Here is a 128,176-nt window from a genome sequence, read left to right on the forward strand (position 1 = left end):
GGGTAGGCAACTGTCGGCTTACAAACTGCTTGTCCATGATACATATTTTCAGTGCAAGGGATTATTAATCTTTTACATGTATTTTAAGGAGGTATAGCCGACACATTTATAGTGTATTATCAATGTTTTAATGGATGCCAGCATTATCACTAAGACAACATTCTACTATAGTCTGTCTGTGGGAATGCACCTTTGCCATATAACCCTATGTTATTTTTGGGGGGGTTGGTCAGATTCCAAGCAGTATTGAAAACTCTATTGGGGCCAGTGATGTTCAGCAGCTTGCTTTGGAGTTGGTTTTCTTCGAGAAAAACACTAGAGTTCCGAAACTCATTGGCAAGAACTTCATCAAACTGCTGGAAATCCTCAATGTGAGTGAAGTTTGATCCCAATGCTCATACCCCTGATGAAGGCAGAACTAATGACTGATGTTTAAAGCCAGAATGAACAACTCAACAAATCTTGATTCATTTTCCCGCCTTAGAAAACAGCAGTCCCCCACCAGGTGGATCTGAGACTTAAACGACAGGTAAAAACTAAATTAGACTCTTATTACGTATTGAAATGTTATTTATAATGTGTGTTTGCGTACACCAGTGTTGTTGAACTTCCAATTTAGGTCATATGTAAGCTTGAGTTGGATTTGGTGATAACCTATGGAAGTCTAGGTTATGGATACTCGCATCAGGTCAGAGGAACTGAGATTTAAGTTATTTAAATGACCAAAGGGTAATTGATGATGAGAACCATTCCTCTACTTTGGACACCTGTAGTTGCATCACCCAAAGAAGACATTGGAGGTGGTGGTGGAGCGGTCTACCTTTCTACGCTGTCCTCCTCCAGAGAATCGCAAAAATTCCCATTTGTGAGATCCAATTGCAGTTCTTTCTCACATCAACTCTTTGTCGCCATTGATCTACTGATCCTCCATTGCTACGCTTAGCATGCCCAAATGTGTTCCCTCCTCTTTCTCTGCCCACAGTAATGTGATCACCCCGAAACCAGTGCCATACACTGACTTTATAGGAGCCTTGTTGCAAAGGGACGCCACTGGTCTTAGCAGCGGCCTGCCTGGAGTCCCTCCCCTCGTCCTGGACATGATGGAGAGAAGGGGCAGGTAAGTCTGCAGTCACGGGTCCAATATATCTGGCACAGAAATGAGGCGTGGTTTTAACGAGTTATACATTTGAAAAGAGAAATAATAGAGACGTCATAAGAACAAAAGACGTAATACATTTAGTCATTTACATTTAGTCATTTAGCAGACGCTCTTATCCAGAGCGACTTACAGCAAGTACAGGGACATAATAGAAATAGTCGTTCTTTCTCTATAAGCAGTGTTTAGAGTGTTAAAAGCGTTTAGAAACCATAGCTTGTGTTTCTACAGTAAATCAGGGTTTTTTGATGTTCCATGTCACCCAAACCTCCCAGGCTGCTAGAGATGCACGAAACTATGGAGGATTACACGTCTGAGGAGGCAGTCCATTTCCTGGAAAAGTTGGTGATGAGGAAGGGACTTCAATCCGAAACCCCTTGGAGGAAGAACAAGAAAGCCAAGGTAAAAATGTTGTGCATTTATGTTTGTATTTGCCTGCATGCTTGTGAGTAGCAGATGAATAATACTGGATGTGCTTTCCCATTTTGGTTCTTTCTAAATTAAAGAACATGTCAGCCCTGATCCCTACTCAGATGAATTTGACTGACGCTACCAAACAGCACGTGTCTGCAGGTGGGCGGAATATTCCTTTTTAGATATTGTCATTTATCGTTATTCTCGTCAAATTGAGGCTTTAAAAATGAAAAAAGTTCAGAAAATGAAGGACATTACTATTGCTTCACTCCTGGGGTTGGGAGTATCTAACATGCACCAAGGCAGTAATGATGTTGATTTCATTTGCAGATCAAAGCCCCACAGGAGTTACAACTTCAGCTCCGATGACGCTCGCCCCCCCTTCACAGGTAAACTGCTGAAAGGCAAAAAAGTCATTCAACCACATGATGATAAACATTGAATTCAATAACCTATCCCTACAGGACACATCCATATCCTATGAAGATGAGAGACGGGACTCTCCACCAAAAGCCAAGATGGAAGACACAACCGAGAAGCCTCAGTCTCCCCCAGAAACGAACCCTCCCAAAATAACCCCTGAGCAGTCTTCAGCCACGAGCACACCTGAAGCTGTGCACTCTGACCCGCCCCCTACACCCCCACCCCCCATTGAGGTTCAACAAACTATAGCACTTAAATCAATTACTGCCCCTAAACCAGCTCTCCAAAGTGCTGTGGCTAGTTCATCCCAATCCCCCACATCTCCCCCCAGACACGTACCCAGTGTCCTGCCTGAGAATCCTATGGTTATCCTATCTCATACCAATGAAACCCCCAAACCAACCATGGATACCTCCCTACCTGTCCACCCCACCTCCCCATACTGTATCACTGTAGTGGAAAAAAAAGAGGAGGAAGAGAAACGGGAGAAGCAGGAGGTTGTCGCTCCCGTGTCGTCGCTCATCCATGCACCCACACAGAAGCATGTGCAGGAGGAGTGCGAGACCCGGCCATGCCAGCCCAGGGTGCAGTCTGATCCTGCTGAGTCCAGCCAGGAGAGCCCTGCTGAGTCCAGCCAGGAGAGCCCTGCTGAGTCCAGGCAGGAGACCCCTGCTGAGTCCCGGCAGGAGAACCCTGCTGAGTCCAGGCAGGAGACCCCTGCTGAGTCCCGGCAGGAGAACCCTGCTGAGTCCAGGCAGGAGACCCCTGCTGAGTCCAGGCAGGAGACCCCTGCTGAGTCCCGGCAGGAGAACCCTGCTGAGTCCAGGCAGGAGACCCCTGCTGAGTCCAGGCAGGAGACCCCTGCTGAGTCCAGGCAGGAGACCCCTGCTGAGTCCAGGCAGGAGACCCCTGCTGAGTCCAGGCAGGAGACCCCTGCTGAATCCAGGCATGAGACCCCTACTGAGTCCCGGCAGGAGAACCCTGCTGAGTCCCGGCAGGAGAGCCCTGCTGAGAGGCCAAGTGATGGAGAGCTGGGTTGGAACCAAACAGATGCTGTTGGAACGAGCAGCACTAGGAAAGCCAGCGGTGAAGTGGAACAGCTCGCCTTGGGGAAGTCCGGAGCGAAAAAGGATCCTCTTTGCTGCACTAAGGTCCGAAAGTCCACTGTAACGTGGACTGAGTACCGCTCCCCTGAGCCCAGCTCCATGGGGGGGCTGGACCGGGGTCTCCCCGCTGCCCTATGGCCCAGCTCCACCCTTCACCAGCTGCTTGTAACTCCCACCACACTGTTCTCACTCCCAACCATCCCACCTTCCAACTTCTGGAGCAGCAATCTCCGGACCAGCTCTCAACTCCCCCTCCCACCTCTTGGTGCTTCAGCTACATTTCCTGACATCAAGACCCTGACCTTGGACCCCTCTCCCTGGATGGATGGAACCAACCACCCATCTTTACAACTGGAGGGTCTTGGCAGCAGCAGGACTGACAGGCTGGGCCCTAGGCTTGGGACATTGAGCACCAGTAATGAGAGTGCATCTCTCTCCTCCTGGCTGAGCCACGATAATCTGACAGGCACTGCTAGTTCAGGACCGTGGTCCTTTTGCTCTAAAGCTGATATCCCAAGCTTACGTAGCGGCCTGGTTTCCTCTCCTCTCGCTCCCATCTCCACCCTATCCGCCAGTCCCTCTACGCAAGTCAACACCTCCCCTGGACGAACTAAAGCCAACAAGCTAGGGAAAGAGAGGCCCAAGGTTGTGGATACACCTCATGGGTCAATCCCTTACCAAAGACCCAACAGAGACAAAGATTACTATGGGAAAATGTAGACCTAAAAATTCTTCTTGCTTATTTTTTGAAGTTGCCTGTGTGAGTGACTTTCTAAGTATTAAAAATGAGTCAAAACAATCATGACATTTTGTCACTTTTTTTGCCTAGCAAGGTGGAACCTTTTTAGCATGGGTGCTAGATTGTAAAGCATGGATTGGTGTTCAGACTCAGTAATTCCTTTTTGAAGCCCTTAACCTGCCCATGGCCATGTACCTGTGATGATTAGTCAAATACAATGTACGGCATTATTTTTATTGCACTTTCCAGTAGCAAAATGTCAAGATTGTTTAAAATGTTTCCAAGGTTTGTACAAACTGCTTTGTATACAAGTGAAAAATCTGTGAAATATGAACAAGTGAAATGTATCTGAAATATTTGTATACATATGAAATGTCATAAGTCTTTTCGGTGAAATAATTCAGTGTAGTGTTTAATGAAGTAAGTATTCAGTGTTGTGAACAGGGAAGTCTTGGGGGATTTCGAGGGAACTGGACGTATTAAAGACAGTCATGTTTTCTCACAGCCACTAGGTGTCACAAACCGTGACAATCAAAAGGCCAAGTGCCAATTCTAAATGCAATTAAACTCAATTGCATTCGAGAAAAAACAAGGCAGTTTACTTTTAGTTGATTAGTAGCCACCCATCAGTCTTTAAAAATAAAATGTTGGCTTGCTAGCTCGTTGTGATTTGTGATAGTACAGCATCCCATTTAATATGGGTTAAGGAGAACTGCTAATTTACATCACCATCATGTTAGCAAAATATTAAATTCCATTTGATATCTCCAGAACAATATGGAGGGGGAAAAGTACTCCGGCTAGCAGACATCAGTCCTCCACGCTATCCTGTGTGAGATTTACCTTTCAAGGCCAGTAATGAGACTTCAGTAACGAAACAGCAAAAAACAGATTTGGTTGGAGGATATGAGATGAAAATTAATTTACTTATTCTCTTGTGATCTGTTAAGTACTGTATGAAAGGAATAGTTTTCAAAAGAATGTCAATCTGAACCACAAGCCTTGTTACTTGTGGAAATTAGAGGAAGGTATCTAGAAGTTCCGCCTCTGCTTGTTCAACAAAACTCTGCCAGTCAAACACTTCATCTTAGTGCACATAGAAATCCAAGCAATGTGACTCCCAGTCTCTACTGACATGAAGAAACTCGACAAATCCTTTTATTTTTTTTATTGTGAAGACAAGACTTCATATGACTGAATAAAAATGCTCAAAAGAGAGAACAATAAACAAGGTCAAAATTTCAAATTCGTTTTGGTCGACACCTTTCTTTGTTGGGTCTGGTAGAGGGTGAGTGAGAGGGTAGGGATTGGGTAGGTGTACATGAGAAGAATGGCTAAAAGTATAAAGAGGAGATAGGAGAACAGACAAGGCAAAAGGAGAAACAAGAGGAAAGGGAGGGTACGGTCACGGATCATCAGTTGTGGTTCAAAATCTTCCAGAACGTTCTCGGTCTCTGGAGCGACGCCTCTCCCGATCCCGTCCACCACCACCACCTCCTCCTCCTCCTCCACCACCACCACCACCACCTCCTCCTCCTCCTCCTCCGCGGCCTCGTTCTCCTCGATCTCCTCTGTCCCCTCGTTCCCGCGAACGTGAGCGGCGTTCCCTCGACCGTGAGCGATGTCTACTGGAATGGGGAGAAGGACATGTCAGTCAGGCTTACCATAACATGTTTCATCCTTTTACTTTCTCAGGTTTTTGAGAGTTTTCCTCGTCTTCAGTGGGTTGGTTAATTAATTAAAGTTGGTGTATCTATACTTTGTGAATATGGGCCAAGGGAATCAGAAACGGAGGTAAACCAGCAGTACCTCTTCCTGCGTCGTCCATACAGCTCCCTCCTCAATTCCCTGGAGATGGGCTTCAGGTGCATGAAGTTGCAGAAGCCGCCACGGGTGCACTCCCTGTGGAGGGGCGCTGGGGTTAGTAGAGTAAGAGAGCAGCACTGCAGCAGAGTTCACGTTACTTTTTAGAGGATGTCCCGGGTACACGTTAAGCCAATAGATAAAAGGCCTAACATGTATACCATTACCTATTATACTGAAGATTAAGGACAATTAACCTTGGAACATTAAACAATATGCCATATAGTGTCAATAGCACTGACCCCATTTCATACTGGCGACAGCAGGCTTCTCTGAAGTCTGTTACGGGGGAAAGCTCGGCTTGGATGGGCTGGCCATTAAACCATCGATTATTCAGATCCATCACAGCCTTCTCGGCATCCTCCTCACGACGGAACTGGACAGAGAAAGAGATTGAGAAAGGATTGGAGGTGAACTGATTACAATTCAAGAGACGCCAAATGCAACAGTTCACCCTCTCACAACATCATCCTCACCCACCTTCACATAGACATTCCCCACCAGATGGTCTCCGAGGTTGTCACACACATTCATCTCTTCCACCTCGCCATACTTTTCCTCCATCTCTGCGAAGACTTCCTGGAGCAAAAAACATTTTACAGTACAGTGTGATTTTTTTTTTAACTCAGTGGTACATTATGCAGAGCCATAAATCAAATTAAAGACAAACAAAAGATTGAAGCTTTTCAATAATAGCATGGTTATCTGCAGAGCTGGATTGAAATACAGCGCCCACTCCATTGTGGCTGGTGGCGAGAGTAAACAATCACTAGACACTGGTGGAAGTGAACCACCATTTACAGGTAATGTGTTAAAGATAACCACCTCGAAGAACTCATCGTAGTGCTCCTGCATCTCCACATCGCTGACGGCACCTAGTGGTGACGGGAAAAAAAAAACCTTCAGGGTCAAGCAAACCTGAGAACATCCCCTTCAAGGTCAGCACAACTTGCAAAGGGGGGGGGGGGGAAACTTGCGATGTCTATTTACTATTAAAATGCAGTCAACTTAAGTCTATAGCTGTGACCTTCTAACAGTCTTCAGACATGTATAAAACTGAGTCTAGTTTATTGGACTAGCAAAAGCACTCAACCAGAGAGCTGACCATGTGTACAAGGGTTAAGGGGATGGATAATGTCAGACACATAGGAGAATGACAGTGTTGGCATACAGCATGATATGAAGGTGAGAGAGTGACAGAAAGCAAAAGAGAGAATGACTTAGAGTACCAGATCCCTGTTAGGGGGTGGAAAACTTACAGCGCAAACCATCAGCAGACTGGGCAGTGTTTTGAGGGTTACGGTAAATGTTCAAGAGGGCAATAGTCTGAAATACAAAAACGTACATTGAGATATTTTCAAGCAGGTTTTCTAAAAAGGTTTGTTTTTATTAGCATTATTAACTGTACTACCCCAACCCCAGCAATCAAATAACTAGCTGATCAATATCTGAATTCTGGTGTCCAAATGGGCCCCAGTGGGAGCTGGCAGAGGACTGAAAGAGAGGTTAGGAGGGTCCACTGCACTGGTCCGAGCTGCAGGAGCAGGGGAAGTCAGTGAGAGTCTCAGAATGACATTGAAAACTATGGAAATAAAAGGATACCATTTGTGATCAGCCAACATTGAGTCATTATTTTAGATCAACAAAACAAGTCGTCAGACTAATGGTAAGAAATACAGAATGTTAAGTGGCTGTTTGTCAGTCATTCTGAGACACTCAGGAAACAGTACATGGCAGTCAGACCACCATCCCTAACTTACCTGAAGAGTGCAGCAGTAGACCAGCTGTACAACTCAAGTCAACCATAGGCCAAAAGTATTTACAACCAAATGCACCATTTAACATGCTACTTGGACCTCACCACTACGTTTAACACAACCCATGCACACCAACTTCACACCAATTAGCCAATATAACGCCTGTTCAAATAGCCTGTCTGTTTGGCCTAAGAGGCTGTCTTTTTATAAGACCTCAAAGCTAAACGCCTTTTTATGGTTTAATGCAGACTAAAAAAAGTTCTAAAAAAGGTGAGAGATCAGTAGGAGGGGAAGGGATGACACAGAGCTAGTCTAGAATCCTCACAGCTCAAAAGATTTCCAGCCTGCCATTGAAAAAAAAAATATATATATATTGGGGTATCCTGATACCGTTGTCAAATAAGGCATCCTTTGCTACCATAGAGGTGTTATGGCTTCTCCTGCTACAAATGGTGAGACAAACAAGACCTCACAAGCATGTCAAGAAGCCTGCAGAAACCAAAATATTGGGAACGGGGGGCAAACTAAAGAGGAGACGTAAAGGGCTAACGCCCGTCCAACATCCTCCGCTACACCCATGTGCAGATTTGAGAGGGTCAGGAAGGTAAATTCCAATAAGCCACTCAGACGCCAAACTGGAGCCGTCGGCCCATTTTTGTATTTATTTTATTTTTTATAAACCCTGATCTCAACAAATACATATGGGTGTGGGCTTAGAGACTGATTTGAGATTTAGAGACTATGAGAGGACTAGAGCGGATGCACTTACAGTGTGAGCCGTCGGCCGTCTGTGCACTGTTTTGGGGGTTACGGTAGATGTTTTGAATCAAGATGGTCTGCAGAGGGAAAAATAAAAATATATAAAAAATATAGACTAATTTCCCCCATAACTGTTGCACTAAGTAATGCAGATCATGTTGAAGGTGGAGTTTGGTTTGTTTCCTAAAACCTTCATAAAATCTTCAACAAAAAAGAATCCTATGGGAACCTAGGAGGGGGAAGGGCAACATCCCTGGACCTAAAGGAACCTACAGATTTTAGGAAGGAAGTCCGCCAAATTCCAGGACCAATAGGAACCTAGAACCTACAGGAAAGTAGGTGGGTCAAATCTCTGGACCAATAGGAACCTAAAATCTGCAGGAAATTGGGTGGTCCGAATCCCCAGACCTACTGGAACCTAGAATCTGCAGGAAAGTAGATGTGCCAAATCCCTGGACCTATAGGAACCTGGAAAAGAAGGCAGGTACCCGGTCCTATTGGAACCTAGAAACGGAGCCAGGCAAGTCCCTGGACCTATTGGAACCTAGAAAAGGAACTGGGGCAAGTCGCTTGACCTATAGGAACCTAGAAATGGAACCGGGGAAATCCCTGGACCTATAGGAACCTAGAAATAGAACCAGGCAAGTCCCTGGACCTATTGGAACCTAGAAAAGGAACAGGGCAAGTCCCTGGACCTATAGAAACGCAACCGGAGATATCCCTGGAACTATAAGAACCTAAAAGCACCGCAAATCCCTGGGCCAAATCCAAGGACCTCTGAGAACCTAGAATTTGCAAGCCAAGTATATGGGCCAACTCCATGGACACAAAGGGAACCAAGAAAAAAAATAGAACCCAGACATTAAAGACTTCCATCAAAAACATCTTGGGACCTATGGTAATTTACAAGTGAAGAAAGACCTGGATAGATTCAACAGGCAGACAAAGGAACAAAGCTAAGCGGGATTGGACGAGCTGGGTGTTTGGCGTGCCCTCTTATGCGAGGTAAAAGTTGTAAGGGAGCAGTCCGAGATTTTGATTAAGGTACAAGATCACCACGACAAGGATGTGCCGTCATCAGAATCTTAAAACAGCAACTGCAGCAAAAAAGGGTGCTGAAATCTGAACTTTAGAGTGGATGTCAGAATTCCCTGGTTCTTTAGAGAGCTAATACAATAGACAATTAATGACTTATGCTGATGAAGAACACTTCCATTCCTTATGTACTTAATGCCGGAGAGTAGTAATGGTGTAATAAAACGGATGGCATTTATCAAACGCTATAGCCAATTATCAAACACCACCACCCAATTATCAAACAGCACCACCACATTTATCAAACGCTATAGCCAATTATCAAACACCACCACTATTTGAATTAATTTATTTTGACCACTAGGGGTAAGAGCCTAAATTTGTCAGCAAAACATCAAAATAACACTTGCAAAAGTAGCTTCAAGCAGCAATGAGGGGGCCAAGGAGGTCAAATGACTCAAACCTTTTTTGGCATCTTCTCAACAGGGTTCAGAGTATATCTCCAAAGTTTGGTGTGAATGCATCAAAGAATTGCTAAGATATGACCCAAATTCCTGTTTGACGGCCAACTGCCATTTTGATCGGCTCTAACAGACAAGCAGTTTCGAAAATCAAAATTCAGTTTGATAACCGATTTTGTGAAACTTGGTCCGAAGATCATCTGGGCCGAATTAGTGGCCTGTGAAAAGTTAACACCTTTAAGTAAAATCCAAGATGGCGGCTGCATGAATTAGTTTGACATGACACGTTAAGATGGTTCAGCCTTGGAATCTCACAAGAGACAAAGCAATGACTATTAGCTAAAACACATTTTTGTGTCCGTTCCATTTACGTCAGGGGCTGAGATTATCGTGACCATTGGTATACGTCAATCACAAAATCTTCATCTTAAAGGATGTAATAGCTAACGAACATCATCTTGCTGCACATAGCTTTTCGAGCGCTGTTGCCTTGTTAATGGGGTAGGAGAGCTTGCGTAAATTGAAAGTAGCCTATAATGACTGTCTTAGGATACTCCTGAAGAAACCCAGGAGTACTAGAGCCAGTGAGCTGTTGTGTAATATGGGTTTAACCACCTTCATGGCCTTGCTGAGGAACCTCACTTTTAAGTTTTTGAGTAGGCTGGACCCCTCTACAAATTTTATAATTGATCTGATGACAGACCCTGGACACAGCTGTCAAGTACACATCTAAGATCTGGGAACACTGGCATGAGTGGCCATTTTTTTTTATATATATATTTTATTTTTTTAACTGTGAATATATATATGTATATATATATATATACATATATTCACACAACCACGCGTTTCTAAATAGGGTCAGTTGATTGGTTGGTGCACCTCAGCGTCAAAGTTGAATATTTCTCAACTTCCTGACCCCTTCATTGCTGGAATCCGACCATTGCGTTGCTCCTTGGCTCCTCCCCCGACACCCGCTTTCACATTGCATCACGTCGCTGTTAGTGTGAATGCCCCATAGGCGGAGACATATTGTACACAGTGACTCTCGGCCATGGAAAAGCAAACCGGTTCTCATGGTTCTCTTCCACTATGCTACCGGCTCGACCTGCCTTCTTTGGATTTCCATCTGGCAAATCTGGTACCTTGTGGGTTTTTTGGTAGCACCTCCGTTGTGGTACCAAGTGAGCCGAGACGATACCAAAAACGTGCAGTGAAAACACTTCAGACTGCTGATTGATCAGAGAGAAATGCGACACGGGACGTCCCGCCTAAGGCCGCAATTTTTTTTATAGCGACTAAAATTGTAGTGGCCTACAAAAAGGCCAATGTCTAACAGCAGACGCAAATTTTTACACTGACTTGACACTTAAAACCGCAAAACCAAGCTCTGACCAGACGACTGCAGTTGTTCCTCTGTGTTGCAGACAAAAGGGATCCAGCGTTCAGTGTTGAAAAGGACATGTTGAAGTTGCTTCAACATCAAGTCGTGGAAAACGAAGTATGTGGAGGTCAATCGAGTCGATGTTCTGTTGATTTGTCTTACCTTGTCCGATTGTCCTTCCATAGCACTTGCAAAATCAAAGCAATATCTATATCGATAGATATAGATATATCTATCGATCAATCTTACCACATCAAAATAATCCTGGTCCTAGGCCATGATTTTACAATACTAATACTTCAGATTGTCCTAGCAGTCTAAAATAAACTGAATAATTTTACAGTGCAAAATAGCCTACCTGATAAGATTGTCCTACCTATCTAAAACAAAGGAGTAGGATGATTTTACAGCTTGACAAAAATGACGCAGTAAGCACTGGTATGACAATCTGACGGGTAGGATGAATTGTCAGGACACCTGTACCATGAAATGGACAAGCAGCTTTGCCTTTAGAGGGTTCAAGATTGAACCTGCACTAGGACCGACAGTAAACTAGAACTAGGTTTGCGTTCAGGAGCAATTGTGCATTACTGTATAGAGCAGTTAATTGCAGATTAAAAAAAAAATTTGTTTCACTTAGTAAAACCATACACCATCTCCAAGCTGTAACCTATTTTTTAAACAAAACTTCTAGCCCTGCTGTGTGTGCTCTAACACAATCTTCTGGGCTGATGTTCTGGGAAATTGTAGGCTATATGCTGGAAACTTGAGATGCACAAAGAAGGGAAACGGCATTGCATATTATAAGCTATGTAGACCACTCACTGAACATCAATACAGTAGTACATCACATTATTCAAGCACATTAAAGGTAGCATCTATTCCAGTGTCTCCCCTCAGGTCCCATCAGAATCACTTGGAAGTAAAGACCGATTATGGAGATATTAAGTCAACGATTTTAAAAACCTATTGCCGAAGTATATTTACAAACTTACCTGACTGAAGGTTGGTTTATTGTGTAGTCTGGAGCAGCGGTCCCCATGGCGACAGGCTCCAATTTTGAAATAGAAAGAACAGTTGACCCTAGAATTGTGGAAGGTAACAAATGGATGGTAGCGTCAGTGAACGAAGCATGGTTAGCCGCTAGTTCACCATTAGCCTACAAGATAGCCTAGCTAGCCATCTAGGCTAACTAGCTCACGTTGTAACTTTTCAGTTGATGTTTTAAAATCTTGAATATAACTCGCTGTTTAGATTTTACAATTCGTTGCCAACCAGAATACCAGCATTTAACTTTGTATATATTAGCGAAAATAAGATTTACCTATTTACTTTCAATCATGCGTAAATTGTCTGTTCAAATGTTTTGTATCACGCGCGCCAGTCAGAGCCCATTCACTGATGTGCATATTGAGCTAGCTAGCACAGCCCTCACAGAACCGCCGTTTGGTCTGCATCGTGTTTAGGTAAAAATCCATCGTGTAGAGTATTTGCTAGCTGGTATTCTGAGGAAAGTGCATTGACAGTGATTGCTGGTTTTGTATAAATAGTAAGTTAAAGTAAAATATTTACTCACTTGTCTTTCTCTGTTCCGAAGATGGACGCCAGGTACTCAGCCATTTTCGATTCCGTTAACCTCTCTGCAAACACTTCCGGTGTTAGGCCAAAAGTGGCTCCCCGAGTTTCTCACGTAAATTCAATCTCATTGGTTCTTCTTCTTTGTTCACATCTGCTGATAATTGGTGTGCAGCATACATGCTTTTGGGTCAATACATGCATGGCATAGTTAGCCGTGAGTAAATGCTTTTGGGTTGAACTAAACCCATTGTAGAGTCTGGTTACAAATGATTCCCAACAGTAAAATAACATAGGCTACCTAACTCATAAACTCAGGCTCGTTTGCATGTCAGGATCTCTCATTTTCCCTCACTGTGAGTAGGCCTACATGATTCATTAAAAAAACATGAAATTATATCCTCCAATTATCTGTTTCTAGCGCTACTACAATGTAAGTATTCAGCTCTATCAATCTGCACCAGAAATCTAATGGGGATGGGATAATGTGTTTAGATGTAAGAGGTTGAAATGGACTAGGACTAAATACTTAACGATGCCCATCAAGTTAGACCATGCTTTATTATAGTTGCCACAACCAACAGCAAACAGGCTACAGTACATTATAACATCATAGGCCTGTTAGCATTTCCCTTAAGTGGACACAATTTTCTAGGAGCAATACAGGTCTGTATTATGTACGTACATTAAATAATTACATAAAAGGTAGTGAACATATCATTACATAGAGATAAGCGACACTTCTGACACATTTTCTCCAGGATAAATCCCTTATATTATCAGGACAATAAATTAAAGGGATTTAATCTGGAAAAGTATATAAATTATAATATCTAAAGAAATCCCACATTATCACATGGTCAACAAATTTACCAGAGTAGCAAAATCTGTCTCCAAAACTAGTCCCCGCCCCTTCTCTTGTTGACCAAAAACTTGCATGAATTCGATTTGAAGGCAGGCCTTCTTGCTACCCAACGGGACTCGTACGAAGTACAGAATCTTGGAGGTTTGAAAACAAAATCAAAGGAGGTATGTTTATTTGATATCCATAATATGTAGTAAATAAGTTCATAACAAAGAGGGTGAACACTTTGCTTATCAGTGTCTGCTATTGTGCCTCGTCAATCTTCCCGCTATTTTGTATTGAAAGACTTGCTAGCTATCATAGCTAACAAAGTTACAACTCATATGCTAGCTAATTGACTAGCGAGCTGTCTTCATAGTTTAGCGCAAAGCCAACTAGCTTGTTAGCTAGATCACAATTATTGTCAAGTAACTTAGGTAGGTAGTTACTGAACATCAAGCTTAACATATGACTGGTTTATTGGTAAAAAAAAAAAATCTGCTAAGAATACCCAACTAACAAGTTAGTAATCCAAACACATTTCAAAATAGTAAAAAGGTGCAATCTAAACATTTAGGCTAGTAACAGATTGGTTCTGCGTGGGTTGGTAAACCATGCAGTATGCTGCATCGTCTCACATCACTAGTTCACCCGCGGACTTAACAAACATTTTCTAAAGTTTCACAAAAGGATCCACTATTTACTAATCATCAACTCCTTGTTATGCTTGGTAGCACATCCCAATAATGCACGTAGTTAGTCAGTCAGGATGCTACTGCTAGCTAGCCGCTGGCTAATGAATGCTAGCCTTTCTGTGAACGCAAACACGAGCTAAGCTGACTGGTTACATGTATTCTCAGTCTGGTCGATGCAAACGCCGAAGGGTTGTCTCCCTGTGTCCAGTTCTTCGAGGCTTTGGTACGTTGTGCGCTTAGTTGAAAATAAGTAGAGATGATTCTAAGTTATAGACCGCAAATCCTGTATTTGTATTCTATTTCGAACGAGCAAATTACGCAGGTATTTCCCTTGACAGCTCTCGGAAGTCTGTAAACTTAGCCAGGATTTCCGGCTCCTTCCATTTGCCCTATGCTGTTTTGTTTCCGTTTATTCCATTTCCGTTTTAAAGTTTTCAAGATTCTAACTTTCCAAGGGAATCGTAATCGAAACGCAAACAAGTTATTGTCGAAATGAATTGTTATCGTCAACTACAGTTGTGTGCTTCATATGAGACTCGAGGTCTGTAGTGCCTCGCCCCTCTGCGTATTCTCGGACCGAATTATGTCTGATCGCGGTCATATTTCCATAAACAAAGCACAACTATCCTACACCTATTCTATAGGCATTACAGTCACAAACACGAGCGAAATGAATGCGCTAGTGTACTTTGCTTAGTGATAAATAAATAAAAAAGTATGGATTTATTAAGCGATGGCCTATTGCAAGGCCTGTACACATTTGCTAGGCCTCGCCCTCGAGTGGGCAAGTATTAGTACTTTGAGCTCACACTAAAGTCTCACTCACCCAATGAGAAATCGAGGCTTTCACCATAACATAATTCTGAAGTATGTATAGTGCTGTTAAAGCCCCTAAAAAGCGCCTTTCTTTTCCCAATTTAGAATTACTTTAAGACTACGAAAGATATCCAATGATGTATTTCGCCAGTCTCAATTTCAAAGACCTTAAGAATAACTACATTCTGAAAATTCTTTGAAAATAAGGACATTTCGATTATACATACAAATATTTTTTTTTACAGATTAAACGTTAAATACATAAATATACTTAAATAACAACTAAATTTAAATGTACAGTACATTATATTATCTGCGATTAAATATCTATTTAATGGTTGTTATAGTTGCTTGTTTGTCTTAAGAATTTCAGTGCCCAGTCTGGCAATGTGTGAGCTAATATAACTCTTAAAGATAAGTTGTTATCTTATTTACCCTATATTACCCTATTTAATTGTTCTGCTAGGTAACTCTTGGGAGGGAGCTCAACCATGTCTAAAAGTGAGACAGAGGAGATGATAGAGATTGAGATCGATGGACAGGAGAAACAGGGATGTCTGGAGGAAGGGTGAGTAAATGAACCTTTGACATGACTTGGTCAACAGACCAAAAGCAGTGACTGGAACCGTCTCCCCCCTGTCACCACTTATGCTTCTGCCACTGTTGTCATCTTCAGGGTGGAAGAAACAACCATTACATCGGCCGACTTGATCCAGCAGGACATTGACATCAACGAGCCAATTGGCAACCTGAAAAAGCTTCTAGAACCCCGTATCCAGGTGTCTCTGGACGGCTATGACATCTGTCTGCAGGACATGCAGGTAGAAATGGAAGAAGTAGCCTCTCTGTTCTCACAGTGCTATCGGCCTGTTTTCAGTTTGTTCCTATCTTTCCGTCTTCCACAGTACTTCCCATTTTAAATTCAATTTAGATTTTCCACTGCTAATTCTCATCACACTCTCTTTCTGGATCTTTTTCTCTCTCAGCTACATCCTGACCAGAGCCTGTTTGACCAGGGAGTAAAGACAGATGGCACAGTGCAGCTCAGCCTACATATCGTCACAAAGCCAGGTACTTGATGCACACACACAGACACACAGACAGACAGAAGACCAAGCTACTTTAAAGATGTAACCAAATGTTCACATGCAATGGGAGTCAGTTGGCTGAGCGGTGAGGGAGTCGGGCTAGTAATCCGAAGGTTGCCAGTTCGATTCCCGGTCATGCCAACTGACATTGTGTCCTTGGGCAAGGCACTTCACCCTACTTGCCTCGGGGGAATGTCCCTGTACTTACTGTAAGTCGTTCTGAATAAGAGCGACATCTGTCTGCTAAATGACTAAATGTAAATGAAATATCCTGAAGAAGATCTCAGACCAAACTGTCAACACTGAATCTCTATAGTGTTGTTATGTGTGGAGGTGTATCTTCACAAGGTACAGAAATCTAGTTATCACATTTAGTCACTAGATTATCAAAGGTCAACTCTCCCACCTTCAAAGTGTAGGACTCTTAAAGCACACTGCACCCTCTCCTTTCATCTTCATCATCCTTCTCTTTCCCCTCTCCTGTCCTGCTCTTGTCTGTGCTCCAGGCGAGGAGAAGCTCAACATCCTGGAGATCGTGAAGCCGGTGGAGACAGTGGAGGTGGTTATTGACCCCGACGCGGCAGGGGAGGAGGGGACTCTGGTGGAGGAGGGTCAGCTGATCGCCATGGAACGCTCCACCCTGGCGGATGACACCTCGGAGCAGGTTACCCGCTGGGCGGCCGCCCTGGAAGGCTACCGCAAGGAGCAGGTCCGTCTGGGCATCCCCTATGGTGAGACACAACCCCATATGTATGTCGTATGTTAAGAAAACTGAAATCTTCAGCCTTGGACCATAAACTTCAAATGTGTCTGAATATATCTCTGTGTGGTACATTTTGTGTCTCTGTTACGTTTTAAGTGAGTGCACACATTTGAGAACATATTCCTTGTTCTTCTCTTCCCCTAAGACCCAGTGCAGTGGACAGCAGACCAGGTTATCCACTGGGCTGTGTGGGTGATGAAGGAGTTCAACATTGATGAGATGGAGGTAGGAGGGATTCACATCCAAGGTCGTGACCTCTGCTCCTTCAACCAGGAAGAGTTCTTGCAGAGGGTCCCCAGTGGAGAGATCCTATGGAGCCACTTGGAACTGCTGCGCAAATGTGAGTCACCAGGAATGTGTGTGGGTTTGGAGACACTGTTCAACTTAAACGCATATACGTGACAAAATACACATGTATGATACAAGGAAAACACATGAACTACTTTGGACACTAAACAGTGTTAACAGTTGAAGAAACATTGTAATGTTGTTTGTGTTCTTCCAGATGTATTGGCCAGTCAAGACCAATCTGGCGAGGCCACGGTCACCATTGACCAACGTAAGTGGACAGACTCGGACAAACTGAGATTTTCATAAACGATGTATTCAGTAAAACAGCTCATGCACTGCCTTTTTTTAAATAACCCCAACCCTACCCTCCAGCGGTCCAGATCATCCCAGCCCCGGTGGCCACGCCCACCACCATCAAGGTCATGAAGCAGAGCCGTGGTGCCAGAACCCCACGCATCTCAGGGGGGGAGGAACGCAGCTCACCTGGCAACCGCACGGGTAGGTATCCCCAGGCCTCCGCGTGCATTTGCGTCTTTTACTTCAGACACTAGAGGTGCCCGTGACCATGCCGAACGAAATGTTCCATAGAAACAGAACGAGCTTTACCTCGCCACGTAAGTTCACACAAACGAGGAATGTGCTGTGGCAGGGAGGTGCATACGATACACATGTTCCGAATCTGAAATATCTAAAAAGTACAAGTCTAAATCATTCATACACATTGAAGTGCTTCCCCATGCGCGCGCTTGTCCGTAGGTAACAACGGTCAGATCCAGCTCTGGCAGTTCCTGCTGGAGCTGCTGACGGATAAGGACGCCCGGGATTGCATCTCCTGGGTGGGCGAGGAGGGCGAGTTCAAGCTGAACCAGCCTGAACTGGTGGCCCAGAAGTGGGGCCAGCGCAAGAACAAGCCCACCATGAACTACGAGAAACTCAGTCGAGCACTCAGGTCCGTGTCGCTGCCTCCGTGTATGCGTGCGCTTCCCTTGCACGCGTGTCATTTCCTGAACAAAACATGGCATGTTAAGCTTTGTTTTGGGGTAGTCAGCCTTCTATTAAACATATTCTGACCATCGCCTGTTCTCTCCCCCAGGTATTACTATGATGGGGACATGATCAGCAAGGTGCAGGGCAAGCGCTTTGTCTACAAGTTTGTGTGCGACCTGAGGACTCTCATAGGCTACAGCGCCGCCGATCTCAACACCCTGGTCACAGAGTGTGAGCAGAAGAAGCTGGCACGCATGCAACTGCATGGGATTGGTCAGCCCATCACCACAGTAACGCTGGCCACAACCGCATTGGATAAGGACAGCTGAGGGTCGGGGGTCATCTTTGGATCTCTCCGAAATCAACATTTGATGCCAGTGAAGATCTGTGGAAACCTAATGGGTGGAAAGGGTGGGATTGTAGCTGCAATTTAGCTGGTTGAAACTGTCACCCCTGGCTTTACCTTTCCAACCTGCTCAGATCTCCAAAGGGGCATGGGGTTGATTTGGGATGGGACCTGAGAGAAGTTGTCCTTGAGACTGATTTAAGATCAGTTTTCCGTATCCCAATCATAGCCTTTGCCGTGAGGGGTGAACATTAAACAGACCCTCCGGACCTGCTTCCCCGACACAGATTAAGCCTGTTCTAGAACTGAAGTCCTTCCAGTGGAGACCGGCCACTGTTCTAGTCTAGGACCAGGCCTAACCTGGGGAACCTGCCCTAAATAATCAGTGTCTATGGCCAACTTTGGGGGCAGGGGCGCTGTTTCTTTTTTTATTTTCATTTTATTCTAACCAGGGAGAGATGCTTTCTTTGAGTGCGTATGGTCGCGTGAAATGATTGAGACCCGAAGTCTCTTGTGTGTGCATATGTCTGTTTAAGAGACAACATTTGTGAACGTATATGCGCTTCGCATCATTGGTTCCTTCTTGTAGTTAAGTGGGGTTACCATTGTATATACCGCTTATCCATGTTTTTGATAGCCTCAAAGGGCAGTGTATTTTCATATTTTCCATTTCTAAAGGATCTGTTTTGTATTTTATTTAGTGTCTCTCTTGAGCTGGGCCTTTTCTGTCCAGCAGGGGGAGTAATAAAGTGGCAAATGTTCCTATGAAGCTCGGAGAATCTCTTTCTCATTCAGTGTCTCCGTTTGCTACACTCAAGAAATCTTAACAGAAATGTGGCTTTGGCACTAACGACAAGGAAATGGCATTAACTCATGCATACTCAGTCATCCACCATCAAATAGATTCTACCTAACAGATCAAGGCACCAAAGGCCATGAGCACATGGTCTTTCTCTTAACCCCCCCTCTCCAATTTGTCCTAGTTGTCCTTCCATGTAGCACACGACGCCCCCTCACCACACACAGACCCATCAATACTGCATGCGGATATAAACATTACACAGACCAGAGAGCTGTTTGTACATTCAAAACTTTATTGATGGGATAGTGTAGAAAGCTTTTTCTCTAAAGCATTATAAGCAAAATGCAGCGCTACACGGGAAAATTGTCAGCAAGTGTATGAAAGAAAGCCTTCATTTTCACCGTTAACATTTGAAGATGCCGACTAACTTGTCCTCACAACATCAAAACATTCACCTGATTTAAGAGCTTCAGTTTATGTCTCAGTGTCAGTATGTTGGGTAGTGTAGGATCTGAGATAATTGCACGATATGAATGTCACATTCTTGTTCACTGGAGGTTGTACTGTTTAAATTAATTTGGGAGAAATGTCACATTTGTACAGTCCTGTAATACTGATCTGAGAGCAGTGCCCTAGTTCCCACCTACAATGTGTGGGCCAGGGATCCATGAACAAGCTATGCTACCCTACATTGACTGGTCTGAGATCAGTATAAGCCTCAGCTTTGGAAGCCAGGTGGTGAGATAAGGAAATCAAATATCCGACAATAGGCAAGCAGTTGCTAATCCACCACAGGACAGACACATACACTGCAAAGGTATAAACAACAAAAGATAGAAAAATAGTTGAGTGTTTGAGACATGTCGTGATATATGGGAAATGTGTGTGGCAGGGGAGTGAGTGTGTGAGAAAAGACTAAGACGGTGGAAAAAGAACACGGGATGACAGACGTAAACACCCTGTTCCTTTCTCCGTCTCTCGTCGATTTCCCCTCTCACTCAGATGCTCCCATGCTACACGCGGCGGCGTGCAGACACCGCATGGAGTGACGAGGACGAGAGGTGGAATGTATAGAGAGTCGGCGCACTTGAAAAGGAGTAGCTGACGGATGAGTTTCACGTCGGTGAACCATCCAGAGTGACAGGAGAGGTAGAGTGGAATGCTGACGTGTCCCGAATGGAACGCAACCTGGAATGCAAGAATCCCAACTGTAAGGTTTCTCAATCCCAAGATTAGGACTAGGACCCTGCGCGACCCCTTTCTCTACAGTATCACCCATCTCGGTCCTCGTCCCACATGTGCTATACTAGTTACCAAACAGGGAACAGAGATGGGGCAACAGAAGCACACCGAACTCTCTACATGAAACTTAAAGTGCATAGAACGCAAACATTAACACAGTAACCCACTTCCTCTGTTACATTTCGTATTATTATATTACATGTATAGATAGAGCATTCTGCCCATGCAACGGACACAAAGTGAGGCATGAGGGGGGGTGGTAATTAAAATGAAAGTAGAGATTGTGTAAAGCATGTCTCTGTGACAACAAAGCAGACCAGGTTCTAAATAATCTTTTTCTTCTTCATATCACAAGATCACAAAGAAGACACTAGAAATGTACAATCCTGCTAAACGGGAGGGCAGGTCTGTAGAGGGCTAGGGCACAGGCTCACCATGGCCATGTACAGACAGCTTATCTCCCATCAATATTGCCATGCACTACAATATACTTACAGCTAATGTCTGGCTTTAATTCAATACATTACACACAAAATAATGAAAAACTGAAAACAAAACATTCAATATTCTTCATCCTTATTCTGATCGTGTAAATATATTTTTGGGGAATCTTTCATCTTTTTTTTTGTATTTGTTTTTTTTTTTTTTGCGGTTTATTTTCTTTCTCTTTTTTTTGAAAAACAAAACCTGAACCATTGGGGCGTAATCCTGCAGAGAGAGAGAGAGAGAACAGATCAGAGAAGCTCCCACCCCTCCCTCACTCCCTCCTCCCCGTCCTCATCCCCTCATCGCTAGCTCTAAGAGCTGTTATGTCACCAAATACACCACACAGCTGTCATCTGAGAGATGTGCGTGGGAGAGATGGGGGGGATGGATAGGGCCAGAGAGAGAGAGAGAACGAGATGTAGAGAGAGGATAAGAAGGATTCGTGATAGGGGTCAGATGGGCTTCTGGTAAACATTATTTTACCGGGGGACGGGGGCTGACTTCTGAGAAAGAAAACCCCCCCCCCAAAAAAACCTGGTTTTGTGTCGATTCTTTGTAGAAACACAAATATAGGTTTAAATCGAACGAAATGCAGGTGAAGACAAATACCCTTGTCGGAGCAGTAGCAGCTGTGGACGATGAGAGGATCTACCTCTACAGGGGAGAGATTATACAAGCATTGTGGCTTTGTTCCATTTAGTTCTCTAGCCACCTTCCCCTACCCTCACTCTGGGGTAGGTGTAGCAATATGGAGATGGCTTCACCTTGCTCTTAAAACAGGGTAAACAGCATTCTCATCCACACTTCTATATCCACCTATCCTGTTCAATTAGATATGTCAAAACAATTGGAATCTCGGGAAAGGGTCTAACAGACCACAATGGAACCAGGCCGACAGGTGACAAAGAGATGGGGGTAAGGAGAAGAGGGAGCGAGGTGAACGGGTAGCTCCTTAATTCTGCATCTGCTCAAAGAATTTGTAGGTGGGGTTCTCATAGCCGTTTTGCTGCATCTTGGTCAGGTGACGTTCCTCCGGTGTTACTGCAGCATCCACCTGAAACAAGCCCACACACAGCTCAATACACACACACACACACAAACACACATACACAACATACACATGAACGCACACACCCATATTCTCACCTCGATGACTCCGTGGTGGATGGAAGTGTACTGCTTCTTCCTCAGCATCACCAGGGTGATGACGATGACGGTCGCTATGACGACCCCGCCCACCATCAGTCCAATGATGGCGCCCTTGTTGTTGCCCCCATCCTCTGCAAAGAACACCTGTCAAACACCACAACACCCACTGTCAGTAACAACGCCGGCTGTCCCTCAGGACACAAGCTGTTGGTCAAGCGGTTGTGCGTTGATGTGGCTTTGGTTACCAGTTTCTGGTGATGGACTTCGTAGCTGGTGCTCTGCCTCTCCTCAGTGTCCATCCTCACTTCGGGGAATCCCTCTGGTTTTCAGGAGGACAAACGGAGTCAGAGGAGCCACACATGACGCTCACTCTAACTCAGACACACAATCTCGCACACGCACAAACCGGCTCACCAGGTCGTGTGGGGAGACCTCGGTCAGGGGCTGGACGAGCATCAACAGGCTCCACTGTGGGTCACATCAACAAAAAGCTCTGATCACCAAGATTACTATCCCTTCAGATAGTGTGTGTGGACTTGTTTAACTTGTCTTGTGGGGGGGGGGGGGGGGGGGGGGGCAGAAATCCCCCCTTCAATGGTTTTAGGGTTTGGAACTAGATTTGGGTTTAATTTATGTTTAAGGGTTGAGGTTAGGGGTTAGAGGAAAACAGGATGTTGAGTGGAATTGTGAGTCCCCACAAGAATAGCGATAAAAACGTGTGTGTCTGCGTCTTACCATGGTTCTCTGTGTTGGGCTGATTGAAGCTCTCAGGGTGGATGAACCCCAGGCGGTCCACTCCGAGGCTGGGATCAAGTGGGGCCGAGCTGTAGGCCTGGTCTGGCATCAGGGCATCGTTCCCATAACTCACCCTACTGTCAGTCTGTAAGCATAAATACGTGCACAGTTGGCCCAGGATGTGTGCGAGTGCTCGGTTTAAATTCTCCTGACAGGATTTGCAATGTTTGCTATTTACTGTGTGTGTGTGTGTGTCTGTGTGTGTGTGTGTGCGCGCGTGCGCGTAACTCACTCTCCCATCGCTCTGCAGGGAAGAGACTTGCTGAGACAGCTCTGACTGAACCTTCTGCATGAGGACAGCTAGAGAGAGAAGTTTCGTTTAGAGTCAGAAAAAGACAGATTGTTCAAGAGAGAGGGATTAAGAGAGAGATGGTTGGACAGAAAGACAGATAGTAAGAGAGAGATGATGAGTAATGTATACTTCGTAGAGGAAGAAATTGCCAGCTAAGACGGAACACTTCTGGCTACTGCAAATAGCACAGCATTTGGGAGGTGAGTCATTGTAAAATTGCTGACTAAAATATGTGAGTGGTTAATACGTATTCTAATAACTCGGTGGATGGGATTGAGGTGGGCACTCACAAACTTGGTCTTGGATTTCCTTGGCCACGCTAGGCACCTTCTCGATCAGCCCCACTGATTGGTTCATCCTCTCGTCAATCACATGCAGGTGGGTCAAGACCTTGGACGAGGCAGAGTTCAAAAAGGTTCAAAACCACAAAGGGGGCACGATAAACACAGTGCCCCACATCGAAAACCATCTTGAAACAGACAGCTGTCGAAAGCGGAGAATGTTCCCGTGAGAGCACGGCCGTGCTTAGGCCACAGGCCGGGAGCAGCACGCCTCTCTCGGGGGCTTCTACCTGCAGTCGGATCTGAGAAGCCTTCTTGGGGTCGACCATGCGGACGTGTTCGTAGTGTTTCAGCGTATGCTGTCTGTCCTTCTGCTCGGCACGCACATACTTCCTCAGCAGCCCTAACACCTGGCGAGGCTGGGGGGAGGTGAAGGAGAGATCGTTTTTGTTTTTTGAAGAAATTGGTTCCAAGTTGCCGATGTTTTGAATGACTTTTTGAATTTGTGTGTTTGTGTGTGTGTGTTTCTTTTTTTTTTACCCGGAGCGGGCTGGCCTGCAGGCTGCTAAGGTAGTTCTCCAAGGCCAGACGGCGCCTGCTGTTGAGCAGAGCCTCTACCCGGGCCATGTGGGTCTCAACCAGCTGCTGCCTCTCCCCTGCTGCCTCCTGCTCCAGGGCCTCTACCTTTTCCTGGAAGTGCTGACACACACACACACACACACACACGTCAGTACACCCACTCCACACTCGTGCTGCCACTGTTCAGTACATGCACCCACAAGCACACAATCAACCTGAGGGTACACACATGCAGAACAGAGGGTGGGTGTGTTACCTGGATGACTGCCTTCTTGTCGGCACGAGGCAGGCTCTTAGCTTCCCTCTCTGCCTCTTCCCACTCCCTCATCACCTAGGCAACAAGGGACATTGAGTCACCGGTATATCAAGGCGCACATAGATATGTTAATGGAATTGCATTTTTCATGGGAATGCATGCACACACAAACACACACACACACACACCTGGGCCATCCTGTCACGGTGCTTGGCCTCCAGACTCTCTTTGGCCTTCTGGAAGTCAGCATGCTCGTTGTCGTCTCCGGGGGCCTCCAGGTAGTGGTCCACAGCATCCACCATGTCAGGGAGGCCGGGGGCCAGGGTGGGCACTGGAGAGGTGGGGAGGCGTGGAGGAGGGGAGCAGACAAGACATGGTCATAATGGATGAACAGCCATCCGAACATAGGGAGAGAGAGAGAGACAGAGGGAGTGATGGAAGATGAAAAGGAAGAGGATTAAACAGAAAAAAAGAGGAAAGGTAGGAGAGTGAAGGGATTAGACAGGGAGAGGGGGGGGTGAGAGGCTGTTATACATTGGTCTCTGGTTGGGGAATTAAGGTCAGACGGGCAGACTGAAACAGACAGAGAAGACAGGCTGGTGTAACAGAGTTGAATTGGTCCAAGTCTCTCACATAAATACTGCCCGGCCGTGCCATCAAATTGCTGGTCTTTCAGTAGCATAGCTGGATAAAGTGGTGTCTGTGAGAAGCGGGCAGTCACATGCTTGAGTTCCAGGACCCGGGATCAAACCCCCGACAGGGAAAGCGAGAGAGGGAGAGATACGGATGAGTGGTGCAATGAACTTTGAGTCAGTGGCAGGTTAGGACAAGCCTCACTGAGCAGTACGTACAGTAGCACGAGACAAAGAGTGTTCATGTGTGAGCATATTGCTTGTGTGTGTGTGTGTAAGCGAGTGAGTGACGTTGGAGCCTAGAGATAAGGGGAATCCCGATCCTGTCACGGTGGCGCAGTGCCAGAGCAAGAAGGTCCACGGTTTGATTCCCCCATGGGTCATTGTTCAGTGCATAGGTTTCCTGCGCAAAAAAAACCCCCAATGACAACATGCAGCGCAGGTTGCTCTTCACCCATGTCCCTAGCCAGGACATGGGTGAGTACTTGGACTGGCTGGCTGTTAATGTGGCTGACCACTGCTCCTGGCTGCCATAGGAGGACAGACAGCAGGATGGGATGAAAAAGAGCGAACATGTTTTCGTCTGACACACTGGGAAGGCCTCCTCCCTCTGCCTTGCCTCGTTTCCTTTCGCAAGATTGGGGGCAGAGGTGAGGGAGTCGTTACACTGTGTGGACACACCTGGGCCAGGTGTGTTCCTTCCCCTTTAAGAGATGGCATGCGCAGAGACCAGACCTACTGACCTACTGACTCACACACCTCGACAGTATTTTTTCTTCCGTTGTTTAATAAATGACTTTAATTGACTCCGGTCTATGCTTCCCGCTTTTTTTGTTGTTGCTGTTCCTACCTCTGAGCCGTGTTCGTGAAAACGCCTTCCTGCATGTCTGTGTCTCACTGCTGTAAAACTAACAAACTAACATTCCTCTCTTCTTTTGTCAGGACTGGGCAGTGCTGACTCATGCTCTCTGACTAAGTATTAACTTGGAAGTCCCGGAACAGAGCATCCGTCTTCTGGGAATCGGCCTTGACCTGCTGACGATCCAAGATTTTCAAATAACGGCCAAAGTTCCAATTCATATGGATGAACTCCAAACATACTCTCTATGGCTAGACCAGTGTTGAGTGTTAGTAGCTAATGGCATTCTGGCAGGCACACTGTACCATACATGTTACATTCACAGAAAGACAGACACACACAAACACACCTGCAGGTGTTACAAAGATAGTTAAGTGAATGAGTGAGCCATCACACAGCGGGGGGTCAGGGGCAATTGAGGAAAAGTACCCTGGTGAGAGGGGCGCACAAGGGGGATGGGGAGAGCAGCTCCAGTCCTGGGACTTACACAAACTGCTGCTGCAGACAGACAAGCAGTACTCCTCCGAGTCAAAGTTATTCCTGTTGCCCCCACAGCCCCCAAACAGGAAGGGGGCACAGTGGCCCTTCTCTGGCACAAAGTACCAACGCTCCAACATGGCACGGCATGGCCCGGACTCAGCACGCGCCCAACACACCTCTGAGAGAGAGATAAGGACATATACAGCACCAGAACATAAAAAAAAAAACATAACTGATAATGGGTGCCATTTTACACGTCTCCACATCTCCAAACACAAGAGGAAAAACAGATGCCAACTGGCCGCTTTTTCTCACTTCTGACCAATCAGAAAGTGTATTGATTCATATGACGATCAGCAGTTCTCTCTCTCTCTCACCTCTCACAACCTCCTCTACCGACTCGGTGGTGGTGGTGGTGGTGGTGGTCATGGCGATGTTAGAGACGCGTTCACCACTGTCCCGTTCCTCCGTCACGTCCTCGTCAATGTCGTCGTTGTCTTCGTCTTCGTCGCCGTCTCCGTCCTCATCCCTGTCAAAGGCCTCTTCCTCCTCCTCCTCCTCCTCTTCTTCTTCTTCAACTTGCTCAGCTGTGGTGGGCTCTGGCTCAGCCTGGCGAGGCATGCTGGGGGTCAGAAGAAGGGAATTTAAAGGCAGGGTAATGTTGTTGAGAAGCACTTTTTTGACATATTTTCTGAAATAAATTTTGTGATAGCGACCAATATATCTAAAGATCTGACAGTGAAATGAAATCAGTCCGATATCTGTGGGGGTCGCAGGACTGTAATAACCTTGACCAATGGTTAAGGTCGGAACCGGAACTACTGATTGGACGGCATTCGGACCGAATGCAGTGATTGGACGGGCTACTTGTCTGTCTACAGATCCTCTACAGTAGTCTTTTAAGGGAGGGGGTGGGATTTATTCATTATTTCGCCTCTGTGTAATTTGTGTGTCAGTGTTGTGCGTTTCCATCCATACCTGTCTGTGAATTCTGTCTCAGCTCCACCCCACCATACGTCTGACTCCTCCCCCTCCAGAGCCACGCTGTCCTCTCGCTCCGCCGGGCAGCACACAAACTCCACCCCACGGAAACGGTCGATGCCACAAGGCAGCAACATCCCATAGTCGTGAAGATTCATGGTGCGGTCTCCGCAAGACTAGTTGTCATGAAAACAATGAGTTAGCGACAGCATGGCCCTTTTCCTTATTGCTGGTTGGTGGAGTTATCACAGGTAGTTGAGACCATCACAAACATATTTACACACTACTTAGTACCACTGGGTAAGAGAAATCAGGTTGTAGCCATTAGCAGGCTGTGGAGAGCAGTGAAGACTGAAATAGTGCTGAGTCACCACAGCAAGAACGACCCCATACATAGCGGGAGGAGAGAAAAAATAAAACCAGTGTGTTTTTGTCTTACCTCCTTGGCCACAGTGTGCCAGTGCAGGTGGCTCTCACACTGGTCCATGCGCTCCTGGTGCAGGAACTTGCACTTGTCAGGAACCAGCAGGGCGTCACTCACAAACTCGCCCACTACAATGCACACACAGCAAGTTCGTTTTTGTGCGTGCACATTAGCAGATGGACACACATAAACACAACATAATGAGTTACACACTTGTGTACAAACAATACACTGCTTACCCAGGCAGCGGTAGGGCACCACGATGTGTGTGTGGCTGCGACACTGTTTGCGTCCCTTCTTGCACCAATTCTGGATGCTGACTGGCTGGTTGGCCTCCACCATATTAGTTATCTGAAGCTCAGGATAAACCTAGGAACAAGGCAGAGCTAGAGTTAGTACACCTAGGAACAGGGTAGGGCTAGAGTTGGTATACCTAGGGAAAGGGTAGGACTGGAGTTAGTACACCTAGGAACAGGGTAGGGCTAGAGTTGGTATACCTAGGGAAAGGGTAGGACTGGAGTTAGTACACCTAGGAACAGGGTAGGGCTAGAGTTGGTATACCTAGGAATAGGGTAGGACTGGAGTTAGTACACCTAGGAACAGGGTAGGGCTAGAGTTGGTATACCTAGGGAAAGGGTAGGACTGGAGTTAGTACACCTAGGAACAGGGTAGGGCTAGAGTTGGTATACCTAGGAATAGGGTAGGGCTAGAGTTGGTATACCTAGGGAAAGGGTAGGACTGGAGTTAGTACACCTAGGAACAGGGTAGGGCTAGAGTTGGTATACCTAGGGAAAGGGTAGGACTGGAGTTAGTACACCTAGGAATAGGGTAGGGCTAGAGTTGGTATACCTAGGGAAAGGGTAGGACTGGAGTTAGTACACCTAGGAACAGGGTAGGGCTAGAGTTGGTATACCTATGGAAAGGGTAGGACTGGAGTTAGTACACCTAGGAACAGGGTAGGTTTATCCTTTCGGTACTTCGAATCAACTCTCCAACACACATTCTCTATTCCTCCACTCCCCTCCCATCGCCTCTCACCTCCTGGCAGTACTGCAGGATGCCCTCTTTGGTTCCGATGCAGCTCTTAGTACCGGAAGGGTCCGACTCCCACCTGCCGCTCTGGACGTTGACGTGCATGTTGACCTTCCCGCAGAACATGGCCACCTGGGGCTCGGCCAGCAGACCCACTGAGTCATCCCCCGGTACCTGGGAGGACATGCAGGGTAGAGATTGGAGGCAGAGGGGCACAACGTGAGTTTTATCTTGAATGTGAAAGACGATACCCAGTTCATAAACAGGTACCAAAAAAAATAATCAGGCTGTGTCAGCAAATAACGTTTTCCGTCCTTTGAAAAAGATTTACAATCAACTGAGCAGAAACGGATCTTGCTTGTCCAGAGTAAGTCAACGTGCAGTTCTCTTACACTGAAACACATTTATACCCTTCTAGTGCCCTTTCCAGACAACAAGGATTAGGATGTTTTAGAAGGCTGCAGTCTCTGTATTCCATTGTGTAACGTTGCTGTCCATTTCAGTTCTGATTAAAAATGATTAAACAGTGCAGTTAAGCCCCTGAGCCAGACAGCACTTTACAGAATCACAGCTCGCAGATCTGGAAGTTGCCAGAGACACAAAACCACCGCACAGCACTTAAAAGTGTGTGTGCATAATCTCTCGTGATACAATTTAATGGGGGATTCTGTTCACATTCACCAAACAGTGGAGAGGGAGAGAAAACGAGAAAACAGTTCAGCCAATGGGTTGGAGTGGTCAACAATGTACACTCCCCAATGCTCCAGGGCTGACCCTGTGCTCTGTAAAAAAAATATATATGTTAAAAAAAAATGTTTGTATGTCTAAAATTACAAACACTTGGTGTACAATGGCTACTGAAGTTCTTGTTACCGACTGTCATTTATTGGCCCTGACAGAAGACAACTCTCTCTCCCCTTGCACAGAATTCTGGGATCACTGTTTTTTCCTCTCCTTTTGTTCGGGCTGAGAAACAGAGGAAGTGTCTTTCCGCCTTGTTACTCCTTCCTCTCCAAAACATAGGAAAAGACTTCTGCTTGTAACAAACAAACCAAATCCTCACAAGCCTTCTGGTATTGTTCTGTTGGTAAAGCCACCACACTACCTGTAGGGTTGAGTTAATTTGTGTTTAAAAAATCCCAAACTACATTCAATACAAATGAAACATTCAAGTGTATATTCTATAAACCTCATAACTATTTCAACACTGATTTAACATTAGTTGTATTTTAACAACAAATTATCTACTTACTCATCTACATAAGTATTCAGACCAGCCAGGCACTTTCAAACTGGGTGTTGCTTTTTTCAATTAAGTAGCCTTGCTTAAGAAGATCCATTCCACCTCCCCTGGGTGTGTCTGCTTGGAGAAGGAAGTGTCCACATCCAGCAACATCAAAGTGCACACCGTCTGTGATATCAGTACAATACCTTGACTACAACAGTTCCCCATTGAACAACCGTATAACCTCCCTAAGTAGACTACACTCAGTTGTTAAGTGGTCAAGTGTCTGTCACACTATTCAAAATTAATGCGCTATTAACTCGCATAGGACTCTCTGCTCATCAGTGGTGCTTGAGTGATATGCACGCGTGTTTAACTTCTGTTTAGCTGTCTCTAGTTATCGTCTTGATATTATGCGTAGCCTACGTGTTAGTCTATATGTTGGCAGCTAAAAAAAAACTTTATTTTGCCACACACCACATGTTGTGGTGTGCAAGCAAGCTGAGCAAGTATCACAGTCTTAGATTTGATGCAGACACTCCAGGAATGGAAATGATAGGCTTTGCGACCAGCTTCAGGTTTTTACTACTTGCGGCAAATTGCTAGCTTTCACTGTATGTGAACAACTGCCGCTTCTTAGCCACCGTTCACTGACGCCATCTTGCTGATGTCAAGCCATCCTTTCGTCCTGGAGAGTAAAGGACTCGCTTGCTGCAAATGTGCAACGCTATAACGGGCATATTTTGCCTTCACGGACCGGGAAACAATACTGCAGACAAAAATATATTGCTTCGACAATCCTGAGTAGACTAGGCTTGAGGTTCAATTAGTCTGGGGGCTTAGTTGAGGTGTTATTGACAAGGCCAATCAACAGAAATTATTGGAGACGTATCAAGGAAGGGATTTTAACACATTAATAGTAGGCTATCAGGGAAAAAATGCATGCAGTCTAGTGCTACTAATCACAGTGACATGACAGCTTGCCTATTTAAAAAAAATATTGGCGAACTACTACTGTAGGCCTTTAAATGTGCCATGTTTAATAACTGACGTAGAAAACTTGCTTAATTGAGCCATATTTGGTCAACATAACCAACTTATTTGGGAACCGAATGATGCAGATCCTTTGAAATGAACGAACCTGGCAATTTAGTCGCATTCGAGATTGTTTGCAAATCGGATTTCTGTCCTAGTAGCTTACTGCATTCCAAGAATAAGAAACTAGTCAAACGTCGGTTTTGCCTACTTTTTGGTCTCGAATTGAGCTTGCCCTTGAAAGAATGGCTTGAAAGAATGAAAGAGAATGAAAATGGATTATGGACGTTAGAGGTTGCACATGAAGTAGGCTACGCATTTATTTGGGCTAGTGGGTTGATTTCTCACCTCAGAAGACAGCGTCAAGGTCGCAAGCAATAACAGCAAATATGCCGTTTGTTTCCCCATAGCGATAACTCTGTTAGATTGGCCAATCTTATGAAATTTTCCGTAAAATCCGTTGTGCTCAGGCGTTATCCCGGTATCGTAGCCTATCCTATGTGTGTGTGTGTAGCCTGCTGTGTTTGTGTGATGATGGAAAATGAGATCGAGGCTGGCCAGCTGCTCCGAAGCGTGTCACCTGACTGGGCTCGCACGGTCATGCAGGATAGGGATGATAAAAGTGAGAACAAATGGTGTGTGATGTACACAAACAATGTGCTTCAAGTTATCTCTTATTAAATAATCTGATATGAAAATGTTTATATGTTTATTAGGCCTGCTATAAGTCTAGCCTAGTTGTGCGTTAGGCACTGGAATAGGCCTATGCCATATGGCTTGGATAAGCGAAGATAAAAGAGCAACTTCGGGCATGTGCTGCCATCTATCGATATCTTCATCCTTTCTTGGTTAAAATGAATTTTGTATTAGGCTAAACGAGTAAAACGAATCTAGTCTTTGGCTATAAAACTTGGAATAGGGAATCAGGTGGCTGAGCGGTGAGGGAATCGGGCTAGTAATCCGAAGGTTGCCAGTTCGATTCCCGGTCATGCCAACTGACGTTGTGTCCTTGGGCAAGGCACTTCACCCTGCTTGCCTCGGGGAATGTCCCTGTATTCACTGTAAGTCGCTCTGGGTAAGAGCGTCTGCTAAATGACTAAATGTAATGTAAATGTGAATATGTTGATGACTACCCACTAGGGCTGTCCCGTATTTTGCGGGATGAAGCGAGGGTTGGCTTCTAGGGCTAGAGCGCTGAATGTTTTCTCAAAAGCCCCGAATCTTTTAGGTTAAAATTTGGGTTGTCATTTTCGGCAAATGTAATAATGTGTCCAACGTTAATATTACTTAAGGACCATTCATATATGGGAAATAAAATTCCCATGGTTCCCGCCTTAATATATTTGCCGTCCAATCAACGATTTTATTTCTTAAAACTGCCAGATACTCATGACAACTTAAGCTCAAAGCATATATCATTGGTTACGGGGTTACTGGGAGGGGGAAATAAATGTATCGTCAGCAACGGCAGCCATTGTTTTCCGAGGCGGAGCCAAAGCGGATGCCATGGAAGATTGCCTACAGTGTTAGATTTACAGCTTCGAATTGAAATCGGAGACGATATTATGAGTAAAGACAAGTTTCTTAATATGTGTTGTCAATATTGTCAATTAAAAGTCTAAACTTTTTACTTACGAAGATTTTTTTTGTGGGAGTGACGCGAGTTTTTTTCAGGAAAGAATTGCCTGTCCTGCCGTAACAGGTGTTGGACCGAATTCTCACTCCCCCGCAGAATCCCACTCCCCTACGCGTGAACGCGCACTGCCTTCCTAGCGTATTGCTAGTTGTAGTTTGACGAACCGAGGCGATTTTTACAAGCCTAGGTTGAGGAAACTGTCAGCAGGCTACTTAATTCATGTTTCATCAAAATATAAGTTATGTTGTGCTGCACTTGAGAGCCTATGCGATTTATTTGTTGTGCTACTCGTAAAATCCGAATGATTGTCTCAAAAAAGACGTACTTTGTAGTTTGACAAACCGAGGCGATTTTTACAAGCCTATAGGTTCCCTCGTCTTACGCCTGGGACACACTGCCTGCGATCGGCTGCGATCTGCTGCGACGCGCCTGGAAGCGCCTCCTTTTTTCTTTCGGCGCCCATGTTATCAAATGGGACCGACCACACTGGCTGCGAAGCGTTTCGGCAGCTGGTCGAATTTTTTCGCCAGACGCTTGCGAAATCGGCTGCAGGATGATTAAATACACCATATTAGTTAATATATTTGAATAAAAAAACATGTTATTAAGATTTTACTCCATTAATTATAGACTACGGTGAACATTTGTAAAGTTGTAGACTTTATAATTACACAATGTTGGTAACGAACGTCCTTTACATGTGGTTACCCTGATGAAAACGAATGAAAATAAACGGATTGATCCGTTGAGCTAGCATACCCGTAGTTGTTTTGTTTGTTTGTTTGAGAGAAACGAGTTGTCACGTGTTGCACACAACACACACGCAGACATAGCCTAAATAGCTAAAATCAGCATCAAATGAATTCTCGAAGTTGAAAAGCACAGGGAGTTGTTGTATGTCAGCAACAATTTTACAAGGACAACGTAGATAAGGATCAATGCTGGGATATAGCCAATGCCATGTTTATGTACCATGTCAGCGTAAAGGAAAGCTCAGAGTAGCTGAAAGGCTTGGTGACCGGCGCGGAGAAATGCGCGTCTGGTGTGAACAGCTTTTGCTCAGTCGTAGCCGATCGTGGCGCTGCGCGGCGCGTCCAGGCGCTTCGCAGCCAGTGTGTCCCAGGCGTAAGGCAGTGCGCGTTCACGCGTAGGGGAGTGGGATTCTGCGGGGGAGTGAGAATTCGTCCAAGGCAGGACAGGCAGTTATGACGGTAGTAGCACTGTTTAGCCTCGATTTGAGCAGATTTCTAGAAAACAACATTAACTAGCTAGATTATGTACACTGTAAGTTAAATGTACATGCCTTGTTTGGCCAATTCGGTCGATTGTGGAAGAAACTCGAAAAAAAATTGTTATCGAGGAGTATCCAGCCATAGCGCTAGCTACTTTTGGGGGAGGAGAATTCCGGTTTCCCCCATGTTTCCACTAGAATCAGAATCAGAATCAGAAAGGGATTTATTCGCCATGAAAATTTGCACAGACAAGGAATTTGCTTTGGCAGGAAGGTGCATACAATAAACATATACCTAAAATTTAAATATGTGGACTAACTGTACTAAAGGGGATTAGAATAGAATTAAATATACAATAATATATAAGTTGCCGTAAATTACAATATAAAAATACAAATATTACAAAAAATACAAACGTACAAGATACCATGTTGTAATGCAGTGCAAAAAGCAGAGTGTTTTAAGCAAGAAGTCATTTGAGTCAGTGTGGTCCCTTGGCCTTGTTGAAGAGGCCAACAGCGGAAGGGAAGAAACTGTTTTTGTGGCGTGAGGTATTGGTCCTGATAGACCGCAGCCTTCTGCCGGAGGGGAGTGACTGAAACAGTGAGTGTCCAGGGTGGGAGGAGTCGGCCACAATCTTCCTCGCTCGCCTCAGGGTCCTCGAGGTGTGCAGGTCCTCGAGGGTAGGCAGATTGCAGCCAATCACCTTCTCAGCAGTACGGATGATACGCTGCAGTCTGCTCTTGTCCTTGGCAGTGGCAGCAGCGTACCAGACGGTGATGGAGGAGGTGAGGATGGACTCAATGATGGCTGAGTAGAAGTGCACCATCATTGTCTTTGGCAGGTTGAACTTCTTCAGCTGCCGAAGGAAGTACATCCTCTGTTGTGCTTTCTTGATGAGGGAGCTGATGTTCAGTTCCCACTTGAGGTCCTGGGAGAGGATAGTGCCCAGGAAGCGGAAGGACTCCACAGTGTTGACTGGGGAGTCACACAGGGTGATGGGGGTGAGTGGGGCTGTGTTCCTCCTGAAGTCCACAACCATCTCCACTGTCTTAAGAGCATTGAGCTCTAAGTTGTTCTGCCTGCACCAGGTCACCAGGTTGGCCGCTTCCCACCTATAATCAGACTCGTCTCCACCAGAGATGAGCCCAATAAGGGTGGTGTCGTCCGCAAACTTCAGGAGTTTGACGGACTAGTCACTAGAATGGTCATAACTTTTAATCAAAATATGATATTTCTAATCTGTCTTCTGTTTTACATTGCCCACAGATTTGTGGATAGTCCACCTGCTCAAAGTTTTCCTCCATCTTGTAATTAAAGTGGTAAAAAATTAAGTTGTCTGATGAGGTATGGTGGATGGAGAAGTTTTTGTAAAAAAATGCCTGCCTGAAATCACCTTGATAAAATATGATTTTCCTTAAGTAATCATAGGCTATATTTATTCATATCATAAAAATCCCCTAGTTCTCCTCCAATATGGTATAAACAGTTAAGGTGTATGATTTAATATGAAAATTCATAAAATATGAATATTAATATGAATATCATATTTCAACAGCATATGGAATGTTTGTAATGATGGCTTAGGCAGGGTGGGGTTAAAGCTCCAAAATAAAGTTCGCATTGTCACGCAAAATCAGTTCTGACCTACAACGGAGCAATAGCCAGGTGGCCAGTACTTCCCAAGCTGAACCATGAGAGCGCGGAAGTGTGAGTGTGTGGGAGGGTGCTTGTGACAGCGTCAAGGGACTTTCAATTCTTATATAGGCCCACAACTTCTCATTTTTAATCGACACTCTATCCACCCAGCTCGAAGAGGAAGATCGGCGCATTTGCTCGGCTACATTAGAAAAATGACTTACGGGTAAGATAAATAATGAACATACATTTTGGGATTAACACAAAAGGTAGTGGTGTGCTATGTAGACGCTCGTAATTTAATCAAAACTTTATTAAACATTAACCATCATTTTCCACATTTGAAAGCCTATATCTGATCAAATTCCGGTGGACTGACTGGCTGTTCACACTATCCGTGTATTCTCACCTGCAGAACACAATTTGTCTGTCAAGCAGTCCTGGTGTTGGCTACACTTCTAACACTTGCAGGTAAGTTGGTTGTTGTACAGTCAGTGTAACCGTAAGCAATCAACCCAGGCTTGCGCATAGCCTTTTACACTAGGCAGAGTTGACATAGCGCTGGCATGTATTATTTGTATACTCCGCGGAAGTGTCATTCCGTACATTCTAGTTGTTAGTGAACCACTCCAAACTCCAAAAGTTTGTGGTAAGACTAGGATGTTAGATCATGTCTTCAGAATACCAAATCCAGACACATTACTCTCTAGTGTTGTTTTCCGAGGCGTTAAGAGATAGTCTGCCATGACCATGAATAATATAGATTGTTTGTCAATGAGAGCCACGTGCTCTTTGGTATGTAGCCTATATGAGCAGACAGTTTACAGAAAATACTAAACCTCTACATTGTTGAGCTATTGTCTCTTTTTTCAAGGTAGCATGTCTTGTTGGATTTGTTTACATAGCCTTAGTGTGAATATAGGCTGTCATTAAGTCACTCATTCATATGCAAAGGATTTTTTTGTTTCGCTGTGTGTGTGCTTGGTGCACTTATTATTAAGTAGACCAAGCATCAAAGCTGTTTAAAGATGTCATCCTATTAGTTTCTATGGAATGTGCATAGTGGCATCTTGTTACACAATATTCATCGCGGCCTTGGCCTCAAGACGAGGAACGAGAGGTGAGGGCTTGGGAAAACACCGGCATGGCAGGACTACACCAAGGACCTAGTTCTATACTACTTCTTTTCTTTCTCCACAGAAGCAGTGAAAGTCAAAGGCATTGTAGGTGGGAGTGTCCTGCTTAACTGCTCCTGCAATAACAGAGATCAAACCCAATTTCTTAACTGGCAGCTGGGCGAAACTATACCAGTACTACACAGCAAAACAGTAAATGACAAACATACACTTGGGGAAAGGTACACTGGCAGAGTGAACCTTTCCTCCTCCAAAGACTGCTCGCTCCTTATCTCTAATGTCAGCGTGGCAGACGAGGGGATTTACAAGTGCAGCTTCTTCAAGCCATACTACGACTATGAAGAAATTAATCTCAGTGTCTCTGGTGAGTCTTTGCCATCATTACTTCATTCTTAATTAATGTCCCCAACCATTCATTCATCCATCCACATCACAAATTGTAACGGCCATAAATGACTATTCATTACAAATCATATTGTAATAACTATACTGGGAGGCAATTTATTTAATGTGTAAGTCTGCATATTTGTTATTTATTAGTCCCCTCTTTTCTGCCCAGCGAGCTACCATGTGTGTATGGAACAGGTCACAGAGGAGACTCTGGAGGTCTCCAGAGGAGGACCCAAGATGTTTCAGTGTCAGGCTTCAGGAGGCTACCCAGAGAGCAAGATTCATTGGTACCTGAATGAAAAGCCTCTCCACAACTGCTCCAGGACAGACAGAAGCAGAAAGGACAATTTCACTGGACTTTTCCACCTTAGCAGCAACCTGACTATAGAGCTGAATGGAAGTGCAGACAGGCAGATCACATGTGGGATTGAGACCCTCGGCTTGTCAGACACGTCCAGCTGCAGCAGTGGTGAGTTGATAGATTTTACCTAAAAGCTTGAAAAGTAACTGGTGCCTCTCAACAGTCCTTATCTGGTTCAAAGAATACATTCATCCTTAACCATAACCCTCGCCTTGCCTTTGGCTCTCGATTCCTGTCAAAAAAAACAAGATACAACAAAAAAGTGAAATTTACCTGTCCCTGAGCTGTACAGAAAAACTGCTGTGAATGGTCTTTTTCAATTTCCGATTTTCTTGGAACCCAATTTTTTATGTAGATTGTTTTGTTGTAAGATAAGTGTTGGATCCTTCAGCGAACTCTGCAAACAGATGCTAGATATAGTACTGACATCTTACAACCCATGTAGTGAAGTCCACACCTTAGCCTTCCTTAGCCTTTAGGGATTTCTGGTTTAACACACTGAAATGAGCAGGGTATCATTGGGACGAAGATGTCTGACTGACACCCAATGATCACTCCTACTTGAGGACTGTACTATGTACAGACACAAACGTTTTCTCTTACAGTATGTACTGGCACAATTTACTAGCACTAGCACTTAAAGTGCTAGTTTGTTTGGAAGATATGTAATCCTCTACACCTGGATCATTGGATCAGCATGGATTACGTGGCCATAGCTTACTTCTGTTGACTGCTTTTTGACCTCCTCCTTCCAATCTTCCAATTAGATCTTCCAGTCTCTCCCCCAGGGAAGTCCCAGGGAAGCACTTCAACTTTCATGGCTACCAGTGTCTCTGTTCCTGTATGTGTGTTGGTGCTGCTCCTGGTTGTGTTGGCACTGGTGGTATGGCGGCACCAGATAAAAAAGGTGAGGCAAGTCCATTGTTATTTATTCTACACAAGATGTTATTGACTCATATCTTAAAATGAGGATATGTGGTTTGTTGAAGCATAACTATTGTTATTATTAGTTTTGTTGATTAGCAGCCATTAAACTGATTGTGATTGTGTGTCTGTGAGGTGGATCCATGTAATGATATCTTGTCGTTGCCAAAACCTTATTTGGTCCAATAAAGTTGAGTAATGAGTTAGACATAAACGCAATATTAATACACAATTTGCTATGACCTTTTTGAACTCATGAGCACCAAAATCTAAACACAAGGTTACAATTATTGAGAAATTCTGTGTAGAAACGTTGATATGAGATAAGCTTTGATGATTCACTCCACCACCTGGGCACAGTCATAACAAATAAACAGGCTGACCCTGAGTCAATCCTATGGCCAGTGTATTGTGGAATAGAGTATGCTGATTGATCTGGCTCCATATGATGTTTTGTATCATCAGCATTCATGCATCAAGAAGACAAGAATTCATCAAGAAGAAGTCAGGTGGCTGAGCGGTGAGGGAGTCTAGTAATCTGAAGGTTGCCAGTTCGATTCCCGGCCGTGCAAAATGACGTTGTGTCCTTGGGCAAGGCACTTCACCCTACTTGCTTCGGGGGGAATGTCCCTGTACTTACTGTAAGTCGCTCTGGATAAGAGTGTCTGCTAAATGACTAAATGTAAATGTAAGAAGAGATCGATTCCTTCCTGCCAGGCACGCCAGGAAATTAGTGCTCAATTGTTCTTCGACTTATGGAAGATAACCTGGAGGGCTTATCACTTAATGAGAGGAAATGACACAACTACTTGAGACAATGCTTGTTTTAGTACCAGCGAAGAGCAACATCATGACGTTGTTTGAATCAAGACTCAGGAACAAAGCAGCACCTTCCATATTTGGTTCTCACTGGGAAGTAACAGATACAACCACACAGTGGACCACTGTATGTGTCTCTAACCACACTGTGTGGCTGTCAGAGACAGATACTGTCCCCTAGCCCCTGTGGGAGTGATACAAATGGGACCAATCGGTACAAGGGTCAGGAAACACATGAAAGACAAATGGAATTACAGGTCAGGGTAAGACAAAAGCAAGGTGGTGGCTACTTGTTCCTGAACTTTGAGTACTAGATACAGGATGTAAGAAATAATGGCGGGGTGCTTTTTTTTGAGGAACTAAGAAACTGTAGCAAATTAGCAATAGTTGCTGAAAACCCTTTGAGAAATTCATAGATTTAGCCTATTTTTTGCTAAGTGCTTTTGAATGAGGAAGCTGTGCATGGAAGTGGTCTCGCCATGTCTTTAACCATGCTGTCAAAAACACGTCAACACGAAGCTTGGTGTCCAAGAAAAGTGGTGATATTAGGTGCGATAGACTTTTTCACATTGGACCGGCCCAACTACTGGAGCACGGTCATGTGGAAATTGTAAGAAATCATACAGACTGAGCTCTCCGAGTTCTAAGAGAGCCGTTTGAAAATACTTCAGTGAGGAAACGCAGACACTCTATGGCTTGAAGTACAAGGCTGAAAGTTAGGCTTTAGTTAATCCTCTGGGTGGTCTAGATTTAGGCTTAAATAAAAGAGAAATTTTGATTTAAGATGTACTTCACTCTATTCTAAGTCTGAGTGCAATCATGCTGTGAAAAGTGATCAAGTTAGTGCTACTTTGTAATGAACATTATTACCACAATTGCAAAAGGGTTTGTAAATATGTTCTCAATCTTAAAAGATGATTAAACTGTACTTTGCTAAATAATTCTTCTTTTCTGTGGTCATGTTCCACCATCATGTATTTTATTAAGTATAAATCATGTTATAAATTCCAAACAAATTGTCAGTTACTGTTGTGGTTTGGGTTGAGATCCTCAGCTTGAGACCTGATATGTCATCATAAACTAGTGCACTGTGCTTGTCTGCATACAGTATACCATAGACTGTACTCCACCAAAATTGTGACCCACTCAACAATGCTGTATATTCATAATCTCTTGAGATTCTCTATCAAAGTCAACAACGTGTGCAGTATGTTGTTTGGCTCCTACTGATTCAATCATTTTAAACAGTCGTATACACAAAGCCCTGCAAACGGTTTCAAATGACACTAAGATGGCAGATATAGTGAACTGTATCGTTATATATACAAAATCTGTAACAGCGTTTAGAATTCTACAAATGCATAAAACTAGATTATAAACTCTTACATGTTATGTTGACTTACACCCTTTCCTACTTTTTCATCCACCATTGGTGCAACAATAATGAATTGTGATTAAAGAATCAGTTAAATGACAAACTATTTCCTGGATGTGTTCCAACCAGAGCAAAGAGCACTTTCATTCACGGCTCAATCATGGAATATCAGCTGGAATAGTCATGTGTCATGTGACAGTTTGAACTGAAAGCTGAAAGTGAACTGAAAACTGAAAGTCTTCAGATCTTTGTTAGACTTACCAAGCTTTCACTTCCGAAACATGTCTTTCCCTATTCAGTCTATTTTTTGTATTTTTGGAGAAGGAATATCTCATGGTTTTCCCCTCCTTGCCATTGTGAATAGAAGGGAAATTCCCTTCTAGTATTGTATAATTGTAAAAGTTAGTTCGTTATCTGCCGCTTGTCCGGGGGTCGGGACGCGGGGGCAGCAACCTAAGCAGGGCCCAGACTTCCCTCTCCCCGGCCACTTCCAACAGTAAAGTTAATTGTAAAAGTGTATTATAGTTTTATTGTTTTATAGTTTAACTTCCCCAACATCAGCAGGCATGAATCTTAAGAACTGACAACTAATGCCAATTCCGCAAATTATGTATTTTAAGATAACACAGGTGTGGAGCATTGTGTTAATTTTCAACGTTTAGTCATGTGAGTAATGCTTTGAAAACAGTTTCTACAATTGAATGGATTTAGGCATTCATAAAATACTTAAATGGTTGTTAGTGCAGGTCCACTGACCTCCTATATGGAGGACCTGCACTGGTCCCCCATATATTTTACCAGAAGACCATTGTGGAAGAAATTGGGATTTCCTGTCTGCTTACATTAATCACTAATCAATAGAACTAGTCATTGGATACTAGTTACTACGTTTATTATGTAAGCTTGCTATTAATAACAGTATATTGTGTCTATGTGTCAGGTTAATAGATGTTCGGGGTCAGGAGAAAGTACTGGCTAAACGGTCCTTGTCATGACTACAAGGAGAGCTCCAACTATGAACTCTCTAGTGTGAGAGTTTACATTTACATTTACATTTATTCATTTAGCAGACGCTTTTATCCAAAGCGACTTCCAAGAGAGAGCTTTACAAAGTGCATAGGTCACTGATCATAACAACAAGATAGCCAAAAAAACATCGCGAGTAGCCAAAACATGAAGCACACATTGTGAACAACCAAAGTAAGTGCCAAAGGGAAGAACCATAAGAGCATGTAGTTAAACAAGTCACAACCAAACAACATGAACAGCTATAAGTGCAAGTGTACCTGTGGGAAAAAGCAAGCAACAGTAATAAAACAATATATCACAGCGAGAACCAAAAATTTAAATCAGTTACCACTAACCACAAGAGCAACAAGTCTCTAAGCAAGAGTCATTGTGATCCTTGAGGAAACTAACATCGGGTCAAGCGAACCGTTCCTAAGTACCGTTGTACTCCCGGAACAAGTGCGTCTTGAGCCTTTTCTTGAAGATGGAGAGACAGTCAGTGTCTCTGATGGAGGTGGGGAGTTGATTCCACCACTGGGGGGCCAGACAGGAGAAGAGCTTGTGTTGGGACCGGGCGGTCTTGAGCGGTGGGACCACCAGGCGGTTGTCTGAAGAAGACCGTAGGTGGCGGGTGGGGGTGTAAGGCTGCAGGAGAGACTTGATGTAGACGGGTGCAGTCCCGTTCACTGCTCGGAAGGTCAATACCAGGGTCTTGAATCTGATACGGGCCATGATAGGTAGCCAGTGGAGAGAGATGAGGAGCGGGGTAACATGGGAGCGTCTGGGTAGATTGTAGACCAGGCGGGCCGCCGCGTTCTGAATCCTCTGAAGAGGGCGGGTTGCACATGCTGGGAGACCAGCGAGCAGAGAGTTGCAATAGTCCAACTTGGAGAGGACGAGTGCTTGGACTAGCAGCTGGGTGGAGTGCTCAGACAGGTATCTCCTGATCTTCCGGATGTTGTAGAGGGTGAATCTACACGACCGGGAGACCGCAGCAATGTGGGCCGTGAGGGAGAGCTCGTCGTCCATGGTAACCCCAAGGTTCCTGGCAGAGGATGAAGGGGTCACCGTCGCAGATCCCAGGGTGATTGAGAGATCGTGGGAGATGGAGGGTTTAGCCGGGATGATGAGAAGTTCTGTTTTGGCGAGGTTCAGCTGGAGGTGGTGCTCGGTCATCCAGGCGGAGATGTCTGTGAGGCAGGCCTCAATCCTAGCTGAGATCCCCGGATCGGTCGGGGGGAACGACAGGTACAGCTGCGTGTCGTCAGCGTAGCAGTGGTAGGAGAAGCCATGGGAGGTGATGATTGGTCCAAGTGAGGTGGTGTACAGAGAGAAGAGGAGGGGTCCAAGGACGGAGCCCTGTGGGACACCAGTGGAGAGCTGGCGAGGGCCCGACAGTTTGCCTCCCCAGGAAACCTGGTAGGATCTTCCCGACAGGTAGGATGAGATCCACTGGAGTGCAGTGCCAGTGATGCCCATCTCAGAAAGTCTGGCGAGCAGGATCTGGTGGTTAACCGTATCAAACGCTGCAGAAAGGTCCAGCAGAATGATAACGGATGACCTGGAAGCCGCTCTGGCAGACTGGAGGGCAGTGGTGACTGAAAGGAGGGCAGTCTCTGTGGAGTGGCCAGTCTTGAAGCCCGATTGGTTGGGGTCAAGCAGGTTGTTCTGAGAGAGAAAGTTAGACAGTTGGTTAGATACAGCACGTTCAATTGTTTTTGAAAGGAAGGGTAACAGTGATACCGGTCTGTAGTTCTGGAGAACGGCAGGGTTAAGGGAGGGTTTTTTGAGTAGAGGGGTAACTCTAGCCTGTTTGAAGGCAGAGGGGAAGGTGCCAGAGGTGAGAGAGGAGTTTAGGACATGGAGAAGAAAAGTTATGATGGAGGGGGAGATGGTTTGAAAGAGAGGGGAGGGTATAGGATCAAGGGGACAGGAGGTGGGGCGATGAGAGAGAATGAGGTCAGAGATCTCTGTCTCAGACAGGGGAGAAAAAGAGTTTAGACATTTAGTTGGGTCAGTCATGGAGGGTGAGAGGGTAGGAAAGGTGGGTTTAGGGAACCGACTGCTAATGTCGGCGACTTTTTTCTCAAAGAAGGAGGAGAAGTCGTCTGCTGTCAGGGTGGAGGGAGGGGGTGGGGGAGGTGGGTTAAGAAGGGTGGAGAAGGTAGAGAAAAGTTTGTGGGGGTTTGAAGCAGAGTTAATTTTGTTCAGAAAGTAGAGGGTTTTAGCACCAGTTATGTGAGAAGAGAAGGATTTGAGGAGGGAGTGATACTTATCAAGGTCCAGACCGCCTTTGGACTTGCGCCATCTCCTCTCGGCTGCCCGAAGGGTGGACCGTTCTTCACGAATAACATCCGTAAGCCACGGGCAGGAGGGAGAAGATCGTGCAGGCCTGGTTGACAGGGGACAGAGAGAGTCAAGTGATGCAGTTAAAGTGGTTAACAAGGTGTCGGTGGCAGTGTTAGTGGGGTGGGACGAGAACTCGTCAATGGGGGGGAGGGAGGATGTTACAATAGAGGAGAAATGGGAGGGGGATAGGGAGCGGAGGTTGCGCCGGAAAGTTACAAGGGGAGGGGAGGTAGAAGGAGTTGGAGGGAGAGAGATAGAGAATTGGATAAAGTAGTGATCAGAAATATGCAGTGGGGTTACAGAGGTTAAGTCAGTGATACAGTTACGTGTCAGGATGAGGTCTAGCTGTTTGCCTGCCTTGTGGGTCGCCGGTGTGCTCAGCAGCGTCAGGTCGAAGGAGGTCAGGAGAGACAAGAAGTCGACGGCCTGAGTTCCTTGGAGGTGGATGTTGAAGTCCCCAAGGACTATCAGGGGGGTTCCATCATCCGGGAGGACGCTGAGGAGCATGTCCAGCTCCTCCACAAAGTCGGCTAGCGGGCCTGGTGGGCGATAAAGAACAATTAAGCATGCTTTGATAGGATCAGTTAGCATCGCATAATGGTGTTCAAATGAAATTAAAGAGGGTCCTTCGGCTTTCGGAGCTGAGAGAGACCTGGTTGAGACCTAAGCTTGGTGTTGTGTTGTCATTTATGGTCAGAAGACTGGTTTTCTCTCCCAATCTGCAGATTGATAAATACGTATTAAAATCCAGAACTCAACTGAACTTAGTCACTCCGTTTATGAAGAGACGGACAAACACTTTCTTCATCACCATCACACAATAATGTAGTGCACTGAACAAAAACCCTAACTTGTTTATTCAATCTGTATGTTATGATAAAGCCCCCCTTGTTAGTTTCAAAAGCAGAAAATTATCTCTAAACCAGTTTGCTCACATTAGAGCTCAATAGAAAGTTGCGTGTTGGCTGGCTGCTTCTGCATGCTATTTGGGAGTTTCCATGATGATCCGGAGAATGTGGAAAATATTTCGCAACATCTGTTTCAACAAATCCAGTTTTGTATGTTATACTTCAACATGGGATTTTCCTTAGTTTATAACCACTTTGAGATTAAAGTTGTACTTGACTAGTACTTGAAAATTCAATTTCCTTTTGCAAATACTGAACAAAAACACATAGAAGAAATGACCGTATCATAGGCCTATAATAAATATTTAGGATACATTATTAAAATCAGTAACTGTAATAGATTAGAATTATGCAGTACCTAGGGCTACATTTACATTTAGTCATTTATCAGACGCTCTTATCCAGAGCGACTTACAGTAAGTACAGGGACATTCCCCCGAGGCAAGTAGGGTGAGGTGCCTTGCCCAAGGACACAACGTCATTTGGCACAGCCGAGAATCGAACTGACAACCATCTGATTAGTAGCCCAATTCCCTAACCGCTCAGCCACCTGACTCCCTAGAGTCAGGTGGCTGGCTAGACAACTAATACTGACTGGTTAAAAACTAGTTAGTTTCCAATCATTTAAAATTTGTTTTCAAACTTCATTATGAGGTAAGGCAAATGCCTCCGATACAAATAGTCGTCCCTCTATATGAAAAAATGCTTTCTAATGAAAAGTTGTGCATGAGGGTAAAAAAAGAAGCAACATAGCTTATTAATGGAGTACAGTAGATCAAAAGCTCTGACACTTAAAGCTATGACTTCCATTTAATTATCTAACATTTAACCAATTTAACCCTGTAAGACCCGGTTGTAAAATTACAACATAAACATTTTAGCTCCCCAAAAAACACATTTGCACCTTTAAAAAAAAATACATTTACATAGCCCAGTGGTTCTCAATCCTGGAGATGGAGATTGGATGAATGGGGGTCTCATAGGGAACAGAGGTTGGAAGTAGCCTAATGAACAGAGGGATGTAAGTCGGTCTCTGTGCTTAGATGTTTCCCTGCTCCCGAGGACCAGGATGGGTCCTATTGTCTTGCCTTACAAGATGCCATTGGATAAATAGGTGCATTCTGGGACTGGGACATGTTCACGACTGCTACCAATAGTCTGGATGAGCTCACAGAGGCTGTGACATCATACATCAGCTTCTGTGAGGACTGCTGTATACCAACACGCACCAGGGTAAGCTACAACAACGACAAACCCTCAATGCTCTTAAGCAACTCTCCTGGGCCCGCCTCCAATAAACTTGTTCACCCCTTCAGTGAAACACAAACAGATCAATGAACCCGATGAGAGCAAGAAAAGCTCTCCTTTCATCACTCCATCTCCTTGACCCTCCCCTTTCATCTCTCCATAATCCAATCCCTTCACTTCCTCCAGTGTTACCAGTGAAACAAACAAGACCTTTGACCCTACCTATCCGGAACAATGTGTCAGACACAGACAGCCTTGAACTCTGACCTGACAGAGTAAATTGGAACAGAGGTCAACAAGGGGGCAGTGGGTCACTAAGGCCGTTTTTGAATCTCGAAAAGTGACCCTCTTTTCTCCTCTCCTTGAGGTAAGCTCTGCTCTAACCTGGTTGAACGTGTGTAACTAGGAGACCCAGGACTAAGTTCCAGCATGAAAGTTGACAGCTTCCCACGTTAGGGTAAATGTTGTGGTGGAACACTTTGTTCGTAAAGATAGATTATAAATATAAGGTATTGAAGCCACAGACTACAAACTAGCAACTCCCACTCAGTTTATAAAGATTATATTTATGGTTAGTGGTCTGCCTAATGTATAGATAGAAATCCTTGACCAAGCATGAAAAACAATGACGTATTTGTGAGATCAATCTTCAAAGCTTTATTTTTTTACTTCTTAGAATGAATCATGTTCAGATGTACAACTAAAATCACAAGTTTTTTCACTAAAATTAAAACAATACAGAGTACGACCAATGAGAGAACATGATAACCACCTCTACCAAACATTCCACCTAAATTCCCCAGAATCAGGATACATCCTACATTACACACATCCTCCAACCTTAGACAAACATAAAGTAATAGGCTGCATGGTCCACCCAATACAAGCGATAGACGTATTGTGTTTGGACGACACAAAGCAGTGTCACAACCCTACCACTGCACCACCCTGCTGTCTTCTGTAAACAAACACAAGCCACACATGACAAACACGTCAAATCATAAAAGATGGAGAAATCCATTGTTGCTCTCTCTCCTCCGTCCACTCTCTCTTTCTCTCCTTTTTTATCCCACTTACTCTGTCACTCTTTGTTGCACTCAGTGGGCCCGTGTCGGGCCCAGTTCTGGTTGCAGGAACTGCTTGCTCACCCAGAACCACAGCTCCAGTACTTCAGTCTTAGCCATACAAATGGAGAGGAGGCACATCCTGCAACCTGATCAACACAGTTCTGTAGCTAGGAATCGGTGTGCGTTTCTATTTTTATGATAACATTTGATTTTTACATCTTGGGGCGAGATTAATACAAATAAATACAATAAGACGGAATAATAAATACATATTTGTAATGTAGTACCACAGTGCATGTCTCTAATGGGATGAATCTGTCTCTCCAGCCACCCTCAAGCACTGCGCTGACCAGCTGTCTCCGGTGTTTACCTACATCTTTAACACCTCCCTTGAGACATAACATGTGCCAGCCTGTCTCAAGTCCTCCACCATCATCCCTGTGCCCAAAAAGCCAAAGCCAACAGGACATAATGACTACAGACCCGTTGCCCTGACCTCTGTGGTAATGAAGTCTTTCGAGCGCCTGGTGCTGGCACACCTTAAATCCATCGCTGACCCTCTACTGGACCCCCTGCAGTTTGCCTACAGAGCCAACAGGTCTGTGGACGATGCAGTTAACATGGCCCTCCACTTCACCCTACAGCACCTGGACTCCCCAGCATCCTATGCCAGGATCCTGTTTGTGGACTTCAGCTCTGCCTTCAATACCATCATCCCCGCCCTGCTTCAGGACAAGCTCTCCCAGCTGAACGTGCCTGATTCCACCTGCAGGTGGATCACAGACTTCCTGTCTGACAGGAAGCAGTGCGTTAAGCTGGGAACACAAGTCTCTGACTCCCGGTCCATCAGCACCGGATCACCTCAGGGCTGCGTCCTTTCTCCTCTGCTCTTCTCCCTGTACACCAACAGTTGCACCTCCAGTCATCCGTCCGTCAAACTCCTGAAGTTTGCGGACGACACCACCCTTATTGGGCTCATCTCTGGTGGAGACGAGTCTGATTATAGGTGGGAAGCGGCCAACCTGGTGACCTGGTGCAGCCAGAACAACTTAGAGCTCAATGCTCTTACAGTTTTTCTCCATTGCTTTGGCTCAATTCTTGAAACAGAAATGACATTCTCAAAGCTCTAAGTGCATTTGGCAAAATAGCCTATATGGTTCAGCACAAATACATAGATCACCTTCAAAAGGTCATATCTCACCCAAAACAGTTAACTCATGCTTCAAAACCAAATCATTTTCTCATATAAATAGTCAGTGCCCCCAAAATGAAAAGTTCCTTCTCGATTGCTTTGGCCCATCTCTCGAGAAAAAAGAGGACATTCTCAAAGCTTTAAATACATTTGCCAAAATAACCTACATGGTTCAGAAAAACACCATGGCACACCTGCAAAGGGTCATCTTTCTCCTAAAACAGACAACTCATCAGTCAAAACTTAATCCTTTTCTCATACAAATAGTCAGTGCCCCCAAAATGAAAAGTCCCTTTGGCATTGTGTAAACACTGCCGGTCAAAATGATTAGATGTTTTGTCAGTATGGCAGTAGACCTTAAACATCACTCACCTGCTCATCCTCACGCTCCTGTCTGTCTGGCCACAGATTTCATCGACATCACATCTGATGTTCTCCCTTGCAATGCAACAGGGGAAGAATCATTGTGCATGCCGCAACCATCCCCTACACTGATCTGCTGTGACATCATCACAAGCAGCATCCATTGCCTGGAACAGGGACCTCTGGTTTTGAGCCCAATGCTCATAGACCCTCCACCTACATGCAGAAAAAAACTCCTCGATAGGATTGAGGAATGGGGAGTAAGGTGATAAGAGCACCATAAGCATTCTTGGATGGGCAGTGAACCCTGATGAATGGGCCACAGTGGAAGCTTACATTGTCCCACACAATGACAAATGTAAGCAAGTGAGGCCCTACCAAACCCCTCTCATGTAGAGGGATAAGATCGGAGTGCAGGTGGTCCAAGAACACCAGGTGCTTCTGGGTATTGTATGGGCCAAGACAGGGAATGTGGGTGAATACACCATTCTCTGAAATGGCAGCACACATGGTGATGTTGCCTCCGAGCTGGCCTGGGACAAGCTCTATATATTTGATGGAAGCATTTATACTCCTGGATAGCTCCTGTCAGCTAACTAAACTTACTGTGTGATTGGATGTGTCCCCTTGTTTAGTAAACTTCTAGTTGCACCTGACAATGACTGTAACCAGTTGATCCAAGAGATCCATATTACAGTATATACCATGATGTTTTTCATGGTATTATGTGCCTGAAAGATTTTGACAGTGGAGTGAACTATTGGGCAGGTGATGATGTACACAAGGAAATTATGCCAATATGTTTTGCAGCGAATAACCACTTGACTGAGAAGCAACAGTCAGTTTAGACCAGCAAGATATATTCAATTGGTAATTGGCCTAACTGAAGGCAATGGTACTTAACCATTTCAAAGATGTGCTAAATCATTTTAAATTTGTGCAAACTGTAGGCAATTGCACTTGTCATTTACGAGGATGTGCTAATACAATTGCAATTTGATTAAAGGAATGAAAAATTCCAATAGTTTGTGAACAAGTGCCCAGTGGTTTGGAGGTTTGCACGTGTTGTTTTGAGAATGTCATTTCTGTTTCGTGAAATGATCCAAAGCAATGGGGAAAAACTGTAAGACAGTGGAGATGGTTGTGGACTTCAGGAGGAAAACAGCCCCACTCACCCCCATCACCCTGTGTGACTCCCCAGTCAACACTGTGGAGTCCTTCCGCTTCCTGGGCACTATCCTCTCCCAGGACCTCAAGTGGGAACTGAACATCAGCTCCCTCATCAAGAAAGCACAACAGAGGATGTACTTCCTTCGGCAGCTGAATAAGTTCAACCTGCCAAAGACAATGATGGTGCACTTCTACTCAGCCATCATTGAGTCCATCCTCACCTCCTCCATCACCGTCTGGTACGCTGCTGCCACTGCCAAGGACAAGAGCAGACTGCAGCGTATCATCCGCACTGCTGAGAAGGTGATTGGCTGCAATCTGCCTACCCTCGAGGACCTGCACACCTCGAGGACCCTGAGGCGAGCGAGGAAGATTGTGGCCGACTCCTCCCACCCTGGACACTCCCTGTTTCAGTCACTCCCCTCCGGCAGAAGGCTGCGGTCCATCAGGACCAATACCTCACGCCACAAAAACAGTTTCTTCCCTTCCGCTGTTGGCCTCTTCAACAAGGCCAAGGGACCACACTGACTCTAATGACTTCTTGCTTAAAACACACTGCTTTTTGCACTGCATTACAAAATGGTATCTTGTACATTTGTATTTTTTGTAATATTTTTATTTTTGTATTTTTATATTGTAATTTACGGCAACTTATATTTTATTTTATTGTATATTTAATTATATTCTAATCCCACTTAGTACTGCTAGTTTATGTACCCTTAGTATAGATAGTCCACATATTTAAATTTTAGGTATATGTTTATTGTATGCACCTTCCTGTCAAAGCAAATTCCTTGTCTGTGCAAACTTTCATGGCGAATAAATCCCATTCTGATTCTGATTCTGATTCGAAACCTAAATAGGTGCTGCATGAAACCTATTGTGGTCTTTAAAAGTAAAAATATATTAGCAATTAGAGAGCTAAAGGTGTCGTTGTAATTTTACAACCAAGGGTCTTACAGGGTTAAATGTAAAGGAACATGCAATAATTGGTAATAGATTAAGACTTTACATGGTTTGTGCTGGATACGTCTTGGGGCTTTTGAAAGCAAGAGGAAGTGAGTAATCTGACGCGGACCAGGAAGTGTTTTCCCTGGCTTTGTATTGTGTTTTATAGCGAGCTAAATGCTTGCTAGCAATGAAGATCGAGCGAGGAAGACTTTGATAACTGCGAATATTCAATTTGGCTTTGTTTGGAAGATAAGATTATCATCGCAAAACCAACTGGTTTGTCAAGCAATATTATTTGGGTGCTGTTGTTAGCCAGCCTAATAGTGTACTGCTATATTAGTATGTATCCAGGTTGGATTTAGCAATCAACTCAAGCAAAGTATGTCATTCTTCTTCCTGTTTGTGTACGTCATATGTTTTGGTGCCTTCACCAGTCATGCTAGATGTCTACCGCTTGAATGACAGACGTACATAACCCCACCTGTAGCCTCCACCATGGGCCAAAGAAGAAGAGGGGTGGCTGTGCACCTCCCCACCACAAGCAAAGGCTCTGATGTCCCCACCGCTACGGCCACTTTCCGCGGCTCCGCCAAACACAACATTTGCATGGTGTCTGACTTCTTCTATCCTAATATGGGTGGAGTGGAGAGCCACATATACGAGCTGTCCCAATGTCTCATTGAGAAAGGGCACAAGGTGGTTGTGGCCACCCATGCTTATGGCAACAGGACAGGGATTCGCTACCTGACCAATGGGCTCAAGGTGTACTACCTGCCCCTCCAGGTGATGTACAACCAATCTACCATCACCACCTGCCTCCACAGCCTGCCTTTGCTGCGCTGTGTGTTCGTCAGGGAGCGCATCTCTGTGGTGCATGCGCACAGTTCCTTCTCCGCCATGGCCCATGATGCACTGTTCCACGCCAAGACCATGGGTATCAACACCGTGAGTGGCTTTCTGTGACGATTAAGTTGAACTTGAGTTATTCTAATCCTAACCAGGTCTTCCCTGACGACCTTGTTCCAAGTGGGGATATGAACACATATGTAGTAGGAAGAAGGGAGACCAGAGAGAAAAGAATGAATGAGATGGAGATTGTATGAATGGGGGTCTCATAGGGAACAGAGGTTGGAAGTAGCCTAATGAACAGAGGGATGTAAGTCAGTCTCTGTGCCCAGTGCCCTCTTTCTCCAGGAGCCTCGGTGTCATGCTACAGTACAACTGATAGAATGATAACATTGTTATGTTTTCAAAACGTCCCTATATATACGTTCCCTCGCTCTGCAACTTCCACTTGGCCCTACATATCTATGTCTTGTGGATATAGATGCTTAAAGTGTGGGACCTTTCTATGTTCCAGGTGTTCACCGACCACTCTCTCTTCGGATTCGCTGACGTGAGCTCAGTGCTGACCAATAAGCTACTGACGGTGACGCTGTGCGACACCAATCACATTGTGTGCGTGTCGTACACCAGCAAGGAAAACACGGTGCTGAGAGCGGGGCTCAACCCAGAGATCGTCTCTGTCATCCCCAATGCCGTGGAGCCCACAGACTTCACCCCTGACCCATCCCAACGCCAAGAGGACTCCATCACCATAGTGGTGGTCAGCCGCCTCGTCTACCGCAAAGGTAAGCGAGTGGATTACTGTGTTGTCCGTGTGTGTGTGTGTTTTGGATTGATATGAGGGATGCTGTTTTGATACTTCAGATCCGAGAAGGATGACAGGACTCTAGTGGTGATGTTGTGGATTGTAGATATTGCAAAGGAATGTGCGCGTTCACGAACGGGTTCCCATGTTAACCTGCAGGTATTGATCTCCTCGGTGGTATTATTCCAAAACTCTGTCTGAAACATCCTGATCTACATTTCCTCATTGGGGGAGAGGGGCCAAAGAGGATTGTGTTGGAGGAAGTGCGAGAGAAATACCAGCTCCATGACAGGTACGTCGTGTTAAGTAACCGCGTTGTCTGTTGGCAATGGTCCGTTTTAAATGAACTGACGCAGAGGAATGTTTGGTACCTGTTTGTTTGGTACCTGTTTAGGCTTTTTGGCACAGTTTGAGTTTCTGTGTGTGGGTGGGTTAACCTGTCTTGACCCGCTCTGTGTTATTGATGTTATGTGGGTCAGATGGCTGAGCGGTTAGGGAATCGGGCTATTAATCAGAAGGTTGCCAGTTCGATTCCTGGCCGTGCCAAATGACGTTGTGTCCTTGGGCAAGGCACTTCACCCTACTTGCCTCGGGGGAATGTCCCTGTACTTACTGTAAGTCGCTCTGGATAAGAGCGTCTGCTAAGTGACTAAATGTAAATGTAATGTGTTTGCCCCCCCCCCCCCCCCCCCCCAGGGTCCGTCTGCTCGGGGCTCTGGAACACAAAGACGTGCGAGGAGTTCTGGTGCAAGGCCACATCTTCCTCAACACCTCCTTGACAGAGGCCTTCTGCATGGCCATAGTGGAGGGGGCCAGCTGTGGTCTACAGGTGGGTCTCCTGTCACAGCACCGACTGTACAGCCGACTAGAAAATGTCTTGGCGTTAGTGGATCAAAGATCCGATTGGATCCATGGAAGCGCCTGGTGCAGCTGCGGTATGAGAACTTTCTTGAGATCGTGTATGACTTGATCAAACGATTGTGTGTGTGTGTGTGTGTGTGTGTGTGTGTGTGTGTGTGTGTGTGTGTGTGTGTGTGTGTGTGTGTGTGTGTGTGTGACTAGGTGGTCAGCACCCGAGTAGGGGGCATCCCGGAGGTTCTGCCGGAGGATCTGATCACCCTCTGCGAGCCCAACGTGCGTTCTCTGTGCGAAGGCCTGGAGAGCGTCATCGCCAGGCAACGGGCGGGCACCGTCCCCTCGCCCGCCTCCATCCACGCCCGGGTGGGCACCCTTTACACCTGGAGGAACGTGGCCGAGCGGACGGAAAAGGCACGGCCCCTTTTTGAGCACGAGCTTGCGACCCTCGTGCCTCCTTTTTTCCTGTAGGGATCACTGATTTGATGTGATTGGATATGTGTCAGCTGTGTTGAGGAGCACCCGCGTTGACCTGTTCTGCCGTGTTGTGTCTGAGATTTCTTACAGAAGAGAAGGAAAGGAGGGAGAAATGTTAAGTACATGAATGGGGCTACGTCGTCTAGCCAGGGGCAAACTAAGCTTTCTACGGTGCAGCTAAAATGTAGTCTCCTACTCCCTCCAATGTGACTGAGATGGTGGCTGTATGAGACTAAACTGTTGCCTCCTCTCCCCTAGGTCTATGACAAGGTGGTGGGACAGGAGGTCCTTCCCCTGGACAGAAGGTTGTTCAGATTGAGGTCTCACTGTGGCCCCGTGGCCGGCGCCATCTTCTCCTTCATGGCCATCCTTGACTTCCTCTTCCTGCTCCTCCTTCAGTGGCTCCGCCCAGACAGTGTCATGGACGTTGCCATGGACGCCACAGGCCCCCAGGGGCGGTGGCGGAGGGTATTGGATTGTAGAAAAAGTATTACTTCGAAAAGTGCCATGACGAAGGACCCAGCTGTGGGCCAGACCAGATTATGACATTGGCCAACCTGCAGCACAGCCACACACTCCTAAACAATCCTACTGACATCTAGAGACACTACTACCCCTACTAGTAGGAGTGTAAGTGTAACTGACTGTTATGATCTGTAGGTGCTTAACAAGCATTCAACTGTGTTCAGACCACTGGTGTTGCATATCAATAGAGTACCACTTTAAGGACCATCTGTAGATTGCTTCTCACATTAAAGCGACGCCAGTTTGTCTTGCTCAGGTAAAGATGGGTGTGGATAAGGTTAGGACTTAAACATCACATAGAGATCCAACTTTTTTAAACCCTTGCTTTAATCCTGGAAAATTGTATTTTTAGATTCCTTTTTTGGTTTACTGCACTGAATAAAGAAGGGAGGGGGGGGGGGTGATAGTACTGGATCGTCCAGTGAGAAAGGAAGGAAAGGATACTTGCCATTCAGAGACCAAGGAAGAAGCACTCCTAGTGTTTGCTACAACAGGAATTCAGGATCAATTGTGTTTGTACTCAGACCTTACAATGTTCCTATTTCGGTGTTTCATATATTTACAAAGTTTCCATCTCTAATTTATACAACTTGGATTAGTTTTCAGATTATGATTTCATTGATGTTTGTCATGACTCAGGAGGCATCTTTGTTTAGGACTCATGTAATGGATATCTTTATGCAAATCAAGGCTTTTTGGTCTGTGTGAAATGAGGGAAAAATCTGTTTTATTATATTTTCTTTTGGGAAATCAAATAATGTACTACCTGTCATTGCTTTTAATAGTGGTGGGTGTAAGATCATATTATTGGAAGATGTATCCTGATATTGTCTTTGGCACAGTTTTCTGAGTTGCTTTGCAAAGTTACTAACGTCAACCCTCCTGAAGATTAAATCATTGTGTACATGACATCTTTCAGCATATGTTGTCCTGGGAAAAACAAGCATACAGCACAACACATATAGTAGCTGAGAAAAAGAACCTGGCATTTGCATTCTAAGCCAGTGGAATGTGGCTCATTCATACTTTATCTCCATAATCGCTTATGGAGACGTATGAATGAGCCAGTGACTGTAAAAACAAGTATGTGTGCAGACATAGATTTTCAACCAGATATACCGGTTTATCGTCAAGTACGTTTTCACTTACAATTTGCTTGAGTGATATTTGGGATATATAGAATGAGCTTGGGCTTGGGTTTGAATTATGTTGTCAACATAATATACAGGATATAGTAAGTGCAGCAGATAATCAAGGACTAAAAGTGCACAGTTGCAACCGTATTACAGTGATTAGAGCTAAGGAACGGCCTGTCTTCTATGAGACAGTGCTACAATAACAATCTTAATCCCACAGATAGGGCAACAATAACATCAGATCTCAAGAAAAACATTGGAAAGGTTTGCAAGTGCAGTATGAGTCCACAGGACAGTACTACAACAACTCAAATACAACATGGACAAAAAAAAGGTAAATTAGGAACATATTTATCCGGGTGCATAGAAACAGAATTGTCTACATACACTTACAAACAAGGGAGTTGGTTCCACATGTGCTACACACTGCTGTATTTCTGTGTACATTTCTCCCATTATCCAAGTAAGATTGATTATGAAACTGAATCTCACTGCCACATCAGAATGTATTACTCAGGTGTGTGTAACAGACACATAGATAAAAAGATAATTGTGATGTGGTTACACCCAACCTCTTTGGTGATTTGACTATCACTCTGTACCAGCATCTCTGCAAATTAAAAACCATGGGTGGAAGGGGCTTCTTATGCACTGCTCCTAAACTGTGGAACTCACTGCCTGGTTCCATCAGAAATGTTCCTTTCCTTGGATTAAAATGTACAATACCGTTTCAATCAGGATTTTTATTGTTAATTTCATTTGTGTCTGTTCTTATTGTATATCATGTTTTATGATTCAAATTTTTACTGTACGGTGCAAGAAAGGCACATTACAAATACAGTTTATTATTATTATTGTAAATAGAAAGTGTAGAGTGTTGTCTTTGTGTCAGCCCCAACTATAAAAATGAATATAAACAAGTGATACCTCTTTTGTGCTGGGCCAGAGGCTTAAGGAGGTTAGAGTGCAGGGGTTGGGGCAGTCATTTAGGGGTGGGGGAGGATAGGGCCGGAGGTGTGGAAGGAGGAAACCAGAGGTGGGGGAGGCAGGAAAGGTTGTGTATCCAGCACAGATAGAATCAGTCAGTCTGGAACTTCCAAGGCTGGTGTTGTTTGACCATGGCTGGTGTTCAGACAGAGATGGCCCTGTGTTTTCGTCCTTGGATGGGGTCCCACCGCATATTTGGACGACTCGGATGCAACTCGCTCATGGCTGGTAGGCCTGTTTTTTCTTTTCCCTTACTTCTGCATGTGCCAACTTTGTTCTGTTTGATTAGTAAGAATACCAAAAGTAGGTGTGCTCAACACTCCCACGCCTTGTTGTTATACTAGACCCACCATTGAAATGATTCGAATTGTTTCCTCCAAAAGGATCTCCAATATTTCAATAAACAACAACCAAAGATGCCTGCTAGCGCTCACCAACTCTGAGAGAAAAAGAGCAGGGACAGAGTCTCAGATGCTCTGATGAAGGCCGGCTAGACTGAAAGGTTTGCATGCTTTGTTTGATGGCCAAAATAAATGGGTGAAACAAAGATACTGTTCCTGCTCTGTTTTCCCCCTCAATGTTGGTGAGTGCTACCATACATGTTCGGATGTTGTATAGTATAGTTCCGGGAAGGCATGTCCAACTCCTCCACTGCAACATTGAACCTGTTGCAGTGGAACTGTTCAGAGTTGTTCTAAAAGCTTACATGCCTGCTGCAAGTTGGGGAGGAAATGGCCGGAAATGGATGAGCCACACTAGGAGATGTGTGATGTTACTGTGTTCTAAGCTTGTCTGTTTTTGTCAGACTGGTGGTCGGACAGGACTCCCCTCCATGATGCCGCCTTTCAGGGTAGACTGCTGAACCTCCGAACTCTGCTCTCACAGGTACACACGCACACACAAACTCACCGGGCCAGACTGCTGAACACTTGAACCCTACTCTCACATGCACACCCCTTACTGGCTCGCACAAGTACATCTGTAATGGTCTTTGCGTCCTTTCTTCCCCCCCCCCCCCCCCCCCCCGTCTTTCTCTCTTTTCTTTCTCCTCTCTCCAGGGGTACAGTGTGGACACGCTGACCATGGACAGAGTTTCTCCCCTCCATGAAGCGTGTCTGGGTGGACATTACGCTTGCGTCAAGTTCCTCTTGGAGAGTGGGGCCAATGTAAGAACACCCTCTCACTGCGAGAGCAAGCCCGACGCAGCGTTTGTTTCACATGCAAACTGGTCTAACTGCGTTACAGCAGTTGCGATTGAGCCAAGGGATGGTTTACCCATCAGGTTTGAGGGGTTAAACTCATCTCATTCTGCATTTGAATGAGTGAAGACAATGGGTCTGATTGTTTGCTAAAAGGCAGCTGAAGGGCTCAAACCCAGGATAAATAATTCATGATTCTGCTTTGTGACTGGCCCCTACCTGTGTCTATCCACCTCTGAAGGTGGAGGCGGTCACTGCTGACGGAGCCACGCCCCTGTCCAGTGCCTGCAGCAGTGGCAGCGCTGCATGTGTGAGACTGATCCTGCAGTACAGCCCTGTCCTCCTCTTCTCACACCAGCTGGCATCACCTATCCATGAGGCTGCCAGAAAAGGTATGTGTACAGATGTTTGTGTATGTCTGTGGTCACTCTGTTCCCATGAAAACGGACTCAATTTCTGAGTGAAACCCCCCTTTCCGCCATTGTGAATCAAGCTGTGGGACTGTGCTATTTCCACGGGCATGAAATGTCCCCTGTTATATCTGTATTTGCTTGTTATCACAGTTGGACCCAGATAAAACCCCTCCTTTCAGTCACCACTGCCCTCCAGTCTGCCAGAGCGGCTTCCAGGTCATCCGTCATCATTCTGCTGGACCTTTCTGCAGCGTTTGATACGGTTAACCACCAGATCCTGCTCTCCAGACTTTCTGAGATGGGCATCACTGGCACTGCACTCCAGTGGATCTCATCCTACCTGTCGGGAAGATCCTACCAGGTCTCCTGGGGAGGCAAACTGTCAGGCCCTCGCCAGCTCTCCACTGGTGTCCCACAGGGCTCCGTCCTTGGACCCCTCCTCTTCTCTCTGTACACCACCTCACTTGGACCAATCATCACCTCCCATGGCTTCTCCTACCACTGCTACGCTGACGACACGCAGCTGTACCTGTCGTTCCCCCCGACCGATCCGGGGATCTCAGCTAGGATTGAGGCCTGCCTCACAGACATCTCCGCCTGGATGACCGAGCACCACCTCCAGCTGAACCTCGCCAAAACAGATTTTCTCATCAGCCCGGCTAAACCCTCCATCTCCCACGATCTCTCAATCACCCTGGGATCTGCGACGGTGACCCCTTCATCCTCTGCCAGGAACCTTGGGGTTACCATGGACGACGAGCTCTCCCTCACGGCCCACATTGCTGCGGTCTCCCGGTCATGTAGATTCACCCTCTACAACATCCAGAAGATCAGGAGATACCTGTCTGAGCACTCCACCCAGCTGCTAGTCCAAGCACTTGTCCTCTCCAAGTTGGACTATTGCAACTCGCCGCTCTCCTAGCATGTGCAACCCGCCCTCTTCAGAGGATTCAGAACGCAGCGGCCCGCCTGGTCTACAATCTACCCAGACGCTCCCATGTTACCGCGCTCCTCATCTCTCTCCACTGGCTACCTATCATGGCCCGTATCAGATTCAAGACCCTGGTACTGACCTTCCGAGCAGTGAACGGGACTGCACCCGTCTACATCAAGTCTCTCCTGCAGCCTTACACCCCCACCCGTCACCTACGGTCTTCTTCAGACAACCGCCTGGTGGTCCCACCGCTCAAGACCGCCCGGTCCCAACACAAGCTCTTCTCCTGTCTGGCCCCCCAGTGGTGGAATCAACTCCCCACCTCCATCAGAGACACTGACTGTCTCTCCACCTTCAAGAAAAGGCTCAAGACGCACTTGTTCCGGGAGTACAACGGTACTTAGGAATGGTTCGCTTGACCCGATGTTAGTTTCCTCAAGGATCACAATGACTCTTGCTTAGAGACTTGTTGCTCTTGTGGTTAGTGGTAACTGATTAAAACATTTTGTACTCGCTGTGATATATTGTTTTTATTATTATTGCTTGTTTTTTTTTCACAGGTACACTTGCTCTTATAGCGGTTCATGTTGTTTAATTGTAACTTGTTTAACTACATGCTGTTATGGTTCTTCCCTTTGGCACTTACTTTGGTTGTTCACAATGTGTGCTTCATGTTTTGGCAACTCGCAATGTTTTTGTGGCTATCTTGTTGTTTTGATCAGTGACCTATGCACTTTGTAAAGCTCTCTCTTGGAAGTCGCTTTGGATAAAAGCGTCTGCTAAATGAATAAATGTAAATGTAAAACCAGCTGTAGACTGAAATTACGTAACATGAATGTACGGGTAGCACATTCTGATGGGTGTCACATTTTTTTGATACCCATCAAAACCCTTCGGTTGTTTTGAAATGTGAAGAACTGTTTATTAGAGCCGTCAAACTACCTTGGTTGGAAAGAGTTATGTGTGAATGTTATCTCATTTCCAGGCCACAGCGAGTGTGTGGAGGTGCTGCTGACTCACGGGGCCCACATAGACCTGCAGCTACCTGGGCAGGGGACCCCACTGTACTCAGCCTGCTTGGCCCGGTCCGCAGAATGTGTGGAGAGGCTGCTGTACTTAGGTAAGGGTTAGGACACTAGACTGTGTATCAAATGCCTCAGTTATGTATTTGAGTCTATTTAGCAGTACATGTCTTTTGAACTCGCCATGTGTGCCTGTGCTGCGCTTTTGCTCCAGGTGCTGATGTCCAGTTGGGGTGTGGCCCAGACTCACCGTTACATGTGGCAGTGCGAGAAGGTGGCGTGAGAGTGGTGGAACTTCTGATGGACTACGGGGCTGATGGGAGTTGTAGGAACGCAGACAGGAAGACCCCTTTGGACCTTGCAGCAGCCAACAGCCCTGTCAGAACTACACTGCTGAGCAGAGGTACACGCCAACGCACACCGTCACGCAGACGCAGCAGAAAGCCTCAATCGACAGATGAGTGTGTATTGTATTATGTGGTTTACTCCATCTATCTCCATCCCTTCTTCAGGTCCCTGTTCTCTGGCCCAGGCATGCCGGGTCTCTATCCGTCGGAGTTTGGGTGGCAGTCGTCTCCATGGCGCCTCGGGCCTGTTCCTCCCCCTCAGACTCCAGGCCTTCCTGCTCTACCAGTGACCAACCTTCGAGTGCTCCTCAACCACAGAGCCCCTCCCACAACCACAGTTGGTCGCGATTCTTGATAGTCAGACCATTGTTGGTGGACCATTGTAACTTGACGTCACATTAGTGATTATGATTAAGATGATAATGATGATGGTTATGATAATGATGTATTGATGTACCTTTCAATTCCAAAAAATTATCCTCATTAGAATGATGTTCATAATTCATATTTGTAAATATATTTTTTTCCATAGCAATTGTATTTATAACCCCTACATGAACAGCCTTTTCCTGTTTCTAATGTATTATATCATACACATATTCAAACATTGTACACATTCAAATGTTCTCAAATAGAATATCTTATTCAATCGTCAATGGTAATAGCTTTTTTTAGCACAGCCCCCACATGTAGTGGTGGATGAAACCATGTTCAGTTCACACTTAAAGCTATGCACAGTCTTTTGTGTCTCAAATTGATGATTTTTGAGTTTGCCAGAACCTCAGCTCAAACCAAAGGGGACTGGGCAACTCAACAACCTGACACACCACAATTAAAAACAGAGATGTACTTGTGGGTGCTTGTAAGTACATAAATGATATTTTTCTGTCTAAAATAATGATTCTAATAATTCTGTAGCCTACCCAGCACAACATAACACTATATAAATAAGACTAGAAAGCTGAGTGTTAGGTAGGGTGTGGAGATGTCAGGGTTTAGGGTTAGATGTAGGGTTAGGTCACATGCCACAGTCAATTCCGTGTCTGTGAAAACACACATGGCAATAAAAACCAATTCTGATTCTGATGCAAAAACATGCGGGTCCACACACACAAGACTAAAGCCATCCTTATTTACTTATAGTGCTCCATATTTTCACAATGGGACATGTTTCAGATAGTGACGGGGAAAGTCCTGATTCTGGACCTGATTTGATGGCGTTGATAACTCTTCTCTAACTCTCTTTAACTGAAAGATACATTTTGACCCATTGCTGCCACCAAGTGGGTGTGCAGTGCTACTGCAATCTGCTTTATGCACCATCCCTTTGACCCTGAACTTGTGCTTAGTGGCACATTGAACTATTGCTCTGGATGAACACCAACAGGAAACTGGGTCAACAGCAAGTGGGGAAATGCTTTTGTGCTCTACTTATAACACACACACACAACAAAAGTACAAAATACTATTAAACAGGTGTTAGGTTAACTCAACTTTTTTTTATATCACCAGCTTGGTAGTGGAATCATACAAAGACAAGAAAAAACGTAATCACCGGGCAATAAGGTAGGATTACTCGTACACACAGCTAAAGGAAAATACAGAACAGTCTAGAGCCTGATAATGAAGGAATCTGATGAGGATGAAGGAATTTGATGAGGATCTTAGAGTAAACAGGAAGTAATCAGGTTATCTGAATCCCTTTAGATAGAATACTGTACTGTGTCTGGAACTGACAAACCCTGCATTTGGAACGATCAGGTGTTCTGGAACGAGCAGAGATTCTGTCCTGCTCAGTTGCGTGTGTTGCCGTTCGGGGCACTGTAGCTCCAACGAGACAGATATGAGCCACGTCACATGATTGTTACAACCCTCTTATCATATTTCACAACACACAGCCCCACTCCTGTCCCTTCGGTGATACCAGCGGTGAACCACGTTCTGAAACCCAGCTTCCACCGGTGCAGGGAGGGCAGGAGACTGGAGAGAGGTGGAGGAGCAAGACTGGAGGCGTGCTATTTCTAACGCGGAAACATCGAAGCCAGGCAGCGGGAGAGAGCGAGGTTCGCCCGTGTGGCAACCACAGAGAGAGAGGCAGAGCAGCACAGCAATCACAACGTCACGTCACACCTAGCTTCACTGAAGGTGGGGGGGGGGGGGGGGGGGGGGGTCGTTTAGACAAGGGCCCCTAAAACAAGGGCTGTCCTCATGCTTGTGTGTGTACTGCAGTGGGTTTGACTGTGTCAAATGGCCGAGGCGGCCGATTGGTCACTTGCCACGTAGGTGTCAATCGGGCTGTGTGGGGTCACTTCCCTGATTGCATCTCTGGACTTTGATTCGAAAGCTGAGTGTCACATGAGCTCATTACAGGCTCCACCCCATCGTTTAAACGTAATGAATGCATTCTCAGCATAAGTGCAGTGGGTGCAGCTGTTAAACCAAGCAACCCAATCGGCATCCTACAGTGTCTGGTTAAAGCAAAGCAGTGGTACATGAGCTTAGTCACAAACAGACAGTACTGTAGTGTGTACGGTTCCGTTTTAACACGTTACCACATGGCCATATAAGAAAGGACATTTCAGTTTCATCTTATCCAGTGTGGCCCGACGGTGATGAACCTTCACAACAGAGAGCTAGCCCGGGTCCATTTGACCTTTTCCTTTCCAGTGCAGACAGACAGGGACAGCGTTAGAGAGGAGAGGATAGTGTCATAGTCACACAGGCACTTGAGAAATGACAAAACACCATGACTTTCATTAAGGCACAACAACAGACTACACTCACGAAAAACATACACACACACGTGTCTTTGGAAAGACAACACAATGATCCACTCCCTGGACTTAATGCACTGACAGTAGACATCCAAAAAGTTGGGCTGTGAATTTTCAGGTTCAGCTACATTTTCCTGGGTTGGTCGAATTTTCTGAGTAGGCAATTTTTTATAATCCCCCAAATAATTTGGAGATAAAATGGTGTAGCAGATGAAAGCCTTGTTAAACTTCATGTAAATAATGTCATGAAAATGTTTTTGGCTGTTAGAGGGTGTAAAAAATAGACAGCACCATCTGACAAGGAGAGAATTAGATGACAGTATTCCCACCAGTGAATGTTTGTTAGTAATACTATCCCCACTGTACAGACCTTGTCAGATAGTTCTATTTATATGTTTTATTTCTTTATATTTGTATTCTTTCATCAGTTTCACTGAGCATTTGAGGACTGTCTTTAGGGCATCCTCCTCTGGTTAGTAATTCTATAAATAGTAATAAGCTACTAGAGTGCTTTTAGTGTCAGATTTATCTCTGTGCTTTCCCCTAGTCTGGGTCTAGGAAAACAATACAATGCATATTTCAAATATATTCATACGTGAGAGATTCAAATCGAAAAAACGATTAAAAGAAATAATACCTAGATGATTCATATCGAAAATTAGGATCACCATACATTCAAATGCTTTCGTTCAGTGTACAGGAACTAGCTGGACCCTACACAGCAGCTTGGTAGAGAACAGACAGACTTCACTGGGTGAGACGTCTGCCTCTTCCGTTTCAGCACAGGAGGATGTGATGTACACGTGCCAGTCTGGTGGTCCCCACAGGCTTCTTCTATCCTAGACCTAACAACGCTTCTCATCAAAGCATCTGCATTTATGGGTAGGTATAGTTTAGAACCAGGCTGTGTCCAGGTATGTGTCCTGACATGGTTAAATGTTTCTCAGAGCTGGTTACAGCTGTTAAACCTTCAGGAATCAGCACCTAATATCAGCAGAGGTAATAGCACAAGGCTAAGATATTCTTTTACACTCTTTAGCGCCCATACACGGAAAACATGAAAATAACAGACCAATACAGATCTATAAATGTATTGGTAGTGTAAGGAATGATCAGTTCAATAAGGTAAGCTATATTTGTCAATTTGTCTATCTATTGATTTTAGTTTGGCCTTCATTGGTTTATCTACCGTTTTTGGTTTCACTGATGAAGAACCAAAGTTGGATCCTCACAGATACTCACAAGCATTTCTTTTCTTCTCCCCCACAAACGCATCTCTTTAAGACAACCCCTTTTCAACACATATCAACAATATTCTAACCTGCCATCACACAGACGTTACAGACCTGTGAGATGTTACAAAAGTCGTCACTGTATCACATCACTGGAACGGAAAATGGAGTACGTTAAGTTGCAAGGCCTGGTCTGGTCAGGGGAGATGGCGTCATGGTGTATCCATAACAATGGCTAGAGGTGTGTGTAGAGCTGAACAGTCTTTTACATGGCATGTAGGGTTGCTGACAGCCCGTTCCCCACAGAGGGCACCAGCTCTACCTCAGCCTCCTATGGGACAATGTGTTGAACCTGGGGCTGCGGTGAGAAGTGCGCTACTGGGGAAGGGCGGTGTCGTCAAAGATGCTCGAAAGGAGGATGATGGGAGGGGTCGAGGTTTAACTTCTGGACAGGAGCCCCTTCTTATAGGCCGTCAGCCCGGCTGCCGTGGCAAAGGAGAGGATGGAAGTTATGCCCACGAACTTGAGGAACCCGCCCACCGACGGAAGATTTCGCTCCCAAAACGTTGTTACGAACGGGTGGGCTGGAACTTCCTGTTGTTGTCAGAGAGAAAGAGAGTGAGAGAGAGAGACACACACAAGGGAGTAAGAGGTATCTTACATAGAATACATTTCAAGAAATTCCACTGTAGCCTTTTTTAAACATGTGCGATGAACACTTACAATAGACTCAGGCTCTGGTTGCCAGATCTGACTTGCAGGGATTTTTCCCATCGCACACATGATCTAAAAAAAGAAATCACAGAGATAACTAAAAGGCAAGTTCGCAGAAATCTTCTATCGTCTATCGAAGTCAATGGGACTTAGATCTCATTTGAAGCTCCAGGAAACGATTCCTAAAGTTAATGGTTAGGGTTAGAGTTTGTATGTAACAGAGGGCGTCTTGTTGTGTTGATTGTGTGACCCCTGACCTCACGGGCGGCCCTCTCGCCGGCCTGGATGGCCCCCTCCATGTACCCACTCCACTCTGTGGCCGTCTCTGTGCCCGCAAAGTACAGCCGTCCAATTGGCTCTCTCAGAACCCTGCAGACAGGAGAGGAAATGAGAGAAGAGAAGTGGACGAATTGTTAAAAAGCTTTTCGACTTGAATCTATAATTATACATATCTAGTATATGTGACTGCAGGTGAATGTCAGACCAACCTGCCATACTGGGTGAGGATCCCAGGAGGGAAGTAGGCGGTGTAGCATCCTCCAGAGTACTCCTCCTCACACCAGTTCTTCTCCTCATAGTGGACAGGCTGTGGAAGAGGAGAAGGGAGGAGTGAGGAATACCTCCAAGTAGCGGTCTATTTCGCTTTTCCGGTGGTCTGCTCACAGGATCAATTCATTAGTCTCGCCCAATCCCTCTGTCCTTTTAGCCATTATCCATCCATCCATCCTCTAATCTATCCAATAATCAATCCATCCATCCATCCACTCATCTATCCATCCATCCACACATCTGTCCATCGATCCATCCATCACTCACATGCAGCGCCTCCTCTGAGCCCAGCACTCTGGAGTAGATCTCACAGATCCTCTTCTTCCTGAAAGTTAACAAAACACAGAAAGGTGTCAGACATGCACAGGGGCCCCCGAGCCTGAACTAGTCTCTGAATGGAGGGTCTCCAGATACTGTTTGGGATCAGGTTTGATCTCCATAGGAAGCCTGAATTGATCTAGAAACACGCAGTCTTTACCTCTCCTCTTTGGTCAGGCCTGCTAGCCTCCTGCACTTGCGGGCCAGGATGAATCTGGAGCACATGGATGAAAGAAGCACAGTTAGGACAAATAGAGCTGATTCTATGGCGGGACAGGAAACTGAGAGGCAGGAGCTTACCCCATAATGGCAGGCACAGTCCCATCAGGCTTGGTGTCATCTAGGGTCAGGCCAATTGGAGCCTCCTCCTCCTCAATCACCATGCTGCCACAGTACCCTGACACACACACACACACAGCACCCAAGAGTTCATTATAGCTCAAAAGATCCAAATAAATCAACTCTACCCTCAGCAAAAGTTAAACAAGGATCAATCTCTGCCATCTGTTCATCCTTCCCTACCCTTCTTCCTCCAGAAGTTCTCTCTGTAGTACATCATGCACTTGATCACACTGCCCATGGGCACACGGCTGATCAGCTGGTTCCTGAGAGGGGGCATCTCGGGGTTAAAGTGCATCTTCATGTTCAGACCAGGGGGTGTGGCCAGGATCACATACTTGGCCTGACAAAGATATCAAAAAACACGCACGCACAAAAGCTTAAGGAGTATTAAATTTGTGGTTCCCCCGTGTACACTATCTCAGCCATTCGGATAAAAAAAGATTAGCTATATCCTGTAGCAGGGCTGATTTGAGTGTAACAAGAAGGTAGGTCTCTCAACTGGCCTCTCCCAGATCGCTGACCCCGGACCTACCCCAGATCTCTCCCCTGGCCTTTCCTCCAGTGTGCTAAGCAGCTCTGGACCAGTGTTAATGGGGTTTAACAGAGAAAAAGGATGTGAGCAGGCCAGGGTACAGAGACGAAGACCAGCTTTATGACAACAATCCCCCTGGGCTTACCCCTCCACACACACGCGCGTACACACACACACATAAATACGAGGCCCTATGATCAGTGTTGTCACACTGACGGGCTAGTCTCGAATCCCCTAGGTGGCAGCAGAGAACACCTGTGTCTCGGCCTCAAATCAACATGAAGTCCACGCTACTCCCAAAACAATCAGTTACAGCAGCTGTTACTCACCTTGTACGTTTCCTTGTTAAGTGTCTCAACCACGACTTTGTCTCCGGTCTGGTCAACGCTGTACACCGGAGACTCCAACTTCACCAGGTCTCCCAGCTCCTCAGCCATACACTCGCTGATCTGGCTTGAGCCGCCCACAAACTTTCTCTCCTGCAGAGGACAGCATGGGGTCAGGGAACATTACAAATAAGAGGGCTGGATTTTCATACGTTAGGAATCAGTGAAGTTGCTATGGTGACTCTTGATCTTTAATGAGCCCCCTCACACTTCAGGTCCGGTTCAATCTGTACATTTACATGTGTTCATTACTAAGCTGACGCTTTTATTCAAAGCAACGTATCGTACGGGAGGAAAGGGGGCCAGACTCGGCTCCAGAACAAATGAAATGGGGGGGCATTTTTTTTCACAAGGGGGGCACGCATTTACAAAGCATGTATGAGAGTCAAAGTAAGAGCAGACCTGCATATTCTTCAGGAAAGTGTAGCCATGTTGATATTTAATTTATAGCCAATGCCAGCATTTCTTATTTATGCTTTAACAAAATCATTTTTTGAAGGGGCACAGCATTCCATTTGGGGGGGGCATTGTCCATCTTGGAGCCGACCCTGAAGGGGGCGTGTATCTTGATCTGAAGTCAAGTGCTCTAAGCTATACCTTCTGCTCCCTACATAGTCCATTAAAGTATTTCCAGCGGTTAGTGCCATGGTATGTATTTTTACCTGACACAATGCAACCATAACATCATCTCAACTACAGTATTGTAGAATCTGCTGTTTGGGTAGTACAACAACATCATATTTCAAGTGCATCATTGTAGAATTGCATAGTGTGGAAGAAATTGGGATTTCCTGTGTGCTTACATTAATCACTAATCAATAGAACTAGTCATTGGATACTAGTTAGTACGTTTATCATGTAAGCTTGCTATTAATAACAGTATATTGTGTCTATGTGTCAGGTTAATAGATGTTCGGGGTCAGGAGAAAGTACTGGCTAAATGGTCCTTGTCATGACTACAAGGAGAGCTCCAACTATGAACTCTCTAGTGTGAGAGTTGTCATGTGTTGGGAGCAGTGAATCTTTCCCTGAGACTGTTGTAACGTCATTCCTGCCTGACTGTCACAATCTATGTTTACATTCTTGTGCCCTATTAAAGAGGGTCCTTCGGCTTTCGGAGCTGAGAGAGACCTGGTTGAGACCTAAGCTTGGTGTTGTGTTGTCATTTATGGTCAGAAGACTGGTTTTCTCTCCCAATCTGCAGATTGATAAATACGTATTAAAATCCAGAACTCAACTGAACTTAGTCACTCCATTTATGAAGAGACGGACAAAACACTTTCTTCATCAATAGGTACAGTCTGTATTTACATGACGGAGCTACAACAGGATCTCAAATACAGAATACCAGTTTTGCAGGCACCACAATAAGTAATGTACACATAAGTGAAACTTAAGGTGCCCTTAGTTCCAGTTACTTAATTCAGGTCAAACTAAGTCATATCTGTCTGGGTTCCTTAGCCAATACAGACAGATGGAGTTCTTAGTGGTAGTTTAGACTGGCACAGAGAGAAGTTAAGACAAGCAACAACCCCATCACGTACAGCACATCTGGGCTGAACGCTCTTATTACTCATCACGTACAGTACATCTACAGGGCTGAACTGGGGGGTATCTTATTGAGTGTAACCACGTGACAAGGGCAGAAGAATTCCCTCTCCCCTGTTGGAACAATTGAACTAAATGGCCCTCTTCACATTGTATAAGCGCAGCTAGTTCAGGCAGGGCAATCGCGTCACGCGTCATCCATTTATCAGGGTCGTAAGGCGTCTTACTCCACCTTCCTTTCCTCCGCCCACTACCACACCCATGTTAGCAGCGCATATCCATTGGGCCACGTCCGATAAGTCTTCTGTGTTCTATCCACCAGGGGGATTATATCTCTATTGCTCCCTGCCTCATGTGTCATGTATGCATGCGTAGCATCGAGGAGGCAGGGAGAGCTTCCCTTAGATCATCCACTCCGCCAAAGTTAATCTACATGTCCATGTCATGTAACAATAAATACTCAAATCTAATACGTGATTTTCTTGACTGAACTGCCCATACCCTCTTAGGGGTAATGAAAATAAACTGAGGAGGAAGATGACCTGATGACCAGAATAATTATGATTTTGTAACTAAAGACCAAAACCTATTTTTACCAGTTAACTCCCATAGTTAATACTAAATCAACTAAGTAAAATCAATACATAGCAAAAGTATATATTTAGAAATATACTTTGGTGGTAAATCCTGTATCTCTCCTGGTTAAAAATGTTTGAAGAAATGTGTGATGTATGCCTTCTCTAGGTACTGTGATGCATTACAGGGAAGACTATTGTCGGAAGTACCCTGCCCCGAGATATGTTATCTTGGAACCCCTCATGGCTATCCTATAAATACAGATGACTGAAAGCCATTATATTTGTGGGATTTTTTTAAAGAGCATTATTATAACAGTCTGTTGGTTTGGTTTTTGTAGATTTACCAATTATTGCATGGTTCCTTACAATTACATTTGTTTAATCTTAAACTACTAAATTACATTTATGTAGCATGGTTGATCGTAAGTGTGCAGTTAGATGTTGGAACAACAATTCCGAGCTGCACATTTTCTGGCAGAATTGTGCCTGTCAAGACCAGGATATGTTAAGCCAGGAATGAGTATACTATTAGACATGGGGGATTAACAACAAACAAAAAAACACAGCTTTTGGTGTTGTTTCTCTGTCTAAGCTGTGTTTCTCTCAGTTTTCTTTTAACATTGAATTCATTTAGAAGATGCTTTTATCCATAGTGATTGATATGGCTATGATATTGATATTGATACGCTTTGCACAATAGAAAAGAGTGAGGCCTAAGTCACTATTACAGCAGGCTTATCCACGCTAAGTGCATCTTCCATTCAGTTGACACACTAATATGTAAATGCCCCTATAAACTGGTGGTCAGTTTTGTATACTTTATTGTATTTGTTTTGTATACTCCATTGTCTTTGTAGTGGGTTAACAGCTGAATATTGAACACACTTTCATGGTGAGATTCTCATCTGTGTCTAAGTTATGTCACTGTCTGTTTGGTGCTCGAGTATACATGTAACAGTATCCTTTGTTTTTTGATGCTGCAGACTGATCTATCAATTGGATTATTGCTGCTATACTTCACACTGAGCTGGGTTTGATAACTGCAAGTCCTCCCTTCAATTTGATACTCTTTAGTATATGAATTATTCGAGTTCGATGAAAGTAAAGCAGAGTAACAGAATTACAGTCTGTTTCCTGGAGTGCTTCACAGGCCTTGACCTCATTCTCAGACAAGCTCCCACCCTTACAGTCTGGTGATGAATGGTTTTAGAGAAGTCCGCCCTCTGCCAAGTGTTCCAGCTAAACCAGTCCAGGCTTGGTTTGCATTTCACATCAACTTCACTAAAATATGTCAGTTTAATTCCACAGTACATGGCATTTCAGACCGCAAGTGTGTGAGTTAGAACACAAAAATAAAACATTGGTACATAGAAGAAAAATGTTGAGCCTCTGGCTGAACAGAGAGCGATTCAGACACATGGGGAGGGGAGGGTAGAGGGGTTCATAGAGGAAGCAGGGCTTGGCAGACCATGCAACAAACAACTTATATGGGAAGCTATGGTTCTATGTTATTATACATCTTGCAGTCTAATATTTGGCCTACTTGGGATCAAGACCAGGGGAGAGTGTATGGCGTGTTAAAAATACACCTAGTGCCTCCAAAATAATCTGTAACCCCCTTACATCCTATGGGGGTTAGTGTGTGTCTGTGAGTGTGTATGCACAATAGTGTGCGTGTATTTTGAAGGGCCGCTCAGTCAAACAGGAAATGACAATGGACCTCACATCAACATCCTATAATTACCCAAACACATCCCTTTTCCTTGTAACCATGGCAATTGGGCACTCAGCGTTCCCAAGTGAAGTAGGAGAATGGGGCAGCCCCTGGCTCCAAGGAACAGCCTTTTGTGAAGGCAGTAATTAATCAGGGAACAAGGACCTTGGTTCAGTCCTGGTTTGGGGGAATCTCAGGTCAAGAGAAATTTGGTGGGATAGCTAAAACACAAACAGAGAGACACACTGACAAAGACAGAGAAACAATTAAAGGTATCTCTTGCAGAGAGGAGTGTCAGAGGAAGACGAGAGGGGGAAAATGTCTTTGGAGTTAGGTCGACGTTGTAGCGAAGTCAACAGGAGCCTGCACCTGCGTGTGTGTGTGGAGGGGGGGGGGGTGCCTACCTGTCCTCCATTGGTGGTAGAGAAGATCCTCATGGTTCCTCCACACTGCTTGACGTACCAGAGGAACCAAAGCGCTGACACCTCGTGGGGCTCCGAGGTCACGTTCACGTTCACAAACAAGGTGGCGAAGCGCTGGGCCGCACTGGAGGAGACGGAGAGAGGTAGAAGGTCATGGACCTGCACAGGACCATCTGGTCACAGTCAAGATGTCATAGAGTACAAGCCAATGATGAGTTTTTTGCGTGTATGTGTGTGGTACAATACCCGGTCCAGCAGGTCTTGTCAAAGAGCTGCTTCATTGTCATCTTGTCCCACTCCTCAGCATGGGGGGCCCTCCAGGGAGCCTCTCTGGGGATCTGGAACATAGAACACAGAACGCTTAGAGAGTTCACTTGCTCTCGAATCCAGTTCTGGAATGTACGTGTTGTTCTCGACATTGTGACATTTGTCCGTTTGTTTGATAGAGGTTTTATATGATGCAGACATATCTACAGAGAGACAGGAGAGAGAGAGAAGAGAGAGAAAGAGAGAGAGAGAAGTGTTACCTCTGCACCCATCTCATCCATCTTCCTCCACAGGTTGTTGTAGTCCATGAGGGCAAAGGGGTTCCACATGGGTGGGAAGGAGCCCTTGAATGGGTATGACTTCCCCTAAAGGAACACAACATAATCATCATCATAATCAAAATAGTAAGGCTTTTATTTTTTGAAGGCATTATTTTAAAAATCTCTACAGACAGAGGTTTACTAATTCCAGTTAAAAGGTTTTCTTAAAGTGCCTAGTCAGAGTGAGAGTGCAAACTATCTCCCAATTTCCTGCAGGAGGCTTAATGTTTAAGGTATGATAAACTATCAGATGACCTTATAGATAAGATATCATTTATTCCGAATTTCTCAATCCTAACTGTGGTGAAAGTCACAGAACAGTTTGTGTGCAAGTGCAGCTTTGGACATTGAGGGCCTCATGTACGTACATTTGCAAAAGTAGCGTTATTAGCGCCATGGCCAACCCGCAGATTGCGCACGCTGTGATACTTCAGTTTACGCCGTATTTACGAAACATGCAGTTCATCGTCTAATCAGCGCCTTTCTCCGCCCAATACCGTAAATTGCAAGCATTTAAACGCGCAATTGAATGGGCCTACTTCTCTCTTTCTATCAAGGAACAGCCACCAAAGTCAAAAAAGCGAAAACAAAGATTTAGTGATAACGACATTTATGTGCTTGTTCATGAGGTAACAGCGAATTTAAATATTATACAAGGCCGGAAATCCACACTGACACAAAAAAATGCTATATGGACAGAAATGACTAATTCCAGTAGGCCTATGCATGGCTGCTTAATCTGAAACGCGTAATGATTTCGTGTTCACTCAACTGAAAAAGTGTGATCCTTGTGGCAAAAATACTTTCAGATCGTCTCCTCGGCCTATGTATTAGTCTTGCTCGGATTACTGATGTCATTTCACCAGGAGGCATATGCGAGGAACCCGCTTGCATCCAGGTTTACACCTGCTTTTAAGAGGCGCAGAATTTTCACCGCAAAATAGAGGTGCACTTTCACGGGCGGTTTCTGTACATACCGTGGAATACATAATTAGGCGCACTTTATGCATCCCCTCCCATCTCTTTATGGGAAATGTTCCCGCGACAGGCAGTCTGCACTTTTACCTCAGTGCGGCATGTTTGTACATACCTCGCCATGCTTTTACGCGCAAATTGCGAAACAAATACGCCTGAAGTGGGCGCAAAAGCGTTAGTACACGAGGCCCTGAGTGTGTATGTGTTCACACATTGCTTGACAGGTTAATGAATGTTTGTCGGCGTACAAAACCACCATTAAACCCCAATCCTCCCCCAGCCTGATGACAGGGATGGAGTTATTTTGTCAAATTGACTGCAGGTGTTTGTGCTCCCCCTGCTTCATGAGCAGGAGAGAGGAGCCGTGGAGGACTCCACGACTCCAGTCCCAGGTTTTCAAAGGCCTTGTAATGGTCACTATCATGGAGACAGAGACTGGGATAGAAATAAGGATTTAAACAGAGACAGGGACTGTGTTTAGTCACAGTGCTAAGTGCTGTTATAGTGCTAAGAATGCCTATTGCTCATTGGCCATTGCCACAGCTCTGTCTTCATGGAGATGGAAGTGTAGAGAACGTGCAGAGGAGAGATGACAGGAGGACAGGAGAGAATGCATGACAGCATCTGCTAAGCCATCACCAGTGAGCCGAAAGTAAACCACAAAAAGAGAGAGCATAGATAAACATTTAGGTAGAACACAAGACACTACATCTTCTACACAGTTTAGGTGAGTGTTCTGTCTAGTCATTAGTATTCTAGGGGAGGAACCAAGCTTGGGTGCTTCCTGCTATATGATGATAGAATGCCTTTAACTATACCAGAATATTTGAGTGCATATCTCAAATCTTGAATGGAAAAGACAACACAAGCCAACAAAAAAAAGTATTTAAATTATTTTGTTCCATGATGATTGCTGATAAATAATCCCCAGATAAAAACGGTAGATCAAAGAGTTACACATTTCTCAATAATTTATAACAGGTATCTAAGTGAGCTCTTTCACGTTTATGATAGTGATTTCTCATTAATGATCACTATGCTGAGGTGGCAGCTCTGCCAGGCTTATCAGCACCAGTTTGCTGATAGGGGAAACTAGGCCTGGCCTTTTGGATTAGCTTCTGCCAAAGGAAAGCTGATTAGCCGTGCGGCTCACTGGGATGCTAACCCTAATTACACAATGACTGGGCCAATGCATGTGTGCATGGACATTATTGACTAACACTGGTAAACTGTCAGGGAGTTGAGCGTGAATGCTAAATGCTACGTTACAAGTTAGGCAACAGTCACACTCTCATCTGCCAAGGGCATGACTGATAGCAGCATACCTCTAACAAAGAATATGAAATACAGGTTTAAATCCCAATTTGATTTCACAAAAGCCTACATTTTGAGCCCAATTTGTTTGAATTACATTTTGGTCTTAAAAAAGAAATTTTGCTCATTGTAGCTCACAACAGCAATATTAAGCAACGTTATGTTAAATAACTGACTAATAACTGACTAATCCTAGAAGGCTAACAGAAGTTATCTGAACCTGTTTGATCAGATCTAAAACAGAGAAACAGGTTTTTATGCCAAAACCACAGACAAACAGGTGTATTTTAACAGATGTTAAAATACAAAATTGAACAACGGAGTTGTTCTTAGGCGGTTTGGATTGTCTCAAAATGCTCACATTCAGAGCATGTCGTGAGGTGCGCAAACGTCATGGCAGCAAGGTGAAATTTAGGTCATGGTCCAAGATCGATGAAATCGGTTCTTTGTGCTTTTCAAAAACAACACAATGACCTGAGCCTGTCGTGAGGTATAGGACATTCTCTGAACCAGTGTCCACGCCGCATTGTAGTCCACTAGGATCTTTCTCTTGCACTAATTTGTCACTAATGTGCTGTTGTCAGACAACCTTTTCCTCATGTGGATGATGAAATAGAGGCCTGAGGTTGTTGTGTCGGGTTATCACCTAAAGGAGCCATTGATTGGACAGCACGCATGTTCACAGAACCCAAGGCGTGTGTGCATGTGTTACACTGTACAGTACAGTGTCTTTAAAATGGCCTATTGCAAGAATATGTTCTGTATGTGAACTGTAACTGTTAAATGTATGGCCTATTGGCACACTGATGCAAAGTAGTAGCTTGGTCCTTTAGGGATGCTGCAATGTTATAGTGCCAGCGACACACACACACACACACACACACACACACATACACACACACCCACCCACCCACCCACACCCACACCCACACCCACACCACACTGAGAGACAGTGATACTGGGTGAGGAGCTTTTGATGAGGCATGCTGCCATGGAAACCATCCAGGAAGCTACCAGGAAGGGTAGCGGAGTGTGTAAGCGTTTGTGTGTGTGCGTGTGTGTATGTGTGTGCAGCTCTGAGAAAGGATCTGAGAGATAGTAGCTAGGGAAACACTCTTTCCAAGGCTCCTGTGCTTTACTCCCTACACACGAGTGTTTCGCTTGCACGGCTGCATGCAACCACAAGGCACGCAGACACTCCCAGAAACACACACACAAAACCCACACACTTTATGGATAATAAATCTTTCACGTCCCTTGCCAAAATCACAAATGTGTTTGACACGGTTGTGTAAAATGTTCCTGTCTGCGTCAATGCCTTTCTAATGTTCATTATGTAAGAATGAATCCTATAAATCTATGACAGAAAATGGCCAAATCAATGCAGGGGTGAGCTCCCTACGGCAAACAGGCTCTTCTGATGTGGTTCGAGCAGGAGGCTTGAACCTGGACCGACTGACACATGGACACAGACTTGTCTCCTATTCATCTCGGCCAAGATTTGTATTGAATGTAATCTTCATATCATCCATGCAGAGGAGCCAGGAAGGGATATCAGGGAGGGAGTCTGGGCATGCCCAGTAGAGCAGAGGGGTGGGGTTTCCAGAGGAATGCTTCTCTGTACTTCGGGGAGTCAAGGAAACCCTTTGACATCACCTGCGTCGACGCTGTGCTGCACATGTCTCCTCTCATTGACGTACAACTGGCATGTACATGTGCATGTGAGTAGGCCTGAATGAGTGTCCGTGCGTGCGTGTAGGAGAAACCATATCTCAGGTTGGTAAGGGAACAGATAGATAGTGCGCTTCCGTAAGTGTGGCCCGTGTGTGTGTGTGGTCGTGTGTTAAGCGTGGCCCATCCCAGGGAAGCCTCCCCTGCAGTTTCTCCTGTCTACATTACATTTCATCATTTAGCAGACGCTCTTATCCAGAGCGACTTACAGTAAGTACAGGGACATTCCCCCGAGGCAAGTAGGGTGAAGTGCCTTGCCCAAGGACACAACGTCATTTTGCATGACCGGGAATCGAACTGGCAACCTTCGGATTACTAGCCCGATTCCCTCACCGCTCAGCCACCTGACTCCCATGGACGGTACTTCAGAGGAAGACGTCTGCCAGTCTCACCAGCAGAGGGGGTCTGTGATTTACAGTGGCAGGCAGGTTGGCCAGGGGGACTTGGCTGTCACTGTAGGCCTAATCAAATCAGAGGAAGCAGCATGCGTGTGTTAAGGGCAGTGGTGCGGCTGCCCTAATGTGATATGGAGGGAGGGAAGATGATGATGGTGGGTGGGGGGGGGGAGAGGGGAGGAAGGAATACAGAGAGAGAGAGAGAGAGAAAGAGAGAGAGAGAGAGAGAGAGAGAGAGAGAGAGAGAGCAGAAGCTGCTCCTCCACATCTCTTTCGTTCTCTTCCCCTACATCTCTCTCCACCTACTCTCTCTTTCATTGACCACTCTGTCCAGGAGAAACCACATTAGAGATAAAGGAAGCCCCCCAGGCAGAGATTAGCATCTCCAGTTCCTAGCACCTAGCGCTTAATGCTGGGCTAGGAAAGGGTGGCTGGCTTGCTATCAGGAGGACACCATAAAGGCAGTAGGTGGTCATGGAGAGAGCTCTCAAGTAACAAAGAGTCTCATGGACATGTTATGATGTATAGCAAGGTTTAGGATGCATTTCATGTATTGTTAAAATCCTATGGAACAACAACAAGGGCTTAGGGTTGGTGTTTGTTGCTAGATACAGTAGTCACTTCCAAAACAGACATGTGTTTCCTAAACATTGAGCCATGATGGAGGCAGACCAGGAAGTCTATCTGATGAGAATGGTCAATGCTGACCAGAACTCCTGCCCCTAGGCCACCGTGGTTCAGTGAACTGTTTGTCAGTGGGATGACTGGGTCTACCTTACATCGATCCTGCTATTCTGAGCTCTGCACATGGATCTCTTCAGACCCGGCGGAAAAACTGATTCAAACTGCCAATTTATTGTTGTTTTCCATCTTGACTTGGCTCTCTGTGTTCACACTAACATAAACACACTTACCTTGACATAGTGCACCAGACTCTCTTCCTCGTTGACTTTATAGGTTTTGACATTGTATTCCTTGGCCAATCGGAGGATGCGGTTCTGAGTGGGCCCGATATAAGCCCCGCCCAGGTCCACATACGTGGTCTCCTTATTCTAAAATAGCAGAGATCAAGATAGAGTGAGAGCGCAAAAGGGAGAGGGGGACAAAGCAACAAACATCATCAGTATATATAGCATATCATCTTCAACTTGTGAAACAGAAGAAGTCCACTGCCTAAGTATTCACTCTCAGATCAGTGTTTTCTTTAAGGTTGTGGGTGGAGTCAAAGTCTCACCCGAACAGTGAAGGTCCGCCCTCCAACTCGGTCTCTGGCCTCCAGAACCACAGGCTTCAGGCCACTCGCCTTCAACAGCTTGGCTGCACTTAACCCTGAGAAAGAGAAAGACAGTGAGGGAGAGAGAGAAAGGGAGGGAGGGTGGGGGGAGTCGAGAGAGAGGGAGGGAGGGAGTGAAGGCAAGAGAGAATGAGAGAGCGAGATTAATAATGTGTAACGAACATATCGGAAACACAAGTTCCTTTTGTGTTTTATGTCGGTGGGCGGAACCTTTCGAGCATCGATGGTCAGGGATAAGGTCAGGGTCAGGGACTGGCTTAAAGTCTGGGCCAAGATGATTTGTCCCAGATATTTTATGCTATGCTACAACACAACGTTTAGTTCTGCTCTGTCTCTCTGCCTGAGTGCTTTATGTAACAACATGATTTGTATGACTTTGCATTGCCCTTCTCTGTGCAATTCTGTCCAATACAACATAACACATAACAACACATCACACACAGGGGGGTTGCGGGGGTTGCGGTAAGAGCTTGGGGGGGGGCACCAAGGGGAGGGATTCAGGGCAAATAGAAATAACGGTATACACTGGGAATGTGTGAGAGAGGATCACACACCACCTGACCTGCACACATCATGTGAGAATACAGGGAGAGAGAGACTGAGAGAGAGATAATTTCACATCCTCACACGGCTACAGAGAGGAAGCAGTGCTAGGGGAAGGTCTTCCGGAAGCTTCCGATCACCAAGAGTTCTCAGGCTCTCAGAGGACACGTTTACAGGGGCCCAGTTCAACAGGGTTGTCAGTGTTAGAATTGTAACGTAAACGACTATACAGCTGTCTAAGCTACTAAAGCACAGCAGAGTCACCAAGTCAAGCTACACGGCAACAGTCCTGTAGAAGTGGTCTTGGGAACCAGCTGACTGAGAGCTGTTTGTCGCAGCAGTACAAGTGAGGGAAATACTCCAGAGGTAGACCAGAACAGTACCACTCTGACCCCAGGCCCTCTCTGTCTCAACCCTAATCCCAGAAGACACATACACCTAATGAAGCGAGGTCAGATCCAACATACATGCACACGCACGCACGCACACAAACACACACACACACACACGCACACACATTCACACACCCATAAAAGCAAGTATGCACCACATGCATGTGCTAACTTAGACAGGTTAAATGAGGGTTAGGAAGGGAGAGAGAAAGAACGAGAGAGAGACACAGAAAGAGAAAGAAAGATAGAGAAAAAGAGAGAATGAGAGAGAGAGAAGACAGAAAGAGAGGGACAAAGCAGAAGAAGCACGTTTTCTGTGGAACACTCTCTCAACAGGAGCTCACATCTGCAGTGGTTTTATGACCCCCCCCCCCCCCCCCCCCCCCCCCCCAATCCCTCTCGCCAGATCCCTCTAAGCCTGGAAGGCTACCAGAGTTTATATTGGTTTAAGCATACTTTATCATGTATTACTTATCCAACCCCACCAATGTAAACAACCCTGCCACGCTCCTTCCAGCCCTGCAGTGCTCTGGCCAGAGACTGAGGAGTGTCTGACAGATACGACTCTCCTGTCTTCTGATGCTATTAGGTGTGCTCTCCTCAAAAGGTCAGATGGCCGCTCAATAGCCCTAAACAAAGACCAGCTCTGACTGCACCCTTGCTAATGGTGGATGACCACCGCAGTCTTGAAACAAGCAAGTGGCTCATGGATCTTTGATCTGAAAATGAAAGCCTTGATCTGACGGTGAGGATGATGATGATGATGATACCATTTTGTAATCAGGTTCCCTTCTGAATAAGGGACTTGTTTGTTAGGGCCACGATGAGAGTGCGATGATGAAAAGAAAGAAAATGAACATAAGAAAATGAGCACACTGCAATCAGCCATAGAACATAAGGGGTTCTGGGGCCGGGGCAGGGGTCCTGGGGCAGGGGTTCTGGGGCTGGGGTCCTGGGGCTGGGGTTCTGGGGCTGGGGCAGGGGTTCTGGGGCAGGGGTTCTGGGGCTGGGGTTCTGGGGCTGGGGCATGGGTTCTGGGGCACGGGTTCTGGGGCTGGGGCACGGGTTCTGGGGCAGGGGTTCTGGGGCAGGGGTTCTGGGGCTGGGGTTCTGGAGCTGGGGCAGGGGTTCTGGGCACAAGGAGTGATACCGTTACGGAAGCTGGAGCAATGTGTTGAACTAGGGCTTGGGCTATGCTAAGTAAAGGTTTTGAGGTTGAAGGTCGTCTGTAACCAGAGCTGACTGAGGAGAGGGCTGATGCTGAGACCAGTCCTGCTCCATAGAGTAGGCAGCCATGGAGAATGGCCCTAAAGGGATTATCATGGAGGAAAAGGTCAGGCTGGCTTTGAAGGAAACGTTTGTAGATCAAAGGCCTACTCTGGTAGAATGGAGATTGCTGCCTCAATCTTACTACAGCATCTCTCTCTCTCTTTCTACATTCCCACTGTCTCTAAATAACTTTCCCAAATCGATCATTTCTCTCTCATACATTCTGTCCTGTCGCTATTTATCCTCTCTTCTATTACTCTCTTATCTGTCTCTATATCCATCCTGATTCCCCCTCTCTTCACCCTGCCCACCATCTCTTCCCCAGCTAGCACCTTGTGGCAGTGGCTGACCCAATTGTGTTGGTGTTTCTCTCTCATGTCTGTGGAGGTAGAGATCCATACAAGCCCTCATCTTCACCCCCCCCCCCCCTCCCCCCGTCTGCTCCTGATGTGTTGGAATACTTCAAACGTTGCAACATTCCAGACACCAAAGCGTTAATGGTAAACACATACTACTACTGCTATGGGCCAGAGGGGAGATACTGTCATGTCTTGTTTTGGCTGGAAGCATCCATTTGTTATAACACATCAGGACACACACCAATAACACATCAGGACACACACCTATAACACATCAGGACACACACCTACATCCACAGAGAGAGAGAGAGAGAGAGAGAGAGAGAGAGAGAGAGAGAGAGAGAGAGAGAGAGAGAGAGAGAGAGAGAGAGAGAGAGAGAGAGAGAGAGAGAGAGAGAGACTAGCCCTATCTTCCCCCTTCCCCACTGTCAATATACAAAGCTGATTATTACTGAAAACAAGATTGAAAGGCTAGGCACAGTTTCCCTGACAACAGTAAATGTAAAGCCACTTGGCAGGAGTGTGTGTGTGTGTGTGTGTTGGCAGGGGTGAATGCATCCTTTGTCTTCAGCTTGCCTTGTCTTTATTCAAAGATGACATAACTAGAACAGAGACACCACAACTGGAGTCACGCTGAACACACACACTTTTTCAAAGGTCATACCAATCCATCGGTGTCCCCTATGCCTTATTCTGAACCTGATCACAGGTGAATGAACTTGCAGTATTAGAATTAGCTCATTCTAATTAACAATGATTAAACTTTTTGTATAAAAAAATTATTACAGAAAGTCTTATCAGAAGGGGCAACTAGCCTACTCATATCAAAGTCTGACAATGTTTTACAGTTTTACAGCCCGTCCTCATTGACTCTCTTATTTTATTAATAACCCCTGCATTCCTCTGTCCATAGCAACCCAGTCTCCCTCTCTCATGAGACTCTGACCCCCCCTTCACCTCCGTGCCTTCACCCACTGGCTCCTACCCCCACCAGCCCCCCCCCCCCCCCCCTGTGTCTGTGCTAATTTGCTGAATCACATTACCACTTCTGTCTATCAGCAGAGGGCCACCAGATGGGAGATGACATGCATCTTTAACCCCCAGACCTCCTTATCTTCCCCCCTTTTCTCTCTGGAAGTCTCTTTCTCGCTCTGACCCTTGCTTACTGTCTCTCTTTGACTTTTTCTTTTTCGGCTTTAGTAGACGTATACTACCAGCAAAAGGTAGGATACACACATTTCATAGCATGTATGTGCGCGTGTGTATGTATGGACGGAGAGTTCCAAGTGTCTCACAACGGGTGAGTCCAAACCTGCCACCTCTCTCTGTTAATATCGCATGTTATCTTCACAAGTAGACCAAACACGAGACACACAGACAAAACCCTAACCCTGCAATGTCACGAGCCAACATTGTGTATATTGACTTGGGAATGGGGAGGCATTGACAAAGACGTGGGGCTGCCTCACCTGTCAGTAATGACCTCCTCAGGTCTAACAAATAAAGCCGCACTATTGAAAATCCATTACAAACAGGAGGGAGGGGTAGGAGACCGACTGCCCAACGCAAGGAAAATGAAAAGTCAAAGGGGGAGATAACAGCATCCAGCTCCCTTGGTTACTATTGGTTCTCTTGCCTGACACGACCATGTGGAGTCTTTGGGTTGAGTATGAGCACAGCTGACGGCAGGGAGACATATCCCACACTATTATTCATATGTGGGAGGTTGAATCAGGTGCTCCACACACACACACACACAGCATGGTGTGGAGGGCATGGTGTTTGCTCAGCTGGATGGAGTGTGTGGTATTTCAGGCCCCTCCCGCTGTTTACTGGGGGGCAGATTTAGGAGGAGTCCACCCAGTTGAGCTTTGATAATCCCTACGACACGGTGGATTCCAGTTGGGAAGAATTCCCTTTTCGTCAACAGGGTTGTTCATAGTTAAGAAGCTGTTCGTTACCTCCTTAGAAAGGGCGACGTCGACAATCGCGGAGTTTATATAGTTGTTATACGCCGACGGAGAAGGAATGATAGACCCGAAACAATCCACACCAGGCCGCTGTCTGTGCACACACAGCGGCCTGACCCCTACATACCAACAGTATTCAGCATGAGCATGTTCAGCACCAGGAACAGCCCACACACATTTACGTTTTACCCACACAGACACTCACTCCCCCGCATGGCATCTGTAGGAGCAGTTACATTTTAGTCATTTAGCAGACGCTCTCATCCAGAGCGACACAGTCGTTACAGAAATCCACACCAGATAGCTGAGCCTTGTCTAGTTTTTACCCAACGATGGAAAATACCGTCTTGATCCAGAATTCCTATTGAGCGTGACGCAATTACATAGCCATTTGACTTTACAATCATCTAGCTCTCAAGGTGAAGGTCTGTTGGCTGGGAGGACTCCTGCTGTGTTTAAAGACCTTTGTTCTCAGGGAGACTCCTACGCACATATTTACTACTTTTGGCTGATATACATTTCATGAAAGAGAACTGCCCAACTGGTCCATTATTCGTTTCAGGGTTGCAGTACAATTGTGAGCCATTCAGCTCTTTTGTCTTGCTTTTCTCGAAAGCTCTGACTTCTCTATTCCCCCGCCTCGTGTTTCCTTCTTTCCCTTCCTGTTTCATCAGCCTTATCTCCTTCATTTTCTCCATCCTTTCATGTCTCTCTGAGGACCTTCTCCGGCAAAAGAACGGTGATATTTCTTTTTGCCTCGTTTTTTCTTTTCCTCCCTCCCCCCCACTTTCCATCTATCGCTCTCTCCCTTCCTCGTTCCCTGCTGATGGTTTGGTAACAGGCTGTCAGAAATGTTTAGTGTTTTCTTGGAAAGTGCTAGCTCCCCCTAAGGGAGAGGCCAATTGGCTGATGGCTGGAACATGACAATTACATTTACAGACTGGAGAGAGAGAAATGTCCTTTGATTAGAAGACAAGGACTGTACTGTATGGGCCTCATTGCCACCCTCTAAAGAGCAACAGACAAATTGAGCAATAACAAAGTGAGATTCAACAGAAGACCAAAAGAGAGAAAAGAGAAAGAGAAAATTACCGGTCTCTCAAAGATCTGACAAACAGATCGACAGACAGACACGTAGACTGACTGACAGACTGTCTCTAAAGGACTGTCTGAAGTAACTTTATGAGGCGGGAAGTGGGGGGGGGGGGGGGGGGAACGGCCAATGGTCAACGCAGTAAATAGGCTACATGGTCACTACAGTTTACTCTTATCAAGGACGGTTGCTGATCTGTGTCAACAATTGTACACCATCCATTACTGGTCCACATCTCATGTTGGTGAAACCAAAATTATACAAACAATGGCACTGCAGGTGACACTTTGAACAAAACCCGCTACGGCTTTTAAGTGTAGCAACATTACAATACCCATTTACAGCATTATAACCAACTGTACTGCTGCATTTAACAAACGGTGGAGTTTACGCAACACCGACACTCCTATGACAACAGCTACAACTCGATAGATGCAGCTTCACGGAAGAGACTGTCAAGCGAAATAAACTGGACAACGTTGGTTGCTACTGACAAAATAAAAAACGGGGGAAAAGCTGTTAAATCGGGTTAACCAGTTCCGAGCTCCATGTTCAAACAGGTTAAATAGTCAGGCTATATGATGTCAGAGTAATTTGACATGAGGCAAATGTCCAATTTTGTCTATGTAACAGTTTTTCACTTATATAAAACACTAGACGACCGCCGGTGGCGCGAGGTGTCTGAGATTCGCAGGAAATCACTCTAAATTGAGAAGAGTTCTTCTGAATGTTCGGTCCGTCAAATGTTAAAGTATTTGTTGATTTAACAAGTTCATGCAATAATGTTTTGTTTAAATTGACGACTAACCTGATATTCCTCCCCCGACCACTATTACATCGTATGTGTTGCTCGGTGCTGTCATGTTGTTTGCCGCTCTCTCTGCCTCTCTCTCTCTCTCTCTCTCTCTCTGCCCCAGCTGGCTGCAGTTTGCTTGCCTGCTCGCTCGGTGCAGAACGCGTCGAAGACAGGGGATCGCATCTGTATTATAGCGTCAAGGCAGGGCCGCTTCCCCCCGGCCCCGCCTACGAGTTGTAGACTAGACTACTCAAGCAGCATGATTCTGTTGTGACATTTTGGACCATACATTTCTCGAAAGGTCGTTTATTCTCATCTCCTCGCACTAGGCTAGAAAAACACCTTGGTGTGTGAGAGATGTGGCCTTAGAAGTTAAGTATTGTATTCGATTAAGCAGATACTTTCATAACTCCTGTTGTGTGCCACCCTACTGGTGTAGACCCCACTGAGCTAATAGGAAGAATTTGAACCATAATCGTGTCTGTTAAACTCTGAAACATAAATTCATTTTTTTTCTGCCTGCAATAACATGCAACGCAAAACTCAAAGGAACACCGTACAGACGAGGCTGTGTAAAATGTTAAAAAGCTTCTTATGGACAGCCTATACCATTTTTTAATCGGATTTCATAATCAGTCTTGCACCTGATACACAGAACCATCTAATATGAAGGCTCACTCTCTCATCGGCACACAAGATCATACCTTCATTCGTATTCTATTGTTTGTATTGCCCCCTTGTGGATATAAATAATATCGTTAGAAATTGAGTCCTACTCTTGGACTCTTCTGAGAGGTTAAAAACCTGTGAACCCCGCTCCACATGCAGTGTTAGCCACTCATACAATTCATACCTTGTTCTCAGTGTGTCTTTCAGTGCGTGTGTGTTTGTCTGTGTGTGTATGGGTGTATGTGTGTGCAGTTATTTGTGCATGTACATGTGTGTTGTATGTCGATATGTACATGTGTGTTGTATATCTCTGTCTCTTGCTAAAAGATGCAGTGCAGTACAGTATATGATCCATAATGGGCATACCGCAGATAATCTTAATCCAGATTGGATCTCATTTATGGGGTAATCTACTAAAGCCCAACGCTAGCATATCTCTGTCCTAGCTCTAGCCAACTGCAGAGTGAACAGCAGATACTTTGACACAGCTGAGGTATGCCGGTGTCAAACAACATCAGATAGCACTTATCTGTCTCTCCTGCAACAACGGAAAGCAAGTTTGTGTGTAAAACTATCAGACTGTCTGTGTGCATTTGTGTGTGTGCGTGTTTGTGTGTTTGAGGGTTGTTGTTAACCCAGAAACTGGGACCAGAATAGCAGCAGGATAGTTAGTCTCTGGCTCTGCTACATCGGGTTACATATATATTTCCAGCAGACACACTGTTATGTCGTTCAAAAGAGGTTGGGTTGCATTGAAATATCTTTATCCGCTATATTTTAGCATGATGTCTTGTTTTGTGATCGCCCTTACCCTTTTAGGCCCACGAGTATCTTGAGTAGGGCAACCACTAGGAGGTAAATGCAGTCTGTTTGCCTAAGAAGGTCTGTGGAGCATGTTAAGGAGGGCATAGTCAAGGAATATCAACAAGTGTTTGTACTTCAGACAACCAGCAGAGGGCACTAACAGTACGTCATTCATTCATGTTGAATGGGATCCCTTTTTCCTGACATTCCTCCCCTGTTCCTCCCCTCTGCCTGGGTTTACCTGCGGTGTTTGGGTGATGAGTGTAGCAGTGTTAGATTAGTTCAGTTCAATTCAGTCAACAGGGAAATGTGATTCCAATACACCATAAAAATGGAAATATATTGACCGCTTTAAGGTCCTTAACAAGCTTTCAAAAACGGGCCTTCAGTTACAAAATTGTTCTTTACTTACAATTTATGAAGTTATGAATTTTGAAATGGATTGATCCCCTCTAACACATAGACCTGGAGGACCTTGGAAGGTTTCAATTACAGACACGCTCCTACATAAAAAAGAGACACACAAACTATATGACAGTATGGGACTTTGGTCTGTCTTTAAAATTAATAGCGATTGTTTATTCAGGATAATATTTTAAAGACAGGGATATTTGTAATCTCATATCCAGCACATTAGCAATGAACACACTTTTTGTATTAACCCTCTCCTCCAGTGATTGGTTAAATGGTTTCTTCCTCATCCAAGCCATTGTAAGGCCCATTATACAGAGAACATTCTAGAAGCCCTCCGGAACAGAAACATGTACAAAACACATATATGAAGCCATCCTGAACATGTGCAAATACAAATACACATACCTAGCCATGTGTGGTCAAACATATTTTCCCTGTGATCTTTATTACATGATGAATGGTTCTGATTATCACTGTGCAGTGAGAGAATGTGTGGGATGGATGTTATGGCGGGTTTGAGGGGTTGTGAAAACACCATATGTGTTGCTGTTTCACACCTGGAGCCGCTCATGCTGCTGGGCACATGGATTGAAACCAAGGCTATATTTGATGATGACATTTGAGCTTGTTGCGTCTTTAATTAGAACTACAGTGTACGTGTGTGTGTGTGGAGTGTGTGTGTGTGTGTGTGGGGGGGGGGGGAGCAAAAAAAAGAGAGAGAGAGACAGGAATGTGTGATGGCCGCTGACATTGCCAAACAGCTCATTCATATCGTACTTTTTGGACAGCCATAAAAATACAGTTAGCGTTACTTTGACAGGCATTATGCTAGTCCTCTGTCATGCTGTCACATTAGTCCCGCCTATAATTATACCCCCTGTCTCATGTCACACAAAGTACCCTCTAACTCTTGCTCTCTCTTTTGGATCTTCCCTCTCTCTCTGTCTCTCTCTCTGTCTCTCTCTCTCTCTCTCTCTCTCTCGCCATAGTTACTCTATCCCTCCGTGTGCACGTGTGGGGGTCGGGTGTGTGTGTGTGATAAAGGAGTGACACAGTCAGAGGAGACAGCTAGAGAAAGGCAGATTAATCTCCTGTGGGAAGAAAAGCTGTTTATTATGTTCTCACGTGAAGCAGCCATATGCCTTGTCAGCTCAGCTATGGACTCAAACAGGGGGATTTTACAGAGAGAGGGTACCTTTTCAGTATACCATACAACAAAGGCATTGAAGTGTGTGTGAGAGCGTTCGTGTACGTGTGTTTGAGTGGATTTGTGTGGATCTGAGAATGTGTGTGAGTTGTGTGTACGTACTGTAGATCACACAGAAAATCGGTACTACAAACGAATAAGAGATTAACTGTAACTACAAAACTTTTGTGTAACCTGTCTAATAAACGTAATGCAATCTTTAAGCCAAAACCTAGTCTTGGGCCATAAATCAGGAGAAACTGTGCTAAACACTGATGGTAGTAGTAATAATTTCTACAGTATGGCATGTCTGGTGAAGTGTAAAGTGGGTACAGTAACTGAACACACTTCGGTAAGCAATGGTACTAGATGGATAGTGAAGCCTATCCCAAATATCTGAAGTCATTGTAAGGTATGTACTTGAGGGTGTCAGTATTCACATATTCCGTCATGATTATGATAATAATGGTAGTTTTGATAATACCATCAGCGACATTAACTGCGAAGAAGTCAAACAGACTTACAGATGCACAGACTGTACAGATAAAATACATTGACCACTGACATTCACAATCCTGGAAGTGCCATTGAGTTCATGCACACATGATCATACTGTACTGCCAACTCCCATCCCCTACTCACAGTCCCTCTAAAGAAGTCTTCCCCTCAGCCCAACGTTCCACCAGAGAATCCATTTCATACCTCCACCCCCCTATGTGTTATAGTCAGCCATAGGAGGTGAAATCAAGATCGGATACAAGATCTAATCCTCCAAGAGAACCTCAGGTGATGATGTCAGCTACCAGGGTCCATCACGTTTTACTGGGCTGGATGAAATATTGTGTGGAGTGTGTAAAAGTGTTCTAAGCTGGGAGACAGACAGGGGTCTGAGCAGGTGTGACGATGTGCTCCCCACATTTGTACACATCCACACACTCACACACACACGCACTGCATGGGTTTAATAATGTATGTGATTTGTTGTTGAGGACTGCTGCTGGGTTTTTAATAGAGCTGCCATAATACCTCTGATGCTTGTAACAAGTGCCATGTGTGTAGGGTACGTGTGTATGCCCTGCATGTTTGTCTGTAATTAGTTTTGGCTAAAGATTGAACAACAGTGGAGGGGAGTGCAGTTCTGTCTTTGGGGACTCCTGGGGTAGAAACAATGTTCTTTCTACCTTCAAGGAAGCAGTTCCAGGATTTGAAATATTCTAGGGGTTCTAAGCTTCCAAGGGGTCCTCCGAGTCACTAGGGTCCCTAAACGCCCCACAAAAAGAACGCTAAGGAACAGGTCCGTGGGTCCGTTGGCCGGGTCTCGACGGGTGGATGGATGGAGGGTTGTGGGGCCGAGGTGCTAGAGTTCCAGCCGTTCTGAGGGGGGTTCTCTCGTGTGCTCAGCTGCACTCCTCGCAGGTGCAGGCCAGGATGTACCTGTAGGTGGCCGTGATGCGGGTGCCCCCCGAGCAGCGCAGGCGCACCGCCTTCAGCTTGGAGGTGTGGGGCCGGCAGCAGTAGCAGGTGCTCTTGAAGGGCTGCTTCAGCACGGAGCTGAAGGAGATGAGGGGGTCCGAGCGAGACGTGTGGCTGCAGTGGCCCTCGCAGCGAGCCAGCAACACCATCTGACGGAGAGAGGAGAAAGGCAGGGATTTCAGTCAAGGTCAAAAGGAACGCGGGGGTGGGGGGGGTGGGGGGGCTTTTTCCCGACCAGGTTGTTGACGTGTCGAGAAAAAGGCGGCGCGGTAAATGAACACGTATGAGTCTGTCTCTCCGTGTGTGTGTTTATGTAGCGGGCTCCCCAGCCTGTCCTTGCACCTGCGGAGTCACACGGGTGTGAAGCCGGTTACTCCCTCAGTACCATATCTTCGCATCTGACAACATTCAGGGTTATGCACACTCCTTCTTTCCCTCCCTCTCTCTCTCTCTCTCTCTCTCTCTCTCTCTCTCTCTCTCTCTCTCTCTCTCACACACACACACACACACACAGACACACGCACACACACACACTCACACTTAGACCGTTGGGCCTAGTTTGTTGGTGGAAAATCTGTAAAAACAGAACCGGAATACTAGCTAAGGTCTAACAGTAACAGTAGACAGGCTTATTGGCATAACCCCCTTTATAGGATGACTGTATGAGGGGCTGACCAGTGATGAATATTTTTGGAATTACAAAGCAGATTGGCTGAGCTTTTTCACTGGGAGTATTACAGTATTCATTTCAACCTGTTCGGACCCATTTCGTTTCAGCGCCGAATGCAGGCCCTGTGTGTCTAGACAGTGAGCTTGGTGTCGGTCCAGCTGACCGGAGCGGTGTGCTCCCCGGCCCTCCGTCCCCCCCGGCCCTCCGTCCCCCCCGGCCCTCCGTCCCCCTCGGCCCTCCGTCCCCCCCGGCCCTCCGTCCCCCCCGGCCCTCCGTCCCCCTCGGCCCTCCGTCCCCCCCGGCCCTCTGTCCCCCTCAGCCCTCCGTCCCCCCTGCTGGTGCTGCAGTTCTGACAGAGGGCTCCACATTCCTGTCGCCTCCCTAAACAGACTCCTGTGTCATGTTCCCCTTTCAGCTGCTGTGTCGCCACCCATGTCCCTCTCTTTGACAATAGCACGTCTGGGACCACCGGAGACACACACACACACTTCACACACACACACACACACACACTTCCAGACGCACTCAAACACTTCCACACACGGTTGCCACGTTGCAACTTTGTGTGGCTACTGAACGTGTTTTGGTTACAGAGGCAGAAAAAAACGGCAGTGAGTCTGGGGTTGCATTCTGATATTCTACTCTGGCCTTTTCTGCACCCCTCCTCTCCTCATTCCCTCTCCCTCTCTCCTCTCCCACGTCCAGGACTCTGTTCTTCTTCTTGTCCTCTATGACCTCCCGGTGGGTGTGTCCAGTTCAGCTGTCTTCCACCTACCGGCTGCCCCACACCTCTCCTCCTCGCCAAAGCCTCATCTGTTCCCCTAGAGATAGAGACGATCCATCCATCCGGCCCAGAGCGAGCGGGTCTTTCATCCCGGGGATGTGAGGAGGTGAGGAGAGAAGACAGGGCGGCGCTGCAGGTGCTGAGCAGCTGGCCACCAGCTGAAGACTCCGACACGCCCCTTCTCTTCTCGTTCTCACCGCCTCTCTCTTTTCACTCTCCACCAGTGTATCTCGGTGGCTCTCTCTCGCTTTCTTGCCCTCGCGCACGCACGCGCGCACACACGCCCCGACTTTGAATTCATGGGTACAGGTGTATCCTATTGCGGAAACCGACAGAGATTGAGAGAGACCGAGAAAGAGAGAGGGAGAGAGAGAGTGAGAAAGAGAGAGCGGTTCAATCTGCCGTGCAGGCCAAATGCTTTTCAGGTCTCCTATATTCAATGTGGCATGTCCTATAACTTGTTTTACACTGAGTGTTCAGTCCTATCTGAGACCCCCTGGAGAACCCACTCTGCCGGCACCATCCGACAATCGACCTTTACTTTCGTGACCAATGGCCAACTTCCATCATGGAAGATGGGACCATCTCTTGTCACCGAACAACCCTCCTTCTGGGAACAAACCAATAGTTACTAAGAGAAGGGAAATGGATGGAAGAGATGGAAAAAGGGATGGTCTTTCGTAACAGTTCACCAGCATGTCAACTTGTCTCACTTGCTAAACAAGGGAGAAGCTGGTTTATGGCAGTGTCTTACCGACCAAATCCCTTCTGTCTACGCATCTCTTTGACCCTTTTTTTTGGCTTTGTTGTGTTTACAAGATTAATGCCGAGAAGAGAAGGAAGGAACGTTGTCCAAACGTTTGTGTTTCGAGACAAGGGGCCACGATGCAGTCGTTAGCTGTGCTCAGCAGGGGCTTCCTTTTGGCTGAGGTAACCAGGTAACCCCTGCCAGGGGTGTGAGCAACACAGAGAGGGGACAGGAGAGAGAGAGAAAGAGAGAGAGAGAGAGAGAGAGAGAGAGAGAGAGAGGGAGAGAGAGAGAGAGAGAGAGAGAGAGAGAGAGAGAGAGAGAGAGAGAGAGAGAGCAACGGCAGACACAGAGCAGCCGTGTTGGCTGCGGTTCCTGATGCGTCTCTGGGGCCTGGTTTGGACCAGATCTCTGCTCTGATATTTCGAATCAAACCTGCTCATTACTCAGAATCACTGACCCTGTTATCTCTTAAAGTGCTTGTCAGCAGGGAGCCTGTGGGTGCCAGACTGGATTGGCTTACACTCTGTGTGTGCACGAGAGTGTCGTGTTCCTGTGTAGTCAGTCAGTGAGGACAGCACAGGACGAGCTCAGGGAGTTTGTATGACTTCCGTCTGTGTGTGTAGTGTGTGTTTATGTGTGTGTGTTTACGAGTGCGTGTGTATGTGCTTGTGTGTACACTTGTGTGTGTAAGGGAGAATGAGAGAGACAGAGACAGACAGAGAGAGAGAGAGAGAGAGAGAGAGAGAGAGAGAGAGAGAGAGAGAGAGAGGAGAGAGAGAGAGAGAGAGAGAGAGAGAGAAAGAGAGAGAGAGACATACACGCAGTGGAACCTTACCTTGGAGTTGCACTTGTAGATGGGGTGGGTTATGGTCTCCACAAAGTGATGCCTCATGCAGCGGTCTGGGTCTGTGTCTCCCAGGAGAGAGTGCACACCCTCAGCCTTGTTGCCGCCAGGCTGCAGCACCGCCACCAGGGGGCAGAAGAACAGAACCAGTAGCAGGCCAGAAGGCGGGCAGAGGGCCGCGGTGAGCCTCATGGTTTGAGAGGGTTCACGACGGACACGGGGGGAGGTGGTGGTGGTGGTGGGGGGAGGGGGGGGGGGGAGTTAGACGGGGGGGGGGGTTGAAGTGAGTTTGGGAGAGAATAGGAGAGACTTTCTCTTTTTAAAGAGAGAGAGACAATTCCTCTCTCTTTCTCCCTGACCCCTGGCTGAGGCCAAACAAGACGCCTCCTCCCTTCTTTCCTTCTCTTTCTGTTGACAACCGGGGGCTCCTCAGCCCTCCCCCTCTCTCTCTCTCTCTCTTCTCAGGCGGCGCGGCGGCTTCCTGGGTTCAGCGGAGGAGCGGTGGAGCTGCCAGTCCGAGTCCTGGGGTGGTGCCGGGATGGCAGGCTGATCTGAGGCTTTGCTCTCTGGGCCTCTCCATCTCCTGCATAGGCACTCCCGTGGGGGCTGGATCGGGGGGGGGGGGGGGGGGAAGAGGATGGAGAGTGGAGGGTGGACAAAAGAAAGTGTGTCTGTTTGCGTGTGAGGTACAGATGACGACACAGTGAAAGACACGTAGCTATAGAGATTGATAAATAGTGAGTGAGAAATGGGAGTGAGAGAGACAAAGAAACAGAAGAAGACAGGACGACAGAAAGAGAGAGAGAGAGAGAGAGAGAGAGAGAGAGAGAGAGAGAGAGAGAGAGAAGGGGGGGAGAGAGTAGGCTGCAGCTTAAAGTGTTGTTTTTTCTGTTTCTTGTTGGTGGGCCAGAGGAGTGAATAGCTGGAGAAGAGATCAGGAGGATGCGTGGGACAGGTGAAACAAGGTACAAGGCAGAGATGCTTCCTGTGTCTGTACGTGTGCGTGAGTATGTGTGTGTGCGTGTCTTCTGTGGTCCCAGGCGGGCTATTGTGTTTGGGGGTTGAATCTCAACCATGGGTGTGCGCTACATGGTTAACCCTGGCGATTCCCACACCCCCCTTACTCCGAAACTTACTTATAAACACATGCACACACACACACTTGACCCCCACTGCTTTCATTACACAGAGGAGAAATCTAAACCATGCACAAACAGCCTCCAGACAGGTTAGTCAGCCAACAGGCCTCTCTCCATTCTCTCTCTCTGCCTTCTCCATGAATGAATTTTTCATTAAAATAAATTGCTCTCTCAGCAAGACCTCTCACCAAAAATCCATTGGCAGTGCACCTCCACATAGTTTGACATTTATTTATGTCACGTTTTTCTTTCTCTTGGTTTTATTGTCCTCCTGACAATACCGTTCGTGTTGAGAGAGTGTTGAGAGCAGGCTGCAGTTACACTTGCTTAAGCAGGTCCGTTAATAAGTATGAAAGATTGTGAGATGTGGAGAGGGGGCATAAAGGTGAGTGGTGTGTGTGTTTTTTGGAGGCGAGGGCTTGATCTGGTTGAAAACGCTCTTTACGGACTGGGATGGAGGAGCGTGTGTTGTGTGTGTGCGTGCTTGTGTGCGTGTGTATGTATGAGAGTGAGTACGTTTGGTGTGTTATACTGTGGCCGTAACCATACTCCAGAGTAGGGACTGCTTTGCTTTAGCCCAAAGGAAATGATCCTTTCTAAAAAAGAAAACAAGCCCCTGCATTATGTCCAAATTCTCTCCTCAGCATCAGTCTTAATCTCTGCCCTGTTCGGACCAGATTTCCTCATTTGTACCTAAATCAGTGAATGCGTCAGCTCAACGTGAAACCTTTCCTTCGCTCCTCTCCGTCCTCCTCCCTGATTTCGTCCCCCCCCTTCCTCCACCCCATTCCCAGTGTTTTTCTTTCTTGAGGGAATCATTTAGCTTTAACATTCTTCCTGTGAGAAATTGAAGTATCAATTGGCCTGTTCAAATAAATAGTCCCAGAGATGTTTAGTTGGCCTGGTGGACATGTGGTCCAGGGTATACACAGTCCACATCCCGGTCTGTCCTGTCTGTAGACCCAACCCCACCCCTCATACACCACTATCACAGCCCTGCTAACACATGCTGTACAAACACAACCGCACACACAGACACTATTATCTGACCCATGGCAACCCCACACACAACCCCACAGTCTTTGGATCATTAGTAGTCCCCCGTCCCCACACACAACTCCCACACACACACATACACGTACACACACAGCCAACATGGAGGATCAGACAGACCCATATTACACTGGACCGGCCCAATGGTTGCTGGACTGCCAACAGTCCTGGATATCCTAATCATCTGGCTTGGCAAAACACACATGCTGTGAACGTTGCTTATATCAGTGTATTTTCATGCATGCTATAATGGCTAGCTGTGGTAATTGGGGCTTCCAGAGCAATATGCAGAGGGTTCAGGGTGTGTGTGTGTTTGCGTAAGCATGGACATGTGCAAGGGAAAGACCTCCATATCCCTGAGAGGTTGTGAGCCTGTTTACGTGCGCCTGTGAGCATATCTGTTGGACTGTGTGTGTTTGGCCCTGCCTGTGTGGGGGTCATTGTGGGGGTGCTTGGGGGCAAAGGGCAAAGGGCAAAGGGCAAGCCAGGGTACTGGGACAATCTGCTGTCCTCTCCCCTAACTCCCTCACACCTGCCTTGGACTCAAATTTATGGAACCCCGGGTGTCACAAACACCAGCTGAAACCTCCTCCCCTCTTCAACTCCATGCCGGGATGTGTACAATTATTTCAATCGTTTCCATTCTTCCATCCATATAAATACGGCTCAGGCTATTTCGAATTGAGTTCTACTGAGTCATGGAGTCCGATATTCTTTTGTCCACATTCCCCTCCCTTTCCTTGCACTCTCTCTGCTCATTATCCGCAAGTCCAACTTTGGACCTTTGGTACTACTCCATGTTCCTGTAGGGGTCAGGGGTGAGCCTCAATCATAGCAGTGGGGGTATATCCTAGCGTGTGAGAAAGGGCGGTGTTGGAACTGAGCACAGTGTCACCTCAACGCCTTTCTCTATTCATTTGAGCAAACTGCTTCATTGGCAACAACCTATCAAACAACACAATCAGTTCCTTCATGTTGAATTACTCAAGCAATTTCAAACGTGTTAAAGTAAACAACTTCTGGTCCATTGTAGGAGAGTTGTAACTGTGCCAGACTCGATCCATAGCCTGCTGTCCACATCATGGGAAACGTTTTTTTTGTTGTTGTGTGGAGACGTATTCTTATTCGATAGTACTACACCAAAAACAGGTTTGCTTGAGGCACTCTGGGTTGGTGTGCCCCAACACAAAGGCCGCCTAGTCACCCTCGACCGCCCCCCCCCCCCCCCTGCTTCTTGGTGCCCTGTTCTGGGATGGCTGAGCAGGGAGAGAGGGTGAAGGGTTGTGTGGGTGTATAAAATCCAAGCCCTGCTAAACAGCTCTCTTTCTCCAAAAGCTGTTTGACAAATTGGACAAAGAGTTAAAAAAGCTTAAAAAGGAGTTCCGGAGTGAGGGCAATTGTTCCAGGAATTAGCTATCCCAGTTCCTAGGTGTTTGTTTGTGTGTGTGTGTGTGTGACCAGCTCTACACACACCCTTCACTCTTCACCTGGCAACCTGATTGACCCAGGAGGTGAGTTCCTCATTGTCATATTACTACATCACTCCAGTAACCCACCGCAAATACGGAAGTCCCCCTCGGGCTCAGACGGTCCTGTCACCATCACTTGAGAAAGGACTGAAAACTGTTTCTCTGTCAACGTCCTGCAGTATGTCCCTCCTCCTCTAACCGGCTCAGTAGAACTGCAGTAGGACCGCGTGTCACGAATAGAGCGGGTCGGAGACAAGAACCCAATCTGGATAACATTTGGACTGTAAGTCCAGACTTTACCTTGAGTGGAAGGCTGAGTGAATCCTCACTCATACGCTGTCCACTTTGTTTAGAGCTTTAACCACTGGGCTTTAACCTCCTCCAATCCCCTGGGGATAATAGTTGTAATAATAGTTGTACAAAGCCCACTATTTAAGGGTTAAAGGGATTTCATTTACAGTAACCACATTCCTCCAACACACTATTAATACAGAATAGATACCGAAAACACTGGGCTTTGAGGGATGTTAGGAAAGTTAAGATATCCCCAGATAATTACAACTGAATTCCTCTCTATATCCAACCATGACTGGACCTCTCTGGGTTCAGGCTGTGGGTCTATGGAAGGGAATGAGAAGTTAGAGCCGGGGTTTATTGTGAAGACATGGGAGGCCCCGGTTTACATGTTTGGCTAGGCGTGGACACATGTACACAGACATACACACACAACATGCACAAACACATCCCTTGCGATAGCTTAGACACATTTTCTCAAGGAGACTCTCCTACAATCTTCCTCTGCATACGGCTTTGACTGTCATTCTCCGAACCAGCACAGCCCTTAAGGCCAAGGAAATCAGCCTGATACATGAAATATTATACCGTTCTACAAAGTTCGAAACAAATACTTCCCAGAACCGCCCAGCCTATGGAACTCAACTGTAAGTGGACATGGCACATACGTTGTGAAACACTGACAGTTCTCTGAGGCTGTGCCGGTGAGAATGGCACCTTGCAGCCCCTGACTGTTCCAGCCACGTGTCAGAGGACGAGGATGTCTCATTCCTACCCAGTTTAGCTTCACAATAGGTGTTGTCGCCAGAGGGATGCATGTATAAATATCCACTGCCCACCTCTCTTCTGCGTCTGTCGCTCCACACACACACACACACACACACTCTTTTAAAGCGCACGTGTGAGTCTGCTGGGATACTGGTGCTGGAATAAGATTTTCAGGAAGGATCCACCCTCCCTTTATCCTCTCTCTCTCTCTCTCTTTTACGTTTGTATCTTTGTCTTGCTCTTCCCCGTCGCTCTCCCTCCTTGAGCCCTGAACGGAGAGGACTCTGGGAGGGTCTGCAGGTGAGCTGGACCGTTCAGTGCTCTCTAGATCACTGCCCTTGCTGTCTTTGAACTTTCTCTTCTGCTCGCTCTCTCACCACATTACGACACTTTCCACCTCCCCCTTCCTACCTCCCTCCCTCTGTCCATTATACAGCACCATGCCCAGGGTTTACGTCATTGTTTTCGGTTCATTTACCCCCTCAGCCCCCTCCCTCCTCCCTCCTCCCTCCTTCCTCCTCCCTGCCTCACCTCCCTCCATTGTTTCACCAGCTTTTAATAAACTAAAGGGCAGATTCCTGGCGGGGGGGGGGGGGGGGGGGGGGGGGGGGGGGGGGGGGGTGGTGGTGGTGGTGGGGGGTGCACAGACCTGTCTCCTGTCCCCCACTCACACAAACACACACGTATTCAAGCACACACAGATACACACAAACTCAGTGCGGCATGCAGAGTGCCAAGCTTTGCCACTGTGTGCTGACGCCAACCCACCCCCACCATCACACACACACATATGCTCACACACACTCTCTCACCCCCTACGCGACAGCCTCCTAAAGCTCTTCCCTAAATATATCCACCCGGTAAAGATAAGAGAAATCGTGTGGATTTGAGGCCAGTGTACAGCCAATAGAAGAAGGTAGGGTGAGGCTAAGCTAATGTTAGCTTTACAATTTAGACTTCTCAGAAACACTGATGTGTTCGTGTATGTGTTTGTGTAGTGTGTGTGTGTGTGTGTAGTGTGTGTGTGTGTGTGTGTGTTGCGTGCGTGTGTGTGTGTGGCAAAGACCAAGAGGAAATAGCGGAAGAGAGAGAGAGGCAAAAAGAGAGCGAGAAACAGACACCTGTGGGGATTGAAGGTCCTGTGACTGTATGTGTGTATCTTCCTCTGTGTGTGTGTGTTAAGCTATATGTTTTTGTGCGTGCGTGTGTGTGTGTGCAAGGTTTGGCCCATTTAACGGCAGTACATCCCACTCTAAGACCTGGTCGTGATGAGGTGTTAACCTTGCTTTGATATGAGCCCTGCACCTCATCCCTCAGCTAACTGGCTAATACCCTGCACTGGGATGACCACATTTATTTACCTTAGCAAGATCACAGGGAACACTGCAGCAGACACACACACACATGTTGTGTACAGCTATCCTTGTGGGGTCTCAGAATTCAGTCCCACTCAAAGTTTTGATTTCCCTAACCCAAACCTTGACCTCAACCCTAACCTTAACCTAAAATGTATACCTAACTCCGAATCCCAACCCTTAATGCATTCTAATAGTAAACCCCCTAGAAATTGTTATTGAACTTGTAGGGATTCCGATTTTCTTCAGATTCGTTTTTTTCTTAGTTTACTATCCTTGTTGGGATTTCTGGTCATACGCACAGACCCACCTCACCACATCAGAAAGAACAGCCGCTCAATGGCAGAAGGTCGGATCCTGCGTGAAGGTGGCTCAATCCTTTGCTCCACTGCAAGTCTGGGATACACACACAGCACCCTTCCAGTGTAGTTTATGATCCTGATGGGGATTAAAGTGACCCTTTCTCTGTGGTGTGTGGTCTCTTGAGTGCACACTTTCCTTTCTCATAAGCACATTTATTACAGTGGCGTGATATTGCTGGCGAGCCATCTCAGTTTAGGTCCAAATGCGCACACGCACACGCACACACACACACACACACACACACACTTGTTGTCAGCTCCGCAGTGACTCAACATCTGTGTCTGGACAAATGTGTGACATTTCCAAAACACCTCTTCCTCCCCTTCTCCAAACAATTTAAGAACCTTTTTTTGTTAAGCTGAAAAGCACGCACACATATAAACGCATGCACGCACACACACTCCTGGTTCTCAGCGAGCTGTTTCTCATTGGCTTCAACTGGTCCGTGTTGTCTGGATGGAAGTGTGGGTCGCTTGGTCTGTCTCCTTCTGCCTCGAACACACCATTACTCTCATCTTCTTCACCTTTCTCTCTCTCTCTCTCTCTCTCTCTCTCTCTCTCTCTCTCTCTCTTTCTTTCTCTCTCTCTCTCTCTCTCTCTCTCTCTCTCTCTCTCTCTCTCTCTCTCTCTCTCTCTCTCTCTTTGTCTCTTTCTCTTTGTCTCTCTCTCTTTCTCTTTCTCTCTCTTTCTCTCTCTTTCTCTCTCCTCTCTCTCTCTCTCTCTCTCTCTCCTCTCTCTCTCTCTCTCTCTCTCACACACTCTCTCTCTCACACACACACACACACAGAAAGAAACCCGCATACATGCCTCCTTTCCGTTTCGTTGGTGTTGTACTATCTCTGCCTTTGGTTTGTCAACTGGCTGTCTCTGTCTCTTCTCAATCATTTCCCTGTGGTCTGGTTTCCTTTTTCATCCCCTTTTATTGCACTTATTTTGTACACACACATTCACTTCCCTCATTGTTTTTACCGTACTTCTGTTCCACCCTCTCTCCCTCTCTCCCTCCCTCCCTCTCATTCTCTTTCTTTCTCTTTCTCTCTTTCTCTCTCTCTCTCTAACTCTCTCTCTGATAGATGGAGGTAGTATCTCATCTCTCTGTTCTACCTACCACAGACTCCATTATATCTGTCATCATCTCCCTGCAGCATAAGCCAGCAGCCACAGGCTACGCACAAGGTACTAACCCTGTCTTTCACACAGACGCACGCACACACACACCCACACACACACAGGCATGCGCACACACACTGTACACACACCTGCAAATTATACATCCACAGGGAATAACCTTGTTGATATGCCAGCCATAAACACACACCCATTCAACTTCATCTAGCTCAACAGAGAATTCCAGTGTGTCTAACCTGCGTGTGAATTATAACCGACGTCAAGCAACACCTAGCCTCACACCGACAACCCATCCACCCATACTCTATCCTCCGAACCGCTTTCCCAATTGTGTGCGTGTGTCCTAATCAGACCGACCGGTGTCTGGCTGACAGATTCTCTGGCTGAAAATACCTCCCAGGAGGAACTGGAATACCTGAGCAGTGGAGCACACGGAGATCTGGACAGCATCAATCTTTTCCCGACACTTTGTTATCAAGCTTTATATCCATGAATATACCGTCTAGCCAACAGACAGCATGAAGCTCGAGCTGATTTGTCTGTGCTGTGGCGATGTTCGGTTTTCAATTGGAAATCGACAGCTCGTGCGTGATACAGTAATTTTTGACAGCGAATGAGAATCTTTGATGTGGCCGCTGTTGGCATCTACACCTGCGGAGGAGTCCTGCTCCTGGGCTTGGAGTCGGACGAACGGATACCCCCCCCCCGCCCCCCCCGGAGCTCCTGCGGTATCTTACCTTCAGTCCTGATCAGCGGAGTGACAGCAATATCCACACAGCCGCTGTTCCCACACCACGAGCGGACTGGATTCTCCCCTAATCGCTTTTCAATCCCTCTGTCCCCTCTTCCACTTGCTCCCTCTTCTCTATCTTTCTCTCACACACGCGGGCTCTCTCCCTGACTCATTGTGTGAGCTCTCTGCTCTCCCTCCCGCTGTCTCGCTCACTTTCCCTTCCTCACCCCCTCTCTCCGCCCCCCCCCCCCCCCCCCCCGCTCACCTCTCCCTCTCTCTCACACAGCTTTCTTACAGTCTCTCTCTCTCTCTCTCTCTCTCTCTCTCTCTCTCTCTCTCTCTGTCTCTCTCGTTCATCTACCTCTCCCCTCTTTTGCCCTGTCTCACATTTACACTCCTGTACTTTCTCGAGGAAGGCACTACAGAGGGAAAGGGGGTGAGATGCTGTGCCTTTGAGGATGGTTGTCAAATGTAGATGCAATCATATATCACAGAAGACACACACAAACAAACGCACACACTTTCGCACACTCTCTCGCAAACACACACACGGACACATACACACACACACACCAGCTGACACACCGACATGCTCCTGACAGGCAAATGGGAATTCCAGGCTTGGACTGCTCTGCTTGCGCCATCAGAGAGCTGACCAAAAGTTGAGGCCAGTTTTACGAGGTCAGGGTTATAAAACTGTTAGCAGAATTAGTTTATTTAAAAACAACTGGTCCCCCGGCCTTTCTCTTCACGCGCCTCCCGACTCTACACGACACCAGGGGGTTGAGTGGGGCTTGGGGGGGCGGAGGTCAGGGTGGGTGGGATAGCTGGGGTGGGGGTGAACGAGTTGGGAGAGAAAAATGGAGAGAGAGAGAGACAGAGGGTTATACTCACAGCAACCATGTGTTGGGTAAAAAGTGACTTCTCACGTAGTTAAGTGGCTTTTCTCGGTTTGAAGATACTCCTCTTGTGGAACTGGTGGAAGTCTGCTCACTTCCAATCTACACACGATCCATCTACGGGCTGAAGCTTACGGCGATGAACATAAAGAGCCATGTTCACCATGACTGCCCATCAGCATGTTTCCTGAACAACCAGGGAGAGCCCGCTTTGGAGTGGTAACGCGGTGGCCTTGTCAGGACCAGATGTTTTGTGGTCAAATCATCCCTCCTTTGTCTTCTGTTTCTTCATGTAAATACAGACAGCCCAAAGACAATACGAGGAGGGAGCCAGAGAAATGAGAGTGGTATCGCGAGGCAGACGTCGTTGTCAGAATTTGACAATAGCTGTCATACCCCCCCCCCCCCCGAGGCCCCCACCACTGGCCTATCTGGAATTTCAAACACGGTTTGCGATTTGACACAGTTTGGGTAACAGGGGAATGATCAATCTGCCTCTGATATCAATACTCGCACCGGTGGCAAGGCTGTTAGGAAGACTAGTCCAAACCAAGGTGTGTGTGTGTGTGTGTTTGTGTGTGTGTGTGTGGGGGGGGGGGGTTAGGGGGGCCAGGGTGCACATATACAATCTGTGTCTGTCTGAAGGGGTTCAGGGTGTTAGAGACGCATTCCTGACAGTGAAAAAGCATGGAACGGAAAGAGAACGAGAGAGAGGACCGAGATGAACATGTCGAAACAAAGATATCTATAAACATGGCTCTAACAATAGGTCTGTCAGAAAACCTGGGAACAATAAAGGGTGTTGAGAGTATTTTAAGATGTCTGTCTCTGACATCTTAAATTATCTCTCTCAGACAGAAAGATAAGCAGGCACGTAGGTAAGTATATGGAGAGAGACCGAAAGACAGACAGACAGAGACAGACAGAGACAGACAGACAGGCAGACAGATCTTCTGGTATGCAGTCTAAACTCTCAGGGGAAATAAAGGAGCAAGCTGCTCTAACAAAGTAGGGCTTAGGGAGGGTCAGAAGTTTTCAAAACACAGTTACCTGCAAGACCTCGGCTGAACCCCCCCAAATTTCTCACCTGTTCCCTCTCTCTTACACCCACACACACACACACACACACACACACACACACACATACACACACACACACACACACATACACACACACACACACCTCTGATTTACAGCCAACAGCAGGAGAGCAGAAACGTATACATGACCAAGAGACACCTAGGAGAGACGCAAGCAAGTGAAATTTGTGTTTGGATAACAGTTACAGGCGTTTTAAATGATCACCCTGGTGAATACAGCGCAATTAAATGCTCATAACTCAACCATGTGAAACCAGAGTGTCTTTACTTGGCATGGACGGCCTGTATTCAGGTAAGGTGGTGACACAGCCTAACTGGGTTGAGGTGATGTATCCTAATATCACGTAAAGAAAATGTTCTGCTAAAGCAAAATCGAAATCCCATCTGCAGTCATTTATTTCTCTGGATCCTCTGAGGGATACAAAGGGAGGGGTAGAGAAATATGTGTATGTGCATGCATGTGTATGTGTGTGTGTGTGACTACAAGCCAGAAATAGTCCAAACTAAAACAAAATAGTCCTCTGTCATGGATATGGCTGTGTACTGCCGGTGGTTAAGATGGATAGGGGCCTGTAGTTTTACAGCAGTGATTTATCCTCCATAGCAGTCCCACTGTACATGTCGATGTGTAACTGGGTTGTAGTTGTTGATGCGCAAGTTTGGGAGTTGGACGTATTCTCAGCTTCTATCCTTTCGGAGAGGAGTGCGTTCGGAGGGTTCCAGAACCGAACCTGGGTTTTCGCCTCCATGCTTCCCCACACAGAGCACCATCCCCGCCTGGTCCGGTCAGGGCCACACAGAGCACCATCCCCGCCTGGTCCGGTCAGGGCCACACAGAGCACCATCTCTGCCTGGTCCGGTCAGGGCCACACAGAGCACCATCCCCGCCTGGTCCGGTCAGGGCCACACAGAGCACCATCCCCGCCTGGTCCGGTCAGGGCCACACAGAGCACCATCCCCGCCTGATCCGGTCAGGGCCACACAGAGCACCATCCCCGCCTGGTCCGGTCAGGGCCACACAGAGCACCATCCCCGCCTGGTCCGGTCAGGGCCACATAGAGCACCATCCCCGCCTGGTCCGGTCAGGGCCACATAGAGCACCATCCCCGCCTGGTCCGGTCAGGGCCACACAGAGCACCATCCCCGCCTGATCCGGTCAGGGCCACACAGAGCACCATCCCCGCCTGGTCCGGTCAGGGCCACACAGAGCACCATCTCTGCCTGGTCCGGTCAGGGCCACACAGAGCACCATCCCCGCCTGGTCCGGTCAGGGCCACACAGAGCACCATCCCCGCCTGGTCCGGTCAGGGCCACACAGAGCACCATCCCCACCTGGTCCGGTCAGGGCCACACAGCAGCAGATCTACTCTCACCTGTCTGACTTACTTACTTACGCTGTACATTTCTCTCTCTTCCCATCCCTACTTCTCTTATCTCCCTCGCATCTCCCTCTTCTTTAATCCCTGTCTCTCTCTCTCTCTATCTCACTCGCTCTCTTTCTGTCTGTTTTTTAACTGAAGCTGTCTGTTTGTAACCCAGACCAGTAGACTGGCTGGGAGGCTTGTTCCAAGCAGGTTCCTATTATGCATGCGAGGGCCAGCAGCCCACAGAGGACTGACTGATGGACCAGGAACACATTCAGTCTTCATTTAGGAGATGGATCTGCTCTCTTATTTCAAGCAACATGAAAAAAAGGAAAAGGGCCCATAATTTCGAGAGATTTATGTCGACCGGCTCGCAACAGAAAAACAGGCTCGTTCCAGTCCAAAATGGAGTCCTGCGGGAGCAAAGACCCGAATGAAAATAGTTCCCTGTGTTCTAATTTACAGCTGGTGTAGAATAACTTCTCTTCATTTTACCAGCTAGAATAATGTCCTGGCCTACAGCTGCCAAAGACAACGTGTTTGATGAGTGTACCAGGTCTGGCCCGGGGTGCCAAGGGACACACTGTAGTTGAACAAGTGTTCAGAGCCTTGTAGGTGGAGTGGGTAAATGGATAATGTCTGCTGGGGGACTAACATGGCTGATATCAAAGCTGGGGGAGGGTAGCTTCAGGAGAGGGGAGGGTCAGAGAGAAATTAGGATTAAGATGAAAACTCGAAAAGAGCGATTCTGAGCGAGGGGCAGAGAAATGGATTGAGATAAAGCGACAGATAGATAGGTATATAGATAGAGATATAGGTAGAGAGAGCATTACCCATTGAGTGACAGGGAGAGAGGGAAAGTGGCTAACTGTTTCCCCATATGCACCTGGGGCAGGGGTTGACCCTGTTAACATCCAGTGGCCAGTGCCTATAGGCAAACAGGATTACTAGAATCACTCTCTCTCTTTTTGTCAGTCCCTCTATCTTCCTTTAGTTCTGCATCTGTTGCTCAGCCAAAGACCAGAGACTGGCTCTCTTTTCCTGCCAGGTTCGTCATGATGCATGACACAGATAGTTTTGAGTTCAGTTTAATACCACTGTGTAGTCCTGAATTATTTGACATCTCTTGTTTGTGCAGAATGCTTGGACGCACGCTGGACTCGTGTTGTTATGGATGCACATGACCGATTATCTACACTGTTTAACAAGAAAAGAGGTTGTCGTTAAAAACAAACATTTCCCCTATTATCCTTGGAGCGCTTTAACGATCCAGCCCTCATAGATTAGCCCTAACAGTATCAAACGTTCCACACACACAAACACACAGGCCCACCCCTCCTCACCCCCCACAACACACTGGAGATCTTTCAACCCCAGAAACATTTATGACCTTCCTGCATATCGTTTTTTACAGTGTGGAAAGACAGAGCAGAAGAACAGTAAACTTGGACCAGAGCAGACATCCTTACACAGGTCTTCCTGAGTCAGGCCTCCGCGCTCCCCTCTTCTGTCTGAGCGGAGCAGGCTATCAGACCACAGAGACCGCTCTCCATCAGAGCCGACAGTCCAGCAGAAGCACAGCAGCCAAGGTCAGCCGTGATGGATGATGTTGTGGGAGGTTTGACTCTTTCATTGGATACTTACGGTATCTTTTGATGGCGTACATGCTCTGAACGTTCAACATGTTAGTCAGCTCCTAAAATGTGAGCCTTTGGAATGGGCGGGGTAGTGCAGGTGGGCTGTGTCTTGATGGATTGTTGTGCGCGGTCCAAGGTCATTCCTCGTCAGGGTTGGAGGCCATTTTGGCATGAAACGGGGGCCTGCGTCTCAGCTCGGGGCTAGCTGCTGTGCTGCTCTGATGGGCAGCCGTGTGTGTCTGTGTGTGTAGAATGGGGGGGGGGGGGGGGTGTACACCCTGACCCCCTGATTGCACCCCCTTCCACCGTTTCGGGAGGCCAAGTTTGTGCTCAGGAAGCCCCCGTGTGCCCCCCCCCCCACACCACCTCCTCCCACCGTCATCACCAACACCCCCTCCCCGTCCACACTACCCTCTGTGGCAGGCAGCGGAGGGTGAGGCTAATATTTTAGTATGTGTGAAAGCAGACAGTGAAGACCTGATAATACCCTGGGTGATGTCATACCCTCTTTCTGTGCTTTGCTGCCTGGATAGGGGGGTGCTGCGGTGAGTGCATGCGTGCGCGTGTTTGAGTGAGACCAAAGAGAGAAAGAGAGGGTGTGCTCCAAAGGGGGGATTGGATCGTTGATTACCGAAATGTTTCAGTTAACCCCAGAGCAGCAAAGCCTCCATTCGAGATGGAGGATCTGATTACAGTGGAGCCCCAACCTGTACACCAACCTGTTGCCCTGTTACACACCAGCACCGCACGCACACAACACAGCAACGAATGCCACTGTACACTTGTGAACAGGCCCCGACTCCCCTCGCCGCCTCAAACGAGGAATTGCTTTCCAAAACGGGTGTTTCTGGGCATTAATCAAACACCTGGCTATCTCTCTGCTTCGTACAAACATATATATAACCATAACCTTCACTGGTGTCATTCGAAAACAGGTTTCTTCTCTGTCCCCGTTGGAACTGTGTGTTCAGGTCCTCCGGTAGTGGGTCTTCCATGGCCTGTCCTCCCAGACTGTCCATGTCCTCTGCAGGCATCTGGGTCAAGTTTCTGGAAGCATTGATCTGGTCAGGAGCTCAGTGAGACCTGGTCCTTCGTTCCAAGGTCATTTCCTCTCTTATCAACTCAGCTCAGTGTAGGCGGATACTTCGTAATCTTAACGTGTGTGTGTGTGTTTGTCAGCTCGTGGCTGAAATATGGTTCTGGTTTAATGCCTCGTATCTTTTACAGTGTCTCTATGGCTTTCTCACTAATTCAACATATTATACACACATGTACTGTACCTTAGCAGACACACACACACAGGTTTATTTACACACACACACACAGTTTTCACTAACCCCCAACCCAAACCTTCCCCCTAACCTTTAACGTGAATCTTATATGAATCTTTATATGAATCTAACATTAATTATAACCCTAAACATTCACCCCCTATAAATACCGCTAAGGACAGAGAAAATGTCCCCGAATCTTCCTTCGTTTCCTATTCCTGTGGGGGTTTCTGGGCCCCACAAAAACAATTAAACAAATACACACACACACACACAAACACGTGTTCCCACCCTGCCTTCCAGCCTTTCACATACCATAGTTAAGTATCTTATTTGATGTGTAAGCCACTAAACAAACACATACTTTCCACACAAAACATAATCAAAACCCAGATGTTTGGTTACAAATGTAATCTACATTCTTTAATTCAGGCTAAAATAACGAAAGGCAGAGAGCCACAGTTGAATGTCCAATTGAGTTGTACAATGAGTTGAAGGCGTTGAGGCTAGCAGGACGGCGCCAGGAGAGGTCACCTCTCTGTGCTGGGTCACAGTGTTGTGTCCGTGGGGGTCTTCACACGGTCTAGAACCTTCTCCAGAAGGACTGAGTAGTTGACGTTCCCCACTGCTGGGCCCCGGGCCTCCCCGCTCCAGTCTGCGTCAAACTGGACACAACAGCAGCACAGCTCGTCTCAGCAGCTCTGTACTGCGTCTCACTGACTACACCTGTCTGTGTTCTGCTCCTGTGCTGCTTGGTGTTGAAGTACACCTCGACTTTTGTAGGTGACAGGACAAATAATGTCCTCATATGAGAGTAAAAGAAGGATAACACTGTTTACTTCCGCAGGTATGTTTGGTTTCTGGCTATCTGTAATGTCTGCTGTTATCTTTAGATTCTGGAGTTGGCCTACAGTCACGCATACAGCCAATGGAAGAGCAAGGGCGAAAAAAAGATAAAAATGCCCTTAGAAAGGAGGCTTAAAGCAAAAGAATCTGGAGGGTCTGGTGATGTCATCACTATGACACGGCAGAATTCTGGAGGTGAGCCAAAGAGACAGTGGAAGTGTTTACTCTTCTTCAGGGCTTCCACAGAGCTCGTCAAGGAAGGCAGGGTAGCGTACCAGAGAATGGCTGACAATCTTAGGGCACCGTGAGGCGGAAAAAAGCTGGAAATCAGTGATGGCACACTGTTAGAGAGCGTATGGAAACAGTACAAAGACACCCACAAACACGCACACACACACGGACCCAGTCTGTCACACGCACACAGGTCCACACACACCACGCCTATAGCTTTAGATGTCCAATGAGGCCTGACATGTTCTACTGATGTCACCGTAAATCCTCATCGTCTCGAGGGAGAAAACCTATTACCCCCCCCGCCCCCCCACCCCGGCCCCTCTACCTTACTGTCTCGCTCTATTTTCTGCTCCTCTGTTTATCCCTCCATTGCGGGGGCCCAGATCACATGTTTCTGCTCAACTTGTCCTGTGGCTCGACACGCCTGATTACAGCTACACGGCTAGTCAAGACCGACGCGTCAGAGAAGATCACAGAGCCTCTCAAGCTGGGTTATGGCTGAGGACGAGGAAATAGTCCCCAAACGCGCCCGCCGACGCCTCGCTCGACAACCTTTCAGTTAACCTGCCTACATGCGAGCACAGATCTCTAACCTTCAGGGCATCACCGGGCAGGACCGGAGTGGCAGGGTTCTCCCTCCAGTTGATGCCGGCGAGGAAGGCGTGGTAGTCGATCTCATCCCCCGTCTGGAACCTGGACACGGGGGGACAGAGATGCGTTAGTTCCCCTCATGCCGGCCACACACGGAGAACAATCCGCGGCCTAGGCCGAGCGTCATCGTTTGAAGCCGTGTAAACGTGTACTTCTGGAGCAGGGCCCTGAGCAGGTCGTCAGCCAGGGGCAGATGGAAGGCCTTGCACACCGTCCTGGTCTCCTTGGTGGACAGACGGCCGAGCCTGGAGACAGGAGACAGCGTCAGCCACAACGACAAACCCCGGGAAAGCAGGAACATGGAAACACGAGGAGCTATGATGTACAGAGTGTGTGTATGTGTGTGTTTGAGAAAGTCCGAGAGAAAGAGGTAGAGCAAAAGAGAAGGGAAAATAAGAGAGAGAGACCAGCATTATTGTGTAAGAGTTAACAAGATTACAGTGTTCCCCAAATATTGTTGAGAGGTCTGGAGGCCAATTGTTCACATGCCATCTTCATTACAGAAGGCAAAGAAGGGAGGCACTGGAGACAAATCGGAAACTAACTAAGGGTATCCACATTGTCCAATCTGCGGTCCATTCAGCTTGACCCCGTGATCCACCAGGCCATCCATTACCCCGGGTCAGTCTGCAACATGCCACAGCTCTACACTATATGTGCGTGTGTGTGTGTGTGTGCACTGCCTGGGCGGAATGTAAGAGCTACATGCCACACAGGTCTGTGGGGATCGTCTGGTTCCAATGCTTCACCCTCCCACCTCTGGAACGAATTGTTGCTCACAGATATGAGGCCCCGGCCGCAGGATTGGTGCTTCGGCGTGACGCTAACGTGCCTGTGTGGAAATGTGAGTGTGTCTCGCGTTGGTGCATGCGCGTGTTGACATGGGAAAAGCCTCGGAAAAGCCTGTGCACCGTTAGCGGCGTTTCGCCAAGCGTTTCGCGAGGACGCGGCGCGTTACGAAGTGGGTTTGTAGAAATGAAGACATGCTGATGGGTTTGTTTTTCACGTGCTCGCGTGTTGTCCTACTTGTGTCGGTCCTCGTGCGTGAAGGCCCTGGCCATGTCAGCGAAGCTCTCAAAGTGTTTCTTCCTGAGGTGGTCCTGAGCCACAGCCAGCATCTGGCCCAGGTCATCACCGGGCTGCTCCGGCTCAGAGAAACACCGGCCCAGCATCATCACCTCGTGCTCCGACAGGCCCCAATTCATCCCCACCAGCAGACCCCTGGCGGACACACACAGACACACATCAACTCTGAATTCAACTGCAGGCAGGACCAATCCAAGTCCAGCTGCTGTGACCTTGGCACCAGGACAGATGGCTTGGCTGCCCTCGTCTGATCGGAGGAAAGCTGCTGGGAGGCATTGGCAGGTTCATGAGAGTTTGCGGGACGGTCTCCTCCGGTACCTGAAGGGCTCGTAGGGGATGAGGCCCGTGTTGCCAGGGTCGCTGAGGGCCAGGAACTGTTTGATCTCTCTCATCTTCTCCTCTGAGACGGAGCGAATCTTACTGATGATGGTGCCTACATTAGCCATGGGGAACTGGAGAGAAACAGAGGTATGCTAGTCCAGGAACGTAACAACTGAACAGTCTTCTGTTACGTTTACCAACAGTCACCCTAATGACTAAACGCATCAGGGAGCTCCCATCAACCTATGGGAGTTCTGATGCAAAGAAGCGTTGAGGGAAGTGAGTGTGAAGGATAAAGCAGTTCCAGTGCTCCCCCACCTCCTCAGCATGCTGCTCCATGTAGTTGAAGGCGTAATCGTCCGCGTCCACCAGCTGGAAGGCCTGGTTGTTGAGGGCGAGCCTAGCGCCAACGAACAGGTCCCGAGCACCGAAGTATTGCGACATCTCACTCTTAAAAAGCTCCTGGCCCGGTTTCTTAATGCGACCGCGTTCCAGGAACTTACCCCCCAGCACACCTGGCAAGGGAGGGATTGGGGGTGGAGGAGGAGAGGTGAGGTGAAGGTAAGGCTGTTGTTGTGTTCTCGGCGTGATCGGGAGTCGTTGTTCTGACCTGAGTTCCTCTGTGGGGGCTCGAACACGGAGATAGTGTCATCGCCGAGGTAAAAGGAAATGATGAACACCCGGTCTCTGTTGACGGGGTTGTCCGTCACCATCTTCCCCAGAAACCTCAGCACGTTGCTCTCCAGGCCCTGCCTGAGGCGGGAGGTCCACACAGGATCGAGTCAATATCCTCACACAAAACACACACAAAACACACACAAACACACACAAACACACCGACCACACACAAACACCGCGGCTGTGGAGAAATCAACGTACGCACAACACTCCACACGCCCACGTGGGCTTCTCTCTCTCACCTGTCCATGAATTTGCAGAGGTCTTTCTGAGGAGGCTTGGGCAGCAGGCCCTGGCAGGAGCACAGGGAGTCCTCCTCAGAGCCAAAACCATTGTAGGGGGGCACTGGCCGGGGGGGCTTGGGGGCAGGGGGGGCCTTGTACTGGATGGGGGTAAAGTCCTCTAAGAGAGCGGATGAGTGGGTTGGAGACGGCGAGAAAAAGGGGGAGGCCAAACGGACAAGGAGAGAGAGGCAGAAAGAAGAGTTGAGGGAGGGCAAAGAGAAGGCTTTTGTCCGTGTCATCCATTCGCGTATGAGCCCGGTCACAGATAATGACCTTGTGCCCGCTGACCCCCGGGCGGTCAGACAGGGCTCTCCGTCAGAGAGGCCTGTCACTGGGGGGCTCTGCCTACATCAGCTGTGACTAATGCTACAAGCTCCACAACCACCCTAAGCCATAAACATTGGAGGGGGAGCGGGGAGACTAACACATGCAAGCCCAGGTTGGGTTACTTCTTCTGGTGGAGCATGAGCCTGTTCTCTCCCCCCCTCTCCTGGCCCCTGAGTCTAGAGGTCGAGGGCAGAGGCTGGAGGGTGATTACAGGGGGTTTCTGGTGTCGGCCTGGATGACAGATGGGGCTGGAGATGGGTTGTAGGTCCCATGGCATATACTCAACCTACCAGACGGCCCGCTGCCCCACAAAAAAAGACTGCGCCCGTTTGCCGGCATGCAACTCTGCAACTCTATGGACATCTAGTGGTCATACTCAAGCAGTGCAAGTCTCAAACAATTTATGATTGTTTTGTTTTTTTTGCTTACCATATTCTGTTGCGTTTGAGACTTACCAATGCCGTACTTGGTGCGATAGTGCTCTTTGGTGAAGTTGTCACAGTCACAGATGACTACCCTCCTACCCCACACATTCACTACCCCACCCAGAGTCAGGTCACTGTCCTTATAGAACTCATCCTGAACTGCACCAGTCTGAAAGAATGAAATACACAGAGAGAGAGAGAGAGAGAGACAGAGAGAGATACAGAGAGAGAGAAAGAGAGTGTTATTTATACACACATATTTATTTCCTTTCTTGTTGTAATACAATTGTAGTTATTACTCTTATTCTATTTTAACACATGTATCATCATTTTGATATGTTCAAACTTATATGGCTTTGGAAACAATGCTCACTCATTCATGCCAAGAAAGCATTATTTAATGGAATTGAATTGAGAGAACGAGAGAAAGAGAAGGAGAGAGGGGGAAGGGAGAGAGTGTGCGATAACCCGAGCGGAGAAGATGAAAGGTTTCATGGTGCCTGTGCCGTCGAGCTCTCGCTACGTTTAGCTAAGACAACAGCCCTTCCCTCCAGCCCCGTCCAGACATACTCTGAGGCTGTCTAGGATGTAGCGTCCTCCATGGCCCATGGGCCCAAACACGTTGAGCACCGTGCGGTCCGTGATCTCTCCAGGCTGCCGCTTGGCCACGGGACCGTGCTAGAAGAGAAAGACACAGGAACGGAATGGTGTTAATCACGCACACGCACTGTATTGTTCTTAACACACACTCAGCAGCGCGTACACAAAGCTGAGAAGCTGAACCGCATCAGCTTAGCCAGATATGGATCTTTGCATGGCGACGGATTGCGATACATTGTAGAGTGAGGACAGACCACAAACACGTCGAGAGACAGCCAAGTGGGGATGTGGTTATGTGTCTCTGGCTTGGGCACTTGCATCAACCTTTCAAGATGACATTTGGGGAACGGCAACGAAACAATCAGACTGACAATCACTAGATTGGGGAAAAAAAACAAACAATGTGAAGACAAATGAATGAATTGTCTGGGCACCCTTTCAGAATGAATTAGAGTCGGAACAGTAAGTGGAGGAGAAAGCTGGAGAGAGCTGGAGGCAGGCTAGAACGTCCTCTAGTCCTGTCAGGGGGAATGAAAGATCTGAGGAGCGAAAAGGAAGGCAGGATGTCGAGGGAGAGCAACCGAGAGTGACAAAGAGAGAGAGACAGCCAGAAAGAAAGAAACCGGTGGGAGAGCGAGGCCACCCGTTTGTCTTGTCCACCGGTGTTTGCTGTGAGAAAGGGCCTGTTTTGGGGACAGTCGTTCATGTCTTGTTCTGCTGGACAGCAATTCCAGCTCCAATCTGGTCTCACGCAGCTTGCTAAATGAAGCAACAACAGCCTGACTCCAAGCTCACCTTGGGGAGTTTGCTCCTGTGAAGGAACTTGGGCGCAGCGTCTCGTCCAGAGTTGGGGTAGATGACCTCACGGATCTCGATGGTGTCATCAGCCAGGAAGTAGTGCAGCGTGAGCTCCCGCGGGTCACCAAACATGTTCTCCGAGTCGTCCCAGTGGCAGTAGAACCTCAGAACGTTCCGGTCATGATCCAGGAACTGCTTGAGCGTGTCCTGCCTCTCATAGGGCCTCAGTGGCTTCATATTCTCCTCCATCTACATATGCATTGCATGGATTAAGAACAATGGCAGAGTTTATCTGCAGAGCAGTAACGGACACCCCCCCCTTTTCTCCATGTCTCACCCACCTCCCCCTTACCCCTCCCTCTCCCGGCTTTCCCGGATGTGGCTGCAGTCTTCTAACTGACTAACTGAACTTGTCCTTGAAAACTGTTTGCAAAAGGATGGGGACTTCAAAAAAATAAATTTGGCAGGTGATTAGATGAACAACTGTGGATTGGGCACAAACTAAACAAATAACGTGGAACTTGGCAACTTGGGTTCTCACATGGCTCTCATAAGGTTAGCAATCTTGCCTACTTTCTTAAATACATAGCCTGCACACCTGATATTTAAAGGTAAACATAAATCTACTATCATTCATGGGAAGGCAGGAGTCATTTTTAGAGTAATAAAAGAAAAGCATTATTACTCCAGAGAATGGTGTGTGGGTTGCAGTCCAGCATGCCAGATCTTATTCCAACCCACTTGGGCCCTTCTAACAATCTTCTCACGCTACCTATGGGGATCTGTGTGCCCCATTCCCCCTCCCCCCCCCCCCCATTCTCTCTGTCTAACATAACTCCACCATAGCCCCTCTACCTCCCTTACTCTCCTCTCCCTCTCTCCTCCCCCACCTGTTGCCGGAGGTTGCTGTAGGGGTCTTGAGGGATGGAGCCGGGGCAATTGATGCGGACCCCTAGCTTCCTCAGGAAGTTCTTGGTGAAAGAGTCACAGTCTGTGATCATGAAGGTGCGCGAGTACAGTGTCATCTGCTGGTTGGTGTTGAAATGGTGCACTGTGTAGAACTGGTTGTCATTCGGAGGTGGAAGTGGAATGCGGTGACGGCGAATCAACGTCCCTGTAACAGACAATCAATGCCCAGTCACTAACAACCCTTTAATAATCTGATGATGACTAGAAAAACTCAAGCCTGGATTCGTCTGACAGCTCAGCGCCATCCTCTTCCTCGTGAAATTTTTGCGAAGTGAACGTGACATTCACCTTGAGGGATACCACTGTTCTTGAACTCTGGTTCTACCACCTGTATGGTGTCGTCCTCCAGGTAGAAGTAGATCTTACACCTCCGCACCCTGTACTTCTCCTCCTGCTTCTGGGTCACTGCTTCCTCAAAGTAGGCATTGAAGCAAAGCACCTTCAGAGGAGAGGGGATAAGGGATGTGAACGCAGCAGCATAGTTTAACAAAGTTCACAGTTAATTTACATAGACACCGGCCGATGGAATATGAGATAGGAAGCCTACGCCACTACTGTCTCACATGCTGTTTTTTGTTTTATTTTTGCAGAGACCAAAGTGAAGTGGTAAAGTGCAAGGACATTTTAACAAAGCAATATCCTTCTGGTTTTCTCGATAATTATTAGTGAACTTCACTCTAGTATTGAGAAACAGACCTGCTTGTCAAAGGCCACCCACGATGGCATGTCACTGCCCTCTCCTTTGGGGAACACAGAGTACTTTGGCCAAGTCTTCTGACCCAGAAGTGGTTCCCCTCCAATGCCTGGTTTCTCAGACCCCACCATCATAGCGACCCCATTGGAATAGTCAAAATGTTGGGACTTGTGGAATTTGTATTTCCCCAACTGGAGAGAAGGAAATTAATAAAAACGACAAATGTAGGCTAACATTGGCAGCTTCAATTTTATCAAGCTTCAACTGACTTTAGTTTTGTGCTTAGTTTTACTAAGCTACATGGCGACTATATATATACTATATACTAACAGTATACTGTTAGTAAACGTTTAATGAAAACGGTAGCTGAATGTGTACTTGTAGTTCTAGCCTAGCTACAGTACAGTACTGTACCAGTAGTACAAAGCAGTGGGAACAATCCTGATGTGTAACTACATTACTGTAAGCCAGCGGCTATCGGAATGTTTCAACGAATAGTAACACAGTTATTAGCTACTTACGTTTTTATTAGGAGAATTCCCAGGTCCCATCGGGAGCGCCATACTGGCAGTTTAGGTTTTGGATAGATTATATAATGTTTTCCCCCAGTTTAAAAAACAATTCAGGAGACCTGACCAGTCCGTCTCCAATTTGAAGTTCTAGCCAGAGTTGTTTGGGTACGTTGCCTAGCAACATCTGCCAAGTGCTGGCATTATAGTTTTGATACATTCAGTTTCAATAGGATATTTGGTAAAGTCGAAAACTAAAAAAAGATAGCTATAGCTAATATTGAAAGACTGACAAAAAACACAAAACGTCCGTTATTCACTTTTATTATCATGAACAATACACACTCAACAGCATTTTGTGTTGTGTAGCCTACTAGTATCAAGGTGAATAGGTTGGCTATATTGGGCAAAATAAGTCAAAAAGAGGCTAGTAAACACAGCCTTTCTCATATTGCACTCTCATGAAGGCAAAACAAACCAAAACATTGCTAGTCCAAGTGAAATTCAAGTACTTTTATTACAAAACATAAAATGTGCATGGCAAGTGCTATATCTATGCCTGGAGTGCCATGGACACATTCAAGCAGAACCAGGGCGATAGAATAAAACAATATTATATAATTTTTCTGTATTTCCAGCATATTGTATTGCTACCTAACGGCAACAGATATGATTGTATTTAACAATGCATACATTATTGTGCAGTATATGGCCAGGCCCAAACAGAGCAATAAATATGACCCAAAGTCTCACTGTATGAGCTATTAAACCCCGGGATAGGTACATCTGCATCTACAATGAACGCTGCAGTGTGCCTTGAAAGTGATACTTTTTTTCTCACGCTATACCCCATAGTAGCCCCAACATGAACATTCTGATGTGGTAGAAACAGTACATTTAGCATGGAGATATATATTTATACCTCTATGGCATATAGGATATACACTTAGGCCTCATACAACAGTAGACATACAGCTGTGATCATCTGTTTGCTGTTAATGTGTAACAACACTTTGGCTCATGCTGATGACAGTGTTGGTCAACACCAGCATTTGAAGAGGGAAAGTTTCACATCCACGGTTGGTTGGTTGGTTCTCTACAGCAGGAATGAGCACCTATGATGCCAGGCCAAGTAAAAACCCTCCGATGAATCCACTTGTGACGACAACATTTTTCTTCACAAACTCTGAGGACTGCAATGGAACATTTTGCATTCAGTCGATTTAGGCGGGTTAGCCCAACACAAAAGCACACAATAAACGATAAACTGTTGATATTTGAAAAGCATGCATACATCCTCAATGAACGAGTTGAGCTCTGGTCCTGCTTGATCAGCCCTCTTTTTCAGGTGTTTCTTGGCTTTGTTGACATCCTTCTCCACTCTTTTCCAATCCACCTGTACATAGCCACTGTTGTTGGCTATCTGAAAATGAGAAAATAATCGATTGATCTTTTTTTCCACAATTCTCATTTAAATATTCAATGCTTTTTAAAAAGGTAAATGTGTAAACATGTGACGTCTGTTAGTACCTGTAACAACAGGAATCCTCCACCCACAGCTGTGGCTGCAATCTTTCCAACTTTCTGAAATACGTAACCTGCACACCTGATATTTGAAAGTAAAGTTAAAATAATCCAACCATCTTCCTTATGATAGCTGGACTAATAGGCTACAGCAGAAATATTCAAAATGTATCAGTTGATAATCCAGACAATGGTAAACAGGTTGCAGTCCAGCATTCCAGATTTTCATCCAACCCAGTGGATGGTAAACCCGCTTACCATCCACTCACTCCACCTATGGCGATCTGTGTGGCCACCGAATATTTCTCTGCCATGGGGCCCGAGTTGTTTCCAAACAGGCGTCCCCACCACTGTTGACGTCTAGCATATTCTGTTATGTCCACCACCTCATATACCTCCTCTTCATTCTCTGGGTATGTACACAAACAGTAATATGTAACCTAACTGACAAAGAAGAAATACAGAAAATTGTTGATTTTGGGTCTGCCTAAATAAGGTTCATTACACTGTAACAAAGTTTCTCGCTCTGCGATTTCAATAGTTGCGGTGGTTATACACGCACATTAGGAAACAACAGATGCACGAATAAAAGGATTCTGTGGTATCCTACTATGTAAACTAGTTATAATGTTAACATTAGCCTACCTTGACTTATATTAATACGGAATAGCTAGGGTGCTCATTGGTAACGTCATTGGCTATTGGGCTACATCGTAACACAGGGTCAGTCAACAACATATGGCTACACAAGGACGGCATAATTAGCCTGATTATTACTGCTCACAACTTTCACGTATTCGTTTGTTTTCATCTGTTTACTTATTATTATATGTTGGTAAAGAAACTTTGACCAAAACACAATCTAGTTTTAGTTTTGAGCTTACTCACCCTCTTCACGATCCGCCATTTTGAAGTTTTGTGACTTTATGCTACTGCTACTAGCCTGTCCCAGCACGTTACAACGTCGTTTGCATAAATTGTCAATGGAACTGCGTTAAATTAATACAGCCTACTGCATGCACTGCTTGAGTAGTAGCCTATACGACAGCAGTAAACTATTATTAGACTATTATGGGACGTTCATTAATTTCAGTTTAAGATGACAAAAAAAACTATTGGATAAATAGCCTAAATGTAAAATCGAAGCATCACACAATACGGACTTTCTGATATTTGTAAATAAGTGTAGGCTATTATTTTCTTTAAACCTAACGTACAACTGTTAATCATATGCATGTCCTGAGCACTTATTTTTTTACTGCGACTTGATGATTATCCTGTTTGCCAAGAACTTCTGACTATAACGTAAACACCCTATTGTTTTGGAAAAAAAATACACCAGGTTTTGTTGATTTTCCTGAAGCTGCAGGGACTTGATCCTCTTCTTTGTCCATAATAATTCATATCTTCCAACTCGGGCCTGGTGACATCAGCATCAATCTGGTGCAGTGATAGTGCTGACAGATTTACCGCCTGTACCAGTATCTGCATGGGTCCTGGTATTCCAGTCTCTATGTGGAAATTGACCTCGGGGATCGACTGGTTATCACTCGGAGGACCTAACATAGTGGGGCCCACCTTGACAAACATCAGTGGGATCCAAACCGGGTTATAGCCTATATAAGGCAAGATCAAGGATGCTCTTACTTTATCTTAAACTACAGTATGCGTAGCTCTTGTGCTTTCGAAAAAAAAACATAGCCAATAGCTGCATTCAATATGGTAGCAACTGAGGAGGTGATAGAATGCATTCTATCATGGCTACTTGAAAAAGTTAATATAGCCTACTGTTGTAAGTCCATTAGGCCATGTCCTTTATTTTTGTGTGATAGGCCTACTTGTTGTATCATCAAGAAACCAAGACATCGTCAAAAGATACTGTTGTTTTGTTAAAATGTTTTTTTTTTTTATTAAGATTGCATTACATCTGACGAGACGTTAGGCTACCATATGATATATATCGGTTAGGCTATATTTTCAATCTTAAACTGTGAGAAGAAGAAAGGAGAGAGTGATAGACATGTTTATCAATAAAACATGATAAATTTACCTATTTACGAGAAACGGATTGATAGGCTAAAATATGCTAAACAGCATGCACCATTAGCCTATAGGCTATGAAAAATGATAATATCAGGAGATGTTATAAGAACCTTTTAAACTTAACAATAACAGACTGACAAAATACTATATACTCTCGTATGAATTGACATTGAATTACATGTTCTATGAGAGCTACAGTGTTTAGCTAGTTTGTACAGCACTGGCAACATTGCAGCGTCAGTGCAGCTGACCTGTACCCCTTCCTTTGAGATGGTCGTCTGTAAAAGACAGTCACCTGGACCAATAGACTACTTCAAAGTGCAATTACGTAACCATAACACAGAATAGGAAACCAATTGGAAAATGGTTGAGAAACAACAGTGTGAAGTTAAAGGTTTTGTTATTCAGCCAGGCCTCTGAATGTGAAAACGACGGTATACACCCCAATATAGGTCCAGGCACATGATTACACACTAACGCTTTCATTGGTCACTGAGGGGAGAGGGCGTTCCAACGGTGGCGGCGTGCGTTAGCCTATGTGACACAATTACAACAACTTTGAGCTGGTGGTTGGGAGCAAGTTTGCGATCAAATCAAACCACAACCTCTCGTCACATCCAGTATTCATTCGACTAAATGCATCATTTCTCGTGGGAGTACACATAGTATTTTGTGTAGAATGGTGCGCGAGGAAGGCAACTTGAAGGGATCCTGTTTTCCTTGAGGATTTGGCAAGAATAACGCTAGCCAAGCTACTCAGTCCTGGATACGGTACTGGACACAAAGTGTTGAATTTTGGTGGAGTTCGTCGCCCACTTCCACGTTGCATTTCCATGAAATCGTGCGGAGTGTCGCTCGCCGCCGCTGCCTCTGCTGCTGCCCGAAGTCTCGGCGCTGCTGGTGATGAGGAAAAGAAAATGGCGGTGGGAAAAGCGACTGAAACCGAGGAGGACTTTCCGAAGCTAACAGCGCAGGAGAGGGACAGCTTGGTGGGAATTGACAGGTTAGATACAAAGTTTTATGTAATGTTTTGCTGTGTAGTTTTTTGATGTAGTATTTTCTGCCTGTAGTCTGCACGGGCAATGTGAATACCCCCAAACTAATACGGAACCGCCTGTCTTGTCCTCTACTTGCAGTTCACTGTTTGGATTTCAGAGGCTTCATGAAGATGGCGCCAGAACGAAGGCCTTGCTGTTAAAGGTATGCCACTGATATAATCAGAGTCGCCCCTGTCCCTTATCACTTTTGATACTTACACATACACCTGGAAACGGGCTCTGACACCTGCGCTGCAAGCCCACTCGTGACAGCTGTCAACAGTGCGTGTCTTTGTTTCCTGGTCATGTTTGAGTAGAATTCCCATCGCTAAAGACGCTGTTTGTGCTTGCTTTACGTTGGTTGGCTGCTCTGCAAGTTAGCAATTTTCATTGCATCATTGATCCATGGATAACCCACTGCATGCTGTCTGTTTTTAAGTTTATATTACGTTATCATATATCAATTTATCTAGTTGAGGACGTAAAATACAGAGCTGGTCCAAGGATGAGGTAGCTAAAGGAGTTGTCTCAGTTGTTGCTGATAGCCAAACACTTTTGACAGCTGATGGCAACGTTAGCCAGCTAGCTCATTAAACAAGCGTGCAATTGAACTGGTTAACATCAGCTGACTAAGTTGTCTCAAGCATTAGTTCTGGAATCGGAAATAGTGAGGCTGTGAAGATACATTGTAGCGAACCAATATTTCGTTACTGGCAACAATATAGCAAGTCAACATTCTCAGAACCACACTATGTCTTGCGCAAGGGAGCTGGGATCTATTATAGAGAGAAAGCTATTTAGGTGACAAACGTTCCTAGGTATTCTTTTAAGGTCTCTGCACAAGAGAAATTATAATATTTAAATTTTACATGGTGTTGTTCCATGTTAACTAGCTAGGTGGCTGGCGCAGGCAAGCTAAACTGATACTGACCCGGCCGTCCCGTTCCTGCCTCTCACTGGACAACTGCTTCTGCAAACGCGCAGAGCTGTGAACGGGAGCCTACTTCGGCGTAGTATGATTGCTATCCTGACCATTTTCAGGTCAATGCAATAGCAAGTACAGGTCTAATGAAATTGTAAAAGTTGCAGAATATTTAAACGGTGAATGTGACCAAAGTAATGATTGCTCAGATCGGCCCAAGATGGCGGGGCGGATAGAGGTGTGAGCTAGCTAGCTGCTAGCTAAGCTTTGGTCTTTCATCTCAAGCGAAACAGAATTGAGCAAACACGTTGAACGGAATGTTAGGTGATAGAGTCGCTCGAATTGGTGTAGCTTAGCCTATATCACATAGATTAACTAAACGGTCTTCCAAAGCTTTGTTTTGGACTGTTGTGGTAGCTACAATGGAAGCCCCCTAGGCGGCTCATCCCACTACCATTAAGGTTACCATCAACATGTGGCTTCTGCTCAGCTTACCCCCCCCCCCCCCCCCCCCCCCCATAATATATTTCCCTATGTTGGCCTATTACCGAAGTTGTATTTTCGGGGTTTGCTTGACATATTCGACCGATGAATTGTCTCTGAGCTATTGCACAGACACTAATGTGGAACAAACAAACACTATTAGTAGCCTATGCCATTTTCCTCAGAGACGGATCACAACACAAAGCACGTTGTTCTGAAGCAAGGGGGATGTGAAAACGCGCTAAACATGATTTTGTCATGCCCTTTGCACTTAAATTATGTTTTTTTTTTGCTAAATCAAATGATGTAGCCATTTGTGTCCCATTACTGCAATGAAGTCCATTAATTTCCTAAAGACAGAGATAATCTGCCTTGAAGAGCCTGGGGGAGGGGAGTACCTCATGGCATAGGGCTCTTTAACACCATGTTATAAAGATGGAGCAGTTAGTTGACCAGAATGGCCACACCTGGCTAGTAATTAATTTTTTTCCATTCACTCTGCCAATGTGGATTTGTAATTGTGTTAGCAATATCCATTAATTTGTATTAACCGGGCAGGGAATGTTAATCTTGATGATTGACTTTCCCCAGTGTAATGCAAAGAGGGAAGTCCTGGAACAAGTCGTTTAAGGACAAAGGGCTTCCAGGCAGTGCAAACCATCTTTGTGTTTGATTTATTCCAAACTCTCCTCCTTGGAGGCCTCCAGCACAGGATAGGCGTTCAGCAGCTAATTGATGTATTATTCCTGGTTTCTGTACCGTAGTAAGGACTATCTGCCATGAATTGACTGTATTGTATGTTTTACAGTGTATAGCATATTGGACACACACACACACACACACAGAATATGTTTAATTGAGACATAGACTAGGACAGCAATTTAGGAATACACACAAACACACACAACCCTTACACTGAAGGACTGTCTGGCTGTGGTTTAGGCTATCATAGTGATTTGTGTAGACGTTATTTAAATCCTGGCTGGCTGGAACCCCAAATTTGGTATTGGACCTGGCACCATGCAAAACGACTCGTTTTGGGCAGGGAAAACACGCTATTGGCAGGAGATCAGTTTGTGTTCTTGTCTTATTCTCTGCCTTCATATCATATTCATTATTAAACTAAATCTGAGAGCTTGCCAAGTTCTGTGCCTTTTACTTCAGAGAACCTGTGAAGAGTTAAGCAACTTTGTCCTGCCCACAAGACCTAACCATACAGCGTATGCTACTGTTTGGAGGTTTGTGTAACTGTGAAACTCTTCCATTAACATTTTTTTCTCTCTGTTCCTCCTTTCTAGGCTGTTAGCTGCTATGACTCCCTTATCCTGAAAGCGGAGGGAAAAGTGGAACCAGAGATGTTCTGCCAGTTGGGTCACTTCAACCTTCTCCTAGAGGAGTATCCAAAAGGTTATTTGCAGCAATTATCATCTTGTGTAAACACACACACGGACCGTGAAAAAGGTGTATTTTTGTCAGAGCGTGTTGAGGGCTGAATGTAGACCAGACTTAACCAGTTTAGCTAAAGCTTTTTAACATTTTCATGAGGTAATTATACATTTTCAGATTTTCTCTTGTTGCCATAAAATAACCAATTACAGGACAAAATATCATTCTGCCTCCCTCACAATCTGAAAGGCTGAGATGGCCCAAAAATTTCCAGCTTGTCACGAGGATGTCAGGGTGCTCTGCTTGTCTAACAGTGGAGGCTGGAGTAAGGGGGATCCTGGAGACACTTGTCACCTTCCTGGAAGTCAGCAAAATGAGCTCTTACCCCTGGGAGCGAATGTCTTGGAATTGGGCTTATGCCCTTTGACGATGAGCATATTGGTGACATGTCCACTCATCATGTCCCCCCTCTCCTTCTCTCTTCTCCTCTCCCGTGCTCTCTCAGCATTATCAGCATACCAGCGGTACTACAGTGTACAGTCGGACTACTGGAAGGTAAGAGGGCGTGTGTGTGTGTGTGCGTGGGCATGTTTGTGTCCAGCACAAGGTTATGTATGCCACAAACTTGGACTGGGCCAACCTCTTCCTCGCCTCAGGTCATTTAAGATCACAGGACTGTCTCTCCCAGACTTGATCCATGAGGATAATGGTGGTGGTATTGTTCAACATGACCTTATCGTCAGCTTGTCGTTGGTTTGCACTGGTCCATGTGAACTACTCAATGGAGCCTAGACAGTCCCATTTGGCCCGTGTTAGGATGGTGAAGTGGTCTTAGGCCTGATCCTGTACTGGGAGGCAGCCTACCATGCCAATCCTTCATCCTGGTGTGGGGGGATGAGGTGGTGTCTGATGGGGTCCATGGGGGGGGGAGGAGGAGGAGAGGATCTGGTCGATGGCAGGTGATGGAGGTGTAATGGTGACATGGACTGACCACTCTGGGTTACCCCTGAGCTCCAGCGCAAGGGCGTGCAGTGAAAGGTTCCCCCCCCCCCCCCCCCCCCCCCCCCCCCCCCGAGCTGGGCTGAAGACTGAGGTGAAGGCCGGCGCCGAGGCTTAGCTTAGCTGGGTGAGAAGAGGAGGCCGAGAGGATGAGGCTTTTCTCTCCAGGTCCTAAGGTCCTCCAGCTTTGTGAGGCTGGGTTGGGTGAGGGCGGGGAGGACGCTTCGTGCGACCGGTTTAGGGGAGCAGCTGAGAAGGTGAGGATGTGTGGAGGATCTGAATGGGCGCTGGCAGTTTATGTAGCAGCTCGGTCTGTCGTTTGAAGAGTTAACCTTACTGGTCTGGGGTCGGGAGGGGGACTAGGCAGTTTGGGTTGACGGCTGGGGACGCGGATGGGACTGAGGGTAGAGATTAGGGCTGGGGGCTGGAGATCGGGCTGGGGCTGGTATAGGGGGTGTTGTGACTGTTTACGTTACTTTGATGCATTCAGTGGGATTTGCTGTCGAGATGAATGAGGACCCTGTCCCAGTGTAAAAGTTCATTGTTCCTTGTATCTCGGGCTGGTTGATGACTCACTCACTGACAGGCGGGTTCAGGTGAGGTGAAATGAGAGGTAACAATGAAGAGAACTGAACGGTCCAGTTTCTCGTCACGAGGATGTCAGGGTGCTCCTGTCCTCATGACATTCCTCGCTCTCTGTCTCTCTCCCTCCCTTTTTGCCCCCGCTCTCTTTTTCGAATCTTCCATTTGTCCTCTTCCTCCGTCTCCCGCCCTCACTGATGTGGGTGGGATTGGTGACCGTTTGTTCAAAACACTTATTCTCGAGGAAATGTCACGTACATGTTCCCTCCCTCTTCTCATTCCCCGTTCTTTTGCACTCCTCCTCGAAGCTTAATTCCACCTCCCTCCCTCCCTGTAGTAGTGACCAATCAGTATGCTGACGTGGAGCCAATTTGTGTCATCAATTATAATTTAGCGCTATTGTTGTGCGACTGTCTTTCTCTCTTCCCCTCAGTGCCTCTCGATCTCCCTCCCCCTTTTCTCCCCCCTCCTCTTCATTTAGACTGTTTCTGTTTCCTCGGTCTGTTGTGCCGTGAGAGTACCAGGTCTTATGTTAAATCAGATCCCAGTAGTGGATATCTGTAAGTGGCTAATCAGTGCTCCAGTTTGTAATGTGAAACTCGGGTACAACAGTGAACCCCGTTCCTGATGTTTTCCACCACTGTGGTTGTCCCGGGGAACCGCGAATGTTTGCAGTCGTGTTGGCAATTCTGTTTGGCCGCGTTGTGTGAGCGGTAAGAGTAGCGTGCCCGTGTGTCCTTCTCCCTCAGTCCCCCAGCCTCTTAACTTTGTGCACAAGGTGTGTTCACTATCCCAGCAGGTCTGACTGCAGTGCTAGGCTAACCCCCAGATACTCCCCAGCGCTCTCTGTCGTGTGTCTGTCTCTCTCTGTCTCTCTCTGTCTCTCTCTGTCTCTCTCTGTCTCTCTCTCTGTCTCTCTCTCTGTCTCTCTGTCGTGTCTCTGTCTCTCTCTGTCTCTCTCTGTCTCTCTCTCTCTGTCTCTCTCTCTCTCTGTCTCTCTGTCTGTCTCTGTCTCTTGAGCACACAGAATTTTGTCTACAGTACGTTTCACCGCGCTGATGACCTGTGGTAGGTCAGGCGTTGTGCAGGATGACTCCAGCCTGGTGGGGCGTCCAGAGGCGTCCACGTCCCTCACCTGCTCTCTTCTGCCTTCTCCCTTTCAGAATGCCGCCTTCTTGTACGGCCTCGGAATGGTTTACTTCTATTTCAATTCATATCAGTGGTAAGTACTCACCTCAAACGATGCTGTCGCAACCTGCTTTGTGTGTGTGTGTGTGCGCGTGTGTGTCAACCAGCGTGAGGCGGGTTGTTTGTGTTGCTCGGGGCAGAAGGCTAGAGCATCAGATGTGTCGAGTGACATCACAGGGCTGCATCATGGAGCACCGGACCTCACCTGGTCCTAGAGAGAGACAAGTTAGGGGCCACTGATCCCCAAAATCAGACTGTGGCCATGCCCTGCTTCACTGTCCCCACTAATCACATAATATAACTGGGCTCCATGCCTTCAGGTTTGTTGAAAGCTGAGAGGGAGATAAATGTGGCTCTGCGATGCACATGTGCGTCCTTACAGATCCCCGTACGTGCCTTGTACCGCTTCAAATTGTAGGCTGTTTCAAAAGGACTACAATAACTTAAACAAAGTGGAGTGGTGTTGTTTCATTGGGAAATGGTACGGCATTGTGTGCAGTCCATAGGGTGCCTGTTTCCTGAGGATCTAACGCACACATGCGCACGTACACACACAGACTCACTGCAGGGAGAGATGAAGACAGGAGGAGGAAGAGAGGGAGTGAGGGACAGTTGGAGCGGGGAACAGAGGGGGGGGGGGTGAAGGTGGGGGGAGGGGGGCAACGGGTTCAGAGAGCCTTGCCTTAGTACACAGCACATCCTGTATGCGTGCGTGTGTTTGTCATAAGCTCCCAGCTAGCGGGGAGATCTCTGCTCCTCTGTCCTCAGCGCTGCGGGGAAACTCCCGGTAGACGCGCTACAGCCTTTTGTTTTCCAGTGCGGCGCTGGAGTGTGTCGACTGTCAGTGTGTGCGTGTGTGTGTGTTTGTTGCCGCGTGTGGCGCGTGTGTTTGCGCGGTGCGTGTGTGTTGTCTGGGCTCGGTAGTTTTTTTTCGCATTCCATCATTGCCATCCTCAGTGCTCCCGCTCTCTGTTTCTGCGCTAGATCCATTGATAACACTACCAATACCCCATTAATTATCACTACCGATCCCCAGTGATTAGCACAGCCAGCCCCCAACAATTACCACGACCGATCCCCCCCGTAATTAGCACGACATCTCCTCCCTAACAATCCCACCTACCGTGAATAACGCTGCCAATCCAGGTGTGGAAGATCACCTGTTACCATGGCTATTATGGAAGAACGCTGAAGGAGAGCGCTGTTTAACTGATCATCTGTTGCTGTCTACACCCTCATTTTCTCCCTGTCTCTCTCCCTGTCCGACTCTCTCTCTCTCTGTCCCTCCCCACCCCTCAGGGCGATAAAGGCACTGCAGGAGGTGCTGTACATTGACCCCAGCTTTTCCCGGTCTAAAGAGATCCACCTGAGGCTGGGTCTCATGTTTAAGGTCAACACGGACTTCGAGTCGAGCATGAAGGTGAGTGGAGAGCCCCGACCGCCGCGCTGCGTAGAGCCACGTCCCACCTAGAGCCAGGCAGGCGTCTGGGGGGGAAGGCGGCGGCCGCTGCGTCGCGACACCGGACGCCCTTTGAGATTCCTTTCGTTTCACCGCGGTGGCTAAACGACATCCGAGAAGGAGTTTTTGGAAAGAAAGCCTGCCGTGCTTTGATGCTGGCGACAGAGGATCATATGTTGTCTTCAGGCTGGCTGGACGGAAGCCTGGCCGTGGTTCCGTTTTGTGCGCGCGCTTGTTCGAGTGGACGCGTGCACGCGTGAGAGTGCAATGTCGAGCAGCGTCGGCTACGTCCTCCCTGCGCCTCGCACACACCCCTCCCACTGGGCCTTGGCACCCTGCCAGACACGCGCACGCGCGCGCACACAAGCCGAGCATGCACTGGCCCAGATATCCACGGTACGGAGGGGAGGAGGAGGGGCCAGCGATGGGAAAGAAAAGCGATTGAGAAGAGATTGCGCGAGCGGGAGCGCTGATGGGGTAGCAAGAACACTGTGCGTGTAGGATGCGGGGGGACGCGACGGTGGGGAGAGAGCCAAAATACTGACATAAAAAAAGGGAGAATGAATGACAGGCTGGGAAAATCATCCGATCCCAGAGCCGTCGTCCCCTCGCTGACGGAGGGGGAGGGGGAGGGAGAGACCTGCCAAGTCACAGGCAGCGACCTGCATTCACAGAGGGAGACCGAATGCTCTCGCTTTTGCATATAATTGCATTCACTTCACCATGTGTACTGCCGGTGCTGTATACAGACACGCGTGCACACAATCTCCCCCTCTCTCTCTCCCCCCTCTCTCTCTCTCTCTGGTACGCCCACACACTCATTCCCCTAGGCAGTTTCTAATTTGGGCATTGAGAGAGAGAGGGAGAGAGCGAGCCGTGGAGAGGGAGAGGCAGAGAGTGGGAGCGGTTCACATTAGTCAGGTGATGAGATTTCCGCTTCTTCAACGCTCTGTGATCAGAGAGCTGAGCCTGAGAGGGAGATTGAGGGAGGGGGGGGGGGGATGGAGAGAAGGAGAGAGATGTAAATGAAGGGAAGCCAAGGCGAAAAGGCATTGAGACGGTGGAAGAGTGAGAGAGCGAGAGAGAGAGAGACACACAGATGGGGAGAGACAGAGAGGGAGAAATAGGAGATAGGGAGAGGGAGGGCAGAAGTGTCTGCATGCCTGGAGGTATTGTGTGTCATCTCTTCTGCACCCTCCACTGCAGCCGTCTGCTGAATAGTAAGCAGTGACACGGTGAACGGTGGGAGAAGAGTGAGAGAAAGAGGGAGGGAGAGATAACAAGGAGGGAGGCGAGGCAGAGAAAGACGTCGGGGGGGGGGGGGGGGGGGGGGGGGGGGGGGGATGGAGGTGGAGGGGGAGGAAAGCCAACAATCCTGCAGCATTATCTGCCTGGTAGTAGAACGAGGCGAGGGAGGGAGAGAGAGAGGAGAGGGAGAGAAGGAGAGGAATCTGCTGGAGGATGCACTAGTGTAGTGGTGGAGGATTCTTGATGTGCCAAAGGTTTAGCATGTATGGTAATGTATTTGTGTGTGTGTGTGTGTGTGCGCACGCACAATGCATGGCATGCTAATGGATTAAATTGCTGGTGGCCTTGTCTGTTCGGTGTGTGTGTGTGTGTGTTGCGGGTCGATTTTCTCCGTGCTTGCATGTGGCCCTGATTGGGGGATGTGTGAGAGAGGTCTGCTGAGACGCTGCCTGACATTGGTCACCTTTGGTGTTTTCATGTTCAAACCTCCTGAATGACCTGCTGTTCTCTCTGTCCCTGCAGC

At 46.5% G+C, this 128,176-nt stretch overlaps 11 protein-coding genes across 15 annotated transcripts in view; 5 read left to right on the top strand and 6 right to left on the bottom strand.

Annotated features, from left to right (window-relative positions):
- Positions 1 to 4,962: 4,962 nt before the first annotated feature.
- On the bottom strand, positions 4,963 to 12,732 carry u2af1 (U2 small nuclear RNA auxiliary factor 1). Its single transcript, XM_067227640.1, has 8 exons — positions 12,674 to 12,732; positions 12,093 to 12,180; positions 6,961 to 7,027; positions 6,527 to 6,576; positions 6,182 to 6,280; positions 5,944 to 6,077; positions 5,648 to 5,740; positions 4,963 to 5,466 (listed from the first exon to the last, which is right to left on the bottom strand). Exons 1-8 carry the CDS (start codon positions 12,715 to 12,717, stop codon positions 5,265 to 5,267), a joined length of 777 nt encoding a protein of 258 aa, XP_067083741.1. The 5' UTR covers positions 12,718 to 12,732; the 3' UTR covers positions 4,963 to 5,264.
- Positions 12,733 to 13,343: 611 nt separating this feature from the next.
- Positions 13,344 to 19,267, top strand: gabpa (GA binding protein transcription factor subunit alpha). Of its 2 annotated transcripts, none has more exons than XM_067229184.1 (10): positions 13,344 to 13,701; positions 15,494 to 15,595; positions 15,704 to 15,848; positions 16,014 to 16,098; positions 16,622 to 16,846; positions 17,024 to 17,218; positions 17,384 to 17,437; positions 17,542 to 17,667; positions 17,926 to 18,118; positions 18,263 to 19,267. In XM_067229184.1, exons 2-10 carry the CDS (start codon positions 15,519 to 15,521, stop codon positions 18,483 to 18,485), a joined length of 1,323 nt encoding a protein of 440 aa, XP_067085285.1. In that variant the 5' UTR covers positions 13,344 to 13,701; positions 15,494 to 15,518; the 3' UTR covers positions 18,486 to 19,267. The 2 variants fall into 2 exon arrangements, with proteins under 2 accessions (XP_067085285.1, XP_067085293.1); XM_067229192.1 differs by lacking the exon at positions 13,344 to 13,701 and adding an exon at positions 14,361 to 14,434.
- Positions 19,268 to 19,576: 309 nt separating this feature from the next.
- On the bottom strand, positions 19,577 to 31,575 carry LOC136957832 (amyloid-beta A4 protein-like). 2 transcript variants are annotated; one of them, XM_067252037.1, is made up of 18 exons: positions 31,401 to 31,575; positions 28,799 to 28,966; positions 28,000 to 28,129; positions 27,776 to 27,888; positions 27,334 to 27,512; positions 26,733 to 26,977; positions 26,363 to 26,533; positions 24,573 to 24,715; positions 24,385 to 24,459; positions 24,090 to 24,248; positions 23,840 to 23,968; positions 23,559 to 23,658; positions 23,209 to 23,276; positions 22,917 to 23,061; positions 22,596 to 22,649; positions 22,427 to 22,500; positions 22,179 to 22,325; positions 19,577 to 22,086 (listed from the first exon to the last, which is right to left on the bottom strand). In XM_067252037.1, the coding sequence occupies exons 1-18, from the start codon at positions 31,458 to 31,460 to the stop codon at positions 21,985 to 21,987; spliced, it is 2,262 nt and encodes a 753-aa protein (XP_067108138.1). In that variant the 5' UTR covers positions 31,461 to 31,575; the 3' UTR covers positions 19,577 to 21,984. The 2 variants fall into 2 exon arrangements, with proteins under 2 accessions (XP_067108138.1, XP_067108147.1); XM_067252046.1 differs by lacking the exon at positions 26,363 to 26,533.
- A 4,076-nt stretch (positions 31,576 to 35,651) lies between these two features.
- Positions 35,652 to 40,621, top strand: LOC136963385 (butyrophilin subfamily 1 member A1-like). Of its 2 annotated transcripts, XM_067257507.1 has the most exons (6): positions 35,652 to 35,784; positions 35,974 to 36,029; positions 36,759 to 37,058; positions 37,254 to 37,553; positions 38,213 to 38,352; positions 38,835 to 40,621. In XM_067257507.1, the coding sequence occupies exons 1-6, from the start codon at positions 35,774 to 35,776 to the stop codon at positions 38,901 to 38,903; spliced, it is 876 nt and encodes a 291-aa protein (XP_067113608.1). In that variant the 5' UTR covers positions 35,652 to 35,773; the 3' UTR covers positions 38,904 to 40,621. The 2 variants fall into 2 exon arrangements, 1 of the variants encoding a protein (XP_067113608.1); XR_010878984.1 differs by lacking the exon at positions 35,974 to 36,029 and having other exon boundaries at positions 35,656 to 35,784.
- A 10,392-nt stretch (positions 40,622 to 51,013) lies between these two features.
- Positions 51,014 to 55,230, top strand: piga (phosphatidylinositol glycan anchor biosynthesis, class A). Its single transcript, XM_067257320.1, has 6 exons — positions 51,014 to 51,764; positions 52,180 to 52,450; positions 52,630 to 52,762; positions 53,167 to 53,299; positions 53,533 to 53,739; positions 54,061 to 55,230. Exons 1-6 carry the CDS (start codon positions 51,315 to 51,317, stop codon positions 54,346 to 54,348), a joined length of 1,482 nt encoding a protein of 493 aa, XP_067113421.1. The 5' UTR covers positions 51,014 to 51,314; the 3' UTR covers positions 54,349 to 55,230.
- A 1,351-nt stretch (positions 55,231 to 56,581) lies between these two features.
- asb11 (ankyrin repeat and SOCS box containing 11) lies at positions 56,582 to 60,975 on the top strand. The gene is made up of 7 exons (XM_067253410.1): positions 56,582 to 56,678; positions 57,256 to 57,335; positions 57,509 to 57,616; positions 57,891 to 58,041; positions 59,982 to 60,116; positions 60,233 to 60,421; positions 60,531 to 60,975. The coding sequence occupies exons 1-7, from the start codon at positions 56,582 to 56,584 to the stop codon at positions 60,653 to 60,655; spliced, it is 885 nt and encodes a 294-aa protein (XP_067109511.1). The 3' UTR covers positions 60,656 to 60,975.
- An 869-nt stretch (positions 60,976 to 61,844) lies between these two features.
- Positions 61,845 to 84,333, bottom strand: mao (monoamine oxidase). The gene is made up of 15 exons (XM_067253398.1): positions 84,205 to 84,333; positions 77,711 to 77,805; positions 77,391 to 77,528; positions 72,002 to 72,106; positions 71,721 to 71,812; positions 71,457 to 71,598; positions 67,156 to 67,305; positions 66,475 to 66,634; positions 66,253 to 66,349; positions 66,113 to 66,166; positions 65,902 to 65,959; positions 65,574 to 65,671; positions 65,343 to 65,454; positions 65,095 to 65,157; positions 61,845 to 64,965 (listed from the first exon to the last, which is right to left on the bottom strand). The coding sequence occupies exons 1-15, from the start codon at positions 84,257 to 84,259 to the stop codon at positions 64,810 to 64,812; spliced, it is 1,575 nt and encodes a 524-aa protein (XP_067109499.1). The 5' UTR covers positions 84,260 to 84,333; the 3' UTR covers positions 61,845 to 64,809.
- A 4,329-nt stretch (positions 84,334 to 88,662) lies between these two features.
- On the bottom strand, positions 88,663 to 91,979 carry ndp (norrin cystine knot growth factor NDP). The gene is made up of 2 exons (XM_067228134.1): positions 91,779 to 91,979; positions 88,663 to 88,887 (listed from the first exon to the last, which is right to left on the bottom strand). Exons 1-2 carry the CDS (start codon positions 91,977 to 91,979, stop codon positions 88,663 to 88,665), a joined length of 426 nt encoding a protein of 141 aa, XP_067084235.1.
- A 14,819-nt stretch (positions 91,980 to 106,798) lies between these two features.
- On the bottom strand, positions 106,799 to 114,836 carry efhc2 (EF-hand domain (C-terminal) containing 2). The gene is made up of 15 exons (XM_067260851.1): positions 114,795 to 114,836; positions 114,276 to 114,464; positions 113,868 to 114,018; positions 113,501 to 113,724; positions 112,608 to 112,859; positions 111,783 to 111,890; positions 111,243 to 111,381; positions 110,419 to 110,578; positions 110,109 to 110,251; positions 109,817 to 110,013; positions 109,496 to 109,629; positions 109,118 to 109,312; positions 108,244 to 108,336; positions 108,034 to 108,133; positions 106,799 to 107,025 (listed from the first exon to the last, which is right to left on the bottom strand). Exons 1-15 carry the CDS (start codon positions 114,834 to 114,836, stop codon positions 106,909 to 106,911), a joined length of 2,244 nt encoding a protein of 747 aa, XP_067116952.1. The 3' UTR covers positions 106,799 to 106,908.
- Positions 114,837 to 115,280: 444 nt separating this feature from the next.
- On the bottom strand, positions 115,281 to 117,254 carry fundc1 (FUN14 domain containing 1). Its single transcript, XM_067260795.1, has 5 exons — positions 117,195 to 117,254; positions 116,565 to 116,715; positions 116,313 to 116,388; positions 116,077 to 116,205; positions 115,281 to 115,975 (listed from the first exon to the last, which is right to left on the bottom strand). The coding sequence occupies exons 1-5, from the start codon at positions 117,211 to 117,213 to the stop codon at positions 115,898 to 115,900; spliced, it is 453 nt and encodes a 150-aa protein (XP_067116896.1). The 5' UTR covers positions 117,214 to 117,254; the 3' UTR covers positions 115,281 to 115,897.
- Positions 117,255 to 118,630: 1,376 nt separating this feature from the next.
- The window catches only part of kdm6a (lysine (K)-specific demethylase 6A), a 27,133-nt gene continuing 17,587 nt past the window's right edge, over positions 118,631 to 128,176 (top strand). For both annotated transcript variants that reach the window (XM_067260775.1, XM_067260783.1), the window contains exons 1-7: positions 118,631 to 119,352; positions 119,486 to 119,549; positions 122,090 to 122,198; positions 122,683 to 122,732; positions 124,922 to 124,980; positions 126,246 to 126,366; position 128,176. The exon at position 128,176 is cut by the window's right edge and continues 54 nt beyond it. In XM_067260775.1, coding sequence (XP_067116876.1) covers positions 119,183 to 119,352; positions 119,486 to 119,549; positions 122,090 to 122,198; positions 122,683 to 122,732; positions 124,922 to 124,980; positions 126,246 to 126,366; position 128,176 — 574 coding nt within the window. In that variant the 5' untranslated portion in view covers positions 118,631 to 119,182. The remainder of the gene's footprint in view (positions 119,353 to 119,485; positions 119,550 to 122,089; positions 122,199 to 122,682; positions 122,733 to 124,921; positions 124,981 to 126,245; positions 126,367 to 128,175) is intronic.

The sequence above is a fragment of the Osmerus mordax genome, chromosome 2, assembly GCF_038355195.1.
Source record: "Osmerus mordax isolate fOsmMor3 chromosome 2, fOsmMor3.pri, whole genome shotgun sequence".
Classification (NCBI taxonomy): Eukaryota; Metazoa; Chordata; class Actinopteri; order Osmeriformes; family Osmeridae; genus Osmerus; species Osmerus mordax.

Bases quoted from the DNA above. Each gene is read 5' to 3' on its own strand.
- u2af1 (XM_067227640.1), bottom strand. From the start codon at position 12,717: ATGGCTGAGTACCTGGCGTCCATCTTCGGAACAGAGAAAGACAA. The intron at 12,181-12,673 runs GTGAGTAAATAT...CCACAATTCTAG, and splicing joins TTCGGAACAGAGAAAGACAA to GGTCAACTGTTCTTTCTATT. The intron at 5,741-5,943 runs GTCAGTGCTATT...GCCCCTCCACAG, and splicing joins TGTCGCCAGTATGAAATGGG to GGAGTGCACCCGTGGCGGCT.
- gabpa (XM_067229184.1), top strand. From the start codon at position 15,519: ATGTCTAAAAGTGAGACAGAGGAGATGATAGAGATTGAGATCGATGGA. The intron at 17,219-17,383 runs GTGAGTCACCAG...GTGTTCTTCCAG, and splicing joins CTTGGAACTGCTGCGCAAAT to ATGTATTGGCCAGTCAAGAC. The intron at 17,668-17,925 runs GTAGGTATCCCC...GCTTGTCCGTAG, and splicing joins CTCACCTGGCAACCGCACGG to GTAACAACGGTCAGATCCAG.
- LOC136957832 (XM_067252037.1), bottom strand. From the start codon at position 31,460: ATGGGGAAACAAACGGCATATTTGCTGTTATTGCTTGCGACCTTGACG. The intron at 24,460-24,572 runs GTGTGTGTGTGT...CTTGTTGCCTAG, and splicing joins ACCGTGACAGGATGGCCCAG to GTGATGAGGGAGTGGGAAGA. The intron at 22,087-22,178 runs GTGAGAATATGG...GGCTTGTTTCAG, and splicing joins TCCACCACGGAGTCATCGAG to GTGGATGCTGCAGTAACACC.
- LOC136963385 (XM_067257507.1), top strand. The intron at 36,030-36,758 runs GTAAGTTGGTTG...CTTTCTCCACAG, and splicing joins TACACTTCTAACACTTGCAG to AAGCAGTGAAAGTCAAAGGC. The intron at 37,554-38,212 runs GTGAGTTGATAG...TCTTCCAATTAG, and splicing joins CACGTCCAGCTGCAGCAGTG to ATCTTCCAGTCTCTCCCCCA.
- piga (XM_067257320.1), top strand. From the start codon at position 51,315: ATGGGCCAAAGAAGAAGAGGGGTGGCTGTGCACCTCCCCACCACAAGC. The intron at 51,765-52,179 runs GTGAGTGGCTTT...TCTATGTTCCAG, and splicing joins AGACCATGGGTATCAACACC to GTGTTCACCGACCACTCTCT. The intron at 53,740-54,060 runs GCACGGCCCCTT...CCTCTCCCCTAG, and splicing joins TGGCCGAGCGGACGGAAAAG to GTCTATGACAAGGTGGTGGG.
- asb11 (XM_067253410.1), top strand. From the start codon at position 56,582: ATGGCTGGTGTTCAGACAGAGATGGCCCTGTGTTTTCGTCCTTGGATG. The intron at 57,336-57,508 runs GTACACACGCAC...TCCTCTCTCCAG, and splicing joins TCCGAACTCTGCTCTCACAG to GGGTACAGTGTGGACACGCT. The intron at 60,117-60,232 runs GTAAGGGTTAGG...CTTTTGCTCCAG, and splicing joins GGAGAGGCTGCTGTACTTAG to GTGCTGATGTCCAGTTGGGG.
- mao (XM_067253398.1), bottom strand. From the start codon at position 84,259: ATGACAGCACCGAGCAACACATACGATGTAATAGTGGTCGGGGGAGGA. The intron at 71,813-72,001 runs GTAACACTTCTC...TCTATGTTCCAG, and splicing joins TGGATGAGATGGGTGCAGAG to ATCCCCAGAGAGGCTCCCTG. The intron at 65,455-65,573 runs GTTGGTCTGACA...TCCTGTCTGCAG, and splicing joins ATCCTCACCCAGTATGGCAG to GGTTCTGAGAGAGCCAATTG.
- ndp (XM_067228134.1), bottom strand. From the start codon at position 91,979: ATGAGGCTCACCGCGGCCCTCTGCCCGCCTTCTGGCCTGCTACTGGTT. The intron at 88,888-91,778 runs GTAAGGTTCCAC...TCTCTCCGTCAG, and splicing joins TCTACAAGTGCAACTCCAAG to ATGGTGTTGCTGGCTCGCTG.
- efhc2 (XM_067260851.1), bottom strand. From the start codon at position 114,836: ATGGCGCTCCCGATGGGACCTGGGAATTCTCCTAATAAAAAC. The intron at 114,019-114,275 runs GTCTGTTTCTCA...TCTCCTCTGAAG, and splicing joins GGGTGGCCTTTGACAAGCAG to GTGCTTTGCTTCAATGCCTA. The intron at 111,382-111,782 runs GTATGTCTGGAC...TCATTCTTTCAG, and splicing joins ACATCCTAGACAGCCTCAGA to ACTGGTGCAGTTCAGGATGA.
- fundc1 (XM_067260795.1), bottom strand. The intron at 116,389-116,564 runs GTAAGCGGGTTT...TTCAAATATCAG, and splicing joins ATAGGTGGAGTGAGTGGATG to GTGTGCAGGTTACGTATTTC. The intron at 116,206-116,312 runs GTACTAACAGAC...TCTCATTTTCAG, and splicing joins GAGGATTCCTGTTGTTACAG to ATAGCCAACAACAGTGGCTA.